A 139,737-nucleotide genomic window follows, 5' to 3' on the forward strand; every position below is an offset into this window, starting at 1 on the left:
CCTGTTGTTTTTAATATCACAAAATGCATTTCTCACATTTTTAAAAACGCACGTGCGTCTGAGAAGTAACAGTTATGGAGTCGAGTTTTAATCCGTTTTCAGACGATATTTCACCAGTTTAAAGGCACAGACTCATGTTTCACTCAATTGTAACTTTATCCAAATGTGTTACAGGTTTGTACAATCTAATTAAAATTAGCTCCACTATTACATGTGGATCTAAAGCCAGTTGGAGCTCATGTCCACCAATCAAAACCTTACTTGCAGAATCCTGCCAGTGATTTAAAAATAATTTGAAAACATTCCGAATTATCCTGAGGGTATACGACATGTTTCGTGTGAATTACGAATGCCTTAAAACATGTTTTATTTTATAAAATAAATAATTTGTAATGTAAAACTGAAGACTGATTTAGTTCTTTTTTTATTTTATAAATAAATAAATAATTTTTAATGTAAAATTGAAGACTGATAACCCACCCCGTACGTATTGGTATGGTTCGCTGTACTGCGGCCACTAAAATAGACTCGCCCGATATTTTTAGAATTTGTATGCTCCCAAATAACGTTATAAAAGGCGAAGTGTGATTGGTCAATATTTAAATTATTATTTACAGACGAAATGTTACCTGGACATTGAGGACTACGCAGTGTTGTTAGTTTTAAATCACTGACAGGATTCTGCAAGTAAGGTTTTGATTGGTGGACATGAGCTCCAACTGGCTGTCTTTAGATTCACATGTAATAGTGGAGCTAATTTTAATTAGATTGAGGTTTGTAGATTAACTAAACTTAGTGTTAATTTCCACGGGTTGAAACTAGGGTATGTCCCTTTAAGACAGGCGACTGCTTAAAACAGTGAATAACTAAACACTCCGAAACGAATTTAAAAAATAAAATAAAATCAATAACGGCTGTCAACCGGAGTTGTTAGCTTTACACTAGTCGCAAACTGATCGATACTCGAACTGCACACCTCACGGTACCAACTTTGACTTCCGTCACTTACTCATGATTATCGATCGACTGCGCGTAGTTGTTTCTTTTAAAAACTATTTTAGCTCTAAAACATTTAATATTAACTTAATTAGTATTTTGTTTTCAACCTGTAGCGATTGATAACCTCTATCTAAGGTATAAATATATGTTTGATAAAGTCGATAGGTATATTTTTAATATCATGTTTTATGTTAAATATTGTTGTATGTAAGGGTGTGCAAGTGGATAGATCGGTTGGGGGGGGGGGGGGGGGGGGGGGGGGGGGGGGTGAGAGGGTGTTAGTTGGCAGTAATCCCCTCCTGCTCCCGGAATATTGCCTGTTATAAATATTAATGTTTTTAAAATTGGCCATATGCTTTTTAAATTTAATCGGTTTACAGCGTGCACTCTTTTTAAAAATAAAAAAATTGTGTATTTCTTATCCGTATTTTGACTATAATTTTACATTTTGTATAGTAAAAAACCCCATCATATAATTTAACAGGGATTGTGGTAGTATCCTCGTTAATATTACCAGGTTTATTGCCTTAGGCTTTATAGATTAAAGTGGTGATTATGTCTTTATGGATGACTTAATCTTGTATGTTCTAGGGGTTAATGGAGGGGGTCGCCTATGTTTCTTCGTCGATCGTCCGGGTGCGTTTCTCTCCCCAGGGCGGTGCTTGACATACACACTTTTCTGTGACTCTCCTTTGCCTCTCCACTAAAGTTACCAACGTTGGCTCTTTCAGTGACGCTCTCCTAGTGACTCCAACGTTGGAACGTTCTACTAACTTCCATTACTTATCATCAACAGTGCCAAGGGTGGACTGAACTGCGGTTGGACACAGCGGGTGTGTGTGTGTGTGTGTGTGTGTGTGATAAGATGTCGGAAGATAGGAGCATTTTTGGGGGCGTGGGCGGTTTGGCCTTAGGTGTAGAGTAAGATCTGACCCCCCCCCCCCCCCCCCCCCCCCCCCCTCGCTTGGTCACACCAAAGTTCCGAATATGATTGGCATTTCCTCTTAAAACCATTTAATTAACCTTTCCTGTGGGGTTTGGGCGTATCTTTCCTCCTAACCTCCTTGAAGTCTAATTTTATTTGAGTAGAATGAATCTAAATATAATAAATACAATTTTAGACCAGCCCATCAAAAATTGCGCCATATTTCCGTATATTTAATTATTAATTTAGTGTAGTATAAATTTTATATTTTTAGGCGCAGCTAAAAAAATTAAACTGCCTGATTTCCCATTTAATTTATTTTGGATTAAAAATCAAAAGTTCTAAATAATCTTTAGTGTAGGGAATTCCTGTTCAGAGTCAGACCCCCCAATCTTATCGGAGGTCGGACTCGGGATGGGCGTGTTTGAAACCCTAGTGGGATACGAGCACGTTAAACTAGTTACCTACCTAAAACAGTGACTTGTTAGTTAACAGGTTTACTGTAAAGGTTGATAATACTAAGTATATCACAAAATTAGTTTTACCAAGGGGGGGAAAAAATCACTTTTCTCAAAATAGAATGACATGTTTGTCTTATAGTTTTCTACTGACATTATGGCTAATATCCATGTGTGTGTGTGCTCGCGCTATGGGCGGATCCAGGACATATTCTTCGCTATAACTATCATCAAACATTATGGTGGCTGCTCTTTCACTTAATAATACCGTGAACACTTGTTTCTTGTTACACAGGAACTCAAGGCACAATTTTCCCATCCCCAAATATGTATTAATTTGACCTTGAGTTTATTTCCCTTGAGGCTGGCTCGATTTTGTACATATGAAAGATAATGTCAAACATAATATGTGAACTGCATTTTTATGTAGAATATCAACCTAGATGCATAATCATCAAATGTTTTGGGCGGTTAACCATCAGTGTTCATTTCAAGAGTTTCTGGCGTCACAAACTGTTTTAATGAAGCACCTTGGATTTTTGTTCCTTCACTAAGCGTTACTTTACCATAGTCAAGTGATAGTGGTGGATGAAACGATTGATTCTCATAGAAAAGGAAGTGTTCAGAGTCCAAGTTACGTACCAGGTCGGCAATGTGAACAAGTTGCTGGGACATAGCCCAGTGGTAAAGCGCTTGCCTGATGCGCAGTCAGTATAGGATCGATCCCTGTCGATGGGCCCCCATTTCTCGTTCCAGGCAGTGCACCATGACTGGTAGCCTACATCAAATGCAGGGGTATGTTCTAACCTGTCTGTGGGATGGTGCATATAGAAGAACCCTACCCAGATAGCACAACTACGTTGACCCAACATCGCCATGGTCGGCACTATCGCCGTCGCCGGACTAACGTTGCCAAACGGTTGGTTCGGGCCGATCTCACCCCACCTTGCGACCGAGTGAGAAAAATTCAGACCTTCACCTTCAGCTGCCAGCCATTTGTGTTTGAACAGAAAATATTTCCAGCATTAATTTCAGGAATTTAACCAGTCACGTAAGTATTTGGAACACGATATAAAATCTTAATGACTATGAATATTTTCTGCTTCAGAAAATGTATGTATTTGTATGTGAAATCCAAGGTTTGTGTAAATCGTAAAACATAAATTACCACATTCAAGCATTTGCGCTAAATTTACTTCTGCTTGAAGGGGTCGGCTAGACATTGGCACAACATTGCATCGACGTTAGCAAATGAATGAATGAATGAATGAATGTTTAACGACACCCCAGCACAAAAATACACATCGGCTATTGGGTGTCACAAAAAGGTAAGCACATGGAAATATTATTTATACAATTATATAAAAACACAGTGTAAAGAGCTGTGTGGGAAATACAATACAATACAAATATTAAGGTAAGTATATATTTTAAAATTATGTATACACATAAAAGTGTTTTAAAAAACTTTAAAATTAATTCATGGTGGAACTTAAAAGATTCCAAAACATTTCTGTTGCCAAATATATCATTTCTCGTCGGCTCCAGATATTTACACTTCACCATAATGTGGCGCACAGTCAGTGTACATTGACAATGTTCACACCGAGGAGGAGGGTCCTTCTTTAAAATAAATGAATGAGTAAAATGCGTATGGCCGATGCAAACTTCCATAAATTGTAAATATATCGGTGTCGTGCTAACTTAGGTAGCGTTTTATAACGAGAGTTAACGGTGGTCATGAAGAAAATAGCTGGATATGTTGAGCGATTGAGGAAAAGCTGGTTAGAACATTACCATCAAGCACATATGACGTACATCTACGTCAGGGATTTTCCACTGCACGCAGTTTAAAAAAAAAACATTGATGATATTAGCCAACACACGTTTGTTTGGATTTTTTGACGAGCGACAACAGCTTTTGCACGAACGATCCGACGTCTATGTTGATACTGGTTTTGCATAACCGACAAACGAACGACAAAATCGTTCGTGCCACATTTTATGCCCTGGTTATGTATAGGATCTAGCATCTGTAAGTGACACTTGCGTGCTGACCCATACACAATGAACCCATAATCATGTTTAGACCTAACTAAAGATCTATAACGTCGGAGCATAACCTTTCGATCAGGGCCAGTGCTTATAAAACTTAAAGTCTAGACTTTAATAAAGTCCAGACTTTAACGTAATGCTATTTGAATGGCGTTGCCATGACGTTAAAGTCTGGACTTCATTAAAGTCTAGACTTTAAGGTTTATAAGCACGGGGCCTGCTCCCCATTCAGTCTTGCCAATAACTTTTAAGATGTTGAGGGCCTTAAAACCCTTCTTTTTAACATACTGTAAATAAGGAAGAAAATATAGCCAACTATCAAATATAAGCCCCAAAAATTTAGTCTCATCCACAACTGAAACCGGATTTTTGCCCAGAAACAGCAGAGGATCTAAATGGTGATCTCTTTTCTGGCAGATATGCATAGAGACGGTTTTTGACTTTGAGAATCGAAATCCATTTTCAGTTGCCTATTGTTCAAGTTTATTCAAACAAGGCTGCAACTGACGTTTAATGATACTCATACTGGATGACCTGTAGCAAATCTGAAAATTATCGACATATAACGAGCTATCAACACCAGGTTTTAAATACTGGGTGATGCTGTTAATTTTCACAGAAAATAAAGTTACTGACAGGATGCTACCTTGAGGCACACCCATCTCTTGGGAGTGAGAATTGGATAACGTAGATCCCACTTGTATCCTGAAATACCTATTCTTTAAGACATTTGAGATACATTAAGGCATGCTGCCCCTTAGGCCTATGCCATGGATGTCTTTCAAAATCCCATACTTCCACGAGTAACCTGCATGCATTTCGTATTGCTAGGGCCAAGGCTCGCAGAGAGACTGGACAGAGTAAAAAATCATATTGGAGAACTTTTGTCTCCAAGTTGAATTCACAAACATCAGTGAAATCTGTCTGGAATAGGATCCGTAAAATCAGAGGTAAAGAATCCAGTAATACAGTTCATTACACGGGTGTCACGTCTCATCGTGACATTGCCAATGCATTGGCAGACAACTTTTCTGATAACTCATCTTCTGCTTTCAGTACAGATGCATTTACATGTCAGAAATAAATCTGAAAAGCAGTCCATCAATTTGTCATCCGAAAATGCTGAAGTATACAACAGGCATTTCTCTATGGATGAATTGCAGGATGCTCATGGTAGAGCACATGATACTTCAGTAGGACCGGATGAAATTCACTATCAGTTATTGAAACATTTACCTGAATCATCATTGATGGTTCTTTTGAATACGTTTAATAACATCTGGATTTCTGGAGACTTTCCTTCTGATTGGAGGAAAGCAATTATCATTCCTATTCCGAAGCCTGGTAAGGATCCAACTAATCCAACTAGTTATCACCCTATCGCTTTGACAAGTTGCATTTGTAAAACGATGGAACGAATGATCAATCGTCGACTTGTCTGGTATCTTGAATCCCATAAATTGCTTACTAACGTGCAATGTGGGTTCAGATCTAGACGTAGCACGGTTGATCATCTTGTTAGATTTGAAACATTTTGTAGGGAAGCTTTCATCCATAATCAGCAGTTGGTTTCAGTGGGGTTTTTTTATTTGGAGAAACCTTACGATACCACGTGGAAGTATGGGATTTTAAACGACCTCCATGACATGGGCCTTAGAGGTCGACTTCCAGTTTTTAGATCTCAATTTTTAAGAGATAGATCTTTTAAAGTCCGGGTGGGATCGACTTTGTCTGACATTCACCCACAGGAGATGGGTGTGCCTCAAGGTAGTATCCTGTCTGTAACTTTATTTTCTGTGAAAATTAACAGATCACCCAGTGTGGATTGCTCGTTATATGTCGATGATTTAAGATTTGCTATAGATCGTCCAATATGCGAATCATTGAACGTAAGTTGCAGCTTTGTTTGAATAAACATCACCAATGGGCAACTGATAATGGCTTTAGGTTCTCAAAGTCAAATACTGTGTATATGTATGCATATCTGCCAGAAAAGAGGTCTCCAATTAGATCCACAGTTGTTTCTGGACAAAAATCCAATTCCAGTTGTGGAGGAGACCAAATTTCTGGGAGTTATATTTGACAGGAAGTTATCTTTTATGCCCCATCTTAAATATGCTAAAATGAAGGGCTTAAAAGCTCTCAATATTTTAAAAGTTATTGATAATATGGAATGGGGAGCAGACCGAAAGATTATGCTCCATCTGTATAGATCTCTTGTAAGGTCAAAACTTGATTATGCATGCATTGTGTATGGGTCGGCACGTAAGTCGTATTTGCAGATGCTAGATCCTATACACAACCAGGGACTCAGTCTTTGTCTTGGTGCATTTAGAACATCTCCTGTAGTGAGCTTGTACATTGATGCACACGAACATTGCTTAGGTGCTAGACGTGCAAAGCTTTCTCTGCAGTATTCTACCAAGATTAAATCTTTACCGAAACATCCTACACATGATGCGGTTTTTGACAACAAATATATGAAGTTGTTTGATGCAAGGCCAAATGCTATTCGTACATTTGGTCTTCACATTCAGTGCTTTTTGTTGCTTTCCAACATTGATTTAACTGACACTTTGGAAACTTCTTCATATTTTGTTTTACCACCTTGGTGTATTACACGCCCTAACATTGTGTTTGATCTTGTGGATCTGAAGAAAGATCATACAGATGCTGTTGTGTATAAACACTTTTTCATGGAAATTCAAGACAAGTACCATGATTACATTCCTGTGTATACAGACGGATCACGGGATGGGAATTATGTGGCTTGTGCTACAGTTTTTCCATGAGACTGCCCGACTCGGCATCGATCTTTAGTGCTGAAGTTTGGACAGTCATTAAAGCCTTAGAAGAAATCAAGGATTCGATTGCATCCACATTTATTATTTGTAGACTCACTTTTGTGTCTCCAAGCTTTACACAATATGAAGCTGAATCATCCCTCAGTTGGGATGGTGATACGAAAGTGGTTTTTTATCCATTGTCAATAAAGACATTGTATTTTGTTGGGTACCCAGCCATGTTGGCATCAGGGGTAATGAAAAGGCAGATTTAGCTGCCAAGTCTGCTTTGGATTTGCCTCATGCCAGGATTGGTGTGCCTTATACTGATTTTAAACATAGTATTAACAAATTTATCTTTTCGACTTGGCAACATGATTGGGACGGTGCGGTTGCAAACAAGCTTCGTGCTATTAAGCCAGTTTTGGGAAAGTGGCAGTCCTCCTAGACAGTGCAGGAAGGATGAGGTAGTCTTGTGCCGTGCCCACATCGGTCATACTTAGGGACCGTAACAAAAGTATATTGAAGCCAGAGAGACTAAGTCACTTAGTCTTGATTCTGACCCCCCCCCCCCCCCCCAAAAAAAAAAAAAAGACTAAATGGGCAGTTGACTTTGGCTTCATCCAAATTGACGTTACAGAACAAGGTTTGGAAAAGACCAAAGGAAGACAGTAGTAATATAAAAGATACAAACAGTATTTATTCATGAATGCACATAGTGAAACATTGTTTTTAAACAGTGATATGAGGCCAACCAAGGCACTCTGAAAGGCTTTGCAACTATTAAACTATACATCCAATGACAATATGCCCATTGGTATCTTTCATCAGACGCCAATGACATAAACTCCAAGTTGGCCTATTTCTCAAGTCATATTTTCCAGCAATTTATGATAATTTATGCTTCTTTTCTCTTCTTTTTTGCTGTTGCAATTGCCGTTTTTCGGCTCTATTCTGGAGGTAGTGACATACCTTTATGTGTTTGTCTTTGTCAGCGGGTGACAAAAACACATAGCTGCAGCCAAAGGTGCATGCTTCCCAATGACCCCGAATTGATGGACAGTTTTTGTCCACATTTCCAGGATCAGCTGGATTACCTTTCATACCAATGTATCTCATGTAATGGTCTGGGAAAGACGGATCAGGAGTTGGCGAGAAACTGTGTCCACCTTGTCTGTAGAGGTTGGACATGAAGGCTGCAGCTTTTGGTGGCTGCCTTGAACAGTGGGCACAGGATTTCAATTGACACTTCACAAACTCTAATCCATGGCACCTACGTATGCAATGTGACATAAGAAATGCCATTTCAGTCTTGTACGAGGAGTCCTCTGTTACCTTTGGTTTCGAAAAGTAAGCTTTAATTCCCTCGAAGTCATTCTGGGGATATGACTGGTCATTACACAATACTGGATGAGGAATAACCTCAAAAGTGTCATACGTCTTGTTTTTCCAGTATGAGCCGGCTATTTTACAAGCATTGTCGAAGTCCAATCTGTCCTTTACCTCTGGATCATCAGCATACTCTGTATCCGATTCAACATGCCTGGGTAGTACAACAGATGTCAAATCCTTTGACCTAGGAGCCCAAACATGCTCAATTGGATTTTCTTTCGAGTTCCCAGGAGCATGCTGGGTGATCCCAAGATAGTCCAGATTGAGACTTTTCCACAAATTGCCATAAATATACATATTATGGTAAGACTTGACAGACCAATCTGGGCCACCATCAGTGATTAGGCCTACAGTATGTTTATCAGGAAACTGAGTTTTGAGGATCTCATATAGATAGTTAGCATGATTCTGTGCTGTTGAGCTGTGATAACGAACAGGGCGAAGGTATATATGATGAGTCCCTGTGCGAGGAACTACAAAGTGTAGCCTACCTTGGCTATCTCGCACAAACTTATTTTGACTTTCATCATTCAACTTTCTACCAGGTGATGATAGTGACCTACTGTGGGATAAAGACAAAGAACGATCTCGTTTGGGGGAGCAACTTCTTGCTCTAATACAAGGTTGCCTTGCTGGTGACTGTCCCCTTTTCTTTTCTAAGATCAAATAGCCAGATGGATTTATTATGGCGTTGTGCTCTAGAAAATCACGATCCTCATAATTTGATTTGTCTTTGTTCATGAAAAATCTATCAATCTGGTGATATCTGGAGACTGCCATGGTACCTACGTTTAGTTTATTCATGTCGTCACATGATATCAGAACTGTTTCCTGTGAAAATACTTCAAATAGCTCACAAAACAACTTGACCGCCGCTCGACAGTAATGGATGTCAGGGTGGTCTTTCGCAATATTATTTTGCTTTTTTGGTACACGTGCATCAATGAGCCCATGGAAACTCCGAGCAGCAATGGTTCCCTTTCGGGGTGCTTGCATTAGCCTGTGGACAGTAAGTCTGCTTATGCCTTGATTTTCCAAATTCGGTACATTTTTCAAAAGATGCTGTCTAATCTGTTCTAAAGTAACGCCACATGAAGCAGTGCTTTCACGACGTTTTGTGTGAGCAGCATAACTATGTTCTTCAATGAACTTTACGGCTGTTTGAACTAAATCTGAAAATTTGTCTGCAGTGCGTGGTCTCCCCATTTTCTTTGTTATGCTTGGCTCAGGATCATTCGTGTTCTCGGAAATGTGACCACTGCCGCCCCCTTTAGCTGCTTGGGAACCTATTTCAGCCAACATGTCAGAGCATGAGGAATCATCTGTATCTAACAGTTGTGACAAAGAACCAGGCTGATATAAAAACTCATGGACATTAGCAGCCACAAAACTGCCACTCTTCATTAACAACATGACTGGCAGATTCCGAGCTATGTCAAAGGCTGCTTGCTTGACTGCATTCATATTGAGTTCAAAACTAACATGCAACAGACTGAGCAGAGATTTTACATTTACACCAACATCAGATTTAATGTGTTCGGCAATGAACAATAGTTCTTCAGTGTTAAGTTTGTCAGTTTCTAGTTTATCATTAGAAATAAATTTGTCAGTCGCGTCATTCCAGTGAATTGCAGATGACAAGACAAACACTTCCAGTTTTCCCTCTGGTTTAGACCCACTTGCAAGACCTTTTTTCTTTCTTATCTGACAATTTCTGACAATAAGCCTTGAAGTTACATTAGGTAATTTTGCACACATGACAAGAATGTCACTAATGACACCACATTTCTTCTGGAAGGTCTGGGACCCAGCTGAAGCACTTTTAAGTTCTGGCTTCTCCTGATTAAGAGCCTGCAACAGGACAAGTTTGCCTCTGATTGAATCAATGCGGCTTCTACAGTCATCCATTAAACTTTTCATAAACGTTTTTGACTTGGACCATGTACCACAAGTTTTGTTAAATGTTTCTTGCTCATTGAATTTAACCCACAGTCCTGCTGTTGTCTGTAGAACCATCATGAAGTCTTTTTCCATCTGGACATCTGGGGTGAGGACCTGGCTGATCTAAAGATTCAGTCCTGAAATTAAGGATTTTTTACCGGTGCATTAGAAAAATAATACCGTAACGTGTGAAGACTTGTTTTGGAGCAGAGAAGGTGGGTCAGCTGGAGATTAAAATTTCACGGACTGCATGAATTAAAACATGAACTACATGTATGAGAGACTGTTTTTAATAATATGATATGATGTTTTATTCTGAAGTGCAGAATTGGCCTTCCGCCCAAGGAAAATCTCAACCAATCAAATAACACCATTTGAAAGGCACTGATTAACACCTTCTGATTGAGATTTCCTTTATTTTTTTAATTGCATTACTCTTCATCAGTGGAAGCGTGACTAATAGGCCTGTACTAATACGGTATTTTGAAAATGTGGGATGATTTCTCACCTGTTGTAAAAAAGCCGACCAGATGACTGTCAAATTTCATTGGGATGTTGGCTCCCGTCTTCACATCAGTGGCTGCCCCTGCTTCACTGTCCATTCGTTTTGCCTTCAACTCATTGGATGTGGTAGCACCGATGGCATGACTGACAAGATTTTCGGGTCGCTTTATATCTTGGACGTTTCCATCCTCATCCAAAAGATGACCACTATGAGCTTGGCTTTTCTCCATTTTAACTTGCCATCCTGGACCTTGTGTCTTTGGGGCATGCAAATGATCATATTCGTCCTTCATCTCGGCAACAAACTTTTCAAATTTCTCGTCAGTCAGTGTTTTAACAGAACCAGACCACTGAGTCTATCCATCTTTATAAATGGTTTGGAGTGGTTTGTCAGGGGACTTTCTTCGAAATAGGTTGACGTACGCCTCAATAAATCTATCATATTTTGTCTGGTCAGCACCCACCTTTGTTTTCACCGGTTTAGGGGTGACAAATTCCCCAAACAAAGTAACTTGTTTTGGCATAATTCAAGGTATTAGCTTGTATAAATTGGGAACACACTGCACACAACTGAACAGGCTCTGCTTGGGCCTACTGCATTTCCATCAACTTGATCGATACAACGGAATATTCGACTTCCGGTACCGGCAGTAATTTGCGACAACAAGCGTGTTGTTTTAATGCATTTCTTGATCTTTATAACGGCATACAAATCTTCTAACAAATGTATAACTGCTAATTTGCAAGACACTTGCTCTAAAAAAGCTGTAACTTTTATTCCCATTTTGATATGCTGCCAAACTGAGCCGAACCGGGCCGCATGCGGACCAGAGACGATTGGCACCAACCGGATTAGTATACGGCTGATCGCACAGCGCTTGATGTGCAAGGTAGAGATTTTTTAAACAACTTGTATTGTTGTTAATATCTTGATGCAGAGTTGAGTTGTTCCTGTCAAGTCTCTTTTTGTTAATTAGAAGTTACAATATATCGTGAAATGTTTTAATGCGCTGTTTATTGGGAGAAAATATCACACCCACCCGCGACACGACGCCACACGCAAATTTCGATAAGTGAAAAAAGAGAAGTGACTCTTATTAAAGAAAATCATCCTAAACACGCTCAAGATGTATAACAACAATTGTTTGTTTGTTTTTTGTTTTGTTTGTTTCATTACTTTATTATTTATTAGTGTTAGGCCCCTACGCATGATTGCCAAACCACTTGTCATACCAAGAGAGCTAACTCTTTACGATCGTTACAACGGCAAGACCTGTGTGGTACCAACATGGCCGTTATAACGAGAGTTGACTGTAATACATACCTAGCCACCTTGATATCCTGGTTTGCATGGGCAGTAGGTCGACAATAAATACCTTGGCCAGTGTTTTGAAGCCTTTTGGGTTGTGTTTGTATGATGATTTTCAAGTTCAAAGCAAGTGAAGCCAAAAGTGATAAAAAGACTAAATGGAGATGTTGAAATCGTAAACCCCCTCCCCCCCCCCAGACTAAGTGACTTAGTCTCTCTGGCTTCAATATACTTTTGTTACGGTCCCTTACTTGACCCATTCATTTGTCTGTAAGAAAGATCTCCCACCTCACTGTGAGCACTGTCAGCGGCATCTGACGGTGCGACATATTTTGGTGGAGTGTAAGCATTTGTCAGCAACTCGAAAAGATTTATTTGGTCAAAGATATGTGATGGAATCATTTCAATTCCATCCTTCTTACAATTTCTTCGAGATCCTTACTTTCACTCTAAATTTTAATTTTCTATATCTGTGATATTTGTATTTTTGCACAGTTCTTTACACTGTGTTTTAATTTAACTGTTGAATTTTTATCTTGATGTTGATCATCACATTGTTTTTGCATTTACCATAGTTTGACACCCAATAGTCAATGTATTTTTCGTGCTGGGGTGTCGTTAAACATTCATTCAGTCATTCAGTCAGTCAGTCCCCGTAGCGGCCGACCACCCGTGATAACCCCTCGCCAAGACATATGGATGAACTCCATACCTCCTGACATTTCTCTTTTCATGTTATAACATTTCATACACAGTAATAAAAACTTATCAATTATCTTTGTCTTTTGTGTGTCACAATAACTTTTGCCTTTTAGTATACACTGTTGTAAAATATTTTACCGATAAGCACAGCACGTTAATTTCCAATCTAATTAAAATTAGCTCTACTGGGTCTACCAGTAGATCCAACAGCATTGCGTGTACTCCCATGTCCAGGTGACATTTCATCTATACATAAGTTTAATATCGACTAATTACACTTCACCTTTTATAGCGTTATGCGGGAGCATACAAATTCTAAAAATATCGGGCGAGACTATTTATGCAAAAGGCGAACTTGTTGGTCTATTTCAACATTTGAAAAACAGGAGGAAAGGTGCAGTAATAAACTCTGGATTGTATACTAGTATAAACTTTTTATGGCTATACCATCACAGTGGGTTTTTTCGTCTTGAAACGAATTTTATATAAAGTTTTATATTGCAATTAGTTTCCGGCATACTTCGTAATTCACCCGAATCATTTCGTATACCCTCGGCATAATCCCGAATGTTTTCAAATCACTGGTATGATTTTGCAAGTAAGGTTTTCATTGGTCGAATGAAAGGTCAACTGGACATGAACTCCAACGGGCTGCTGTTAGATCCACATGTAATAATGGAGCTAATTTTAATTAGATTGGTTAATTTCAAAATAACGTAGGTTTCACCACTGGTGCATTTCCTTTGCTGTTCAGTATATGTATGCAGTGAGATTCGTCGCAAAGTAACACATAAATTTTCAACCGTCTGTATTACGTGTTTTGTGTTTGTTTAATTTTGTTTACACTAAAAACCAACCTCTTATATGACTGACGATATATATCATCGAATACTTTGCTAATAATGTTTCACAGGAGATTGAACAATTATCGCAATGCCATGATGTGACAGCAATATAATCTCTACTCTATACACCTAGAAAAATGCTATAGAAATTACAGACTTGATGACGCCAGTTATGTTTTTGAAATATTTAAGTATATAGAAATGTGTAAATCATTCCTACCCTTTAATTTCATGCCGATTGTTGAATGTTTTTTTCAGAAATATTTCTTAAATAAACGGTATGTGAATGTATTCTGAAAATAAAAACGTATTGGCTGTTATGGTGTATTTAAAAAAAGAAGAAAAAGAAGACTTAACCAGGTAACGCAAATATTCGATCAGGCATGCCTCTTTAAAAGCAGTCAGTCGCTTACATTGCAATTTGGGGGATTTTCATACCCACGAGTGATCGTTCAAGCAGTTCATAATACGAAAATACTTCTTATAAGTGGACTTTCTATTTGTTAACCATATAGAAGTATGTATACATAGCTCAATCGGTTGAGTGTGCTTGCTCGAGGTATTTGCGTCGCATCGGTGGATCCATTCAGCTGATTGGGGTTATCCCCGTCCCAACCAGTGTATTGCGATTGCGACTGGTATATTAAAGGCTTTGATATGTGCTTTACTGCATCTAAAAGATCCCGTGTTGCTAATGGAAAAATGGTTGATGATTAATTAATCAATGTTCTCTAATGGGGTCGTTAAACAAAACCCTAAACTTAATTAAGCACCGCCCAGTTTTGATCATATGATTTGTATTTCGCAAGTAATTGTGAACCAAAGCCTCTTCAATTTACACTCAGTGCATTCAGAGGATATTAAAAAAGATAACAGTCAGAAATTCTTTTATTTAACGAAGCACTCAACACATTTTATTTACGGTTATATAGCGTCAGGTAACACAGTCAATACATCAATATTTAAGGTATTTAGTGAAAAAGACAGAAACTGTAAATATTCATGAAAAATGTATGATAAACTATAAAGCTAAAATCACACTGGCATGGTTGTTATGAATAATTTATTCAAGCCATCTCGGTAAAAACATAGTAGTTATATAAAAAAAGTAACCACTATCCATATCTGGTACACACCCCGTCAGCAGGAACACTGCTTCTAGACACGTTTTTAATAACAATACAACTGAGGTGGTGCTTTGTTAAGTTTTAAGTGTATATATACATTAAATAAGAACTCTTTTTAAATGTACTTATTTCCATTACTCGTGGATCTGTATTCAACGACAGAATAAAAAATGCATTCAGTATCAACAACAAATGTACTTTATTGGTTTAATTGACCACAAATGCATGTTAAGTAGTACATATCATTTATTACATAGCATTGGTAAAAAAAAAAAAAAAATTTAAAAGACATGTTACGTCTAATCCTGTGCATTAAGGAACGTTCGTATTAGTCATATTTTCGGAAGTAATTTCTTCCCGGATGGTCCAAGGTCTGCCGGTCTCTTCACAAACAAAACAACTGGTTTCTTCTGTCCATTCTTTACCATGATTGAATCGCTTCTTATTCACAGCCATACTGTTTTGTAATGTCCCGACTGGCCTATGATCCATGCAACTGAACATAAACATGTATTGCTTAAACGTAAGTATGCTATTCCGGCTCACTCATTTCAGAAATATCCGAATGATTAGATTCCGACTCGCTTTCTTCTTCTTCTATCAGGTTTATATGGGGTATACTGTTTTTCATGGTGGGCTTCAACAGTAGTTTGATCCTGTCCTTTATCATCGTATGATCTGTGTTAGGATCTGTTTTGTTTAAACTATCCAATATAAATCAAAACAAAGGTGCTTTTTAAAAATACTTTGTAAATTCAATGATAACAATCAGTGTTTTGACCAATTCATTTTCCCACAGACGCTATAGTTTTCTTTCTATCCACTCGTGTCTTTCCTTGCTGTTGATATTTCTTACGTCTGATTTTCATGTCTTCTAGATGCCTGGCACGAACACGAGCCCACATACGTTGAAAGCCGACATTCTGCCATTTTATAGTCAGATCTTGATCTCTTTTTTTTTTTCTTTTTTTTTTTATCAAACATATACCTTCCGCCTCCTTTCTGAGAGTTAAAAACGTCATGCCTGTTGGTGTCTTCATCGTCATATTGGTGTTTTTAGGATTGCACCAATCCGTTCTCGGGGCACCACGTTTTAATATGACGTTGCAAGTCCGTCATATTACCAAACAAAACGCCACAATAATTGAACCTGTTTTGTCACTAGATTCGCCCATGTCTTTGTCAGTATAATCCTCTTCTACCAAATTGCTACCAGTTTCAGAAACTGATTTAACAGTGTTTACGGCTCGGGTATCTGAATGCATACGACTGTCGGGCGGTCAGGTCAGGTCATAGGGCTTTACGTGCACATTCAGAGCAAGCTGTTGTAGCGCACGCCTGTCTTGGGCACAAGAGCCGGCCTCGGCCAACTCCTCCATCCAGGACAGGTGGGGTGGGGGAAGAGGAGGACCGCCTGCACTGGCAGGTGCAAGTGAGCACCAGCAGCCCGACCGTGGTCGGTAGCAGGCGGAGGGGTAATGGTGCTATGGAATTTTGAATGGAGCAAGAATTATGCCAAAAGAGAAAAGGTGCGCAAGTTTGATTGAGGAATTTGGGCGCAATTTTGAACGGTCGGTCAAAAAGAAAGTTCCAGAGCTAATATAGGTTTTGACATTAGTGAATCGAGAGAGCTCGTTAATTAGACCTCTATGATGCTGTGGTGTCTCCCTAGGTTGCCCATAGGGCCCTTAAAAAGGGCCTGATCGCTTCTGGTCGTTGCATGACAACCCATTATTGGGCGGCGAAGAAACGTCTTTTATAGTATTACTGTAATTATTATTTTCATTGTCTGTAGGTTGAGTGGACTGCCGTTGTTGGACCAGTGCTGGAATGTCTAAAACATTGGGTTTAAGTCTATCATTCTTGTGGGTTTATGGTCGCAAGTCGATGGCAAGATTCTGAACAGCAGTCTCATAGAGTTGACATAAAACGATCACTATTAATAGTGTAAATTCTTCTCGCAAACAAGTTTACTGTCAATGGGTGAATTAAACAAAGTCACGTAGTTAAGAGTTGAGAGCAATAACACGCTACTCCTTGCCTCTTGGAAACAGGTTTTGTAACAGGAGGAAATTACCTACATTCTTGTGATGTGAAGTTCTTGTAAATAACTGAGAAATGCGTTCGTCTTCCTTGGCCTCGGTCATATGATCATCCAGAATTAAAACATTGCTGTTGCGTGAATCAAAGAAATTGTCATCCTGTAGGTTGTAGGGGATACCTTTCACAAACGGGACTTGGCATATTCTTTCACAAATAGTGTCGTAAAGCGGCTGCCACTCTGGTAACACCATATGATATTGTTAGGCGTTAGCTTGATGAGTCTTTTCTGGAGTATTTGATACATGAACAGTCTTCCCACAACATTAGATGGTATTGTAAATTGAAAAGGTTCTCCATATTGTTCAGTTGGTAATCTTGAGGTTGTTAACTGTGGGGATGACAAAGACCGTTGAGGAGAATGGTGAAAATGAGAAGGAGGGGTATGAGAGAGGAATTGAGGAGGAGTTCCTTGCTGGTGCATCTGTCGCCGGTGTCTTAGCATATTATCATATCTGGAAAAACTGTTCCCACACTCAAGGCATGATGTTGATCCCATGATGGATATTGATCAAATGGAGTCTAACAGATTCAATGCACTTAAAATCAAATGCTTTGAATATTAACTGCTATACTATTTTATACATGTACTCGTGTGAACATTTATATTTTGATTAAATATGAGCAGGACATACTATTACATGTATGTAACAACTGTCATGTATTCCTCGGAGTGAATAGCCTTCTTGCGTGCATATAGTAATAAAACGGACCCAAACATTGAGGAATGTCAATACACTTTGAAATAGCTTCTTCCAGGGACGCAATACACTGTGTGATTTGTTGTTAAACAATTCACTAGAGTTATCCAGTTCAATTTCCTCTTGTGCATGGGTATACACCACGATGATCCAATAGTAACGTTTACTCATGACAGTATTTTCATGAGCATTATTGAATATACTTCAGATCTTTATACTATTCCTTAAGTAAATATGCATGTACAGTACATATTTCTCCTTGTAGAATATTCATACGAAGGCGGGAATATTTAGGTTTACCGTATCTAACAACAAATATCCATAGTTTCGACACTGCACAACATATTATTATATACATAATACTTAGCCTGTGGGGAAATAGTTAACAAGCACCAATTTTGATCATAACTACAAACAAAAGCTTTCAACACACATGCAACTAATATATATATATATATTCATTCGAGTTTGACGTCATTTCCATTCAAAAATACACCGCGCCACATATTGTTACGTTATTTGAATATCTAGTAATGGCGGACTGGAATTAAAGTTTAGTGTACAGTTTACAAAAACACGTTGTATTAAGCTTGAGCTTATATGATAAAGAGATTATTACCTTCGTGTATTTCGGTATCGTCAGTATCATATATTAGGAATAAAAATAATGTAATTTTTATTCCCAATATATATTGACGATACTGAAAAACACTCTGGTAATAACCTATCCACCCCCCCACCCCCCCATACACATATATATTATATCCTTTCAAATTTTTTTTTTCAATGAAAGAAATGTTTTATTTAACGACGCACTCAACACATTTTATTTACGGTTATATGGCGTCAGACCACAGATTTTGAGAGGAAACCCGTTGTCGCCACTACATGGGCTACTCTTCCGATTAGCAGCAAGGGATCTTTTATTTGCGCTTCCCACAGGCAGGATAGCACAAACCATGGCCTTTGTTGAACCAGTTATGGATCACTGGTCGGTGCAAGTGGTTGACACCTACCCACTGAGCCTTGCGGAGCACTCACTCAGGGTTTGAAGTTGGCATCTGGATTATAAATCCCATTCCTCGACTGGGATCCGAACCCAGTACCTACCAGCCTGTAGACCGATGGCCTACCACGACGCCAGTTTTTCTAACGAAGGTCTTTGCACCAATCGCACTCGTCACAACTTAAAAACACCACACACAAAAAACCGGACTTCAAAGTATCTATAAATGAAACTACTTTATAATAGGGGGTTAGCTCCCATTGAAATCGCACACGTTGCCGCTCAAAATTCGAAAAAAAAAAATGCAAGTGATCTTAACACAATTGGTGCACTTCTTTTGTTCAAAAAACATTATTCGCACCACTTATGTGGAAACAGCAATAACCTCTATTAGAAACATACTTATCTGCCCTTGATTTACATCGCGCTAAGCGGCCCCAATTAGCCAATAATTAGTTCCGGCGCATTACACTCCAGTCGCTTGCAACAAAGGCCCTTTCTTACTACTGAATTGTGGAGTAGTTGTCGACTTGTTCTTTTATTTTTTGACGTTCATAAAATGTTCTATTACTATTATTGTTCGTCAGATTGTGTGCAATCTCCTTTTACAGAAAATAAAATGTACAATACGTTTTGCGCTCAACAAAAATACTTACGAACACGTCTTGGGGGGGGGGGGGGGGGGGGGGGGGGGGTGGCTCATTGATGATTGACTCGTTAAAAAGGCACCTTAATAAAGTTTTGATATTTGCAAGTAATATGCATGTGTCTGTGTATGTATCACTGTGTACGAATAGAAGTGTACATTAATTCGACTAAATGACTAGCTGTGATTTTCTGTACCGCTAGCTGCATTATTAACTACGACCTATGCAGTAGTTAATAAAGAAACTAACGATACAGAAATTCACTTCCTCGCCTAACGATAAAGTTTCTAATCTAGGATTCGCAAACAAATCGGAACAGCGAGTCCAATGTCATTGTCAGACGGACATAGTGTAACGGGCACAATTTCATCTGCAATGTAATAGTTAAGATCGACCATCTACCTGCAATTATTAATATTATGCGCAACCATTAAAGCCGCACACCCTAGTTCCATCCAGCGAAAATAAGTTATAATTTGGTTAATCTACAAACCTGTAACACACTTAGATCACGTTTTTATCAAATGGAGTGAAAAAAGCAGGTTTTATACCGATAAATACCACGGGAATCCCCATGTCCCAATTGCTTGAAATAATTTTGAAAGTTTGTATTCTGATGTCACCGGTAGATGTCGCTCGAAGCACAACAATGCCTACGTCACGACAAATTTCACAGACTTGGGGTGCTTTCTTTTCACTTCTCCTGGACATGTTCCAACTGTTCTGTCCTGGTTGTATCCCCTCTCCAGATATCGTAGGACTTATCGGATGTAGATTGCGCGAACCGTGCACGAGAAAACAAACCGAACCAAAATGATAACGGTCACGTGGGATACCAACGTCTGTGACATTGAAATGGAAATATCCCGTCTAAAAATAGATTAGACCTTGTCTGCTCAACGTTTTTTCTCAAACGTGCGTCCGTTTTTCAGAAATACGAAAAATGCATTTTGTGGTATTACAAACACCAGGATTACCAAAAAACACTTCAGGTGAATGGAAATGTATATTCTAAATAATAAACGGTAAGTAAAGTGCACTTTTATTTGTGAAAAAATGGGTTTAATAGCGAAAAACAACGCCGTAATGGTTAACAACTAGCCGTAACTAGGGTGTGCCCCTTTAAGCATTCCATGGTATATATGTATGTATGTGTGCGTGTGTATATATATATATTTCACTGGCGTAGGACGCACGGGGGCAAGTACCCACAACGTTTCAGATATTTAGCTTTATAATAGTTATAGTGTAAAAGTGTGTAAATATAAAAATGTGGGGCCCTCCCCACACTTTTTAGCACCTTCCTGCGTCACTAATCTGTGTGTGTGTGTGTGTGTAAATTCCATAGTATGAAAAAATGCGTTACCCGTGGGACGCACTATAAACATAATGTAGGCCATTCGGTAGGCCTATCTGTTTTTGTCTTCGGGCGATGTTCGGGTTTTCGTTCTGTACAGCCCGAACATGAAAAATTCGATTTTGTTTCTAAAAAATATTTTTCCTAAAAAATGTTAACATATATAAATGCATCGTGTTGAGGTGTATCTTTGTGCCAAATACGAACAATGTACACCTCGACATTAACATTCGGACTTTGTTTTTGTCTCCGGGCTGCAAATAGGCTGAACCAGGGGGATACAGGCTTGGAACATACAAGTTCTTTAACAAACGTTTTGGTGCCATTCCCATCGACCATCTTAGATAAGTGTCGTAATCCCCAGGTGTGAAGTGGTCACTGCAAATCGTATCCCATCTTGACGGTCCTTTCCAATACGCACGTGTTCGGTTTAAGAACCGCTTCCATGCAAACAATGTCGGTTTGTGTTTCGGAAAAATATGCAAACTTCTTTTGCCTTTAACTGCAGCTTTTGTACACCCATACACCGAACAATGGTTCACCATGTTTCACATTTGAAAGATATCTTCAAAATAATATTCCACACATACAATTCAATTCAACAGAATAACATTTTCGCGTTTTAAAAATACACGTGTTCCACTTCCATGTAAAATGTCTGAAAGGCTGCAAATCACACTTTCATGTTATGCCGGTGAGTTCAGAGGCTTTTTGGCAAGCTATGGGGAAAAGGCGACTTTTTATTGCGAATATATTAAAAACGGGTAAATTTTTTAACATTTATTTCATTGATACTTCATATATATTATAAAAGGTATACGTAGATACCAAACAATAGTGAATTACGTTTTTGATAAATGTAGACCTTTAATAACATACGGCCCTTTCAGGACAGGGTTCAACGGTTAGTGAGATGGCCAGCATTACTGTTGTGACCTCACACATTGGAGACTTTGCAACTTGGTTAGAATAGTAGAACTACTGAGACACGAACTGGCAGACTATGGCAACTACAAAAACCAAAAATTAACTAGAGTAATCTGCCTTTCGAGAGCTAGACGAACATTTGAACAGCTATATATGACCGGCCTCGGTGTCGTCTTTGTTAAACCATCGAACATCAAGCTAGTAGGTACAGGGTTCGCAGCCTGTTTTTAAAAAAAAACAAGTTGAGATAAATGGTATCTAACGGACACGAATGTATTATTCTATTTCGGGGCAGGACGTAGCCCAGTGGCACAGCGCTCGCTTGATGCGCGGCCGGTTTAGGATCGATCCCCGTTGGCGGGCCCATTGGGCTTTTTCTCGTTCCAGCCAGTGCACCACGACTGGTATATCAAAGGCCGTGGTATGTGCTATCCTTTCTGTTGGATGGAGCATATAAAAGATCCCTTGCTACTAATGGAAAAAATGTAGTGGGTTTCCTCTCTAAGACTATATGTCAAAATTACCTATTGTTCGACATCCAATAACCGATGATTAATAAATCAATGTGCTATAGTATGTCGTTAAACAAAACAAAATTATTCTATTTGTTATATATCCTAAAAATCCAGGTTTTAAGCAAATTTTAACATCTTTTTCGACTAAAAGTTATTCCCACCCAGTGAGTTTTAAAGACTCAGTGGGTAGGTGGTAAGACCACTACAGTCTCTTCTCTCTCACTAACCACTAACAATTATGAAATAACCCACTGCCCTTGACAGACAGCCCAGATAGTTGAGGTGTGTGCCCAGGACAGCATGCTTGCACCTTAATTGGATATAAGAACGAAAATAAGTTGAAATGAAAAAAAAAAAATGAACAGTTGTAATCAAGCGTTTATGTTTAAACGTTCATCTTGCTCTCTTGCGGTCAGAGTACTTGGGCTAAGCAAAGAATAAGCAACAAAAAGACAAAACAAAACAATATCACATTAAAAGAGTTTTATTTAAAAAGTATTTATCTTCAGTTTTCTTCTAAATGTATACACTTCCAATTTTCTAGAGTGGTAGCGCTGTGTATAGTTCACTTAGAGGTGCGATACTTTACAAGTTTTAGCTCTACCAATTTTATGTGTCAGAACATTTGGATAATATTGCCTAAGAAAGACAAGCTTGAAATATCAGTGGATGTAAGCACACGTCAAATGGTTTATTTATTGATTATTATATATACTCTTCAAAAAACAGAAACGCAAAAGGGTACAAATGGGTTATAACTCCGATTTTATGTTTCCTACCGGTTCATGCTTTGTGAATATAAGGTCATTGCATGTCCCAAACACATTCCCACGGTTACATTCGATAAAACGCAGCTACTGTACAATAAAGTTCCAAAATGTGAATATTCGCAAAAACGCAGCCACGTACAAACCATGTCACCACTGCACGTGCGTTGTCTGCACGTGCAACATGAACACCGACAGTATAAAAGTGCAGGGTGTTCGCTTGCCTGGCCTCTGTATCTGGCCGACAGTTGACAATCCAGGACATGCCACGTCTCAGTGAACCGCAGAGAAACAATGCCATCGGCCGACTAGACGCAGGCGAATCCAGAACGGCCATTGCCAGGGCATTCCATGTGTCCCCAAGCACCATCTCCAGACTGTGGGACCGTTACCAGCAACATGGATCAACACGTGACCTCCCTACATCCGGTCGACCACGGGTCACTACCCCCGGGCAGGACCGCTACATCCGGGTACGCCACCTTCGGGAACGATTGACTACTGCCACCTCCACAGCCGCAGCAATACCAGGTTTGCGCAGGATATCCGACCAGACCGTACGGAACCGCCTACGTGAGGTAGGAATTCGTGCCAGACGTCCAGTTCGAGGTGTCATCTTAACACCACAACACCGTCGACTCCGACTGCAGTGGTGCCAGATTCATCGACAATGGCCTCAACTGCGATGGAGACAGGTGTGGTTCAGTGACGAGTCCCGATTTCTGCTCCGACGTCCATGATGGAAGATGTCGCGTGTATAGGCGTCGTGGTGAACGTTATGCGGCAAACTGCGTGCAGGAAGTGGACAGATTCGGCGGGGATAGTGTCATGGTGTGGGCAGCCATCTCACACACTGGCAGAACTGACCTGGTCCACGTGCAGGGCAACCTGAATGCACAGGGCTACATTGACCAGATCCTCCGGCCACACATCGTTCCAGTTATGGCCAACGCCAACGCAGTGTTCCAACATGACAACGCCAGGCCTCACACAGCACGTCTCACAACGGCTTTCCTACAGAACAACAACATTAATGTCCTTCCTTGGCCATCGACATCACCGGATTTGAACCCAATTGAGCATCTATGGGACGAGTTGGACCGACGCCTCCGACAGCGACAACCACAGCCCCAGACCCTGCCCGAGCTGGCAGCAGCCTTGCAGGCCGAGTGGGCCACCATCCCCCGGGACGTCATCCGTACTCTGGTTGCTTCAATGGGCAGGCGGTGCCAGGCAGTTGTCAACACACGCGGAGGCCACACCCGGTATTGACTCCAGATGACCTTGACCTTGGTGGTGTGTCCTATCACTTACTCACAATGGACTAGAGTGAATTGTGAACAATCCTGCAACATTTGGTAATTATCGGACTCACCATTCAATAATTAAATCAATTCTCCAAATGTTAAATCAATTCTCCAAATGTTACGACAATGTGGTTTTGCGTTTCTTCTTTTGAAGAGTTTATATATCGAGAGAATAATACGCGAGTGGCCATTAGATACCTGATTATTAGGAGAGCGAGAGAGAGAGAGTATAATACACATAAATAAAACAATAAATTCATGGCCGTTAGATACCATTTATCTCACGAGTGGTTTTAAAATGTATCTAACGAGCGAAACCGAGTTTGATACGTTTTTACACAAGTTGTGAGATAAATGGTATCTGACGGACACGAATTTATTTTTCTATTTCTTACATATCCTCACAAACCAGGTTTTAAGCAAATTTTTACATCTTTTTCGACTAAAAGTTATTTACAACCGTTGAACTTACGCGTCAAAGACCCATGATTGTCAGGTTAACTATACGTCACAATGTCATCAATTTCCATCGTATAGTTTTTCATTGGATGTATGGCAGTGGTGACCTGGGCCCATATTTTCGAAGCTATCTTAGCCTACGAAATCGTGAAATCATCGTAAGCTATGACGTCACTATGGCGTGCGCTGTAGTGACGTCACAACCTACGACGGTTTTACGATTTCGTAGCGCTAAAATGGCTTCGAAAATAGGGCCCCTGGTCATCATCTAGGAGCATCTAGTCGTGCGTCTTGAAATTGTTAACGCATGTACATGTGTAAACAAATATGTGTTATCAAAAATAATGCTGGTGTTCTCACCACTGGGTGTGTAAAAAATTATTATTATGTATTTATTGATTATATTTGGGCCGTTTTCAACCAGTTTCAGATATTCCCAAGAAAATCATTAAAGATTTTTTCACATAAGAACATTCACCAAGCAACCTATCCACCACCTATAGCCCGGCTAAACAAAATGTAGTGCATAATGGTTAAACACACAACCCCAATTACTATGAACTAAGCCCCATGTTATTGAAATCAGGTCTTACTAACACTCCATCTTGCATGTCTAAGCAAGCAAAATGGCAGAATTAAAGATCTGATTTCAATTAAATCTTTTCAAACCAGAAATATTTTTACAAATTGATTTTGTTTTTGGTTTTTGAATACACGGACTCCAAGCTTGTGAGTCTGTGATGTAAAAGAACCAAATATAATGTATGTGCCAGGAAAACCACCATGATGGGACTTAAAATCATGAAAGACGAATGACACAGATAAATGGTGAACGATCTCATACAAATATCTTTTTGTCATTTCATTGAATTATCATCATAGACCAGATGCCCTTTTAAAAAAAAAATCCTTAAAACTCAAAAGTAAACAAAAACATTTAACTTGTTTATTTTTGTGCACATATTTGATTAAGATTCTGGAGCATACACGTCAACTATAGCGGTTGTCTGTCAACAAGAGATGTTAATGAGGGGGAAAACGAATGTTTACTCAGTGACGCCTCACTACCTTTTAAACGGCAGCTATTAAGCATTAAATAATTATTTCACCAAGAAAGAGCAAAAAAATTGCAGGCTATACATGGAATCTTTTATATGCAGTTTCCCCAGTCAGCACAGTACATGCCATTGATTTTTTTGGCGGGCAATGCACGAGGCACTGGTTGGCACGTGTGAGAATAATAATAATAATAATAATAAAATTACCCCCCTGCCCCCGTCCCCCGAAACCACCCCCCCCCCCACCCCCCCACACTGTCCATCAAGGGCAATCAATCCTACAATCCATCCCACCTACATGAATTGTAAATATAAAACAAACAAAAATACCATTTTGTTGAATCTGCTACTGGAATACAAACAGTTTACTTTGTTTAACGACACCACTGGAGCACATTGATTAACTAATCATCGGCTACTGGGTGTACATATGCCACATTGTTTTTTCCAATGCAGAAAGGGATCTTTTATATGCACTTTTCCAGACAGGAAAAGCACATACCACGGTCTTTGACCAGTTGTGGGGCCTGGATCACAAAGTTACATGTATGCAATACAGGCATGTATGCTGGGGAAGGGTTTTGGGGTCGAAACCCCTCCCTGCTCAAGAAAATTATCTTTTTCTCAATATACTACCAGGGAGAGAATGACTCAACCCCACTATAAACTCTGGTTGCCAGTTTAGATTCTCCCATCCTATCTAATATTCTTGTACATGTGCCTGCAATACATACCAGCATTAAAAGTAACATCTTAACTTAATACTATTTTGCTAGATGGATTAATGATTAGATTTTAATCCAGAACCTACTTAAAACCTACATTTTTATTTAGAAACACTTAAAAATAAATAAGTCTCAGTTTGAAGTTGTTATCACACAAGACAATAGACTTCAGTTCTCATCCACCTGGCAAAGATTACATTAAATGTGAAACGCAAAAAAAAGAAAAAAAGAAAAAAAAAGATATGTTTCAAATACAAGTATTTAACAATCTATTGTGTAGATTCTCTGAATTTCGAACATCTGAACTCATATCTTGAGAATACAGAGAAACTAAATTCATGAATCTCATTTCTGTATGTGTAATAAACTGCTGTCATGTTAACCTGGAACATGGCAGCATGCTAAATCACACACTCTGTGACAGACGGAGAGAACAGAAGTCTGTGTGCCGTCTCATCAAACCTTTTACCTCTCATCATCGATCCAAAAACACAAAATGTAACAATTGGGCCCAATAAATTTTAATATCTCCTATGTTCCACTTCTGAAGAACATATTACATGGATAAAAAATATCCTGAATATTCTGCATTTTTGCATGTAGGCCTACTATGAGCTTTTCATCAAAGAACAGGAACAGTTCTGCCCTGTTAAGTCTAAAGGCAGTACAGCTGTTGGTGATAACCGAGTACAAAATTAGTTAATATATGAATTGTGGCATTTAAACATTTTACAATAATAAGCATCAAAATAATATAGCCAGATACCACAGAAAAGTCTTTCTAAAACCCAACTTTAAGAATGATGAAACAAAATCATTCAGGTGCTCAATAAAGCCTTTATTAGATGGTTAGAATAAATATGGGTTATGCGTCAGACCCAGATTGATCCCAGACCGATAACACAATAGGCGAGTGCTTTAGCATGTCCCGAGAGAGAGAGAGAGAGAGAGAGAGAGAGAGAGAGAGAGAGAGAGCGCAAGGAATCTGTTGTGTGCATCTTTCAATACACATCACATAATATGGTTTTTGATATACTGTAAAATACTTTATTTTTTCAATTTCCGCGTGTGAATAAATTTGTGAAAGTATATTCCATGTGAAAATAAAAGCCCAATGAAAAAATTGTAGCCTTGTCTAACCAGACATTGTTAGTTTCCACTGTAATAGACAATTTTGAAAAAGTGGACACATTTAGCACCTTGGCCTATGCACATATTATATTGTAAGCTTAGGGTATTAAATTGTAATCAATAAATCGTGAAAATTTAATCCTGCGAAAACAAAGTATTTTTACAGAATTGTAATCAATAAAATCATGGGTCAGTGATTGGGATGGAGAAACAAACCAAACCAAACAATTCAATGCGTCTATTGTAGGAAATCAATGCTACCAAAAGTGTGTTTTGTTTAACAACACCACTAGAGCACATTGATTTATTAATCATCAGTCATAGGATGCCAAACATTTCATTGCTACCACACATTGCTTCTGAAGGAAGTACTTTACTACCAAGTACATCAATGCCATCCCACAATTCTTTTAACAGAAAAACCTTAAAAATAGGTCTCAGTACGAAGTTGTTATCACACAAGACAGCAGACTTCAGTTCTCATCCACCTGGCAAAGATTACATTAAATGCGAAAAGCAAAAAATGTGAGATATGTTGCAAATACTTTACTACAAGTATTTAACAATCTATTGTGTAGATTCTCTGAATTTCGAACATCTGAACTCATGTCTCGAGAATACAGAGAGAAAACTAAATTCATGAATCTGATTTCTGTATGTGTAATAAACTGCTGTCATGTTAACCTGGAACATGGCAGCATACTAAATTACACACTCTGTGACAGACGGAGAGAACAGAAGTCTGTGTGCCGTCTTGTCAAACCTTTTACTTCTCATCACTGACCCAAAAACACAAAATGTAACAATCGGGCCCAATAACTTTTAATATATCCTACGTTAAAGGGTCAAAAAAATTGCAAATCTCCATGAAAGACAAACTTTACCTGTAACTCTACATGATAAAGTTGCATGTATACACAGAATTTCAGTTCGACATCTTGAGGAATTGGAAAACAATATGTGGTACAGACTGACGGAAGGACAGATGGAGACAACCTATAATCCCATCCAGTTGGACCGTTAACAGTGTGATAAAACAGGTATTAACATGTACCATTATCAGAGTTCATGCATACAGGTAACAAGCTTCTTGTTACTTTTTACCATTAAATCCTTTAAAAGCATGGGATCTAAAAAAAAAAAATGTGTTTTTTGAGACCCAGTTATTATTAAAGGTGGGTTCTAGTTTTTTTCAGTCAAAATTTTCTAACATGCTTGCTGTAAGGTCCTCTTCAAATGTAGGTTTTCACTTTTTTGTACCTGTAGAAACCTCTTCTCTCACTGAAAATCCTTCGCCTTTCCTATTGTTCTGCCGAGTATAACATGTTCATTAACCTGACAAAGCTACAATAGCAAAAACAGGCCTTTCTGTAAGACCGACATCTATTAAAGGCAGACTTATATTTTTTCCACGATGCTCCGAGACCAAGCATCTAATCAAGGCAAGCCTCTATTCTAGGATTTCTGGTTTTCACTATACACTAATAAGTGCTCTAACAGTATATTTAAGTTATTTAACTGAAGGCCTCAGATTGACCGGTTATCATACAAGACAGCAGACTAGTTCTCATCTATTTGACACAGACAAAGTGCAAGCCTTAGCCAAAACTGACAGCCAATGAGAGCCTTAGTCAACACTGACAGCCAATGAGAGCCTTAGTCAACACTGACAGCCAATGAGAGCCTTAGTCAACACTGACAGCCAATGAGAACCTTAGCCAACACTGACAGCCAATGAATGCCTTAGGCAACACTGACAACCAATGAGAACCTTAGCCAACACCGACAGCCAATGAAAGCCGTAGCCAACACTGACAGCCAATGAAAGCCTTAGCCAACATTGATAGTAAAGTCTGTAGATTCTGTGAATTTTTGACCTGTGAATCCATAACTTAGGATTACAGTGTTAAAAAAAATTTCAGAATCCGTTTGATGTGTATGTAAATGAAACCATCGCATGAACTTGTACCCGACAGTGTTTAATTTACACTCTGTGACAGAAAGAGAGCACAAAGTCTGTGTGCCATCTCGTCAAACCTTTGATATCTCATCATTGACCTAATTGGGCATTATTACAGTACATTTTAATAACACTTAAGTAAAGCAAACAACTGTTTTTATAACCAGACCCTTAGGAATGATATCTGGAGTGGTTGGCATGGCACAAGACAGATTTTAATCTTTATTTATACAGAGGACGCAAAATCGTTCAATGTTCGTCCTTGTGTGGGGAGGCACCCCCCCCCCCCCCCCATTCCTATATGCCTGTTAACAATTTTTGTCCCTGTTTGGGGAGACACCCCCACCCAGTGTTTGCCTGTTAACACCTCAACACATTTTGAAGCTATAGCTATTTCTTACTGTAAATTAAACATGATTTTCTTGCAGACATAAATAACTTAAAAATAAAAACAAGAAATGGTCAAGGTAACATTTTAATAACTTGTAACAAAATAACATTGTTCTCAACATATCTTATACAGTGAAACTCCTCAGAACTAGACCATCTGTAAACTGGACGATTTTGTCATGATCCTTTTATAAATATAGGTAACAGTGTTTCTGCCAGAAAGAAATTTTTGGGTATGGCGCTATGGAATTGAAAGCAAGCACAGTCAACATGGGGTATGGGGGGGGCCTCCCCTAGAAAGAAAATAGGTTACGTTTAGGGTTAGGGTTAAGAAAATCATACAGTAATGATGAGAGTAATTAATTTTGTCAAAAAGTTAACTTAAAAAAATTAAATTTTGGGTATGGCGCCATACCCATTTTACCCTCTGGCAGAAACCCTGGGTACAGAAAACTACCTCTCTAAACGGGATACTCCTTAATTGGAGAATACTCAACGAGCTACGAGGTAATACCATTTTAGGTTTATCTCGCACAAGTGAATTCACGAGTGCAAGATAAACAGTATTGCTAAGTAACGATTTGGGTATTCTATTTATTACCCATTATCAATCTTTATTATTTTATGGAAGATTTTCAAATGATAATGTTATTGAAAACAAGTTTGCAAGTTGAGAACAAGAGACAGCGTTGTGTCATAGCTGTGACGTAAATTAATTGTTGACATGACTTGTCACCACGGAAAATATTCTTAGGTTACAGATGTCATCTGCCATTGAAACCCATGTTAAATTGCCCAAATTCAAATGAAGATTGCCAATAGAACGGGTTCTCGTTGGCATTAACAACATACACCATTGCAAACATACATTATATAAGCATTTATTTTCACTCCAAAATTGAGAACATTTCCATCTCAGTTTTTTGCTATATGACCGCATCTGGCTGTAGTACCGGTCCAAACGGCTGTTTCTTGCGCTATATACCCATGTCCCAAAAGGTCAATGCACAATATTACAAAATAACATGGGCAAAATACAGCCAGAAGGCTTACCATTAAAGATATATAAAGTGTTAGTTCTTCACCATTTCCTAGACGTGAATATGTGAACCATAACATGTGTCTCAATTAGTACATGTAACTACATGTATAGTGGACCGTGAAGAATGAACTCTCACCCGGAAGTTAACTGTGTAGTGAGACCTTACACTTAATTGGCCACTGAATGCAAAATGATAATCTACAACAGCAGTTCGGAGCAACATACTATACTATTAACTTGGCATTAGCAGATCCTGACCCACCACCCCATTTAAAGTGCCCTAAACTGCCATGTAAACGCGTCTCTGAGTAACTTTATTTAAAACGTTTTCAGGGAACATTATCTGTCTTGCTTACTTTTGGAACTCAGCTAATTTACCTTCGACAAACCTAAATTGCACTTTTTAGAATTTTACAAAACCCTAGATCCTGACTTGGCGCAATTAGTAGTTCTAAGCATGCTGATAAAAACATTACGTTAATCTTCGTATCTTGTTTGACAGCCCTATTGAATGGATAAAAATAATTACGGTTGTTTGTTGTCGACGTCAAAGCCTATAGTGAAGCACTGATTATGTATCTAGGGGAAGAAATATTTTGGGGGTTTTTCCCCTATGGAAAGATAATTTTTCTTCCCTCACTTCTGTCTGCCCATGAGTAATAAACATGGTTCTTACACCTACAGTGACATAACAAAATTCCAGGACATTTCCAGGACAATGCAATGGGGTTTTTTTCCCCATGAAAAATATGCAATTAATGTGTTGTAATAATAAATGTTAACATGGCCCATTCGCATTTCTTGAATGAATCCATTCCACATTGTGTACTTCATTTTGTTTTTTCTTTTGTAATATAACAACTTGCACTATGAACACCGGTGACACCTGGTTATAACCATGGGCTATAGTTTGAATTATTGAGCCATTTTTTATGGAAAACACAAAGCCGCACAAACGCTCTGCTGTAAAGGTGAATCAATGCGTGGATTCCAAGTGGAGGTAAACCGGGAAGTTGTGATTGGACACTTACGATGGCAGCAAACTCAATAGACCAATCAGAAGTCACAACACTTAATGGCAGTAAACCAACTATAACCGGTTTCGAATCCTAATTACAAAACTGAAATATCCTTGATTAGTAAGTATACACACATTGCAAGCCCTTATAAGGGCTAAAACAAGTCTCCCATGCATTATGGGTTTCCCTGCCAATCGGCCAATTCATTTTAAGGACAGAACTAACATGATCACAACTGATCAAGCCCTTTTAAGGGCACAATTCGGGGAAACCTAGGGAGACATTTGACGACGGCCATCAATAGGCTAGGTTCCAATAACGAGCTACTCCCGGCATACTCAGTTCAAAATAACATGAAACGTTAAAAAATGTGCCAAAATCCCTTCATGAAAACTGCGCCATATTTCTTATTCGACTTAAGTTTTACTAACTTCCTAAACAACCACTAGGCTGCCAGGATTGGACTGAACTGCGGTTGGACACGGTGAGGGGTGGGGTGGTGGATGGGATGCCGGGAGTTAGGGCATTCTTTGGGGCCATATTGCGTAGGCGGTTTGGCCTTAGGTTTTGTGTAGGGCCGGACTCCCCTCCCTCGCGACCCTCACCTGGTCACACCAATGTTTAGAATATGACTGGCAGACCCTTTTCCAAAATTATTATTATTATTATTATTTATTTTTTTATACTTTTGCTAACTCTATAGCCTTTCTTCCTAATGGGCTTAATGAATACTGTTTAATAATTATTATTAATTTTAAACCAGCCCATCTAAATTTGCGCTGAAATCATATTATATTAATAATTACTATAGGTTAGGAATGTTTAAGGGCGAAGTCAAAATTTATTAACCCCAATTTTTCCCTTTTATACTTTCGGTGGTAATATTCAAAATTTCAAAATTTACCGTATTTGATAGGTTATTCCTATCCCGAGTCAGACCACCAATCCTATCGGAGGCCGGACTCGGGATAGGCGTGTTCGAAACCCTAGTGGTATATGGACACGTTAAACTAGTTACTAAGCTAAGCTACAACAGGTTGTTCTGAATGTGCACGTAAAACCCTATTACCTGACCTCACCCGATTATCAGGTTTAATTGTAATGAATACTTACCTCATACCATATTACATCATCGAAAGTTCAACTTCTAGTTTATTTTAGTTTTATTTATTTATTTTCGCCAAATTCAAGTACATGTACTTTTCAAGGCCCACCTAGATACAAGCAATTTTCCAGGCCTGAATTTTAAAATCCTAAACATCAAGGACTTTCCAGGATGCGTACGAACCCTATAAAAACCGGACTTTTTACTTGGTCCTGTGGGTGTCTGGCTTAGAGGCGTTTCACTGTATACATATTCAACTGTACATACATGTGGCTTGTATACTTTAATCTCTACATGCATAATATATACACTTTCTTCTGAACACGTGTTATACATGTATACCTATACTTTCATCAGTAAATACCTAACACACGTTCTACTGTATACGTGGTTATATATAAATCTTCTTTTGTTTATATCTTAGACACTTTCAAATAAACTTCTATATGTATATGTATATATATATCTTTATCAATATTATACATTCATAAATGTAAATGTTGCACACATTTTTCAAGTAAATATTCTAAACTGTCAAAAATGTCATTTCAGAATTTATAAATATGAATACAGAAATATATTTTTACTTGATTATATGTGTTGTATAAATTTATAAAAACACACTGCCAGTTACTTCGTTCCCTAAATGAGTGCAAAAAATTAAAGTTCGTTTTGTTTAACACCACTATTGGATGTCAAACATTTGGTACTTATGACTCGTAGTCATCAGAGGAAACCCATTACATTTTGCCATTAGCAGCAAAGGATCTATTATATGAACTTTCCCACAGACAGGATGGCACATACCACAGCCTTTGACCAGTTGTGGTACACAGGTTGGAATGGGAAAAAAACCTAATCAGTTGAATGGATCCATCGAGGTGGTTTGATCCAGTGACGCAAGCACCTCAAAGCGAGCACTCGACAGACTGAGCTAATAAATGAGTGCAATACTTTATCATCAGAAATAGGCATCTGAAGCAGTGAAGGGGGCGAGACGTAGCCCAGTGATACAGTGCTCGCTTGATGCACGATCGGTGTGGGATCGATCCCTGTTGTTGGGCCCATTGAGCTATTTCTTGTTCCAGCCAGTGCTCCACAACTGGTATATCAAAGGCCATGGTATATACTACCCTGTCTGTGGGATGGTGCATATAAAAGATCCCTTGCTGCTAATCGAAAAGAGTAGCCCATGAAGTGGCGACAGCGGGTTAGCTCTCTCAATATCTGTATGGTCCTTAACCATATGTCTGACGCCATATAACCGTAAATACAATGTGCTAAGTGCGTCGTTAAATAAAACATTTCTTTCTTTCTGAAGCGGTGAGGCCAGGGAGCGGTCTGACCCTTCCAACTCTGACCCCCCCATCCCCCCCCCCCATACTAACAGCACCATTTATCATGCGTGATAAAGATAAATATTATTTTACATTTGATGCAAGTTTGAAGAATTAGAATTGATTAGTATAATTAATAATCTTTTTTTCTCTCTTTTTAAAATTAAGTGAAAGATTTAAAAATATATAATCAACATGCAATTATTGTGTTCTCCAAAAAGGTAATGTAATCAATTTACATGATGTAACAGTCTTTTGTACAAGCATTTTAATTGGCTCAAAATTACCATGGAACAACTACTCACAAAAAGTGAGGAAACACTGCAGGTAAAACTATCTTGAATGTTTTCTACGTGATGCTGATGGTTCCCAGCTGAAAACAAAACATTTAAAAACAAAACATAATAAAAATTCCACTTCATGAGGTTAACATAAATCAAGGACTCAATTCTCTTTTCAAAACAACAAAGGCAACAATGTTTTAGTTGCAGGTCAAGCAAAAATATACTACTTTGCTATCATTAAGTTAAAAGTCTGGGAAAAAAACCCCAACCCAGTCCTGAGTTTTCAGCACTAAATTAATTAATTTACACTCTTTTCTTTTCTTATTGTTTCATTTTCAATCTTTTTACATAGTTTATCTGATGATCACAACAGTAATTTTAAATACAAGTTAGCTTTATTGTTCCTGAATATATATTGTTGAGAAAACAATTCCATATTATTTAACCACTGAATAGTTCATACATATAAAATAGGACTGTATTTCTGCCAGAAAGAAATTTGTGGATATGGCACTGTGAAATTGAATGCAACCAATAAACAGGGGGTATGGGGGGCCTCCCCAAGAAAGAAAATGGATTACGTGTAGGGTTAGTGTTAAGAAAATCATACGGTTAACTTACACACAAAAATCATATTATTCATACATATCTAGCATTAGTACCACAACAATAACTTACAAAACGCATGCAGAATTATCTCCCCTTGCCGGATGTATAACGTACACCCATGCATAGGCAGACCGTATATATATCCTTGTTATCGATTCAAGTCCGGAGTAATTGAATCAAGGAAGACCTTCCTCGTGGCGGGTGGGAGGTAACACTTATTATGCTAGTACTAGGTAAGTATGAATAATAATTTAAATTAGAAACAAATTTTCTAAGTCTTATTCAACTTACCGTACTAGCACAACAACAACGCTATAACAGATGTGATGTAACACTGTGAATTTAACATTAAATGGAGGTGGTAAGAAACAAGGACTTACCCATTCAAAGTAATGATACAGTTAATAGAAAATCGCATCATACGAGGATACATGTATGTGTTGAATGCGTCGTTAAATAAAACATTTCCTTCATACGAGGATATATACGGTCTGCCCATGTGCGGGTGTACATTATGCATCCGGCAAGGGGAGATAATTTTGCAGTGTAGGTTATGACTCGGGATCGTATAGCATTGTTGTTGTGTTAGTATAGAAGTTGAATAAGACTATGAACATTATTACTTGATACTCACTTAAATAAGTCTTGTGCTTCCCTGTCCCTTTCCTGTTGTTGACTCTCGGCCTAGAAATAAATAATTTCATAGGGCTTGAACTTAAGAAGTTGTTAGCTAAGGCAGTTTTGAAATGACTTTGCTACAGGCAAACATGCTCACTTAGGTCAAATTTTGACACTTCATATGGTCATTTTAAAAAAGCAACTTTTACAGTAAACACAACATTAAAAAACACAAATAACTGATGGCCATACTTTTATCCAGTGGTTAAAAACTGCCAGACTAAAAGCCCCCGACCTGTGGCAATTTCTGTCGGTGTCGCTAAGTTCAAGCCATGATAACATATCCAGTGTCATATAATAGGTTTTAACGTCAATGACAGTCAGTCACTTTTCGCACTCTTGCTTTGGCTTCATACACAATAAATATAACATATCTTATCATAACTTCACTTGAAATCCGTATTTCGTAAATTGTACAATTTTTTAATCATAAGATTTTCTTAAGATACAGTCCGGTGCTTTACTGATTCTGAAAAAAAAAGAGAAAAAAAAAAAAAAGAGGACTTTTTCCAACATTCTTTAAACAGACATGTCATGCACCACAATTTATTATTACTGTAAAAAGAGATGCAAAGTGATGTCACTGAAATAAAAAATTAGCTATATTATTACAATGCTTTGCTATATTAAAATAAAAACTGGTCTACTTACCTTGACATCTCTCAAATTAGTTCCGAGAGCACACAACAGTTTACAGGTTGGTGTATGTTTTTATTTTATATAATTACAAAATATTAACTTTTAATTATTTTTTTTTTTTTTTATTAAGTTTTAAAAGATGAAAGAAATAAAAAAGTACTTTTTCTGAAATGTATCATATCACAAAATATATTTATTGTGTACAAAGCCAAAACAAGGGTGCAAAGAGTGACTGTCGTTGACCATAGTCATTCATGTTTGTTACACTTTAAACACAGGATGTTTTGATGTTAAAAAAGACTTGGGTACTTTTCATGTAAACTGAATTTTCTTACAAAACCTTCATAAAAGTAATTGTTTGTTCTTTAATGCCTATACATGACGATTTACAGACTGCTGAAATAAAATTTCATATGGCAAGTAGCCTCTTTGATCTTTTCAGTTGTAATGACTAACAGCTATTAGAAACTTATTTTCTGCTATTTTTCTACATTTTAGGAAACATTTGAAATTTAATTCTCACTATCAATTCACTTGTTTTCTTTTTCCGTCAATTGTTTTATTTTTTAAGATAATAATAAATACAAAAAATATAAACAAAGTGGAGTTTTGGGCTATAGCAACTCAATATTTTTTAACTTGACTCAAAATTGTTTATTGTCTGTGCTGAGCAGTTGACGATGAGAGAAAATCTAAAGACTTAACAACACCCATCACCAGTTTAAAATATAAATTAAAGAACGATTCTCATAATCCCTCTGATCTGGAAAGGCATTTTTTCTATACGAGTCTGGATCATCTTTAAAAACTAACATACATGTACAGGTATTTTGTCATATGATTAATATTTTTTTAATTCCCTCTCACATCAAGAGCTTCTTTAAACCAGTCATCAAGATCTCTTCGTTGACTACCGGAATGTATCACAAGGTCACTTCCACCAATAATATTCGGTAAACGATTTGAGCCAGCATGGTTAATCTAAAAACAAAAATCAAAGGATACAGTTATAAAAATTGGTGATATTACATTAGATATTTTAGTGTTTTTTTTATTAATCTGTTAAATTAATCACAATTTGGATTAAAATTAATAGGTTATTTTTCTAATATCTGGTAAAATGTTTGTTTTTATCAAAATTTAAAGTTCCAATTTCAGTATATTTTAAAATTTAAATATAGAATATTTGTAGATCAGCCAGTTTTACTTTTTCCCCCCTATATACCCCATTCTTTGCTTAGACTGACTGTTATGCATAATCTTGACCACATGCAAATATGAATTTAGACCATACATTTATCTGACCTCAGCTGAGATATTATTTGACGAAAATGTAGTTACTTTTAATGCATTAAAAACGATGATGAGACCTGTCATGTGACATCAAAGTTAAATATTACTACATTACTTTATAAGGAAAACGGGGTGGAACATAGTACAAAAAAGGGAAAGTGCTCTCCTGATGTACGGTTGGTGTGGGATCTATCCCCATTGGTATATCAAAGGCTGTGGTACGTGCTATCCTGTCTGGGATGGTGCATATAAGAGATCCATTGCTACTAATGAAAAAATAAAGGTTTCCTCTCTTAAGATTTATCAAAATTACCAAAAGTTTGACATCCAATAGCCGATGATTAATAAATCAATGTGCTCTAGTGGTGTCGTTAAACAAACCAAACTTTAAAACAACCTTTTTGAATTTTTTGAAATTCTTGACTAGTTTTCCTTTCCACTTGACATATCCATCAGGAACATCCTTATCATGGCCTCGTGCCCGGGGTTGTAATGGTCGTTTGACAAGGTCAACAAACACCGTTACAACAACATTCTGAGGCAAATCGGCTTCTTTCTCATACAATTCAGACTTGATAACTTGATGCTATACAAATTAAAACAAACAAAAAATAGACCAAAAAAGAGAGAAGTATTTTTACATTTCATTTCATACAAGCATTCTGAGAGTAATGCCAAAGCAATACTTGAACCCAACTCATCCCAACAAATTTCCGTATATTCTAAGTTCAAGGACCATAACTCAGTCAAAAATGTGTAAATTGCCATGATCAAGCTAGATACAAAGTTTTAGCATTTTGAGAGTACAGTAAAGTAAAGTACACTTGTAATGAACATGCTTAGAACGAACTGATCATAAAGTCCCGTTTTATCTCCATATACATTAATTACATTAATAACCAACTTCTGCAAATGTGTATAACGAACTACTGCTATAACGAACTAACTCGTTATAAGAGTACTTTACTGTATAAAGAAATACATGTCCACAACTGGTCCTAACATATTTTTGTATCTCCTAAGTTCAAGGGCCATAACTGTCAAAAATGGGTAAATAGCCAAAAAAGTCAAACTTGATCTGTAACAGTAAATGACACAATTATATTCAAAATTTCAGCACAATATTTTGAAGCATTGCGAAAAATAAGTCCGGAAAAATACAATCTAATTAAAATTAGCTCCACTATTACATGTGGATCTAACAGCAGCCCATTGGAGCTCATGTCCAGTTGACCTTTCATTCGACCAATCAAAACCTTACTTGCAAAATCATGCCAGTAATTTGAAAAGAATTTGAAAACATTCAGGATTATGCCGAGGGTATATGAAATGATTCGGGTGAATTACGAAGTATGCCAGAAACTAATTGCAATATAAAATTTTAGATAAAATTTGTTTCAGGATGAAACAAAAAACCGTGATGGTATAGCCATAAAATCTGTTTATACTAGTATACAATCCAGAGTTTATTACTGCACTTTTCCCCCTGTTTTTTCAATGTTGAAATAGACCAACAAGTTCACCTATTGCATAAATACCGTATTTGACCGGAAATAAGCCCAGGGGGCCAAGACAACTCATTGTGAGCTTGGCATGGGGTGGGCTTATTCCCAGACAAGGGGCCAGTTTTGTTGAAACATTTTTTAATAATAATAATTAAAATAAATAACAATACTTAAATGAACTAGGAAGAAAAAAAAAACGTTTAGTAGCACATCTATTAATTAGTGTTCCATTTGTTATTAATAAATAATAATTGTTTATTAATTAAATTGTGGTTTTTTTTTACTAGTATCTAATTATCAGAAACACACCTTCTATGTTACAATTACTTACCAGTGCTGTTTATTTACATCCAAAATTTAATGCTGAGAAGACTTAAAACAACAGCAATTAACAACAAACTCTTTGTATGCACACGTTTCTGACACAGGCAGCCAGCTTACACTACAAAGAATTGTCAATCTAAGGTCATTGTTCTTAGCCAATCAGAATAAGGTATTTGCTTAATTAGCATTAACTGCGGACCCAGTGTGGTGGTAAAAATAGACATTGGTTTTTAGTTCATACTTGGGCTTGGATACTTCAGAGAAATACTGCAGGCAGGAAATTGAAAACAATGTTACAAACTGTTATTGTTAGACTGCTAAATCTCACTGGTGGTAAAATATTGTGTTACATTTGTGTTTAATTATCTTTTAAATGAACTTTGAGCAAACTTGCAATTTCATGTTATTTATAAGGTGACGAAGTTGGGGGTGGGCTTATTTACGAATGAGGGCCTAATTTCTTAAATGCTATCAAAACGGAGGTGGGCTTATTCAAAGACATGGGCTTATTTCCGGTCAAATACGGTAGTCTCGCCCGATATTTTTAGAATTTGTATGCTCCCGAATAACGCTATAAAAGGCGAAGTGTAATTGGTCGATATTAAAATTGTTATTTATAGATCAAATATCACCTGGACATGGGAAGCCACACAATGCTGTTAGATCTACTGGTAGACCCAGTAGAGCTAATTTTAATCAGATGAAACCTTGATGTAGACCTCTCTTTTTGGACTGGTAAGGGACTTTTAAACTTTACAACTTTAATACTGTAATACTATTGGTATACATACCCTGTAGAAGAAATATTAATTTCTTGCAAGTAATATTTTTAATTGAAAAACAATTTATGCATATATTTATAGTAATAAAGGTTAACTGTTGTGACAGACTATCCCACATAGCATGGCCTTTGATATACCAGTTGTGGTGCACTGGCTGGAACAAGAAATAGCCCAATGGGCCCACTGAGGGGGGACTGATCTGAGACCAACCCGTATCAGGTGAATGCTATGACTATATGTAAGAATTAACAAATATTTGACATCCAATAGCCGAGGAGCGGGATATAGCCTTTTGGTAAATCACTCTCTTGATGCATGGTCGGTCTAGGATCGATCCCCGTCGGTGGGCCCCATTAGGTTATTTCTTGTCTCAGCCAGTGCACAATGATTGGTATATGAAAGGCTGTGGTATGTACTATCCTGTCTGTGGGATGGTGCATATAACAGATCCCTTGCTACTAATGAAATACATTTAGCAGGTTTCCTCTCTAACCGGCCTCAGTGGTGTAGTGGTTAGGCCATCGGTCTACAGGCTGGTAGGTACTGGGTTCGGATCCCAGTCAAGGCATGGAATTTTTAATCCAGATACCGACTCCAAACCCTGAGTGAGTGCTCCACAAGGCTCAATGGGTAGGTGTAAACCACTTGCACCGACCAGTGATCCATAACTGGTTCAACAAAGGCCATGGTTTGTGCTATCCTGCCTGTGGGAAGCACAAATAAAAGATCCCTTGCTGCTAATCGGAAAGAGTAGCCCATGTAGTGGTGACAGCGGGTTTCCTCTCAAAATCTGTGTGATCCATAACCGTATGTAAATAAAATGTGTTGACTGCATCGTTAAATAAAACATTTCTTTCTTTTGTTTCCTCTCTATGACTGTGAAAATGACCATGTGTTTGACATCAAATAGCCGATGATGAATAAATCAATGTGCTCTAGTGGTGTCATTAAACAAAACAAACTTTTTTCCCAATAGCCGATGATTAATAAATCAATATGCTCCAGTGGTGTTGTTATAAAAAACACTAACTTTTTAATCAGACTGAGTGTGACTGTTTACACAGCATAAGCAATTTACAATTTTGATAATTTTTTAGTATTTCTACAAAGATTATGCATTTTTTTATTACAAATAAATGTATAACATAAACATAAAGCACTTGTATCAATGGTATATAGTACCTTTTAAACTGAAGAATATTTAGGGTACCAGCAAGCATATGACAGCTATTGTGTTTGGAAGAAAACCCTTTTCCTTTACTTTTGTTTAGCTTAGACTTGAATACAATTATACAGACAGATCAATATCACATTACCAATAATGCATATTTAGTTATTTCATTTAACTTGAAAACTAGTAAACATTTCTGTCAATCTATCAGGTTATGAAATGTTATGAAGAGACCCACAAATTGAAATATTAACCTTTTTTGTTTTTAAATCTGTAAAGGTTATGCAATATTGAAAATAGAAAAAAAAAGGCTCAAGAGATGAAATATACAGATATTAACCTTAATTGGTTTTCTGGTGGTAAGAAAGCCAGCTGGCACATCACCATTGACAACAGGACAGCTGTCGGCTACCTGTAACAAAGCAAATCAAACATATACAGCACAAGAGCAAAAATTGGTTCTAGCTGTGTTCGAGATTAAGGCCAGTATCCCAGCTGGATACAACATTTCAAAATTGGTATCCCACCTGAGAATTTAGTATTATATGGTATCCTGGTCGGCTACCTGGTTCTTGAGCAAATCAAATCATCTAAATAACAAGGCATCCCCGGGATCGGGATACCGTTAATCCAAACATACACATATATTAAACTTCTTCTTTTTTAAAATTAGTACATGTATATCCCACAAGATGTGACCAATTAAATGTCACACAATCTTGACGCAGCAAATAATTGTGTATATTAAAAAATGGTTAATCTAGAATTATAATTTTATTTTTTTTTTTCTGAGAATAAGAGTATAGATACATATACACTGTAGATTTAAGCAAAAAACGAATTAGCACAAATAAATGTCAAATCTACCATAAAACGTTTTCAGGGCACAATATTTCAAAATCTGAGGTAAGCGTAAGTCGGTTCACATGGTTTTTACCTAGGTAACCAATTGTTCAGTTTGTGTGAATTATATTTGTGTAACCCGTGGGTTAACCTGATCAGTTACCTCAAAGTTATGTTGAAATTATATTTTAAATACATGATTTTTAGCTCAAACATAAAGTTAAAACAAAATACAAAAAACAACATTTTATAGAACAGTTTCTTTAATACTTGCTATTTGGCACTGATAATGTTTAAAATTTGGTATACAGCAGATTAAAAAAAAAAAAAAAAAAACAAATGTACAGTTACTCTGACCAACATGTATAAAACAGTCAACTCACTGATCAATACACAACTCACTGACCAGTGCATGATTAGATTAATAAAAATAAATTTTATAATAACATAAAAAGAAAGACCACCATTTGACACTGATATTACTGAAATCCTTTTTGAAATACCACTTTCTTTTTTTTATTATTAATACATGTACCTCCAGATTTTTTGTTTGTTTTGCAGTCCATGCTACTTTCACTTTATCGATGGTACATTCCAAATATTTGTTTATTAAAGCTCATTATTCATGTTAGTATTTTTCAACTTTTGTGACACTTTTGGAGTTCTGTTTATGTTAAAACGGTTTTCAACATTTCTAAATTACTGGAAATCCAATATTATGTCTACATATATTCCTTTAGAGATAAAATAGCATCAGACAACTTAGCCGTCCCCAGCGGTCCTAGTCCGAAGGGACGTAGTAAGTGTGGGGTTTTTTTTTACATCCGAATAATATTACATATCCTATATATAGCTGGTATTCTAAACTTGTGGCATCATGTTTCAACTGTTTCTCAACCGAAATAGTGCAACAAATGGACACACAAACCAAAAATGTATAACCTACCGTACTCACTAAATCCTGATTGAAGTACTTGCATCATTATTAACTAAATGAATGTTCCAATGACAATATAAAAAATTTGCCCGCCATTATAAATTTATTAAATAGAGACAAGTAACTCGCCCTGCACATTAAGAAAAGTATTGATTTAATATGCTAATTACAGTGGTCCATGCACTTTTTGCTCGACTCCATACTGAGCATTTAGTTTTAGACTGGTCGCATATTACAAATGTTGCAATATAACGTTGTCTACTGGTTTGCTGCGCATCGATTATCTAAAAATCAGTATAAAACATCTGTCGGAATACTAGTAGTATGTCTGCGTGAATACACTTCCTGTAATCGTGAAGCTTGCAAGATTTTAATTTCTGAACGTCTAGAGGTCACAACGTAACCGATTTGCGGTTAGTGTAAATTTAATTTTGCGTAACCGACAAGCGATCAGAACAGCGGTTCATGTGAAATATTGTGCCCTGTTTTTCGGTTAACTGTGATGAACATCCATAGGTGTAACTATAATATAATAAACTACATTTGACTGACCTAGAACTTATAGAGTGTAAGAAACAGATCTAACAGATTGAGATAAAGTAGTGTTTCCCTAGAAATTAGGTAAGGCATGGTAGATCAAACACTTTGGGGGCATTTTCACCATTTTCGGTGCACTTGTTTTTCATTAGAAATATTTTTTAAATTAAAATAAACATTAATGTAATTTATGTGCTCGCTTTAATAAATGAATGGCAAAATATATAAAAGGCATATTTTATTAATTAATAATACCTTTTTGGGTGTTTTATAGAGGCCATTTTAGAATTAATTAGTGAAAAAGGCTTGTTTAATCTCAGGGCAGCATGGTGCTGATTGAGGCAAGATGGTGCTAGATTATTGAGGCATGGTGCTGCACCATGCTAAAACAAGCTATGGAAAACACTATAAAGACATTTGATTGTACATGCTTGTTTTCAGATTTAGGGTTATTTATATTCAAGACATAGTAAAATCACAATGCGATACTGAACAAAATGTTCCCTGTACAGTATATGATGCAACATTAAAGTGACCCAACAACCCATAGTTGGGTTCTTAAAAGTTGGTAATTGTAGCTAACCGCGGGCCCATTGGGCTATTTCTCACTCCAGCCAGTGCACCACGACTGGTACATCAAAGGCCGTGGTATGTGCTATCCTGTCTATGGGATGGTGCATATAAAAGATCCCTTGCTGCTAATCAGAAAGAGCAATTCATGAAGTGGCGACAGCGGGTTTCCTCCCTCAATATCTGTGTGGTCATTAACCATATGTCCGACGCCATATAAACGTAAATAAAATGGGTTGAGTGCATCATTAAATAAAACATTTCCTTCTTTGTAGCTAACAGACATGCTTAGTAGTAACAGAGTATGACAAATATTTTGAAAAGTCACTAGCCACAGGGCTAGTGGTTTTGTGAAAACCACTAGCCCACCAAGATAAAGCACTAGCCCAAATTCTTGATCAATTATAACTGGATTTTTATCTAATTTTTGTAAGATTACACATTTACGAGTATAACAGTAAAATGAAACAAACACTTAAATTATGTTTTAACTTTCAGTTTTGTCGTGTTGTACGTTTGGTCTTTTGTCCAGTGTGATCCATCGTTATTGTCCCGTTTTCGCTTTTGCCCACTCCCGAGGAAAAATAATTGATTAAACTCATGGTTGGTATCTAAAACCACTATCAAAATAATTAAATTTAAATGAGGGTACGACAGTGTGACACACGGTAATAGAGATAAGGAGAGGGGGTGGGAAACCACTAGCCCACAGGGCTAGTGGTTTTGCGTTTCTCACTAGCCCGAACTTAAAAACCACTAGCCACGGGTGTCGGGCTAGCGGATTTGTCGAACTCTGGTAGTAATTACCATCAACTCCAAGAACACTCAACTGCTGGCTTGTCCAGTTCCTTTCACATTATTCTGGTTACACTATCCACACAATTAATCAGTGCATTCCCCCTAAGTAAGTAAACGCGACTCTTTCGATTTTTTTGTCTAATTTTAATCAATCTAAAATATCATAAAAAATAGAAAAACCCATGAAAATAATACTTACCAATTCATGTATGAACTTTATTCTATGTATTTATAAAACATTTAAGTGAATATATGCGAGTATAAATTATAAACTTGTACCCACTCAATGTGTTATCTATCGCTGTAACAAACCTGGTAAACTGGGTCATCAACAGCAATGCCTGCCACATCTGGTTTTACTGACGACATACCCTGCTCCGCTTTCTTCTGCTTTGTAACCCCACTGCCCACATTTTCCTCTTTAATCTTGTGTTTCCTTGGTGACTGTTCGGGTCTTTCAGAGTCCACAAACATATGAGGAGAAGAACTGCCTGCAATGATGTATGTATGTTAGTAATAAAATAACAATAATATCACAAAAGTTAAACAGCCATTCTCAATTATTTGATTATTTTTCATATTAAAACCTTTACGATAGGAATGGAACAATGTTTAAAGGGACATTCCCGAGTTTGCTGAATTGAAAGATGTTTCCGACTAATAAAATATTTCTACTATTAAACTTACATATTATAAATATTTTCTTGTTTAGAATATCAGTGTCTGTATATTCAATGTGTTTCTGATCATCTTAATATTTGCAAGACGCCCAAACTGGATTTTGTCTTCAAATAATTTTGTACGTACGAAATTGTTTTAAAAATCTCTTTTTAAGAAATAAAATGAAATTTAACCTAGTACCAATATTAGAACGATCAGAAGCCCTAGTCGTCAAAACGTCTGTTAGTCGATAACATCTTAAAAATTGCAGCAAACTCAGGAATGTCCCTTTAATGATGCCTTATTAAAAACCACACCACATTATAAGCTAAGGTAACAGTTATTTATTTATATATACACAGTTTTTGCAACACCTGTGAGGAAACCCAATACCTCCACATAGTCTACTGTTACCAAAAATATGGGTGTGGCTAATCTTTGACATGCTTCTATCAGAGAACTGTTCAAGCATGCCTGTCATGGATACAACCAGGCACCTCTGACTTACCCCAGTGACTTCCACCCATGACAGTGAATGTTAACCAGTAACAACAGATATTTTATATGCACTTTTCCATAGACAGAACAGCACATACCACAATTTTTAATATATACATGTATCAGTTGTGGTTCACTGTTTGGGTAAGCATACATGCTTACCAGAAAGTTTTGATTTTGTTTAATGACACCACTAGATCACACTGATTAATTAATCATCAGCTATTGGATGGCAAACATTTGGTAATTCTGACAGTTTAAGTTTTGTTTTACGACATCACGAGAGCACATTAATTTACTAATCATGGGCTATTGGATGTCAAACATTTGGAAACCTGGTACGTTTTTCCATTAGTAGCAAGGAATCTTTTATGTATGCACCATCCCACAGACAGGAGAGAACATACCACAGCCTTTAATATACCAGTTGTGGTGCACTGGCTGGAACGAGGAATAGCCCAATGGGCCCACCGACGGGGATCGATCCCAGATCGACCGTGCATTAAGCTAACGCTTTAACACTGGGCTACGTCCCGCCCCTTAGATTACAACAGAGGCATGTTCAGGAGGGCGAGAGAGTGACTGCTCTTAGACCGGTTTGTCATCTAGCATTAAAACCAAAGTGATGTGATAGAACATGATGGTACCAGTCAAATTGTTCTCAAGCACCCGCCCTCCTAAACATGCCACTGAATGTATGAGAAACTTATGCATGGAAATACACACTGTACCTGTGTGTTTCTCCTCCTTTTCTCGTTTGACTGTCACAGAACTCATTTCTGAGTCTTCCACACACACTGTACGCCTCTTTTTGTTGTCTTCCTTTCCTTGGATAAATGTCTTATCATCATCATCATCATCATCAAAAGGATCAGCACGGCCACGTTTTCTTGATGGTTTAGACTTCGGGGCTATAGCATCATCATCACTGTCATCAAAAAGGCCACGTTTTCTTGATGGTTTAGCAACAGCACCAGACTTCGGGGCTATAGCATCATCATCACTGTCATCAAAAAGGCCACGTTTTCTTGATGGTTTAGCAACAGCACCAGACTTCGGGGCTATAGCATCATCATCACTGTCATCAAAAAGGCCACGTTTTCTTGATGACTTACCACTAGCAGCAGATGATTTTGACACTGGTGGAGCATTGTCATCATCACTGCTGTCAAAGAGACCCTCACTTCCAGATCTTCTTGACGATTTAGCCGCTGAAGCGGCAGACTTGGATGATTTAGGAACATGGACATCGTCGTCATCACTAGCATCAAACAGACCCAAACTTTCATGTTTTCTTGATTTAGCTGAAGCAGTTGATCTAGTGGATGTCATGCCATCACCTTTTTCATCAACAGGGTATAAATTTACCTTTCCTTTACTAGACTTAAAGACAGAAGCATCGGCACTCGAAGGGTCTTTTTCAGTAATAACACTAGCACTTGATTTTCTCACTGATTCAGTATTTCTCACAGAGGTTTCGGTAATGTCGCCTATTGCTTTACAAGGTGAAGGTGACCGTGGTGACCTCTGACATCTTCTCAAATCAGCACTGCTCGTAGGTTTAGGAGATGGTGATTTTGAAGATCGTAAACTTTTCCGTAATCCTGCCTTAGGTTCCGGGGATGGCGATCTTGAAGATCGTAAACTTTTTCGTAATCCTGCCTTTGGTTCAGGGGATGGTAATTTTGATGAATGTAGATTTTTCCGTAAATCTGTACTCTTAGATGATTTCTGTGGTGTTTCTTTTTCCTGTTTGATTGTTTGATCTTCAGATGACCTATGCTCTTCTGATTCTTCACACACTGAAGAACTCATCCCTCTATGAACCAAGAATAAATAGCTCTAGTGACTTTTAAAAATATGTAATCACAGCTTTTTCGTAAATATTTATTACATTTAGCCTCAAATACATATACTCTAACCCCACTTCATCTAAAGTTAGAAAACACATTTGCTAAAAAATTAGGAGTAAAGTGTCAAGTTTGCCCCAAATAGCAGTACTCATCTAATGTACCCTTTCATGTAGCAATTATTGGAATGTGGAAAAACTTGAGGAACAACTAAGTGACTCATCCTACCACCGACTGCATCTTAGACAAGCCTTCTACCAATGAGGAATGCACCCTGTCTGCCCATCCCTTCCTCATATATATCTAGGATGAATACTAGCACAGCATTTGTTCTTCCATACCAATACACAGTATTTTAAAACATTAGTTTCAGATAAAAAAGCCAAACCTTTTATTTCCAGTAGACGCAACTCTGTCTTGAACAACAGGTTCAATTTTAATTTCGAACACACTCCGTGAGTTCTACAAATACACAAATGGCAGGATTGCAATTAATTCCATATATTTAAATAATATATCATGAACAAAATATTTTTATATTAAAGTTTGAATTTAAAAAAAAAAAAAAAAAAAAGAGTTCAAATTACTTAATTTAATGCTTAACAATTCACTTTTCTATTTAACATACACATTCAAACATCGTTATCTCTTCAATCAAGAGACTGGTGCAATGGCTCAAGATAAACATAATAACAATTAGTAAAAATTATGCCATTTCTTGACATCAAAATACCGCAGGCTGATCAGGCCCTAATCTTGCTGGTTTAATGAGCATTTTATTTTCGCCGAAAGTTAGGTCAAGTCGCCAAGTTAGTAGCAGTAGTGAAAAGTCAAAGTCGCCGTAATATTCAGGACCTAGTCCGATTTCAAAAACGAAATCACACAACAGACATCAAGACCCTGATTTGTTTATTGTCAGAGATCACTTGGCACCTTGTCGCCGTATGTCAGACTGTTTTTACTTTGGCGCCAGATTGTATCCTTGAGTAAACGTGAACCAGCATATTAACAGGAAATGGTTTATATGCACACGCACTGTAGTGTTTTATCTTGATCAATTTGTTATCAAAATCAACCAACAAATGTTAATACTCATGCCAGTTTCTGTTGTGAAGAGATTAAATGCATGTCGTAGTTAATGTTGACATTCTTCAGATACATCAGTCACCTGTAAACCAGGCTATTATTTTTCAAAGTGACGCGTGTCGCACTGTGTGCTGTGACCAGTCAAGCGTTGTTAATCCTCGGCCATATTCATTTCAGTAATGCCAAAAAATAGTAATTAATACTTTAATTTAAACATAACAACACAGTATGAACTACTTAATAATATCACATTTTTAATAAAACATACAACTGTTTTTCTTTAAATTTTATTACTGGAAGTAGTATTTTATATGGAAATATTAGGATTAGAACAGAGTGCCAAATTCGGAATTTTCCCGATTGAACGCGTAAACTGGCGAAACATTATGAAATGTACCGATAAATGTTCACTTTGTCTATTTTTATCAAACTTGTCCCCTTTCTTCTGGGAAGGGAGAAGTCACTTCTCCTACTTTTTCAATTCTAGATCAGGGCCTGCATGATAACGATATTTGAATATACATATTCATGTAACAGGTACATGTATTTGTTTTCAGATCTAAGATAATAAAGAAAACAGGGATCAAAAGAGATGCATTCTTTATTCTAACCAAAGTAAAATGACCGTAAACAACAATAAACAATTTAGTATTTTCGAACACAAATCAACTTGTTATCTTTTTTCTTTCCATTAGAATATCAAGCGTACTGTTATTTGTACATTTTTCTACAACACACAGATGGGAAATTCTGAACTGTTTTAAAACTGAGACATCTTGGGCTAATGGTCTGCCCAAGACATGCTGGGTTGATGTCAGTTCTGACATTTTAGGCTGCTACAACTTCTATCAAAAGGGTTTCAAATCATGGATAGCAGGGCTAGATCTGAGTGAGCAAAATATTTCGCCAAATTATCTCCAAAAATACCAAAACCAAATACCAAATTGGCGAATTTGGCAAGTGGAAGAGCTAGCCCTGGATAGTCAGCAAAAAATATTCAGCACTCGACCAACGAAGCCAAATGAGAAATTCTCATTACTGCCAAGAGCAACATTTTATACTAGCATCATTATACACACAAATATATATAGAGAGGATTCGTCACAATTTGTTTTTACTATAGAAAATATCAGCCGAGTCTGTTAATATGGTATTTGTCAAGGCTCTGCCGAGACAAATACCGATTAACTATTCGAGGTTGGTATTTTACAAATTAAAAAACACGAGTAGCGAATTCTATTTATGCTACACATGTATAACACTTCTAAAATAACATTTAATTCAATATTTAGTAAATCAAAGTTCTGAATTGTTTATCCTATAACACTTCTAAAATAACATTTAATTACATATTTAGTAAATCAAAGTTCTGAAGTCACCTCACTGGTAACACAACTCATTGCAAAATGATTCACATAGTGGTTTACTGATCCTGCTGTCTTTTAAAAAACATTATTGATACACATCCTACCTGTCTACCGACACTTGTTTTTCTGTCACCACATTCATTCCTTTTAGTCCTATGCAAAAAAATAAAAAATAAGTAAATTATTGTTTGCTTTATATACATGTAGCATTGCTTGTCTTCATTCTAATCAGATTAAGAAATACATTTTTTCTTTAAAGACATTTCAGTTAATTTTAAACTATTCTATGACCCATCACACCTCCAGCAACCTCTACCATTGAGCTACATCCCGTCCTACGTTTAATTAGCACCTATAAAAATACATTTTTAAAACAGTATTGCATCGTGATTCACTATGCAAATTCTAAAATGCTAAATAGTAGCCACTAATCAACTGTCAACTATTGTTAATTATGATTTTGACAACAAAAGTTTCCCTGCCACATAAGACTCTTTTTAAAAGTGTTTTGTTTAATGACACCACTAGAGCACATTATTTATTAATCATCGGCTATTGGATGTCAAACATTTGATTAGTCTTAGAGAGTAAAGCCGCTACATTTTTCTTCTTAAAACAAGGCAAGATGTGCTTCTGTCAGGCACCTCCCTGCAAGTAGTTTTGCCCAGCTTATCGTTCTTTGGCAGTGATCCATATTAGTCTAGCCTCTACCTCCAGCTTGGGGGACCCTATCAGAAGCTGAAGCTCACACAGGGAAATATCATGAACTGGACCAGGGGTGGGGGAAGAGCAGTGCCCTCAAAAGTACCCGGTCTCCGGCAGCAAATCGCCACCTGAAACAGCTTTTGCCGCCGCCTACTTTTCGTTGATGGTAAAAAAAAAAGTGCTTTCTCTTCTTTAATAAAGTCTCCTACAAAAGGGATCCAAACAAGGTGCCAAAATAGTTGTTTATTTGTCTTGAAACGCGATTAGAGGCCATGAGAATGCATCTCAGAGGTTCGATTTTTCAAATGTTTCTAGGGGAGGGCCCCTAGAACCCCCGCTATCATCACTGTTGTAGCCTGCTATTTCTTAAACTATTGAGGGCGCTGGAACAGGGTTGAAAATTTTAACCTAGCAGACCTTTTTGTCAACATTTTTTCTTGGCAACTATATGAATAGCCAAATATTGCACTGTAATTGTTTTATCATTAGTGGATGGGTTCGTTCGAACCTTTCAAATAGCTATCCCACCCCACCCCACCAACCTTCTTTCCCACTGGTATAGCTATCCGGGGCACTTAGACATACAATCTACCTCACCATGTCACAGAAGGACCATGAGATATGTGGGTGTGGGTAATTTTTGGCATGCTTCCATCAGACAACTGTTAAAGCATGCCTGTCATGGGCACAACCTCTGACTTTGCCAGGGTTCTATCCATGAGAGGGAGGAGACAGTTGTGAGCTGAGTTAAAGATACTTACTGCTGGGATATTTCTGTATTTTCAACAAGCACGTCAGGAAGCTGAGATGGAACGGCAACTCTTTCAGATAATGACTGAGAAGGTAGGGGCATCAAATGCTGAGCTGAAAGTTTATTATGTAAAATATACTCACCAAAATTTATCAAGGACACGCAGATATTTTCAGCATTTTTCTTTACGAATTTAAAGGGACAGACCCCAGTTTTCAAACATTAAGGCATGAATTTCATTATTAGAGTCGTTTATGATCACTGAAATCAAACATTACTGATATTTTATTATTTAGATCATCCATTTTCATACAACCAAAAGGTTTTTGGTCATCCTGGTGTTTCTGGTAACACAAAATGCATTTTTCATATTTTTTTAAAATGCATGTGCATCTGAGAAATAACGGTTATGGAGTCGCGTTTTAGTCCATTTTTAATGGTATTTCAACATCACAGTCTTGTTTCACTCTGTTGTATCCAAATTTGCTACAGGTTTGTACATTAACTAAACTTGATGTTAATTTTTATGCGTTGAAACTAGGGTCTAGGTGAAAAATATGCCTTAGTGATTAAGAACTAGGATCTGTCCCTATAATAATTTAAACAACAATTTAGAGTGAACAAAATAACAAATATCCTTATGAACCAATGTGTAACAAATCCTAGCTGAATGAATGAAAAAAGATGTTTGTGTGTATCATGGTTCAATTTTGCTGAAACAATGTTTAGAAGTCAAATGTGATAAAAAGTTGCTAAAATATTTTGATACTAGCAAAGAATTATTATAAGTTTACTGGCCCTAATTAATTTTGTTGAGTTAATAAATAAATTAGGATGGATATAACTTGTTTGGCACATATTTCAACAACAACATACTGTTTTACTCAGAGATTTTTTTTTTAAAAATGAAATGAATTAATATTTAAGGCCAGCTTAACATGAATAAAAACATTGGCTACAAATGAAAATGGCAGTGAAGTCAAAGGTACCCCTTCTAACCGACAACACAATTAATGATTAATATACCACTGGTATTTTAAGACAATAATACCCTCACTGGCGTAGAAAGGTGCCAAAATGTGTGTGTGTGTGTGTGTGGCATATATATATATATATATATATATATATATATATATATATATATATATATATATAATATATATATATATATATATATATATGTATAATATATATATATATATATGTATATATATATATATATATGTAAATACATGTATAAATATATAAAAACCACCGCGGATGCCAAAAACTGGGGGCACATACCATACCTCCCTCCCCCCAATCCCCACTTCCTACGCCAGTTTACCTGTGTCAATGTCTGGGTTACAGTGACGTTCTGTAGAACTGTACAACACAGCGTAACCAATCTCCGAGTCCTGTATCAGTTGTTTCTGTTTCCTGTGGAAAAATCAAGTTTAATGTAAATCAAGACCCAATAAAATCAAGACACTGCTGAATAAAAAATAAAAGTTTCGGGTTTTCTTGAATATCGTGACACCACAGCAATAAAAACACTGAATATAGCGTTACAAACAAGAATTCCATGGCATTAAACATCATGTCTACCATAAACCATAAACGTTTTCAGTGCACTGTGATGAACATCCATAGGTGCAACTATAAACCAAGTTTCAGCTCGGTGTGATGAACATCCATAGGTGCAACTATAAACCAAGTTTCAGCTCAGTGTGATGAACATCCATAGGTACAACTATAAACCAAGTTTCAGCTCAGTGTGATGAACATCCATAGGTGCAACTATCAACCAAGTTTCACTGACCTAGGACTTACAGTTTGTGAAAAACTTAATTAAATGCAAAACTTTAAGGCAAACAGTGATGCTGCCATCTATAAAAAATAATACCAATATTTGTAAAAAGAGACGAAAAATATTATCTTTCCCCGGGAATATAGCAAAATCTTTCCTCACAACTCCCTAAGGGTAATAAATATTTATCACAGTATTGAAAAGGAACACAGAGAAGTAGAGAAAGTAATTACTTTTTGAGGTAATTCTGAACGTGGTGAAACCATCTCTTTCCGTTTTCAGAAAGCAGCTGCTGTTCATCCGGACCACAATTCATCACAACCGTCCCATCTTCTGTCAACACCTCATCACTGTTGTCATCTGTACCTTCCTCCATCAAAATTGGAACACCACCCGCTAGTTCTATAGCCAAACTCATCTTCTTGAACTAGCAAAATAAATAAAACACCTTTATATTCCATATATCATACTCCAGTTAACACATTTACAAAATCCAATTACTGTACCTTGTACAATACTGAACATTTTAGTAGTGTATTGATTTCCAAAACTAGTCAAAACAAGCCACACATATATAGTGAATAGATATGTTGCTTTAAATTAACTCTTAGACTATAAAATACATTATCAGAATCCAGTCAGCACAACTGTTATTTGTAAGACAGTTTTTCTGTATTATTCTAGCTGTATCTCTACCCCATATAAATTTCTATTCATGCCGAAGTATTTGGTATAGGTTTTGTATTTACTGTGATGTTATTTGGTGCAAGTTGATCCTAAATTTATCATTAATGCTTTTATTGTTGATATCAATAACTTAAAACAAAATATCTAAAACCATATATCAGTTTTAAAACCTGTATGCACTCTGGTTCTCTCTCAAAAGTAAAAACTACCTATATACAAGAACAGTTAAAAAACATTCTGTTCCCACTTACCAGGGCTAGCTCTGGCACTTGCCAAATTTGCCATTGTGAATTTCAAAAACAACTGGCGAATTTTATTTTAATTTGGTGAAATAATTTCATGAAATAAATGATATTTTGTTAGAAAGTAACTGGGTTTCTGCCATTTTCGAAGTTTAGAAGTTTAATTTGGCAAAATTTTCTGCTAACCCAGAGATAGTCTTGCACTTAGCCAATGAAAACTACCTGTCTCTGACTTAGAAAAATAAACTTCATCCCACGAAAGAGTGTTGTACGTCTTGCATCAGGTCCAAATGACACATTGTCAGGGTTCACCTGCGACTCAGCTATCGGAGGCAAATACCTGGAAATGGGGAAACCTTTATATAAAATGATAAACAGAATATAAAAATGTTTAATGACATGTCAGAAAGAAAAAATGTATGATAAACCAAATATAATGCCATTTTCACGGCTTAAAACTAGGTTTTGTGACTTTAATCACTCTATACATGTGTACATAAAATGGATATATTTTCGACTTTAATAACTCAATACTTAAAATGGTTATATCACATACTCCTGTGTATCTGGCTCAGAACCTTCGCCTTTCAAGAAGCTGACAAAATCTTCCAGGTACTTTGGCATTACCACGGCCTTCAGCGATACCATAGCACAAATCACCTGTCAACAAAATGGTCAATTATAGATTTCATTATAAAAGTAAATAGAATATAGAGTGCAAAATTACAGTTTAGAGAGAGATTATGTATCAAATGTAAACCTTTCATGATTACATTAAAAAAAACCCACAATAACATGGAAATATATTTCTTAATGCAGGGAACAATATTTCAAAATCTTACGTAAATGGAAGTTGGTTCACGTGATTTTTAAATCTAGATAAACGATTCTTTGTAAACAGTGATTTCTAACACACTTTAATTAAAAGTTTGTTTTGTTTAATGACACCACTAGAGCACACTGAAGGAAGGAAATGTTTTACTTAACGACGTACTTAACACATTTTATTTATGGTTATATGACGTCGGATAGAGCACATTGATTTGTTAATCATTGGCTATTGGATGTCAACTTTACAAACATTCTACAAAGCAACCTTACGGTAGTCGTTAGTGCCACTTAAATAATAAAGTGGTTACCAACTTTTCAGAACATCTTGGATGTATTCACTGATATTGGACATACATGAAGTAACTTTGTCAGTTTATTTGCCAAGTGATAATTGCCGAATGCATAAGACAAGAGAGTTATCTCCCATATTTTTCATGTGAAGGTTGTATAGCCTTGACTGCATTTCATCGAACTCAGTTTCATAAAAGGTATTTAGTATATTATATTATATTAGAACCATTTTCACAAAAAACGTTAGTATCCTTCTTAGAAAATCATCATATAACTGTCATTTGACATCTACGTTAGTGACTTACAACTGCCCAGTACCAATTGTAAAATTTTACCATAATTTATGATGATAGTAAGCTATGCTGCATCGTGGAATGGGCTGGCAATTGTAGAAACCATTGAAGGTCACAATGGTAGGTATTTACAGTGATAGTAGTGCTAAGATCGCTTCGTGAAACTGGGTCCAGATATATAGTGCATTTCCTTCAAAATAATTTAAAAGTGTCCAATTTAAATTAAATTTTATTGGCCAAATGCTGAATGTTGCAGCTACCTTGTCTAAAATTAAGGAATTGGCTAATTTTGTTATGGGCAGGTTGGAGGTTTGTTTTTTCACCTTGATGGTAACGCTAATGTGGTTCATAACCAGGAGAGAACAGTCTTTTCTCCACTCGTTAACAACATGTCCACCAAGCGTACGCACAATTGCTTTGACGGTTTTCTTCGACACATTCTCCAAACAGGAAGTCGTAACAATGTATGGCTCATTTACCAAACTGAAAAGAAAAATACAAATAGGCTACAAATTGTTATATTAGACTAATAAAATGGTTTTATATTAGTGGAGATAAATCAATTTTATATCTAACTAATAAAAAGTATTTAAATGACGTACATTAGATTCTGTTCTTGAAACTTCTTTTTATTTTTTTTATTATTGAGCAAACAAAACACATACGGCATGATTAGCCAATTTAAGCAACATCTAAGATAAGAGATTTTGCACTGTTAAGATATTTAAAGGCAATGTTGCCAAAAATATTAAAATGATCAACAATGATTTTTCAGAACTTTCCAATCCTTTTTTTTTTTTTTTTTTTTTAAAGAAATTCTACAACTTTCCAGGCTTTTCATAACCCTGTATGAACCAGGCTTTCTGCCAGAAAATAATTTGAGGGTACATAATAAAAATAATTGCACCCATTAGGTTATGGGTTTGAAATTAAACACTTCTTTTTTTTAAACTTATTTCCGTGCTTATATCCAATTTAGGTTGAAGCACGCTGTCCTGAGCACACACCTCAGCTATCTGGGCTGTTTGTCCAGGACAGTGGGTTAGTTGTCAATTGTTAGTGAGAGAGAAGAGGCTGTAATCCCCTTACACCTACCCACAGAGTCGTTAAAACTTGCTCTGGGTGAAGCCAGTACCGGGCTGCGAACACTGTACTTACCAGCCTTATGTCCTATGGCTCAATCACAACACCACACTTCGACAAATTATAAACAGCAGTTGTCTTACTATAATCTTTCTAAAAATTATTCAAATGTTTCCATTAATTTTCAAGATTTAACCCTCTGGCAGAAACCCTGTGAACCATAATACACATCTATAGATACATGTGTACTGTTAAAAGGTGCACCTAAGATGACAGACTTAAGACTTACAAAAAAGTGGATTTTGGAGATCCAAAATAGATCTCGTCTCCATCCTTGAGAGTTGTCTCCCCTCTCAATTGCTCTTTGTTGACCCAAGTCCCAAATTTAGAAACATCTTTCAACGTGACCAGTGAAAACTTGTGAGGATGACTCTGAAAATAAAAATACATAAAAGACCTTTCAGAATGAACATGGTTATGTAACACCCTACTGCATATATACAGTACATGACAAGGTGCAACTGGCGTTGGTGGTGTTGTTAAGCCATCGAACTTAAGGCTAGTAGGTACTCGGTTTGCCTCCCGGTACCGGCTCCCCACCGAAAGCTTGATTAAAGACTGAATGAATGGATAGGTGTAAGACCACTTCTTTCTCACTAACCCACTGTCCTGGACAGACAGTCCAGATAGGTGAGGTGTGTGTCCAGGACAGCGTGCTTCGATATATGCACAAAAATAAGGTTAAATGAATTAAATGTTTTTATTTAACAATGCACTCAACACATTTTTATTTTATGGTTATGTGGCATCAGACATGTGGTTAAGGGCCACACAGATAAACCCATTGTTGCCACTTCATTGGCTACTATTTACTATTGGCAACAAGGGATCTTTTATATGCACCATCCCACAGACAGGATAGTACATACCACGGCCTTTGTTACACCAGTTGTGGAGCACTGGCTGGAACAAGAAATAGCCAATGGGCCCACTGACAGGAACTGATCCTAGATCGATTGCGCATCAGGTGAGTGCTGTACCACTGAGCTAGTACTTCCCCCGCAAGTTAAATGAATGAACAAGCAACATAAAAAGAGTAGATGGGTTTTTAAGGTGTGTAATTACTGTTGTTGGAAATTGGTTTTCTGTTTTATTTATATATCATTATTATATATTCATGATAAATTAAAATGTAAAACAAACTTATCAATCTAAAATAACCTCACTTTTTAAAAAAAATAATATGTAACCTATAATTTTAAAATGAAGCAAGCACAGCAAAGTAGGAACATTAGCAGAACAAATACCCTACTTACTAAAAAATGTTTTATAAAAAATGTATTTGAAAAAGAAATTTAAAAAACAAAAAAGTAGTGAATTTTGCACTAAACAAATATGACCGGCCTCGGTGGCGTCGTGATTAGGCCACTGGTCTACAGGCTGGTAGGTACTGGGTTCGCATCCCAGTTGAGGCATGGGATTTTAATCCAGATACCGACTCCAAACCCTGAGTGAGTGCTCCGTAAGGCTCAATGGGTAGGTGTAAACCACTTGCACCGACCAGTGACCCATAACTGGTTCAACAAAGGCCATGGTTTGTGCTATCCTGCCTGTGGGAAGCACAAATAAAAGATCCCTTGCTGCCTGTTGTAAAAGAGTAGCCTATGTGGCGACAGCGGGTTTCCTCTAATACAGTGTCAGAATGACCATATGTTTGACGTCCAATAGCCGATAAGATAAAATATCAATGTGCTCCACTGGCGTTGTTAAATAAAACAAACTTTACTTTTAAACAAATATGTTTTATACTATAAAAAAAACCTCTGCTAAATTAGTGAATCCAAAACTGCAAATGTTTATACAAAGTGGCTACAACATTTAGTCTTTGCTTAATAAAATATTCCTTAAATAAACCACATTTTAATAATTTTCCAGAAAATTTATACTCAACATACATGAAAATTGGCCAAAGTTAAAATTTGTTTTAATGTGAGCCCTGAGAAATAATTTTTAAAAAACGCTTGCACACAAAAGTGGAGATGTTTGCAGTAACAAACATCATTTTAGCTGGCTCCTGTGTGCAGATGAAAAAAGTGAATAATACACCCACCACACATGTTTCTGGGTGTTCCAGCCGAATGACAGCGTGTTTCCGACTCACTGCCGCGTCACCAACCACCAGAATCTTACAGTCTCGTCTTCCCACCACATTCTCAACATCAGCCAGCAGAACGTACTTCTGTTCTGAAAACAGAGCAAGACAGTTTGAAAATTTGTCAGTAATCAGCTGGAAAATGAGTGAACATATGACAGCACAAAAAAGAAAACATACATAAACTGTGAATCAGGGTTGAAAATTAGCAGTCACTTTGGCGACCTTTATTCATCATTGGCTACGGGTGACTAAAATTTTTACAAAGGTAGTCCGTTGGGCGACTATCGATTTTAGAGTCTGGCGAGTATGATGCCAGTTAAAAAAGAACTGCACTGAAACTGAACCGAATGTGACAAAACACACTACAAACCTGGCAGCAGAAGACAGAACATGTTAATTGTTAAATATTTTAACAGCGCCAAAATAATGAATAAAAATTAAAATTAATATAAAAACATATTCAGTTTTAAACCTATACCATCTCAAATAACATTTTATTGGGGGGAAAAGTGCAGTGTAAATTAAAACAAATATTCTTCACAAATTACCATCAAACTGCATAGCTACAGATAGGTTAACTCTTTTTTTTCTGATACAGGTTTTAAGGCAATTGATGGAACATCTTAGGTAATTTGAACGACAAAACCGTAATATATGATCAGAATCGTATCTCTGCACAAAGCAGAGTCGAATGGGTATATGGCAAAATAGTACATGATTCCATGGATCTCCATCTAATGCCTTGTCCAGGGTATAAAATTTGAATTTTTCAGACAACCAATATGTTGTTCATGTGGTTTTAGTGTTTACACGAATTTTCTTCAGTAGTTCAGATACAAATGAAAAGGTTAATGGGCAACAATATTCTAACTAGAATCTAAGATGATCGATATTCATAGCTTTTCTCCTATCATAAATACGAAAATATACTTTTTTGTGTGCTAGGACCCATCCCTGAAGCAACTTATGTTTTAGCCATTCTTAGCAAAACATTTTTAAAAACATTATACTGTAAATCATAACATATTAGCAATCTTAAACTTTAGCGAAATCAAAATAAGTGACATATTAGCAACAGAATTTTAGTGAGGTCGTAATATTGCTTAAGTTGTAAGATCAGTTGAAATAATGTTTTTGATGAATCTTGAAGTCAAGCAGCATATAAACAACTTAAATTTAGTAGAACATTGTAGCATTGTGCATGCTTAACTAACTATTGTTGTTTGCGATCCTTATGGTTTAATCAGTAGCATGTACCATTATTGTGCCTTAAGTTAATCGCAGACAAAACAATCAGCGTTTTTAAGAACAGTCCGTATGACATCTCTTTACATTTAGCGTCAATATCAGTGTTTTGTATGGCCTCGCTAAATTCGCTAACATTTTATGCTCGCTAACATTTTCTGATTCACAGTAATTAAATTTCTGTTACATGCATTACAATTTAACGTCATCCAAACTGGTTCAGCCATAGCAACACGTTTATTTTTTTCTCGATTAACGTAAAAATAATGTAAGGGAACGCCAAATCTGATGACGTCACTTTAAATTAACATTTTGTCTTATTGAGCATAATTTTTTAGAACCAAAAAATAATTCAAAATAAAACATGAATTTTTAGTGTTATTATTTGAATGTTTCATATTTAATTATAGAGCCTACAGGGTATGTGTGAACGGCTTTGCCAATTCACACTGTTACGATTCCACAACAGCCCAAACTGTTTGGCGACACTTCCAATCATTCTCCGCATGTAAAAGAACAGCTAGACACCGATGACGAATATTGGTTATAGAGAGCTGAAACTATTTGGAGTTTAGGTAATTGTTCGTATTTCACATCAGGATGTTAGGCATTATGTTCCATACGATTTACAGTACATATATTGACGAAAATTAAAAATATGAACGAAGTAACGTGAGGTTTACCTTTTGAATTCCCATATTTTTACATTTAACATCCATTTATACCATTTAGTAAACCACTATTATTTCTATTAGCTTTGTTTAAGAAAATTCAATCTTTAAACTGCAATTATAATGGCAATGTTTGGTATAGTAAGTGAAGTAATAACTAAAGATTATACTAAAATAAAAAAAGAAGTAATTTGTCTACAAAAGCTCAGAAAAAAGTAATTGAAAGTCGAAATTTTATCGATAACTAATAAACATTGAATAAACATTACATGATTTAGGTTTCAAAATTTTAAAAACTTTTTTCATATTTTTTATGGACCCAAACAATGACATTTATTTTAGTTCATCTACATGTAAAGCCGGAAACATCATAAAATATACTGGTAACATGGTAAAATCGGGTGAACTTATACCACTAGTCTAATGGTGATGTCCATTCTATCGATAGCGGAAATGTGACCAAACATTTTGAGCCATTGTGGAATCATAACTGATTCATTTAGCAGATGATCCACCTGTCCCATAAGTTCATAAAACACCTGTCCCTGCGAATGAGAGATATTGTTTCAACTGTCCCCTAGAAGTTGAAGACGAATATTAGAGCTGGGCGGTATACCGTATATACCGTTCGGTATCGGTATTATGTCAATACCGATTTACCGTACCGAGCAAATTTCAAAATATCGAAATTTCGGTATTAAAAAATATTTCCCGGAAAGCACTAATACTACATCTGACGAACGTAAACTGGGTTGGTATAAATCAGACGAGAGCCTTGTGTATGAATTTCATTGTATTTAGATGAAATTAGCGGGTGAGCCATAACACAGGCATGCATTTAAAGCCGAATATACCGAAAATACTGCTCGATATCGGTATCGTGTTCATACCGAATACCGTACCGATACCGAGGTAAATCACCCCCAAAATACCGATATCGATACCGAACCTCAAATTTCAATACCGCCCAGCTCTAACGAATATCATTTCATTATCAAGTGCCCTATATATAAATTATAATGATTTTAGAAATGATTTACATCATAAAATAATAAAACAAGAATCACATTTTTCTTTTCCGACTAATAATGAAAAATTCTTATTTCTTACATGTATGCAACAATATTCCCGAATTATGTCCTATCATTTGCAATTTTGTAAAGAGATGCTTTAATTTGCGTGAAAGCATATGAGATGGAAGTAATTTCAAGTTGCTTGCATCTCATGTCTGTATAAATTAATGGAGAATGTACTAGAGTGTGTGGATTCGTGAAAAATAATTCACGAACCCCATAGGGGCAAATTGATGTTTTTTTCATGGCTCTACACTTGTGACAATCTTTGCTTTAATACCTAAATATATTATTATCACTAGTATCAGGTGTATATGGCTTAACTTACAGAGACCTCTACAGCATAACAGTGTGTTTAAAAATGTGGGAAATACAGATAGCAACCGAATTCCAAAAGGCGTACGAGTCCGGTGTTTAGAACGTCGCCATGCATGTCTGCCAGCATAATTGTCTGTTGGAAATTGGCTGCTAGAATCTGCTATGTGAAAAAACCCCACAGTTGGGACTTTTTTCCTTTAATTCAAAGTGAAGATTGTTTCAAAGTAAGTATTTCTTGGTCTCCATGAGCTCAAAATAGATCACAATACACGATTAGTGTGTGAAAACATTTTGGTAGTCATTATTTTGACCGCAATTCATTCCGAGCAAAATTCCTGGGAACCGTTCAGAAGTGCTAATGGCTTAATGGCTAGGCAGGATAAACCTCGCTGTTGTGCTTGCACACGAGGTTAATCTTGATGAACTAGAGTTCGGGAAACTTAGGGTTAGTGACAGTGCCAAAGGAAAGTCCTTCCATTTCTTTTGTCACAATATATTTTCGTCGGTTAATTTTGTTTAAAAAAAAAAAAAATAATAATAATAAAATAAAAAAATAAAAAAAAAATTAAAAGCGACAACAAATTTAAAGTGGAACACTCAAATGAGAATACTAGTAGTACTACGGCACCTGGGTTTGTTGCATTTATGAGGTACCACATATCTGTAGAAAAGATAATGTTCTGTGGTGATGTATTACACGCTAGTTAATATACAATTTTAACATAATCGTGTGACAGTGTACACACATCTCTCTCTCTCTTCCCAGTGTCGGCGAAGTTGGCGCGAAGATATATAAAATATGTAATTTTGTAATGCGGAACTTCGGTAATGTAAATAATTCAAAATGTACCATTTAACCATTGTATTGAAAACATTTATCAATTATCCATAGCTTAATACGTGAAAATTATCAATAAAATTAAGTTATATCTGAATATTTTAATTACTTGTGCTTCTAATTTCGTTTTCCATCTACCACACAATTCAATTTCTGTATTAACTCAATTTCCAATATGTCTGCGCCCATGAAGTTCACGTAATTTAAACAAAGTTAATTTTATTTGAAACAAAATGCTTGTGACATTTCTGTGCATTAAAGTATATACACATTTGATGCTAATAAAATATATTTCTGTTTACTAAATTTGAAATTAAACAACGTTTTATACTAACTTCACTAAGAATATTATTATGACGTCGAGTGCCCTGTTTTCGGTCGGTAACCTGTTTCCGTTGGATGCGTCGATTGCGTTCATGCATATATTAAGTAACGTTTGAAGAATTTTGACGAAGTCGACTTTGCGTGGTCATAGTAGACAAACATCTGTCACACTGATTGACATTTTTGCAAAATGGGTTTAAAAATAAAAATTAATAAACAGAATAATTCAATATTTAGTTGAAGGTTAACTCATAAAATGATAAATGGTTCATTTGTAGCTGAGTCACCTCCAGCCCTCCGTTTATTGATATATCATATGATTATCAGATATGTATCATCGACGTCCCTAACTGCATTATGCTTTTAACTCTGTTCATTTTATCTTCTCATGCACGGTTCATTTTATCTTCTCATGCACGGTTCATGCAATAAATATCTGATTTGTTGTCGTCTGCTTATTGTTCATTTGTGAGATTTTTCTTCACAGTTCTAGAACATTTTCATTAATAATAAAGTTCAGACAAGTAAGTATCTAAATACAAAACTTTACAAAATCCTAAAACCATTAATTTTGCTAAGTAATTTTTTTTATTCCTTGAAATTACCGATATCAGGTTCACATGACTCGTAGAAATTAGACTTAAAATGGAGGAAGATGAATTAACATTTGATGCATGTCACATGTGATATCAACAAGGCCAAATCATTTAATTTTTATGATTATTAAGCCCCCTTTTGTTAGAATTTGTTTTCTATTATTTTATTCGATCTGCAAAAGGTATGTTACATGTTTGTGCCTCTACTGTAGTCAGTAGTATTCATAACAAGTGTAAGTAATTGTGGGTGTATAAATTGTGTTAAATAAGAATCAATTCATTAAAAAAAAAAGATATTTTACAAACTATTCACTGGCTATGCGCTATCAGTATTAAATTGACATCAAGTGTTAGCGATGGGTGTTGGTAAAACGCGGACTGGAATTCTTAACAATGCACAGTTGACAAACACTTTGCTTAATTTTCTGGTATTTGTTCATGTAGTGGCCTTAAAAATGGAAAATGAAGAACCACACATGTGCGGTACGATATGTTTTGCAAACGCATGCACCTGAACACAGTTAGAAAAATTGCACGCTTTCCTGTTTACCGGAGGGTGCCTCACTTTTGTTTACTAGAATGGATTTGTTTTTCATCCACATTGTTGATTATTTTAAGTAAACTGATTACAATCTATTTTGTTTCACGTATCGTATCTGAAAAATGTAGAATAGTATTTCCGTAAATATTGTATTTGTGTTTTTGTCGTTAGGTGAACGCAGTTTGGGACGTTGATGGTATATCAATAAGGGGAGGGCAGGAAGTGTCTCGAGCTAGGTCAGTTGATGTACATAATCTAAATCTACTTTACTAAATACTTTGTGTCCTTAATAACCGATAACAAGTGTTATGCTTTCAACTCCGTGGTCTAGTGGATAAGCTGCTAGACAATCAAGCTGACGACAGTGGTTCAAATCCCGTTAAAGCTGGCTCACACATTCATTTATCGTTCTCATTTATCACCCTCTGCCTATCATTCTCATTATCTTAATATATAAAAAAACTTTCCAATTTCTCCCACGATTTCAATCTGTTTCGACCCTTTCTGTCAAATTCCTCCGACTCTGTCTTCTGACCTGTCCACACCATCGCCTACCTGTCTCAACTTTCTCCACGGGTGCAGTCTCTGTGTATATCCCTGCACACACCTGGCATCCTCGTCCTCTGCCGCTAATAAAGCTGGTCTGACCCACGGCACTAACTAACGACCGCCGGTAGTAGGGGTGCATAGTAGGTGGTTACAAGTGCCTCTTAACAATGCCAGAAGTAACTACTGAACACTCCCCGAAGTGGTCAGACTAAGCCCACAACTAAAAGCTGATGGGGAACAGGTGTTTGGCACAGATAGCCACAAGAGACAACCACCTGTCGCGGTTGGAGAGACAAGGATTGGGATGTGGAGGTGGACAGCGAAAGAAGTTGAAAGATAGGAGGAGTTGCCAGATTGGGAAGAAATGAGATGGAATTCAAAGGAGAGAAAGGAAAGGGGGCACTGGGATAAAAAAAAGAAAAAAAGTGTTATGCTTTCAGCTAAGTATCATAAAGTGTTTTACAAAAAACCCTGCTAAATGCTGTGATGGCCCATGTCAAACTGTTTTGGTTTATTACACATGCACGCACGCGTGCACACACACACACACACATACCATTAATTCATATTTTCCTTTTGGTATATTGAAAGAAACCAACATTTTATCATTTTTTTCCAGACCATGACAAGTAGACTTCGACCAGAAATGTTCATTTTGGGAAAGGGAAGAATGAGCTGGAGTATGTGGCAGTATTTGAGGAGTAGTGTTGGTGGAACCACGAGCAGGCAGGCAGTACGCATGCTATTTAGCAAGACTGGAAAATGGGTTTGTTTTAATGAATTTTGTAGTTCATTTTAGAACTGAAAATCTTATGTTTTGGACTGTTGAAATGTCAAATTTTTGTAAACACCAGGATGTTTTACAGGTTGCAGAGCTCACGCTATCCATTGCCAAATTAGTGAACTGCTAATTTTTATACAACGTGGCTACAAGTTACAACAATAGTTTTTGACAAATCAATAAATGTGTTCTTGTGTGTTGTTAACTAAAACTTCTTTTCCTTTCCAAATGCAAATTTAAAGTTTGGTGAGTCCTAACGTTTGATTGACTTGACATGAAATGCATCTTAAACTTTATAGTCTTAAAATTTATAGAAGTTATAACTTAAAGGGACATTCCTGAGTTTGCTGCAATGTTTAACATGTTATTGACTAACAGAGACTTTTTATTGATTGTAATTTCATATAAAATATATTTTTCTGTTTAAAATATTAGTGGCTGTATATTAAATGTGTTTCTGATTGTTCTAATATTTGTACTGGGTTAAATTTCATTTTATTTCCTACAATTTTTTTTTTGTACGTACAAAATTATTTGAAGACAAAATCCAGTTTGAGCTTCTTACAAATATTAAGACGACCAGAAACAAATTGAATATACAGACACTGGTATTCTAAACAAGAATATATATTTAATATGCAAGTTTAATCGTAAAAATATTTTATTAGTCGGAAATATCTTACAATGCAGCAAACTCAGGAACATCCCTTTAAAGGTAAAAGTAAAGATATGTATGGTTGAAGTTTTTAACTGCAACTGTTTTTACTTCTGATAATAAGAATTCATAATGCCATCACAGTTTCAGTTTTGATAACAAATTGTCATTGATACCTTTATGTTTTAGTGTGTGGAATCTCTGAACAGTTTTATTGGTTATGTTTTGTAGGATCCAAAATACACTCCATCTGTGATGCAGGAAGTAGAAGGTTACTGGAAACCGATTATAAAAGAACAAAATTTGGAAAGAACAAAGATTCAAGCAGAAAAAGTATAAATTTTATAATAAAAAATGCAGTCTCCCCTGTCGATCCTGTTATATTATTCACCAACACAAATTCTGTAGTATTAGAAAAACTCACGATCTCACCTCGCCTTCCTGTAACATTATTTACTAATGTAAAACACAAAGGCAACACAGTTTTAATAAACTCACAATCTCCCCTCCCCTTCCTGTAACATTATTTACTGATGTAGAACACAAAGACAACACAGTTTTAATAAACTCACAATCTCACCTCGACCTTCCTGTAACATTATTTACTGATGTAGAACACAAAGACAACACAGTTTTAATAAACTCACAATCTCACCTCGACCTTCCTGTAACATTATTTACTGATGTACAACACAAAGACAACACAGTTTTAATAAACTCACAATCTCACCTCGACCTTCCTGTAACATTATTTACTGATGTACAACACAAAGACAACACAGTTTTAATAAACTCACAATCTCACCTCGCCTTCCTGTAACATTATTTACTGATGTAGAACACAAAGACAACACAGTTTTAATAAACTCACAATCTCACCTCGACCTTCCTGTAACATTATTTACTGATGTACAACACAGAGACAACACAGTTTTAATAAACTCACAATCTCACCTGTCCACCATATAACATTATTTACCAATGCAAAACACAACCTTGTTTTAAAATAAAAACATGATAAAAACAGTTCTACAATTAAAAACAAAATCACAATCTTCCCTGCTTTTTCTGTCTATTATTTGCTAATACAAAATACAAAGACAGGTACAGTTTTAATAAACTCACAATCTAAACCTGTCCATCATAGAACATTATTTACCAATGCAAAACACAACTATGTTTTAATATAAGAATATGTGCTTTCAAAATTATAAAAATACTGTTTGCAGGGCTTCTAGATTATGGTAGCCCCACTCCCATGGCTAGTGATATTCAATGTTGGGCTAGTAAATAACTACTATTGGCATGTTCAGATGTTGCAGTTAAGTCTATTTAGTAAATATGAATATCCTGACCCCACCCCAACCCCCTAATGTTGGTGTTTTTGAGCTCTATCTCCCTCTTTAGGTGACGTATCTGATTATTACTATTATTTAGTAAAATTGTATCAATTAAAGTAAAGTAGGGCTAGTGAATTTTTAATAGTGGCAAGTAAATTTTTTAAATCACTGATCGCATGGCTAGTGGATTTTATAAAAATTCTAGAAGCCCTGGTTTGTCCCAGTTAATTGCATGTGTGTCATTCAAGAAAATTAATATGAACAATCCGTTCTAAATAGGTGAATAATAAAAATATACTCACAGTTGCATCTTTATATATACGGATCATAGATATGACATTGAGTGAGATGTTACTTAATCATGGTGTATTCAGAATGTTCAAATCTATAGGCTTTGAAAATATATATATATAATTTTTTTTAATATATATATTTGTCTCATTGGTAAATAATTTGTCAGTTTCAATAAAAATGGATATATATTTTTAATGTCTTTTTCAGAAAACTGATGAAAAGCCAAAATATTATGTCCTGTCCATGTTCCCCTACCCAAGTGGCAAGCTACACATGGGGCATGTCCGAGTCTACGCTATCAGTGACACGATGGCCAGGTTTCACAGAATGATGGGAAAGGAGGTAAATAAACAGCATGTTTGATTGAAGAGATATTTGGTTATTTCCCATTCCAACCAGAGTTCTAAAACAAGTATACATCAGTGTCATACGCAGACCTCATTGTTTAAGGGGAGCTAACACTGGTTCCCCAGAACTTCTCTTAGACTAATTCAACGACTGATTTTTTAACTCCACTTACCATTTGAATGTTTTTTAATAGTACAAAACGATTAAATATAAATACTTAATATACCGGTACATGGGAAATACACTAATATCTTAATTAAATAGACCCCCATCATCTATGTTAAGGAAGCAATTAATCACTGCCCTCAGAATTGTGTAATGATCTCTGAAACTTGTATAACAAATTGCAACGTGATACATTTTGCTTTGTTGTGGTATTTCTATACATTATTCCAACCAAGGTTTTCCTAATTCAGTTAATTCTAAACAGTAGTTCTTATGACATGTAAAATCTGCTTAATTGTGAAATGACTGTCGGTGTATGATATATAATCTTGAGGTTTTTTGATTCCAGGTCCTTCACCCAATGGGATGGGATGCTTTTGGACTTCCTGCAGAGAATGCTGCCATTGAGCGAGGTATAAGGCCAGAAGTTTGGACAAAAAGGTGCAGTAAGGGTCCACTTTTAATATTGTTTAAGTTACAAGGTTCATACATGGTGAAATTCTTGGAAAATTATTGAATCTGTAAATGACATTTTCCAAGCCTGGAAGGTCATGAGATTTTGATTTGGGTCTTTGAAATTAATTTTTCCACGTTTTAAAATAAAAACAAACAAACATTGATATATTATAAAAATTATCAAAGAAAAATCCTTCAAAGTCCTTTTTGAAAAAGGAAATGGATGTGCTTAAAGGTGATGAAAAGTTGTAGAATTTGGTAGCTTACAAAAGTGTAGCAATCCTGAACAATCAGATTTATTATTCAGACTCCTGTATATGTTTAGAGGTGGAACCAGGTTTTATTTGTAACATAATATGGGATTATTTTAATCATTTTATAGCTCAGTTCAACACACTAAAGTTATATACAAATATATATCTTTTTATTAAATGAAGATACTTTTCATAAAGGCATAATAAATATTAATATTAATAATGTTTTACAAATTTGGAATTTTATTTCTTTATCCCTTTATATATTCTTTTGGTATGTACATGTAATAAAATTTGAAGGCAGAACAAATATAGTTTAATGGTCTTAAATGTTTTTTTTTTTTTTTCTTTTCAGTAACATTGCAAACATGAAGAAACAGCTTGATGATCTGGGATGCAGCTTTGATTGGGACAGAGTAAGTATATTTTGCTTTTCGCTTTAATTTTTAATTTTATTACACCACCATTAATGCTCCAGCAAACTAGTTGACATTTTTGTTTTTTTTGTGTTTTTAGGAAGTTACAACGTGTGACCCAAGCTATTACAAATGGACACAGTATTTATTTCTGGAGATGTACAAGGCTGGACTGGTCTACCAAAAGGAGGTAACTGAATATCTTATTAACTTTAATTTTAACAAGTTCAGGGCTTCTAGAATTTTTATAAAATCCACTAGCCATGGGATCAGTGATTTAAAAACATTTACTAGCCACAATTAAAGATTCACTAGCCCTACTTTGCTCAATAATGGTAATAATCAGATATGTCACATAAAGAGGGAGATAGAGCTTCAAAACACTAACATTGTGTGGTTGGGGTGGGGACAGGATATTCATATTTTCAAAATAAGACTTCACAGCAACATTTGACTTATTTTTTTCACTAGCCATCGGGCATGGCAATAGTAGTTATTTACTAGCCCAACATTAAATATCACTAACCATGGGAGTGGGGCTACCATAATCTAGAAGACCTGCAGGTCTCTACTTTGTTTTTAAAGAATACTATTGTGCTGTATTGTAAACTAGTGTCAGAATGTAGACCAGTGTGGTGCTGCTCTTATTCAGGGAGACGTGCAACTTGGGATCAGATATTTCCTGTCCCAATCAGTGTTTCACGACTGGTACACTGAAGGCAGTGTTCTGTCTATATGAAAGTGCATACTGAAGATCAGTTGCTGTTATTTTGTGTTGCATAACTCATGAGACAGCTGCAGATTTCCTCTCATTTCCTAGACCAAGTGTTGAAATAACCAGTTACCTTAATTTAAAATGTGCTATACTATTGCTAAGAATTCTTTCTTATTGTTATTTTTATTTTTTTTATAATTGGTTACATTTGGAATGCGTAACAGATTAAAATAACATTGTAAACTGATGGCGAGTGTGTTCTGTATTGTGATTGGTTAATTACATTATTTTTCCGGGATGAAATAAAAATAACACCCGGAAAGCTAATGACGTCATTACAAAGTGATGACATCATTAGAAAGTGATGTCATTAGTAATTGGAACAGGCGAAGTTGACGATTCAAGGGTCTGCAGTTAGATTGTACCAGGTACTTTTTTCAAGAAATACCAAATATACAGTTAGTGCCGTAGAAAAACGATTCAGTTTACATTGGACATAACCATATTGAGTTTTTAGATTTGCAGGTGTTATTGTCTATTTGATGCTAGCAAATGTTTAATGTTTAATGTTTTACCTCAGGCTAATGCCTTTGGTCAAAAATGACATTTGCAGAATCAAATAGACAATAACACCCACAAATCTAAAAACTCCACATGGTTATCTCCTGATTTGCTCTGTGACTGCTCCATCAAATTCCATGGGTTTACATTGTCTTATTGGTGAAAACAAAAAGCGTATAACAAAATCCATTGCTAGTAGAAGACTAGCCTATAGGTTGCAATGGATGTCTGGTTTCATATTTTCAGCACTTCATATCTAATAGGGATGGGACATAGCCCATTGGTAAAGTGCTCGCTTGATGCGGGGGTGATCTAGGATTGATCCCCATCGGTGTGCCCATTGGGCTATTTCTCATTCCAGCCAATGCACCAAGACTGTTAAATCAAAGGCCGTAGTATGTGCTATCCTGTCTGTGAGAAAGTGCATATAAAAGATCCCTTGCTACTAATGGAAAAATGTAGCAGGTTTCCTCTCTAAGACAAAATGTAAAAAAATACCATGTTTGACATCCAATAGCCAATGATTAATTAATCAGTGTGCTCTAGTGGTGTCGTTAAACAAAAGAAACTTTAACTCTGATATCTGATTGTAAATAGGGGACGGGATGTAGCCCAGTGGTAAAGTGTTTGCTTGACGCATGGTCGATCTGGGATTGATCCCCATCGGTGGGTCCGTTAGACTATTTCTCGCTTCAGCCAATGGGTTGGTACATATAAAAGATCCCTTGCTACTGATGGAAAAATATAGCGGGTTTCCTCTCTAAAACTATATGTTAAAATGACCAAATGTTTGACATTCAATAGCCGATGCTTAATAAATCAATGTGCTCTAGTGGTGTCATTAAACAAAACAAACAAACTGATGATTTATATTTCTTTGACTGTGACTTGGCCAGGCGGAGGTGAACTGGGACCCGGTGGACCAGACCGTGCTGGCTGATGAACAGATCAGTGAGGACGGGCTGTCTTGGAGGTCAGGAGCGAAGGTGGAGAAGCGATTCCTGCGTCAGTGGTTCATCAAAACAACAGCTTATTCCAAGGTGAGTATGGCCAGTGGTATGTCAAAACCACAGTTTATTCAAAAGTGAGTACGACCAGTGGTTCGTCAAAACCACAGCTTATTCTAAGATGAGTATGACCAGTGGTTCGTCAAAACCACAGCTTATTCTAAGGTGAGTATGACCACAGCTTATTCCAAGGTGAGTATGACCAGTGGTTCGTCAAAACCACAGCTTATTCCAAAGTGAGTACGACTAGTGTTTCATCAAAACCATAGCTTATTCCAAGGTGAGTATGACCAGTGGTTCGTCAAAACCACAGCTTATTCCAAAGTGAGTACAACTAATGGTTCGTTCATTAAAAACCACCCAATAGCCGATGTATTTTTCATGCTAGGGTGTTGTTAAACATTCATTTAAAACTGATTTAATTTTGTATATTGAATTAAAGTTTTAAAACACTGTTGTCAAGACACACCTCGGCTATCTGGGCTGGCTGTCCAGGACCATGGGTTTGTGGTTAGGGAGAGATTAAAACTCACTTTGGGTGGGACCGGTACCAGGATGTGGTCTTGGTTCATACCAGCCTTAAGTTTGATGGCGTATCTACTAATTCAACTACTGACTACTGAAAACATGAAAGAGGTCAGTAACCTTGGGAAATATTTAATTTGGGCAACTATTTAAGAAATAATTTGATTTAATATAGTTTTATATTGTATAGTTATATTTGTATTGTGTTTTTGACATATACCATATTATGTAAAAAATCACTCCCCACCATTATACTGTACATATTGTATATAGACATGTATTTGTTATGTATGCTGATGAGTTGTAAAACTTGTAAACTACACCATCAAAGTCAATGGTTTGAGTACCTTGCTTATTAAAAATAAAGGATGCTTCATCTTCTAAACTTAGATTTGAATAACTATTTGTACACCTCTTTCCCAGAATATCAAAAGCCATCATATGTGCTGTCTTGTCTTTGTTTTTGTGCATTTCTGGCAGACTGATTTTGGACTCCAGAAATAATCACTTAGGATTGGGAGACAGAGAATATTACATGAGTGGCCATTAGGAACCATTTATCTCTCAGCGAGTTGTTTTAAAAAAGGTATCTTAACGAGCGAAAGCGAGTTTGATACATTTTTAAACAATGAGTTGTGAGATAAATGGTATCAAACAGACATAAATGTTTTATTCTATTTCTTACATATCTTCAAAAACCAGGTTTTAAGCAAATTTTAAATCTTTTTCGATTGAAAGTTATTTACAGCCATTGCACTTGTAGCTGACTTACGAGTCACAGACACATATAATTGAGATTGTCAGGTTAACTATATGTCACAGTGTAATCGATTTCCATCACGTAGTTTTTCATTGGTTGTATGGCATTGGTGACCTGGTCATCACCTAGGAGCAGCCATTCATATGTCTTCAAATTGTTGACACATGTTAATGTGTTAACAACCATGTGTAATCAATTGAAAAATAATGTATGGTGTTCTCACCAATGGGTGTGTAAGAAATCTAAATAATGTTTGCTGGATATACAATGTAGTAAGCAAATGATTTTAGTTTATTTTTCAGCTGACAGGAAAATCCCCTACATCCCTTTGACTTTTCACATAGATGTATTTTAAACTGCTCATATTGGATTTTTAAATCTTATTAAAAAAATAATAATTCTAAAAATTTGTTGAGTTAATATTCTCAAAATATGCTACATTATATTACATTATCTGTCTACGGATGTCATGATTATTTTTGTCAGATTATAAAATATGCTGTTTAAAGTTTGATTCCTTGTCTATAATCCTGTCTGTGAGATGGTGTATATAAAAGATCACTTTCTACTAATGGATAAAGTATAGCAGGTTTTTATGTAAAAATTACAAAATGTTTGACATCCAATAACCATTAATAAATGAATGTGCATAGTGGTGGTGTTAAACAAAACAAACTTTAAATAGAAATTTGTTGTCTATAAAAGATTTATGTATTTCTTTTAAAAACGTGTATGTTTTATTTCAGTCTTTGTTAGATGGTCTGAATAATGTCAGTCCTGAATTGTGGAGAGATGTGATTCAGCTACAGAAAAACTGGATACGTGAATGCAATGGTTCTAGATTTGATTTCAAAATACAGGTATGTTTTCATACCACGGTTGTCTTCCCTTCCAGTTATAACATAGAACATTTTCTAGGCACATACATAAATATATGACATGGGAGGGTCTGAAGAGAAAACTACATCCCCTATCTGGAGAAATTTCAGTATTTTGTGCTGGATAGAACATTGGTCAAATCTTATGTAATACAGTACTGATAAGCCTAAGGTATCTATGTATACATGTATGTAACATATAAAAAATCAACCTCCGCTGATGGGATTCGAACCACAGATTGTTAGTACGAGAGTCCAGTACGCTACCACATGAGCTAATAGGGAAATTCCCACTAGCTACTGCCAGTAAGAGCACTATATACCAACACTAAGGGCGGGACGTAGCTCAGTGGTACAGTGCTCGCCTGATGTGCGATCGATCTAGGATCGATTCCCGTCAGTTGGCCCATTGGGCTATTTCATTTCTCATTCCAGCTAGTGCTCCACAACTGGTGTAAAAAAAAAGGCCATGGTATGTACTATCCTGTCTGTGGGATGGTGCATATAAAAAAAAACCTTGCTGCTAATCAAAAAGATTAGCCCATGAAGTGGCAACAGCAGGTTTCCTCTCTCAATATATCCAATGCTATATAACCATAAATAAAATGTGTTGAGTGCGTCGTTAAATAAAACATTTCCTTCCTTCTTATACCAATACTACTACATATACATGCATTATATATACTACTCAAAAGAATTTAAGGGTCAGACGATATTTTCGACATTATTTTCTGAATGTCAATTATATTAGCTAGACCATAATGTCACGCATGGTATTGTTCCATTTTGACGAAGGTGGGTCTAAGCAACCCATAAATGAATTAAAATCCACTGTCATTGACACTGTCGACTAGTTCTAATGGCGAAAACATGCTTACATTTTCACGTAAATTAGGGCGAAAGCGAAAGGTCTGCTAAGTGCCCATAACTTGCTTTTTCACAAAGCGCTTCATTTGCACGCTTTGCATGTGTATTCCATGTTCCCAATGCTGAATTTCCGTATAATTGGAGCTTGCGTTCGTGTACGGTGCACACTCCAAATTCGACAATGGTACGACGTCAACTGACTATCGAAGATCGAGGAAGGGCTATTGCTTGGCTTCAGGATGGCAATCGGCAAAGAAATGTTGCTCTGAGACTTGGTGTCAGTCAGAGTGTCGTTGGCCGACTGTGGCAACGGTACCAAGCAACAAATTCTGTTCGAAATCGTCCACGTTCGGGAAGACCCCGAAGCACTACAAATAGAGAGGACCGCTACATCACCAATATGGCTCTACGTCAACGCACAACCACTGCACGCCGATTACGTGACAATCTGCGGACTGCGACTGGAACTCGAGTGTCTGATCAAACCATACGCAATCGTCTGAGAGCCAATAATCTACGCTGCCGTCGCCAGGCTGTTCGACCACCACTCCTACCACGTCACAGAACAGCCAGACGTCACTGGTGCACACTTCATCTGCGGTGGCAACGTGTTCAGTGGGGTCGAGTGATGTTCACTGATGAGTCCAGGTTTTAGTCTCCAGTTCAACGACGGTCGGGTTCGTGTCTACAGACGTCCTGGGGAGCGCTTCGCTGACGTTAACATTAGACAACGTCACCGGTTCGGTGGTGGCAGCGTCATGGTGTGGGGCGGCATCTCTATCCACCACAGGACCCCCCTCTATGTGGTGGATGGCAATCTGAATGGAATCCGCTATCTGAATGAGATTATCCGGCCGTTGGTTCTCCCAGGCCTTCAGCAGATTGGCAGCGGGGCAGTTCTGCAGGATGACAATGCCAGACCCCACCGCGCCAGGGTGGTAACGGACTTTCTCAGACAACAAGTTATCGCCAGGATGGATTGGCCAGCATATTCGCCTGACTTGGCCCCAATAGAGAACGCCTGGGACGAATTAGGCAGGAGAGTTCGGGATAACCATGCCCCTCGGGCCAACCTTCATGATCTGGGTCAACTTCTTATGGCAGTGGCAGGCCATTCCCCAAGAGTTCTTCAGACGTCTGATCAACAGCATGAGGCAACGATGTGTCGAGTGTATTCGCGCCAGGGGTGGATTCACACACTATTAAACGAATGTTCTAATGTGTAAAATCCATGTTTGACAACCTTCAACTTTGACAGCATGTCATGTGACTTTCTTGTATACAGTGACGTTTATTTGTGGTTTTTTGTAAATATGGAACAATAAATTAAATTTTTGGTGTAGTTTACATCATCAATCTAATACACTCTGAAACTTATTTGGTTATAAATTTTTGACCCTTAAATTCTTTTGAGTAGTATATATATGTATGTTCCTATTATAGTGCAGTTACAATGCTCAAGTGGCCAGCTTACATTAATTAGTCGCCTATCTTGGTGGGACATACATGTACCCTGTAGCTTTGAATTCAGTCTTGTTTGTTATAAAAAAAAACCCTCACCTTCTTTACATTCAGCAAGTTACATTTATTTGACTTTTTCTATGTTTTAGATTTTCTTCATGTTTGCAGTATGTGATTGAAATATTTGTACAGTATTAATGTGTTTTAGAATAATGGGAACTACACGAACGACCCGATATCTGTGTTTACACCGAACCCAGAAGCCCTGTATGGAGTTTCACACATTGCCTTGTCGCCCACTCACCGATACAATGACCCAAAGTTTTACAAGGTAAAGCATAGAACAGTGTTTTATAGTTACAAATCTTTACTGATCTGCTTGAGATAAAATAATAAACAAATCTAACAAAATAGATAAGAGAAAACTGTTTAAAATGTCAGAAAAAGTCCTCATCAGTTTTAGAAAGGAACATAAAAATTATACATTTAAAGAAAAAAAAGAAAGATAGCCAGCTAGTTCTGTTAAAAAAACAAAACATTATTGATTCAAACTAAATTTTCTGATTTTGATACTTAAATACTACATGTGTATTTACTACATTTGTATTAATGTTAATGTTAACTTGTAGTAGTGTGATTTGTTTTAGTTTGTATTTGTTTTTGTCTTTCTGTTTTATCATGACAACTGTTTTGTTGTCATTCTTGAAATACAGTTTGTAAATAAAAATTATTTTTGGACATTGCTTATTTTGAGATATTTCTTTTCTTCTGTCTACAGAATACTGAAAAGTCCAGTGGTAAGTATTATTTAAAAAAAAAAAGGTTGGGTTTTTTGCTATCTGATATTACAAGTCATAGAGAAAAACTTGATTGGTTACTCTTGTTAGTTCGCTACCGGTCCAACCGGAGGGGACTATAGGTTTCATCTCCACCCACCTGTCTGTCCCACATATGTGTTTTTTTCACAATGCCTCAAGATATTCAGCTGAAATTTTGTGTATAGCTTTATCATGTATTGTTACAGATCAGGTTTGACTTTCATGGTGATTTATTCATTATTCACAGAGTAATGACCTTTGATACAACATTTTCTTTGACTCGCTATAGGACATGTATTGCTTTAGCAATACTGTCAGAAATGCTTATTTTTATTTAATTAGTGTCAGTAATTGGTTAAAAAAAAACCAAACAACAACATATGTATGTATCAAAGACATTTATGTATTATTATTATTATTGTTATTTTTATTGGTGTTACATGTATATTAAATATTGATCCCAGTTTGCCTTATTTGCTACATTTGTAGCAATTTTCTGTACATATTCAGTCAACTTCATATATACATTGAATTAATACTTTAAACTGATATTTACCTATTCATTCAAGTAACCCTCCCATTTTTGCTTTATCCATTTGGCATTAGATTATGACTATACACATGTACATGTATAGTCTAGCTTAGTACATTTTTTACTAAGTGTTTAAAACTGCAGTTATTTTAATTTTGTTAATTCAGGGCTAGCTCTGGGTGAACAAAATGTTTCGCCAAATTGTCTATTAAACTTCAAAAATTGCAGAAATTGCTAGTTACTTTCTTAAAAAATGTCAATTTTTACATGAAATTATTTCGCTAAATTAAAATAAAATTCGCCAATTACTTTCAAAATTTGCAACTGGTTTATTTGGTGAGTGCCAGAGCTAGCCCTGTAATTATTTAAATTTTTTAAATTATTTAAATTTTGTTAATTATTTTAATTTTGTTAATTATTTTTCAGACATTGTTCTCAGCCTGGAGGCAGTGCATCCATTCACAGGACAGAGAATTCCTCTGGTCGTTTCCTCCAGCACAGAGTTTGATGAGTTCAACGACACACATCTCGGTAATTCAGAATATTTGTCATGCCTATGATTCGTCATGTTATTTATATTTATTTTTTTAATTTACAGAACTCCAGTTTCCAAATATAATAATCAAATTCAAACTCTGGGTGAGTTAAAAAGTGAGAGTTTGTTTTGTTTAACGACACCACTTGAGCACATTGATTTATTAATCATCGGCTATTAAATGTCAAGCATTTGATAATTCAGATAGTCTTTGAGAGGAAACCCTCCACATTTTTTCATTAGTAGCAAGGGATCTTTTATATGCACTACCCCACTGTAGACAGGATAGCACATACCACAGTCTTCGATATACCAATCGTGGTGTACTGGCTGGAATGAGAAACAGCCCAATATTCCCACCAACAGGGATCGATCCTAAACTGACTACACATCAGGCCAAACCCAGGTAAGAGTATTGGCTTAGTTCTGCTTAAAGATTCTATCTCAATGTTTCATAATGATGGTTTCCTGCCACAGTTGTTTATTAACTTTGGCATTGAAATGTGTTTATTATACTGTCAACTACATACCCATAAAAAGATATAACAAAATAATTTACTTTTAAAAACATTTATTGGAAAATATTTTGTGGACAACTGATTGAATTGGATGCGTTCAGCTGAGACGAACACTCCACATCATTATGCCCCCCAGATGTTATCGACATATTTGCTATCTTCAGGGACCATCTTTCTTTGATGGCCATATACAGTCAATTTGCCCGAGTTTGTGTATTTTCCAATTTCGTAAGATTTGTCATGATGTGATGATAGCAATCTGGTCATACTGAATGTGACTGTTTACAAAGCACATTGAAATATTGATATTCCTGAGTTATTTATGCAAAGAATATGTTTGGGAATGATTAATTTGCAGTTATTTATTGTAAATAATACTTCAAAAATGTGTGGTATTGGTGTCCACAGGTATTCCATGTTTGTCAGAAGCAGATCGCAGTGTGGCCGAGAAACTGGGATTCCCTTGTGTAGATGTGATCACTGAAAACAAAGATGGTGTAGAAGTTGCGTGCAACTCTGATGAGGTGATTAACTTTGTACTTGTAGGACTTGAGAGACAGAAAATAGTTTTACTGCCAGAAATCTGACCAAGGAAGAAAATGTTTTATTTAACAACACTCTCAACACATTTTATTTACGGTTATATGGTTAAGGACATATGGTTAAGGACCACACAGATATTGAAAGAGGAAATCTGCTGTCACCACTTCATGGGCTACTCTTTTCAATTAGCAACAAACGATCTTTTATATGCACCATCCCACAGACAGGATAATATATTCCACAGTGTTTGATATACCAGTCATGGTGCACTGGCTGGAGCGAGAAATAGCCCAATTGGTCCACCGACAGGGATCGATCCCAGACCGACCACGCATCAAGCAAACACTTTACCACTGGGCTATGTCCCACCCTAAAATCTGACTAGTTATCCATATAGAGTAACAGGTCGTCATAATGTTAATATAATTTCACTTTTTTATTCCACGGATTTCACGGTGTATAATTATGATTAGGACTTAATAATTATGATGAGTGCAATCTCCCCTCTATATAGGGCGGGATGTAGCCCAGTGGTAAAGCGTTCGCTTGATGCGCAGTCGGTTTGGGATCGATCCCCATCAGTGGACCCATTGGGCTATTTCTTGCTCCAGCCTGTGCACCACGACTGGTATATCAAAGGCTGTGGTATGTGTTATCCTGTCTGTGGGATGGTGCATATAAAAGATCCCTTGCTGCTAATCAAAAAGAGTAGCCCAGGAAGTGGCGACAGCAGGTTTCCTCTCTATATATCTGTGTGGTCCTTAACCATATGTCTGACGTCATATAACCATAAATAAAATGTGTTGAGTGCGTCGTTAAATAAAACATTTCCTTCCTCTCTATATAGGAAAACATGTACATTGTAGCACAGTGCTAGAGAGCTCACATAAATGTTTTTGTTTTGTTTGATTCCATCTGATTCTCCATGACACGTAATTCAAAGGCTGTGGTATACGCTGCCCTGTATGTGTTACAGTACATAATACATAAAAGTCTCCTTGCTGCTATTTGGTAGGAGTAACCTATGATGTGGTAGTTGAGGTAATGTTAAGCAAACAGTCATTTCCTCTTCTTTCCTTTCAACTAACATGTATATACAGATTCTATGCTTTATTTATTTTCAGAATTGAATATAATTTATAGTTAGACAATTTTTTATTTTTTTATTTTTATTTAACGATGCCACTAGAGCACATTGATTTTTTATCTTATCATCGGCTATTGGACGTCAAACATATGGTCATTCTGACTGTTGTTTAGAGGAAACCCGATGTCGCCAAATAGGCTACTCTTTTACGACAGGCAGCAAGGGATCTTTTATTTGCGCTTCCCACAGGCAGGATAGCACAAACCATGGCCTTTGTTGAACCAGTTATGGATCACTGGTCGGTGCAAGTGGTTTACACCTACCCATTGAGCCTTGCGGAGCATTCATTCAGGGTTTGGAGTCGGTATCTGGATTAAAAATCCCATGCCTCGACTGGGATCCAAACCCAGTACCTACCAGCCTGTAGACCGATGGCCTAACCACAATGCCACTGAGGCTGGTATATAGTTAGACAAATGCACTAGTCTGTCACCTGAGGCTAGTGGGGTTTTTTTAAATGAGGCTAGAAACAAACATCAATCTACTAGCCCAACAGGCTAGTACTTGATAAAATAAATAAAAAAGTTTCAGCGACATATCTATAAAACTGAAATGCATTGGGGTTTGTGTTGGTTTTTTCTCTTTAAAGATTCATTATGTTTATTTTGTGTTTCAGTTTTCTGGTTTAAGCAGATCAGATGCTTTCACTGCAGTTATGGCCCATGCTAAAGTAAGTACATTATATTTTATTTTAATAACATAATGTGATCATGACAAAACCGTATGCATTGTGCATAGAATCGCATACTGATATATTTATTATTTATATTACATTATGCATTGTTGTTCAGCAAAAGGCATATCTTACTGTGGATATTTTTATCATTAAATGAATATATATTTTATAATTTTGCATATGTCAGACATTTTTACAAAGTTCTTGCCTACAAATCATCAACAATTTTCTAGGAATTCTTTTGTTAGAGTTGTCCTCCTTAACAAGACTTGGCCCATCTGAATTTAAAACTTTTAAAGTCTAGACTTGAAGCTTTAGTTATCACAAATTCTTGTTCTTACAAATAGTAGAAAACCAAAGGCTGGAGACTTTGTGAAAATCTTTGTGTCTGGACTTGAACATTTTATAAGCACTGGCCTTGATACTAAGCTGATTTGTCACTTATGATTGATGTCACTTCTTGTTCTGCTTTGAACTGTTACCGTACAACTTCAACATTTACATAGGGTTTACCCTGTCCATTACCTAATCAGCCAATAGCTCTCTTTTTTATAGGCCTACAGAGTGACTATAACATTTAGTCTTTGCCTTATAAAATGTTCTTAACTTCACCACTTTTTAATAATTGTGAAGGCAATACTCTACACGTACATATCTGAAAATTGTCTAAATCAAAATTTATCCTGTTGTGAGACCTGTATACAATGACTTGAGCTGAGCGGTATTCTTTATATACCTGGTCAAGCAGCCATATCCTATATAAAAACCTTTCTCTACATAATACAATAAAATTGTAGTAATGTATGATTGGTCAACATGAACAACAGAGTATGCTGTTTGAAAAAAAATGTATCAAATCACATCTGAAATTGCTCAATGAAAAATTTTGAGTTAAAAATATTTAAAAAATAATTGAACATTTTTTCAGTATTTGTGAATTATGTTTAGAAACTGGGAGTTGGCGGACATCTTGTGAGTTCGCGGTTAAAGGACTGGCTCATCTCACGACAGAGGTTCTGGGGAACACCAATCCCAATGATACACTGTCCGTCTTGCAAGGTAAGCTGTCAACGCCAATCCCAATCATACACTGTCCGTCCTGCAAGGTAAGCTGTCAGCGCCAATCCCAATCATACACTGTCCGTCCTGCAAGGTAAGCTGTCAACGCCAATCCCAATCATACACTGTCCATCCTGCAAGGTAAGCTGTTAGTGCCAATCCCAATCATACACTGTCCGTCCTGCAAGGTAAGCTGTCAATGCCAATCCCAATCATACACTGTCCATCCTGCAAGGTAAGCTGTCAGCACCAATCCTAATCATACACTGTCCATCCTGCAAGGTAAGCTGTCAGTTTATCTTACATTTAGCAATTTCAAACATTAAGTAAACATGTTTCTTGATAACAATTTCAGTCAGTTTGACTTAACTTTAGCCCTTTCAAGCATTGACATGTTTTTTTTTTCCCACCTTGTTTAGACTGTTCCTGTACCAACTGATCACCTTCCTGTCACATTACCCGAGACGGACAACCAGTCTAGTAGTTCCAGAATCTCACCTTTAGCTAACAATGATGACTGGATCAATGTCAAATGTCCAAAGTTAGTGCTTTGTAATTTATAGATATATTTTAAACATTGCATAATTAATTAATAAGTAGGTCCGAGTCCATCATTGGATATGAATGTACATAACATAATGTTAAGAGTTGTAAAGTTGTAATCTCAAACCATTGAGTAAAGTCGATTTTGGTCTAATAACAAAAGTAAGAAACCTGCATGTAAGTTAAACATAGCTCAATTTTACTGATGGTTTCACTTTACATGACCTTGCAGGCCCGTAGGAACGACTTTGGGAGTGGGGGGGGAGGCTACTGACGGACCAGGTACAAACTCTATATCAGATTTTGGTTATAATGGCAAACATTAATGTGAAGGCTCACAAGTGGGGGGCATCTTAATATTTGTAAGAAGCCCAAACTGGATTTTGTCTTCAAATAATTATGTACGTACGAAAAACCCACATTTAGGCAATAAAATAAAATTTAACCTAGTACAAATATTAGAATGATCAGAAACATGTTTAATATAGAGCAACTAATATTTTATGCAACAAAAATATATTTGATATATAATTACAATCGTTAAAAAGTCTGTTAGTCGATAACATCTTAAAAATTGCAGCAAACTCAGGAATGTCCCTTTAAACAATACAGAATTACTAATAATCTGGGACATGACACATTTTTATTTTGTTTTAATCCTACAGGTGTGGTGGTTCAGCCCGGAGAGAAACAGACACCATGGATACGTTTGTTGATTCATCCTGGTACTTCCTGCGCTACACTGACCCGCACAACACGGTCGCTCCGTTTGACAGCAAACTTGCTAAAAAATACATGCCGGTCGATTTGTATATTGGTGGGAAAGAACATGGTATGTCTCAGTGTATATAATATGTATAGTAGAATCTCATTGGCTCAAACTCCTAACGGTCGAACCTACCGGTATTCTCGAACCAAGAACAAAGTCCAGATTTTTCTCTTTATTAAACCCTTTTATTTTGGTGCTGATTGGTTGAATACACCTGGGGTCGAACAGAAGCTTTCTCTCGAACCAGGTTATTGGTTCGAACTATAAAATTAAACATATTTAGCTCGCACGGCTAAGTCTATCCGAAAAATTATATAAAAAATAATTTATGTAGACATTTTTCAGCGACCCTTTCACGCTTATCGTGTTGTTTATTTAGCACCTGTTGGTAATTATCTTTCAGGTACAGACAATTGTAATGTGGTAATCATTAGATGAATGAATAAATGAGTCAATCGGACCATCTCACCCAAGCCGGTTTTACAGAAATATGCAAGGTTTTCCAATTGATTTTTGTGTTACAGAAGCACCCAACAATGGCTGAATGCATGGTTCGAACTACCCGACGGGTCGAACAGACTTTGATGCACCGATAGTGTTCGAGCCAATGAGATTCTACTGTATATGATATTAAAAATGTTTTTAATGTATTTACAGAATGCAATTTTACAAGTCTGAATGATATACGATTCATTCTTTCTGTATGGAACAGAATGCACTTAAGATTATTACATGTATGAATATATACTCTTCATAAGAAGAAACGCAAAACCACATTGTCGTAACATTTGGAGAATTGATTTAATTATTGAATGGCGAGTCCGATAATTACCAAATGTTGCAGGATTGTTCACAATTCACTCTAGTCCATTGTGAGTAAGTGATAGGACACACCACCAAGGTCAAAGTCATCTGGAGTCAATACCGGGTGTGGCCTCCGCGTGTGTTGACAACTGCCTGGCACCGCCTGCCCATTGAAGCAACCAGAGTACGGATGACGTCCCGGGGGATGGTGGCCCACTCGGCCTGCAAGGCTGCTGCCAGCTCGGGCAGGGTCTGGGGCTGTGGTTGTCGCTGTCGGAGGCGTCGGTCCAACTCATCCCATAGATGCTCAATTGGGTTCAAATCCGGTGATATCGATGGCCAAGGAAGGACATTAATGTTGTTGTTCTGTAGGAAAGCCGTTGTGAAACGTGCTGTGTGAGGCCTGGCGTTGTCATGTTGGAACACTGCGTTGGCGTTGGCCATAACTGGAACGATGTGTGGCCGGAGGATCTGGTCAATGTAGCCCTGTGCATTCAGGTTGCCCTGCACGTGGACCAGGTCAGTTCTGCCAGTGTGTGAGATGGCTGCCCACACCATGACACTACCCCCGCCGAATCTGTCCACTTCCTGCACGCAGTTTGCCGCATAACGTTCACCATGACGCCTATACACGCGACATCTTCCATCATGACGTCGGAGCAGAAATCGGGACTCGTCACTGAACCACACCTGTCTCCATCGCAGTTGAGGCCATTGTCGATGAATCTGGCACCACTGCAGTCGGAGTCGACGGTGTTGTGGTGTTAAGATGACACCTCGAACTGGACGTCTGGCACGAATTCCTACCTCACGTAGGCGGTTCCGTACGGTCTGGTCGGATATCCTGCGCAAACCTGGTATTGCTGCGGCTGTGGAGGTGGCAGTAGTCAATCGTTCCCGAAGGTGGCGTACCCGGATGTAGCGGTCCTGCCCGGGGGTAGTGACCCGTGGTCGACCGGATCTAGGGAGGTCACGTGTTGATCCATGTTGCTGGTAACGGTCCCACAGTCTGGAGATGGTGCTTGGGGATACATGGAATGCCCTGGCAACGGCCGTTCTGGATTCGCCTGCGTCTAGTCGGCCGATGGCATTGTTTCTCTGCGGTTCACTGAGATGTGGCATGTCCTGGATTGTCAACTGTCGGCCAGATACAGAGGCCAGGCAAGCGAACACCCTGCACTTTTATACTGTCGGTGTTCATGTTGCACGTGCAGACAACGCACGTGCAGTGGTGACATGGTTTGCACGTGGCTGCGTTTTTGCGAATATTCACATTTTGGAACTTTATTGTACAGTAGCTGCGTTTTATCGAATGTAACCGTGGGAATGTGTTTGGGACATGCAATGACCTTATATTCACAAAGCATGAACCGGTTGGAAACATAAAATCGGAGTTATAACCCATTTGTACCCTTTTGCGTTTCTTTTTTTGAAGAGTATATTACAATCATAAGACAAGCAAATTTTTCTTTTTTAAAATATATGTATTTAAAAACTTTAAGATATTTTAGCAAATGATATGTCTGCTATTCTTCACAACTTGGTAATGATGGGATTTTGAGAAAGGGTGTTTTCATTTTTTTCTAGTTGTCAAGTCATATCATAATTTGGTTGGGGATTTTAGGGGGTAGTGTTGTATTTGTTTAGTATTGTTTCTATTTTGGTATTAAAACTTCATGTGCAAAGCTTGTCATTGTGGTCCTCATTTTTCACTTCAGCTGTTCTGCACTTGTATTTTGCTCGGTTCTTCAACCATTTCCTCCATGACCGCGACCTAGTTCCTGAGCGGGAACCATTTGTCAACCTCCTGACCCAAGGCATGGTGATGGGTCAAAGCTTCCGGGTCAAGGGAACTGGGAAGTACCTCCGTGCTGAAGATGTCGATTTTTCAGGTTTAGTATTCTATTACATTTTAAACTGAAGAGGTTTATAGCCTCATAAAATCATAGGTGTACAGGATGAGCGATGAGGCTTGGTAGTGACCATCTTCTCAGTTTAACAGAATGTTAAGACATTTCAAGGGTTTTAGGGTAAGTGGGGAGGGGGTGGGAGGGCAGACAAGGCATCACCTTGCTAATGCTAATGGAGGAAAGTTAAACTTTGATTGGTCCACTGAGTGGATTCAATCCTGGAACCCAAGTTACTCAGCGAAACATGTTCCCATCTGGACTAAATCCCACTCCACTTGCATGTATGGAGGAATTAAGAAATTAAAGTAAAATTTTAAAATTAGTCACCAAAGTATGTATAGAAAATGACTTCTTAAGATGGATTGCTGCATAATAAAAGTTGTTTATTTCAGTGTAAGATGGTTTGGAATAAATTAAGGTGCAATCTCAAGAAAGATGGCAATAAGTTAATACATAATAAATTATGTCATTATGTCTATTCTTTGAACTTTTTCTTTCTTTTTTTTTCTTCTTTTTTTTTTGAGGGTGTATGAGTGGAGTATAAATTGTATCACTTTATTTGACTCAGACTGAAAGATATTTTTGACAATTTTATCATGACCACAAAATGTCTTAGTTTTTAAAATATTTTTTAAAAATACCTGGCAGCAGTATTGCATCCATTTTAAAAAAAATATTTGTGTGTATGATGTTAAACAAAATTGTCATTTGATGATTATGCAAGAAGCTGCAACATTGTTTACCACTGAAATCATCCTCATAACAATAAGCTATTATGCAATCCATCATTTTAATGGTATAGTTATATTAATTAGTAAAATGTTTTGGGGGTATTAATGTAAAAATTATAATTAAAGTTAAAATGGCAGATTACAGCAAAGGATATTTTGTTAGACTTGGCCTGATGGAATGTTTTTCTTTTTTCTCTTTGTTAGGTTCCAAATCTACAAAGCAGATCAATGGATCCCCTGTTGTAATGGATGACTTGGCCTAATGGCAGATCATGAATGTTTTTCATTTTTCTCTTTGTTAGGTTCCAAATCTACAAAGCAGATCAATGGATCCCCTGTTGTAATGGATGACTTGGCCTAATGGCAGATCATGAAATGTTTTTCTTTTTTTCTTTTGTTAGGTTCCAAATCTACAAAGATCAATGGATCCCCTGTTGTAATGAATAACTTGGCCTAATGGCAGATCATGAATTTTTTTTTCTTTTGTTAGGTTCCAAATCTACCGAGAAGGTCAGTGGGTCCCCTGTTGTCACGGACTGGGAGAAGATGAGCAAGTCAAAGTACAATGGAGTGGATCCTGAAGTAATATCATAATGAATATTATATGTTAAATATTCTCAGTTGTCAAATATCAATCAATTTTAAATAATGAATATTAAAATGAATAACCTTTGGATAATATACAAATTTATAATATTAATCATTTCACAACTTAATTATCCATTGATCAGTTATAATTAAAAGATCTAGGGCCGAATTTATGAAGCCTGTTTTTGTTTTTTTTAAACACAGTTGTTTAAGCATTGTAAATATATGTACAGGTAGTTACACGTGTGTAAAACAAAAACTTGCTTCGTAAATTCAGCCTGTATTGTTTGAACAATAGGTGCATGGTTCCAATTTTAGTTTTTGCTATGTTAACCAATATTTTTCTGACCAGTATAATCTAGAAAAAACACTGTTTTTTTCAGGATGTTATATCAGAGTTTGGTGTTGATTCAACCAGATTGTGCATCTTATCAGGTGTGGCCCCCAAAACAAACCGAAAGTGGTCAAATGAAGGTGAGCAGTTTTGAGAAGAAAAAAAATGGTTTAAAGATAAAACTCACACCAGCCTCAGTGGTGTAGTGGTTGAGCCATCAGACTTAAAGGTAGAGTAAACTCAAACAAGAGATTTATGTGTTGGAAATATGCATACTCGACCACCAGCACATACTGACACTTTAACAAATGAAAAACGCGTAATTTTAGAGTTAATAAAAAAACTGCATATTATTAAGCCTATTGTTATGCTACGTTCGAGCAAAAACGACCACTGACGATACCCAAGTGATAATTTTCTTTTCTTTGGTCAGTTTTGTGATTTTAGATGGGAAAGTCTACTTAATCAAGGGTTTTACAGAATTACTTACAGAAATAAAACAAGACGGCTGATCGATTACGATTAGAGGGATGTCCGTGCGGTTAACACACAATACCCTGTGATCTTAATAAAAGAGGCACGTCTTTTTAGTGTGTCTAGACACAGTGTCTGGGGACCGTCTAAATATACACCTGCCAATCAGGAACCACAGGTACCGGCCACAGAAAGAAAATACCAATTAACTAAGAAAACACTCCGATTATATGTACAAACCATAATACAGTTATTTCAACACTTTGACAATGGTGGTTTATTTTGTATTAAAAGTAATATATAATTGTTGCTGGCTTACTGGGATGACTATTATTACAGAATATTGCGATTCGCATCTGCAAAAATCAGGTATGTTTTGTTTCTTCAGTTCGAAGACTATTCCTGACGTGACACATTAGGTATTACGTAATGACCAGCTCGCTAGAGGGCGTATTCACTGAAATGGTACAAAATGGCTGCACCCGTTATACTAGTATATAATAGCCATCACATTTAACCATTTTATTAATTAACTATACGATTATACTTGTTGATATTAAGCAATAATGTGCATTATATATCATTGAATATGCATACCAAGTCAAATGCCTTGATTGTCCCCTCCTTTAAGACTTGTAGGTACACACCCAATATATGTATGTACATGTATGTATGCCCACAAATGACTGTCAGGTCAGATGTCGGGAATTAACGTGCTTATATCAATGTAATGTTCAAGCATGCTCATTTCAAGCATGATTTCTGACTAGAGCCTGAAACTACTTGGAACGAGAGGGGTGGGGGAGTTTGTTGTTTTTGTGTGTTTTTTTTAAAAGTTAAAAACATTTATACAGATGATTAGCTAAAAATACTTAATTGATGGTTAAATAGACTTTATTTACAAAGAAGTTAAGAGGGTTTAAACAAAGGGTTAAAAAAGGTTTCTGACACACCCCAGCTCCCACCCAGGGCTAGTTACACCTATCAGCAGCAGAATAATATGCCCATGATAGCAATATGAGAACAGAAACAGTATTTGTTTACCCCATCAGAAATATAAAAAAAGAAGTAGACTAAATTTAATTCACTACTTGTACATGTATATGACATTGTATTGTCTGTATGCTATACAAACAGATCTGAAATCTACACATATTTTTACATAAGAACCAATGTTCAAACCTTCCTGACTCTCCGACATAGATAAAAAATGGACCTGGCTCCTGGACTAATGTAATGTGAGATCGAATGTCAGCAGCGACACTGAATGTCAGTAATACGGTTAATTTCTTGATAATGGTTTAGGGTTTTGATTGCAGTCACTATTTGCTGTTTCTCTTTATGAGATCCCTTATTTCTTTCTATCCGTGTATCATCAGATCTCAGCTATATTCTGCCTTTAAATTTCTGCAGCTTTCAGAGGAATACAGAACTGGCAGAACAAAGTGTGGAAGTTGGTGACAGAGTACATGAACAGTGTCAGTTCTAGGACCAACCGAAACGAAATGCCGTCGCCAGAACTGGTTGCCGAGTGGAACAGTAAAATATCCAACCAGAGAAACCTTTGTGTGCGAGAGGTAGGCTGGACAAATGTCTTATGTAGCTTCATGCAAGGAATGACGTCTTGTGTGATGTCATACTGCAAACGGCAGACTTATTCTTTGCTCATAATCATGCACAGATTTGACTTAAAATACAGTAATTGTTGTAATTACTGATAAAACATTTCACTGAAGGTTGACAAGTATTAATAAGAAAGTTAAAGTTTGTTTTAATGACACCACTAGAGCACACGTATTAAATAGAGATTATTATACGAGCTTGTGTGTCGTACTGATTTTACGAAATGAGTGTGAGGATTTTGGTAATATGGTAAAATTAGTATGACACACACGTGAGTGTAATAATTTCTTTATTATGCATATTATTATTTTATTTTTTTATGAATAACAAGGACAGTCTCAAAATGTTTCAACCACAACTAGAAGGAGCCGATGAAATGACGTCATATTTCAAATGCATAGTCTGAGCTAGGACTGGAGAAGCAATGTCAGGTTTTGACGTCGCTTCCTCAAATTATTTCATTACACTTGTTATTACACGTGTGCTTCGTATAATTATTATTATCTCGGTTATGTTGAACCATGTAGATAATAACACTTGTTATTACACATGTGCTTCGTATGATTATTATTAACTCGGTTATGTTGAACCATGTGGATAATAACACTTGTTATTACACGTGTGCTTCATATGATTATTATTAACTCGGTTATGTTGAACCATGTGGATAATAACACTTGTTATTAATTTACACCTGTGCTTTGTATGATTATTATTAACTCGGTTATGTTGAACCATGTGGATAATAACACTTCTTATTACACCTGTGCTTTGTATGATTATTATTAACTCGGTTATGTTGAACCATGTGGATAATAACACTTCTTATTACACCTGTGCTTTGTATGATTATTATTATCTCGGTTATGTTGAACCATGTGGATAATAACACTTGTTATTACACATGTGCTTCGTATGATTATTATTAACTCGGTTATGTTGAACCATGTGGATAATAACACTTCTTATTACACGTGTGCTTTGTATGATTATTATTAACTCGGTTATGTTGAACCATGTGGATAATAACACTTCTTATTACACGTGTGCTTTGTATAATTATTATTATCTCGGTTATGTTGAACCATGTGGATAATAACACTTGTTATTACACATGTGCTTTGTATGATTATTATTAACTCGGTTATGTTGAACCATGTGGATAATAACACTTCTTATTACACCTGTGCTTTGTATGATTATTATTATCTCTGTTATGTTAAACCATGTGGATAATAATAAGAGAAACAGGATCAGCTTTGCTTGATTTTGATTTGGAATAAAAATGCATTGCCTTGTGTTACCTTTATGTATCCCACTACATGCAATTGACTGGTCAGAATGTCCCAACAGCCAGTCAATTAAGTACAGGGAAATTCTACTAAAGTGGGAGGTCGGATTAAGTATTTATCAAAAGGGGAAGCACTGAAAGGTTCCATCATACTGTTGTAACTGTAAATTGTTTGTGTGTTTAAAAACATCATTTGACATACCAATCTTTTACTGCAGGTATCATTTCACTTCGGCACGACATTCCTTCTGAGCGTGGGTATTTCTCGTATGCAGTCATTCACAAGTAGTCTCAAGGTGTGGACATAGGGTCGCTCTACAAAACCCTAACATTTACTAGACCCTAGCAGTTTTGTATTCTTACTCGACTTCTTAACTACGATCTAAGGGCTTTCACATGTTACCCCTGTACCTTCACTCAGAGGTGTTTGAAGTTAAGAAATGGAACTTTGTGGTGTTTTTAACAATTCCTAAAATGTGTACCCTCATTTTCTTCCATAATCAGGCAGATTTAATTGGATCTCATTGAATTTTATTATAAAAATTATGTAGAACTAAAATGGTAGTGTACAGGGATGGTGTTAATTAAAATTGCCAATTGCCTTTTCTCCCACCGCTCGAAGTGCATGTTAAAATTAAATATTCAGTTATCTGTCTACTAGTATTTTTAAAATACATTGATTAATGAAATATCAAATATTGCTTAGCATATTTTGTTCTAAATTATTTACACTGTTTCGCATTAGATTAGTTTGCTGCCATGACAAAGACTGCTCCTGCTAATTTAAATATTTTTGGTTAAGCAGAACAGCACATACCATGACTGACTCGAATTAGAGTTTATGAGAAAATTGGATTGTTAAGTATTCATAAAACCACATATTTCTATTTATTTATTTTTATTTATTTTATTATTATTTTTCAATTAATGTATTCTGTTACATGTACGTTGATCATTCATATGTATGGTTTTTGTGTTTTTTTATTATTTTTTTATTTTTATTTGTGTTAGAAAGTGTAATGTAAACTTAAGAAAACACCTCAGCATGTCTGACTTTTTCAGAAAGTGCCACCTGCAGTGCTCAGCGAGAGTTTAGAGTTTGAGCGAGCTTTAGCCGATCTGATTTTAATGGTGGCCCCCGTAGCTCCACACTTCACCTCAGAATTGTGGGCAGGTCTTGGTTCTACCGTGATACACACTAAAGACATGTACCAGTGGGTGAGTCTTATACCGTGATACACACTAGACACCCGTACCAGTGGGTGAGTGTCATACCGTGATACACACTAGACACCCGTACCAGTGGGTGAGTGTCATACCGTGATACACACTAGACACCCGTACCAGTGGGTGAGTGTCATACCGTGATACACACTAGACACCCGTACCAGTGGGTGAGTGTCATACCGTGATACACACTAGACACCCGTACCAGTGGGTGAGTGTCATACCGTGATACACACTAGACACCCGTACCTGTGGGTGAGTGTCATACCGTGATACACACTAGACACCCGTACCAGTGGGTGAGTGTCATACCGTGATACACACTAGACACCCGTACCAGTGGGTGAGTGTGATACCGTGATACACACTAGACACCCGTACCAGTGGGTGAGTGTTATACCGTGATAAACACTAAACACCCGTACCAGTGGGTGAGTGTTATACAGTGATAAACACTAAACACCTGTACCAGTGGGTGAGTGTTATACCACATTACACACTAAACATCTGTACCAGTGGGTGAGTGTTATACAGTGTTACACACTAAACACCTGTACCAGTGGGTGAGTGTTATACCGTGATAAACACTAAACACCTGTACCAGTGGGTGAGTGTTATACTGTGATAAACACTAAACACCTATACCAGTGGGTAAGTGTTATACCACATTACACACTAAACATCTATACCAGTGGGTGAGTGTTATACAGTGTTACATACTAAACACCTGTACCAGTGGGTGAGTGTCATACCGTGATACACACTAAACACCTGTACCAGTGGCTGAGTGTCATACCGTGATACACACTAAACACCTGTACCAGTGGGTGAGTGTCATACCGTGATACACACTAAACACCTGTACCAGTGGGTGAGTGTTATACAGTGATACACACTAAATACCTGTACCAGTGGGTGAGTGTCATACCGTGATACACACTAAATACCTGTACCAGTGGGTGAGTGTTATACAGTGATACACACTAAACGCCTGTACCAGTGGCTGAGTGTCATACCGTGATACACACTAAACACCTGTACCAGTGGGTGAGTGTTATACAGTGATACACACTAAATACCTGTACCAGTGGGTGAGTGTCATACCATGATACACACTAAATACCTGTACCAGTGGGTGAGTGTTATACAGTGATACACACTAAACACCTGTACCAGTGGGTGAGTGTCATACCGTGATACACACTAAACACCTGTACCAGTGGATGAGTGTCATACCGTGATACACACTAAACACCTGTACCAGTGGGTGAGTGTCATACCGTGATACACACTAAACACCTGTACCAGTGGGTGAGTGTTATACAGTGATACACACTAAATACCTGTACCAGTGGGTGAGTGTCACACTGTGATGCACACTAAATACCTGTACCAGTGGGTGAGTGTTATACAGTGATACACACTAAACGCCTGTACCAGTGGCTGAGTGTCATATCGTGATACATACTAAACACCTGTACCAGTGGGTGAGTGTCATACCGTGATACACACTAAACACCTGTACCAGTGGGTGAGTGTTATACCATGATACACACTAAATACCTGTACCAGTGGGTGAGTGTCATACAGTGATACACACTAAACACTCATACCAGTGGGTGAGTGTTATACCGTGATACACACTAAACACCTGTACCAGTGGGTGAGTGTTATACCATGATACACACTAAACACCCGTACCAGTGGGTGAGTGTTATACCACTTCACACACTAAACACCCGTACCAGTGGGTGAGTGTTATACCACTTCACACACTAAACACCCATACCAGTGGGTGAATGTTATACCACTTCACACACTAAACACCCGTACCAGTGGGTGAGTGTTATACCACTTCACACACTAAACACCCGTACCAGTGGGTGAGTGTTATACCACTTCACACACTAAACACCCATACCAGTGGGTGAATGTTATACCACTTTACATACTAAACACCTGTATCAGTCGGTGATTGTTATACCGTGATACACGCTAAATGCGTGAGTTGACTAGTTTGTTACAAATTTTATAAAAATGTTATATGCTTGTGGGGTTTTTTAAACCCAGAACTATTTGTCAGTGTGTTTGTTTTTAATTGATGTAACTGTGTTAATATATTCTGATGTCTTTGTGGGTGTGGTTTCTTTTTCAGAATAAAAGTGTTCTTGAACAGACCTGGCCTGTGGTTGACGACAGTTTCAAACTGCCGCTAGTAATCATGGTAAGCAAATCGGCTTGTTTTTAGTTTGCTAATCTTTATTTTCACTCCACTGGTGTGTAAAGGGCTGTGAGTTGTCTTGTCTTGCCTCTAAAGTTCTCTTTGTTGCTTGTTGATAAAAGCAATATGTTTCACTGTACAGTAGAAGCAAGATTTCTCTCTTGATCTTTACTGGCCTCGGTGGCGTCGTGGTTAGGCCATGGGTCTGCAGGCTGGTAGGTACTGGGTTCGGAGATATGGGATTTTTAATCCAGATACCGACTTCAAACCCTGAGTGAGTGCTCCGCAAGGCTCAATGGGTAGGTGTAAACCACTTGCACCGACCAGTGATCCATAACCGGTCCAACAAAGGCCATGGTTTGTGCTATCCTGCCTGTGGGAAGCGCAAATAAAAGATTCCTTGCTGCTAATCGTTAAATAAAACATTTCCTTCCTTCCTTGTTTTCTTCCTGTGACACATTTCTTCAATTTCCTTTACACTTTATTTACAATCTTTATGTACATGTAGGTCACATTCAAATGAAGGTTTAGTGAAGTTAACATTGCATAGCAGAACAGTACTATAACATTTCTTACAGCAGTCACAGTTAATAGAAAAAAAAATTCTTTTCAATATTACCTGTCCTCAAACAAGTGCATTTCCCCCCCCCCCCCCCCCCCCTCCATGCAAGTGGACTGGTCCGATCATCCCAACAGATAATGGGACGGCCTAAATCTTCTACAGCATGGTCCCTTGTAGTTCCGGTCATGTGACTATAGCTTCCTTCTTTTCCTCTTCGCTATACTGGTCGGATGTGTTTCTTTTGGCTCTATTCTTGGAGTCAAAGTTTTTTTTTTTGTGTGATAACAATTTGTGTATTTGACGGATTCGTTTCTGTCATTGTTGTTATCTTTCTCGTTGTACTATTTTGGCATAAACACTTGTTTTCAAGTGTGTTTTTTCTACCAAAATTGTTGTTACCGGTGAACATTGTGTGGTCGACATTTGCAAAGATGGCGGCCCCGTTACCGACTTTGTGTTTTTATGGTTGTCTTTTATTTCTCTTTGAACAGAGATAATTATTTACCATGTCGGATTCTAGTAATTTCCGAGTTCAACACTCTTGTAACAGTTGTCTTTGTTGTTATGTTTATCGTTGTATTATTTTGGTGTAAACACTTGTTTTCAGTGTGAAATTGTTGTTTGCCGGTTAACGTTGTGTGGTCACCATTTGCAAAGATGGCGGCCCTGTTACCGGTTTTGTGTTAATGATTTTATATTATTTCTCTTTGTAGAAATTGTTATTATATCTGATGTTTGTACTTCTCGTCAAATATCCTGTACTCGTTGCCAGAAGTTTTTGTCTAGAGACGATCCACTTGAGCTGTCCCTCGTGTCGAGTGCCCTGCTATTTGGAGACTAGATGTGACGCTTGATTTCAGCTGTCAGAGTAGGAGTTTGCTGTCTACTTGAACATGTTGTCAACCAGATCCAAGAAGACTGACTCTACATCGGCGGGATCTATGGCATCTTCCATAGCCGACTTGATATTTACAGTGATGTCGGCGGTTGCTTTCAGGGCGGATCCACAACCTGCAGGGGAGGGGTTCAGTTCGGGCCCCCCTCTTCATCGAAAGTGGTACCTAGTACAACTCCAGGACCTACGGCTCCACGGAAGTCACCAGCGGCGGCCAGTGGGTTCCAGTAAGTGGGCCGAGAAGGGTATTTCTTCATCGAAACATCCATCATCTTCGGATTGCCGTTCTGACCCATCTTCAACAGTGCGAGTGCAAGGGTCCAAGGATCACTGTAGTGGTCGAAGCCGAAGTTATTCTCCACGGAATCCAGCGGCTCCATCGGTTCCTCCAAGATGATTATTGGCGGATGCGGGGTCCACGGTATCCAGACGGGACCGTCCATGGTCCGACTCTCCGGTATCCACACGGGACCGCCCACAGTCCGGTTCTCTGGTATCCAGACGGAACCATCCACGGTCCGGGTCTCCATCGGGCCATGACCAGAGCAACTGGGTTGCCTGTTCATGGATGCTACATGACTTTTCTGATGATGTATCGCTTCCTGCAGTGCTGGAAGATCTGGATGCAGCAGACGACCTGTCACTGAGGGACTGTCTGGCTGTCATATATGAGATGCTACCATCGCTGGCCTATCCACCGGTTCCAGTCAAGAAGGGTCCGGTTCCGATGATCGCCACGGAGGTTCCACCGGCAGATGTCGTCATTCGATCGTTGGCTGCCACAGGCCCCCCGTCAGTTTACACGGCTACCAGTAAACAGTCTGTGCAGATTGCTTCTTTCAGCAAGCAGACTGAGCCCTGTAACGAACTGGAAGATTGCATCATCGGCTCACCGTTCGGTACCGTCGTCCCGTGATCGATCAACGTGGTACAGCGTCCAGGGTCCCACTGGCTCCTGCCGGTCCGCGTGTCCGTTTGCAGTCAGTACATCGAACCGCCCACACCGGTCGGCAGTTAATCCGGCATTCAGGGTTTACACCGGCTCCTGACAGGACTGTCCACGGTCTGTTTCCGTTTGCAATCGGTACATCGGACCGTCCACACCGGTCGGCAGCTGATCTGACGTTCAAGGTTTACACCGGTTCCTGATGACACCGTCCACGGTCTGTGTTCTGTTGCAGTCAGTACATCGGACCGTCTACACCGATTGCAGACAGTACATCGAATTGAATTGCCTGTGCCAGGTTTCTGATGATGCGTTGGCGCCTTCTGTGATAGAAGATCTGGATGCAGTGAACCACATGGCTTTGAGGGATTGTCTCACTGCGGTGTATGAGATTTTTCATCACTGCACCATCCACTGGCACCATTCTAGAAAGTTTCCGTTTTGATGATTGATCCGATGTCGTGGTTTTCATGAGTCGGCTTCGTTTGTGGCGTTCCCCATTCGTCACAACGAACGTATCCCATCTTCAACCTATCCTTCAACGGTGTAGCGCCAGCCTTGGATGACTCTGTTTCCGGCGGGACCAGACATCTTCCTAGGACTTACAGATCGGCACGTCCAGTCGATGGCTTCAGTTCAGCGTAGATGTTTGTACATGCTGTCCTATTTGATGTTTTCCTGGAGTCCATAACTCCTCAGGTGCAGGATGCCAGATAATATGCCTTGTTCCAGCCGTCGGCTTCGATGTTGGTCTGCCTTACATCTTTTGTGACGTCGATGTCCACTAAGGTTGCACACTATCGTCAACCGGCTTGCCTGAAGTGATCCATTCTTGACTGTCAACAAGCCGGACATCTTGGCAAACCTGTGGTCTACATCCAAGCTGTTTGCCATAAAGGGGTTCGACATTACAAGCATTCCGGGTTGGTGATGAAGACAGTCTATTGGTCCGGTCACTTGTGTTGGGACCACGTGCATCGGTCCATCTGTTGCTCGAGGAAAGTTCAGCGATATTTGCCAGATCGTTCACTATATCCGGTGGCGATGCAAGAAAGTCGCTACTTCCACTGGTTCCGGAAGTCATCCAGTTGCCATCATGTGATACGGGGTTTTACCATGATCGTTTTACTACGGTTCATTGCGGCTTATCAACTCACTGACGTTTACTGTTGTTACCGCTGACCGATGCTGTCTAGATGTCTCTGCTGATGTCTCGCACCGAGTGGTGTGACGGCCGTAGATTTTAGCCGGTTGCTGTTTGCGTTGATTCACTTCTACGTATATCGGGCATATAGTGTAGCAGGTCTCTACGCTGTCATTGGCTCTTGACTGTTTCACGGGATCACTGTTTCTGATGTCCTGGTTCCTGCATCACTCTACTACTGTTTCATGAAGTATCATTGCAAGAGTGATTTTGACGTCGGCGCAAGATTTGACGCTTAGAGGTCGACTCCAGCTTCGCCGTATCCAGTTGTTTCTGAATCCATGCATTCAGTACTAATTGCTGACGCGGTTACCAGTTGCCCTGCAGTTCAGTCCCTGATGGTGGCAATGCCAGGCGAACGTCTTCGACAGAGTTTGTTTGCGGCCATTTCTTTGCATCACCAGAAGCAGCCGTGTTATACGTCATCCTTTGATTGGAGCAACTCTTATGGTGGTCCATGGCGGCTTACATCAATCGACAGGGCGGCACACTCCAGCAGTCTTCTGCAGCTGACGTTTCGCCTGTACGACTGGGTGCACGATGTGCCTCTGCAGTTCCATGCATGACATATTCCATTGGTCCCCAACATCCTAGCAGACTGTTTATCCCGGCTGTCATCTCCTCAATCAACGGAGTGGATGCTACATCCGGAGGCTGTTCGATGGGTGTGCAAGCGTCTGGACACCGAACATTGACCAGTTTGCCACAAAGTTCAACCTTCAACTTCGGGTCTATGTGTCGCCAGTTCCAGATCCAGATGCCATTGACCTAGATGCTCTCGCCATCAGCTGGGATCAGATGGGTTCATACGCCATATGCTGTCCAGGGTGCTACAGTGGTTTCAACAATACTGTTGTCTGCTGTTGATCGCACCGATGTAAATTTGCTGCCTCTGCCAGAGTGGGTTCATCTGCTGCTGTACACACATTTCGGCTCTACCATTCGCAACCACGATTCTGCCAGCTACACGCGTGGATCTTATAGGTCTGACGAAGCAGGGTTTTTCTTCTCAGTCTACTGCGGCAATTCTGACGGCTCATCCATCATCTCCTACTGTGGTGTACAATGTCCAATGGTGCCTGCAGCATCAACTCCAGTCTCAGACGGTTCCTGTACCTCGTCGGGCTGATTCCTGGTGTACCTCCGTACATTTCTGAATCTCAAGGGCTCAACGATTGCGGGTTACATCTCGGTCTTCACTACTGTCCGTGATCCTGCTACTGGTACGAAGTTATCTGCTATCCCGGAGATCCATACGATGATTCATGGGTTTCAATCAGAAGATCAAGATCATCGCTTCATCCTCCTAAGTGGGTCTTGAATCTGGGTTTGAGGTCCTTGACTGTGGTACCCTATGAGCCGATGAAAGGGTCCTCCTTGAAAGCTGTTACTCGGACGACTGTCTTCTTGTTGGGGTTCCCAACGGCTGCTCATGTTTCTGAACTACATGCCTTAGATGTGGACCTAGTTCGGTTTCACCGTGAATGCAAGTCGGTTACCTTGGGGTTCCTCATAAACTTTGTGGTGAAGAATCAGCTTCCTGATCAACCGCCGCAAACGTATGTGGTTCAAGAGTTATCGTCCATCCTGGGTCCGGCTGATACTGAAGTCTTGGCTTTGTGTCCTGTTCGAGCTCTGAACCACTATATTGAAAGGACTCGCTCGTTCGCCAATGCCGTTCGAGGTTGTTCCTTTCTTCTCACCAGACGCACTTACCAAGAATACTGTGGCTCCTTGGATTGGATCTACGATTCTGTTGGCGTACCAGACTGCAGGTTTGCCTGCACATTCTGCCTCAAACCCACATGAATGGCATGCACTGGCCGCCACCATGTCTTTGCAAACACTCCTATCCAGCACATACTCACTGGCTGTTTCTGAGCGACGGACTCCATCTTGTCAACTCTTACCTGAGGGATGTCTCCACTGAGGATGTCGAGGACTTCCATCATCTGGGTCCTGTGGTGGCTGCGCAGACACTGGTGAACACTAGCAGTCCTCGTCACCGTTGAGGGTTGCTGTTGGATTCTAGGCTGCACACCAGGATGTCCTTCGAATCGAAAGCTGAGGACTGCTGAGACATTTGTTCTTTTGCACCTTTCCACGTACTGGTGCCGGAACCTTTGTCTGGACAACATTTTCCGTTGCACAATATGCATTTGGTATTATGTTTCCTAACTGGACTAACAGGTTTTTGGTGTACTGGTCAGAAAACACTCAGGGACCTGTTTAGTTCAGTGTTCTGATGGATGCACCCATACAATGTTGTTGCTCGTTATTTTTAATAGCACTTCAATACGTTGGGAGGTTACCTAATACCTGCATCCCTGGTGGCTACGTCTTCCCACCCTGTCAGAACCTGCATATGATGTGGCTTCCGTCTCCAGTTCCTGTTGGTTTCTTGGTGTCGGGCTTGCCACTGCTGATGGATGCCGCCTTTTCGGTTGTTGTTCCTAATATCACCTGCATTGGGCTGTGATGGGCATCCCTTGGAAGAGGGGTCTTTATGGTTGGCCTAACTCTTCCACTAGTAAGTCTCCCTCTGGTCTCTGGGAGTTTTTAAGAGCATCTTCGGATTTGGTACCCACCACCATCTGTTGAATGCTGCACTTTTTTGAGGACAGGTAATATTGAAAAGAAATGGAGAAAACTTTAAGTGTTTTCTCTTTTATAGATATATTACCTGTCCTCAAGGGTTTATTCCCACCCGTGCCTCCCCGCTTCCCATCATCCGTGTGATGCGCTCAGTGAAAAAGAAGGCAGCTATAGTCACATGACCGGAACTACAAGGGAGCATGCTGTAGAAGATTTAGGCCATCCCATTATCTGTTGGGATGATCGGACCAGTCCACTTGTGTGTGTGGGGGGGGGGGGGGGGAATGCACTTGTTTGAGGACAGGTAATATCTCTATAAAAGAGAAAACACTTAACGTTTTCTGCAATCTGTTTATTGTTAAACATACAAGTTGATTAAAACTGTAATTCTAGTTGTACTGTGATAATAACAGATAAAGGATGGGGAAATCTCACCTGCAACTTTTCTTCTTTCTTTTTTTCCATTCCTTTTACAATTTTTTTTTCTTTCTCTATTTTGTAATTTTTTTCTTTCTTTTTTTTCCATTCAGTATTATTTAGGGTCAGTGGTAGTTCAATGGTACAGCACTTGCTTGATGTGTGGACCGTTTAGGAACGATCCCAGTCAGGCCCATTGGGCTATTTATCATTCTAGCCAGTGCACCACAACTGGTATATCAAAGGGCATGACATGTGCTATCCTGTCTGTGGCATGGTGCATATAAAAGATCCTATCAATCGAAAAATGTAGCAGGTTTCGTCTCTAAGACTATCTATCAAAATAACCAAATAGTTGATATCCAATAAACAATGATTAATAAATCAATATGATCTAGTGGTGTCATTAAACAATACAAACTGTTTTTATTATTTTGTTGTTTTTGTCTGCAGTCAAATGGCCAACCAATGAGTGAATATTACCTGCCTTGGCAAAAGCTGAAGGTTTTGACGTTCAAGGAAGCCTGTGAAATAGCCAAACAAGATTCCCTTTACCAGAAATACTGCGCACCTCATACCATTCACGATGTGACTTTTACCAGTGGGACTGGCTACAATGTTTCTATAGATTTCATCAGCAGTGAAGCGAAGATGAGAATCAAAGAAGATAGTGAAAATATGGAAGCCACAAAGCTTGAAGATGAAACCAAAACAAAATCGGTGCATTTGTGATACAGCTGAATTAAAAAACAAAAAGAGAGAGAAAAAAGAAAAGAAACAAATTAATCAAGTTTGGCCAGTAACTGACTGGACCATCTGACCCTATTTTTACTTTGGTAAAACTAACCATGTTTGGCTGTGAATATTTTTAATGAATCATTTTAAATGCATTGTCTTTCTTGTTTACAATATCAGCGTGCTTCTTGTCATCTTAATGTTTATAGTAACACAAACTGCATTTTACTTGCCAATAATGATGCAGTTGTGGTAAATCAGGACGGAACGTCCTGCCCTTAAGTGGATATAGTCCCACAGACTGCACTTGTTTTAACCACTACCAAATATCTGCTACATGTTCTCTTTGAAACATGCCTACAGCATATAATAAATAGCAGTGATTTTTATGCAAAGTCAAGGATTCTAACTTTGTACAGGGTTGATACACATTTCGAAAAGTCTTTGGAAATTGATCTTGAATTGTGGAAAAGTTATGGAAATGTATGTCCATGCTGTAAATAAAAACAACTGTTGTAGTTTTTGTTGACTTGAATTGTAATTATTCAATCTTGAAGTTGAATCGTTCGGGGGGCTGAACCCAGTGGTAAAGTACTCTCCTGATGCGCGGTCAGTCTAAGATCGATCCCTGTCAGTTGCCCATTGGGCTATTTCTTGTTCCAATCAGTACACCATGACAGGTATGTCAAAGCCCATGGTATGTACCATCATGTGTGTTTGATGGTGCATATAAAAGATCCCTTGCTTCTTATGGAAAATTGTAGTGGGTTTCCTCTCTAGGACTACGTGTATATGTCAAACTTACCAAATGTTTGACATCCAATAGCCAATGATTAAAAATCAATCGTTAAAGGTAGGGTCAACTCAAACAAGAGCCTTATGTGTTGGAAAGATGCATACCCGGAACACCAACACATACTGACACTTTAGCAAATGAAAAACGCGTAATTTTAGAGTTAATAAAAAAACATGATTATTCCTGCTAAATGGGGGCAGCCATTTTGTTTCGTTTTTGTGACGTCCGGTGGGATAGCTTGGGGCGAAGTGACGTCAGCTCCTGACCATATCCTGTATGTACAGTGTAAACAAAAGCAGTAATTTTCGACAAGGCGCTTCTCTTCGATCAACCTGACTTGTAAAACAGCATAAATGACGTAATAATATAATAAACTATTTAACTAAATATATTTCAAGTTGCATTAACGGAACAAAATGGGATTATAGTATTTTTCTCTTAAATAATCCAAAGGAAAAATGTACACTATTAGGCCTATCGATATGCTACGTTGGGAGTAAAAACGATAACCCACGATACCCAAGTGATAATTTTCTTTTCTTTGGGACTACGTAATTGGTCAGTTCTGTGGTTTTAGATGGAAAAGTCTTTGTAATCAATAGTTTTACAGAACTATTTACAGTAATAAACCATATCCATTACAATTTTAGGGGCGACAGGTAATATTACACAATACCGGTATGTATTTTTGTGTCTAGACAGCGTCAATTAATTGGCTCGTCTGGTTACCAATCAAATACACACCTGCCAATCACAGGTAGAAACAACTAACAGCATAGACCAATTAACTAAGAAAACACTCCGTGTATCATTTCAGTACGTAGGTTAATGCATGGGCAAAACATTGTTTATTGTTTCGACTTATTGTGTAGCCACTTTGACAATGATATTTTATTTTGTATTGAAAAATAATATATATAGTGCTGGATATACTTATTGCTGGCTTACTGGGATGTGTATTATTACAGAACATTGCAAATTATGACTATTTATCATCCCGCAAAAACCAGGTAGATTGTGTTTCTCTAGTTCTAAGGCTCATTCCTGACGTTACGCGTTAAGTATTACGTAACCACCAGCTCGCCAGAGGGCGTACTCACTGAGATGGTACAAAATGGCTGCGCCCGTTATATATAATAGCCGTCACATTTAACCGTTTTATTAATTAACTATACGATTATACGTGTTGATATTAAGCAATAATGTTCATTATATGTCGTTGAATATGAAAACCAGGCCAAATGTCTTAATTGTCCTCTCCTTTAAACAAAATAAAACTTTAACATACCATACAAATTGCCATAAAATATCCCTTACTGCGTTTTGAATATCGTGTGTGGCTATAGCTGGTTTCCTCTCTTTTTCTATTCTTTTCGTTTTCAAGGAATATCTTTTTTATCAATTTATATAGGATCATGAAACGTTGCATGTGAGTACAACTTGGGATGAGGTCTATCACATACCATAACTAGGTAACTGCAACATATTGTTCATGCATTACTGCACTTTAAAGTGAATTGTTGTCTTGGCCATATCTTCCTTATCAATTCATATAGATTCTTCAAACCTTGCTTGCAAGAACAGCTTCGGGTACCACAACTGGGTCACTGCAACCTACTATTGACAGGCGTATCATGTAAATCACTGGTACTCCGTTTTTCTTTCTTGCTTTCTCCGCTCCAAGGGGGAGCATTTAGCTCAGTCGGTTTAGTGCTTGCTTACGGTACTTGCGTCGCAGCATCGAACCACGTCGGTGGATGCATTCAGCTGATTGGGTTTCCTCCTTCCAACCACAACTGGTCAAGGGCCGTGGTATATGTTTCCTGCCTCTGGGAAAGTGCATATAAAAGATCCCTTGCTGCATTAAAAAAAAAATGTAGTGGGTTTCCTCTGATGACTACGAGTCAGAATTACCAAATGTTTGATATACAATAGCCGATGATTAACAAATCTATGTGCTCCAGTGGTGTCGTTAAACAAAACAAACTTTTTCTCCTCTGTCGAAAACAGTGCCCCACGACTGGTATATGACAGGTATGTTATCCGATGTTCTGTCTGTTGGAAAGTATACTATGTCCATCTGTGGTTTGATGATCCCATTCAAGACAAATATATATCGTCGCTAAACTAAGAAATTTAAGGTTTGTTTTGTTTAACGACACCACTAGAGTACATTGATTTATTAATCATCGGCTATTAGATGTCAAACATTTGGTAATTTTGACATAGTCTTAGAGAGGAAACCCTCTCCTTTTTCATGGAGCGGAGTACTATGTTAATATACTCTCGATACTTGAAGCGAACATCGAAGTGTATGGCTACGTAAGAGTCATAGCCTGCACCTGCAATAAGAGAAAACAAAACGGGTGTTAACACAAAACTTGTGAAGTCGACTGGATATCAATATGTATGGAAAAAAAAAACTGAAAACCCCCCCGGAAATACCCCTAGGGCAGGGGGCATTGGAAGTTCAGCTCTCCCAGTTAAAAGGTAATCTAAATATGAATATTATAGAGTCCGACGAAATACAGTAAGGGACCGAAATGGACCGACGAAACACCGAAAGGGACCGAAATGGACCGATATGGGACCGAAAGGACCGAAATGGGACAGAAACGGACCGAAATGGACCATAAATAACCGAAATGGGCCAAAATAACATTGGAATGAGACTTTAAAAATCATAACAGAGTTGATAGTACAGCTTAACTTTTACCCAGAAGTGTAATTCTATACTATGCAATTACTGTATTATAATACATTAATATTATGCAAACAATTATATCTTAGATTGCATATTTCAGACGTTTTGACAGCTGTAAGTGACACGCACGCACATAATAAATGCACACAATAGACATGAATTTAGGTATTGGTATGACGTGTTGAAGCCCAAAATGTCCCAACTCCCCAAGATGTCCCAATTGGTATTGGTAGGACGTGTATGTTTTGTATTTGACAGACAGAAAAAGCAAGGCATTAATACAAAGATTCACGCAGACAAACACATACAATCAACACAAAGACAGGAATGTGATATTGCTAAAATATCTTCGAGACAAAATACATCGCTCAAAGTGTCAAATTATGTCAGGAATCCCTTTTTGTCATGGTTATCTGTGATATAAATTCTGGATACACTACATGAACAGTTTGTGATAGGGCCCACTGGCATAACCATCATATTTAAGCACTATTATATTAAACGAACTTGATGTTTTCTGATCTCTTTGTGTTTGTATCCCACGACGCTTTGATGGTGCTTTAAAAACAAAAGATAATAATATTTATCTCGCTAAGTGCACCCGACAGTTGAAAACTATTAGATTCTATTCTGTAATGCCGATTATAACTTATACTCTGTAACAGCTAGCGTCGGTGATATAAACAAGATCAATACAGCCATTAAAACACAAAATAATATCACATACAAGTTGTAAAGAAAACGTAAACCCTTTGTGAACAGGCAATACGATATCGCGTCTACACTATTATGGAACATTCATTGTCAACAGGCAATACGATATCGCGTCTACACTATTATGGAACATTCATTGTCAACAGGCAATACGATATCGCGTCTACACTATTATGGAACATTCATTGTCAACAGGCAATACGATATCGCGTCTACACTATTATGGAACATTCATTGTCAACAGGCAATACGATATCGCGTCTACACTATTATGGAACATTCATTGTCAACAGGCAATACGATATCGCGTCTACACTATTATGGAACATTCATTGTCAACAGGCAATACGATATCGCGTCTACACTATTATGGAACATTCATTGTCAACAGGCAATACGATATCGCGTCTACACTATTATGGAACATTCATTGTCAACAGGCAATACGATATCGCGTCTACACTATTATGGAACATTCATTGTCGTAAAATTCCTGATATTGGGAACTAAAATTAATTATCACAATCAAGAAATATTCTTCACACACAAGGACTTCTTTTGCAACACCTATTGTAATTTGAACCCACAGTATATGCGGCTAACAGTTACAATATGTGGTGCACTTTAGTTTTCTAATTCATTATTTTTATTCACAAAACGTACTTCAGTAATTACAAATGATATCACTGGATAACATAGCAACAAGCAGAGGGTGAAAAGCAGACACAGACATACGAGCGAGAGAGAGAGAGAGAGAGAGATAGAGAGAGAGAGAGAGAGAGAGAGAGAGAGAGAGAGAGAGAGAGAGAGAGAGAGAGAGAGAGAGAGAGAGAGAGAGAGATATTATGTAACGACGCACTCAACATATTTTAATATATGGTTATAGGGAGAGAGAGAGAAGAATATGGTATGCATGCGATTGGTAGAGGTGTGACCCTCTGCACAACCCCAACCCCACTTAAGGCTTCTTTTGTATATGGAGCGGGACGTAGCTCAGAGGTAAAGCGTTCGCTCATGGTAGGTCGACTGATCGATCCCACATGGTGGACCCATTGGGTTGTGTCTAGTTCCAGCCTGTGCACCACAACTGATGTATAAAGGCTGTGGTATGTGCTATCCTGTCTATGGGATGGTGCATATAAAACGTCCCTTATTGCTTATCAAAATTGCTTATCGGAAACAGTGGCCCATGTGGCGGTAGCGAGTTTCTTTCTCGTGGTCATAATGCTCCTTAACCGTTTTGTCTGACGCCACATAGACGTATATCAAATGCGTTGAGTGTGTCGTTAAATAAACATTTCTCTCGTATGTATGTGTAGTCTATATGCATTTCTAGTCGATTAGTTTATAGGTTGTTAGGTTGTTTGATAGTGAATGATATGGAAATAAATTGTTTTTGTAATACTCCTGATGGGTATGGAGAAATAACTTAATCAGTCGACGAACTCATTTCTTCATCACTATCTTCGTTAAGGGGGACTATCACGGGGTATTTTATTTCTTATAAAACTATTTTGTTTTCTAAAATCTTCTTCGGTCTTTATTACATGTTTAACTGCGTCAGAGAAGTGTGTAGGTGTTCAATGCATGTGCAAGTTCTCTACGCACCGTGGTAATTTTACCATCATTATGACGAGCTATGTGCCCTTTGACTTGACTCCAGATCAGTTCTATCGGATTGAGTTCAGAATGTCTTGGCGGCAGTCTTAGACACAAGTGCCCATGGCGTTCAGCAAAATCATCAGTAACAAATTGCTTTGCACATTTGTTACTTTTCACAAGTTCATAAAGAACTGGCTTTGTCATGTTACTCTCAAAAGGTATATTTTTGTTTCGTAGCCACGACTGAATTTCTTCCTTTTTAGCGTTTAGTGCAGGACATCGTGTAATCTCAGTTAATTTGTTGTGGTAGCTTGCGTTATCCATGACGATAACAGAAGGTTCTGGTAGAGAAGGCATAAGTTGTTCTTCAAACCATTTGATGAACTTTTCATGATTCATCTCACCATGATAGTCTCCGTCTGGGTTTTTTAGCCTCAAAGATCAATTCACAGCCATCTATCAATCCATATTTATCACAGCCAGCATGACAAATAATAAGTCTTTTTCCCTTCCCAGTCACCGAACAGAGTTTAGGAACTCGATCAGCAGCGTCCGATTTCGGCAGGTGATTGGCGGTACTTGTGCCCGAGTGGATATCTGTCCAGTGGTGGGATGTTGTGTGGTTGACATTCACCCAGGTCTCATCTTGATACACTATTAAATACCCCTGTTCTCGTAAACTGGATATTTCATGGAGATAGGACAGTCTCCTGTCTGATATATTGGCGTCCTCAACAATCACTTTTCCGGTTGTAGACATATGTTGGTATTTAAAATCGAGGTCATGGAGTGTTCTTCGTAAAGTTGATATGGATATGTTCGAGTCCGAACAATAGCCCTTTGGTTTTTCGCATTACAAATGTAACACCCAACCCCCAAACCCCAGTCCCTAGCACCACCCTAAATACTATATATATATATATATATATATATATATATATATATATATATATATATATATATATATATATATATATATATATATATATATATGTATGAGTTTCCAATTTAGAGGCAAATTAAATAACATTTTTATTATTATTTGATGTTGGTGGCCTTTGACATTTTATCCCCCCCCCCCCCGGTCTTCTGGGTCCGGCCCTGCATTAAATTTATTTATAAATTTGGAAAGCACATTCCTGCGGTGTGTGAGGTGATTTGTGTTTATTACTGTGCTACACCTCAGTTGTGTTAGGTTAGGTATGGTATGCTAATATATAATTGATATAATAAAATAAAAATACATAATACATTAGCTAAATTTATTAAATATAATGCACGTACAAGAAAAGGTTACATGTTCTGTTTCTTTACATCTATGTTTAACGGAAAGATTAGACAATGCTGTTACACACTGCAAAACAATAATAACCTTGATTTAGTGAAACAGGCTATAATGGCCTTCACGTAGCCTCAGATCCCAATGTTTTGATATGCAAATGACCGTAGTTATTTATAGGAGAAATAACGTGCATTCAAAAGACACAGAGATTTTTAAAAAGTGGAATTAAGTCAACTTCGTGCATGTCGGGGTTTGGGTTTGTTTTCATGTAAATGCAAAGAAAACAAATATCGAATAGGAAATAAACGTAACATTTGCAAAAAACTTTGGGTCTAAATAATTGAACAGGATAATAGTAAGAATATGCACTGTAGGAATTTCATGAATTCATAAAGTTTGGGCCATTAGAATTATTCAAGGATACAATATAAAACACAACATTTCCTAAAACAACACCAGTCAGCACAAACGAAAGACCATGTGAAGAATGACGGCATAAAACCTGAACAAAGCTTCATTTTTACCTATTACCATATCACCGGCATTCTGTATAACTCAAAGTAAATGTTTTGTAGAATTTTGGTTCAATGTCTTTGATTTAAGAATTTTCGATGATCCACCATATATTACAGTGTTGACCAACTATCAGACACTGTTCCGTAATTTTTTTTTGACAATTTGAAATACATTATTCACCCGATCCTGAGATAAAACATGACCATAAAACATCATATTTTAAAAACATTAAGAGAGGCGATATGAAATATTACACTGTCCTGTCTCTCTCTCTCTCTCTCTCTCTCTCTCTCTCTCTCTCTCTCTCTCTCTCTCTCTCTCTCTCTCTCTCTCTCTCTCTCTCTCTCTCTCTCTCTCTCTCTCTCCGCCTAAAATCTTCACTTCTTGTTTGTCGGTCTACTTGCTGTTTTAAATCATTTTTTATCATTTTGTCTGCATGTAAAATGTGTAGTTGACGAATGTAGGGGGAGACCTTAATATAGGCATCGCCTGTTTGTCAATCCCCAAAGTTAATACAAACGTCAATAAATATTGTTTAAAAAAAAAAAAAAAAAAAAAAAAAATATATATATATGACTAGAGTTTATTGTAAACATTGTAAAAAAGAAAAGAAAAGAGGAGTCTTATATTTTTATTTAAAATGTGCTTTTTGTTTTGTTTATCTGGAAATGACTCTACTATATGGCATTTGAAAGTTATTTCCACGAGAAAAATGTAACTATCAGATGTTCAAATACGGGATTTCCAGCCTTCTGAGCACAACAGCAGGGAAAAGAGGAGGAGAGATGGGGGTAGAGAGCGTGGCTTCAGCGGGTCCTCCGTTTCGCGGCCCCTGTGTTACAGTGCCTTGATTTTGTGGTACTACCACTCCAATTTTTAAAAAATCAACTACGGCCCAGGTCATTACCTTCCAACATCGAGAGGTGTTCCAAAAACCTCTACTTTCCAACCTGTTTTCACTTCTCCAGGAATTGTCTTGAGGAACGGTAAATTCTGCAAAAAGAAAAAAAAAGAGTACGGACAATACAGGGGCGTCGGAAGCGGTACCACTTTTTGGGCTAGAAAAATGTTTTCTCTTCCTAAGGCGCTCGCATAGTATAGATCTCATCATATTCATTGCTTTCATGCCCGTACCAACTTTTAATTGCTTCCGACGCTCCTGCAATAATCACCGTGATGGGAAACGGAGCTTTAGTTTGTTAGTAAAAATCTCACATATTTACATATATGTATGTATTGATGTATGAATATCTATATATTGTATGTATGTATGTTGAGGTTGACGATTACATACATAGATATTAACACACTGACGCAGTTGATAATTAAATCCTTTCTGGCCTCACAAATTGTCCCATGCAGTTGTTGGGACTCAAACCTATGGCGCTGAATCGCCCGCAAATTGCAGACTTGCCACGATACCATCTGAGATATTGAGGCATGTATGTATATATATATATATATATATATATATATATATATATATATATATATATGTGTGTGTGTGTGTGTGTGTGTGTGTGTGTGTGTGTGTGTGTGTGTGTGTGTGTGTGTGTGTGTGTGTATGTATCTATACACACACACACACACACACACGCGCGCATCTCAGTTCATACATGGGCAGGACGTAGCCCAGTGGCAAAACACTCGCGGTCTAGGAACGATTGGGCTATTTCTCGTTCCAACCAGTTGAACCACGATCAGTATATCAAAGGCCGCGGTATATGCTATCCTGTCTGTGGGATGGTGCATATAAAAGATCCTTTGCTAAATTACACTAAATCAATGTGCTCATTCTGTACTTTTCATTCCTAGTCATGCAGCCCTTGGAGACAGACGTGATCGACTGTGCTGTGCTGTGCGTTTACCCCCCACCTGGGGGGGGGGGGGGGCTTATCGCAACCTATAGAGCTCTGCTGGAATATCGAGTCTCGTACACCGGGTCACGGGCAACCGTGACCTTGGTGTACGGAGACCGTATTCAGAAGAAAGGAAGGTGGAGGAAGAGGAGACGTGCGCCAGCGGCGGCGCAGGGGGGGGGGGGGTGGGTGGGATCAAAACCGGTGGCTAAACCGCCGGCGGCGACTCCTTCTGTTCGACCGCCGAACACCGCTCACCCGAGCAAGAAGACAAGAACAGAAGAGGTTCCGGCCCCGGATGTTCCAGCTTCTCTGCCAACGGAAGAGCCGGAGACGGAGTTCGACACAGAGATCTGCGTCACACCGTACAACCGGCCACCTGCACCACAACCTTCGCAAGCGCTTTCGGACATGTCGCCGATTAAACCGGCGACACCCGTTGAGGCGCAGGCCCGGAAGGTGGCTGTTGTCAAGAGGAAGGCGACCACTCCCCCGAGTGCCAACCAGCCAAGCCAAGTCGCCCCTCTCAACCGCCGAAGCCAGACGAACAACCAGTGGAGCAGTGGTCACTGCAGGCCAACCGGCTCCCCCAGCGTTTCCAACAACTGGTTAAAAACAACACCCGAGACGAACGCCAACTCATCAGCAGACCCAAGGCCCTAGCTTACCAACCTTTGCCAGACAATCCAGACGAAGGTGAGTTCGCCGTACATCGACTCAAGATGCGAGAGGGACACAACGCAGTTTGCGTCACCATCTGCCGGGGCGGAATATTCAGCCAAGGACTGCTACTCTTGGAGATGGACAACCCGACATTACATCGCGTTCTGAAAACCGTCGCGGGGACTCACTACCGTACCATCACCAAGGCACTAGCAGACTCCGCCTACCGGCAGTTCCTCCCGCAGCTTGAGACCACCGGGTACATCGGATCACCCTAGACGCCAACCTTTGCTAGGACAGGTATCAACCTCCTTTTTTGGGCTAGTTGGACTTAAAACATTTCGATGATTGTTCAAAATTCTTATGTTTATTTTTTTATAAATAGTCCGACGCACTTTACTTTGGCGCCCGTTCAATTGCTCACAATCACCTTAAAAACCTTTCAACCGAGCAGTCTCAACTAAGTTTGGCTTTAATTTTAGTGTCCAGACATGCTTTTGGATGCAGTTATTCTCGGTAGTCGTAGTTTGTCAAGTTTTCACCAAGGAATCGAAATTCAGCCAATCACAGCTCGGCCTCACTTGGTGTCTGCTATTTGGTCCGCGTTCCCGTTGGACTCTACTAACTGGCTTTTTCCAAATTCTGCCCACCTCAAACTTACCCCCCCCCCCCCCCCCCCCCCCCCCCCCCCCCCCCCCGTTGCTCCGGAGTTAGTCACTGGCGAAGTCAGAGGCTAAATCCGTAGTGGGCGTGCCTGAATCTTTGTGGATAGGGGCACGTAAATATAGTTGCCCATTGCCCATCAATGTGCTCTAATGGTGTCGTTAAACACAAACCCCTTTTAACTCAGTTCTTACAGTTTGTAATACATGTCAGTTTAAAGAAGACTATCCTGAGTTAGCAGCCATTGTAAGATATGTCCGACTAACATAACCGTTTTCTAACTAGCCGTTTTCTTGTTTAGAATATCAGTGTCTGTACATCCAGTGTGTTTGCGGTCGTGTGCTAACTTTTTAAGCAGTCACGTTTCATTTTACTTCGTAATATATATATATATATATATATATATATATATATATTCGTGCTTACGGAATTATTAGGAGATAAAATCTGGTTTGGGCTAAAACATTAGGACAACGCCAAACACCCTGTTTATACAGATACTGATATTCTAAACAGGACTATATTTTTAATATGTAATTTTAGTCCACACATTTATCACCAATCACAGGACACGGAATCCAAAGTTGGGAGCACCTCGAACTTTGCCCCAGCCGAAAGTTATTTGGTTTAGTACTACCTATAAGGGATAATGTCATTTGGTTCACTTTCTGTTTTCTGCCTCAGTCTGTAACGATCGAATCCACTTACTTACTTTTTGAAGGGTTGTCATTTCCACAACAGTTTGAAATTTCCTTTTTTAAGTGCCCTGACAGCAATCCTATGTACTATTCAATATGGGACGTTCTCTTTTAAAACCTTGACTGCGGTTACACGGACAAGTTCTTGGTACAAAAAGGAAATCTCTAGGTGTAAATATTCGGATAAAAATAACTCGACGGCGAGTAAATAAATCAGCACTGGAAATTTTACAGGACGGATTCTGACACTAATATCGAACGTTCGTAAAAATCCAAACACCTGTTGTCGGCAAATATATGTTCCTCCAACATGATCGTTTTTTACATACCTGACAATGTCAAGATTAGTAAATTTCCAAGCTTTTACTCGCCGTCGAGATTCAAACGACGCCAGTAGAAGTTTTGAATCTCAAAAGAGATTAGTAGGGACCCTGAAATGTTTTGAAGAAAAAATTAAAAAAAAAAAAAAAAAAAATTGTGATTTTTTGCAATCGTAACAGATCTTGACAAGAAATGAAGGGATGCTCATGGACCTGCGTGGCCGCCCAAAGCAAGCCAGTAGCCACCAGATTGATCCAGGTGAATGTGCACCTATCAGTATACCAAACAACACCTGACCCACTCACGTCCAAGTGAACCTCATTTAGTGCTAGGCGCAGACTGTCAACTGTCACGACGAAGTGGCCAACTCGATGTATGCGTTGTACTTTCCCCAACTCCCGACTTACGACTGGTGCGCTCAAATTAAGCTACGGTCACACCGGCCTTAAGACATCGTACGACCACCTGAGATGGCTGAATTTCGGCTGATCGCGGACCATCGAGGGTGGGGTGGGGTGGGGTGTAATCGCGCGGCGTTGCACGACGTCGCAGCCATCGGGGGTTCTCGCACGACATCTTGGCGGTTTTTGGTTGTTTAAAAACCTGGCTGCGATTCCCAGGATTGTAGGGTATTGTTCGACATTTTCACATGTTCTCACCTGGAAATATTAATTAAAGACGTCGTATGACTGAAATGTGAATGGCAAACGATGTCGTATGAAGGTCGACGACGTCGTACGACATCACGTGGGATCTTAAGACATCGTACGAGGTCGCACGACCATCACACAACTTTAATTGTGTTCCTACGATAATGTCAGCTTATCGGCAGAAAATCGTAGTGAAGTCATACGATTTCCCTATGATTGTCTCAGATGCGTCGCAAACCCATCGTTTCCAGTGTGACCACACGACAGTGAACTAAGATTGTAATATCGTAGCAGAGTCGGGGATAATCATAGATATCTAGAATCTCACCCCATCTCACGACGTCGTAGCTCGGTGTCACGGTACATGCTCTTAAATTTGTTTCGCCTGTGGCGATTTTAATTATGTTAGAGGGCCGTGTGCAGTTTATTGCCCGTAGCCCAGGTGGACAACTTGTTACGTAATACTTCGCGCGACTCTGGCGTTCCAATACACACCCTCAGCCAGCTGCAGAGGCCATGTGGCTAGTAGTTAACGTAATATCTCCGGTAGTGCTGTTTATGGCCAGGAGATTGCTCGCGATTGGCGACGATGGCGTCAGTAAGTCTGACGATCAGAGAGAAATAATATCTACGCTAGTAGAGATGAAATATGAGATGATACGTGAGGTGCCGCCTTGTTCCCCCAGGCCAATTCTGATTTTGGAATAAATAGCTAGGATTTAGAGATATCGAGGAGAACGAACAGGAAGGCTCCGAAGGAACGTTAGTCCGTTTGGACTTTGGTAAATATCATTTCTGCTCTGTGTATAACCTTGATGTGATTGATGTGACTTAAATATTTTAATACTGTATTATACCAATATTCTTTAGACAGTGTCTTCGGTCATCTGACGAAGTAAATCGTAGACTTATTGTTCTAACATTATATGAGTATTTGGTAATATAAAGCTTAGCCAGTCATCCTAGAAGACCTGGGTACACTGTAGGTTATTGTCTTTATTGTGATAAGTATTAATTCTGTGTTACAAGGTTACTGAATGAGTAGTTAGGGTTAATTAAAAATTAACCCGTTAGGAATAGAGCTGTAATTCCTTTATTAATTATGTTCCCCAAGAAGCGTTCTAAATTATCACACGTTACTGAACGAGTAGTAAGGGTTAATTAAAAATTAACCAGTTAGGAATGGTGTTGTAATTCCTTTATTAATTAACTTCTCCGAGAAGCGTTTCTCAATTATCACACGTGTGGGTGTGGTGTAACGGTGAAGTGATTCGCATATTGTGTAACTAGACACCTAGAGATTAACTAATTAAGTGATCAGTTCTGGGTTGTTATTATTGTTGTTATTAATTAACTACTACGGCTGTACATTTGTCAGCGTAGATTAATACAGATTCCAAAGTGTATTGTGTTTTTGTTGTGTTTTCTAGAGAACTAACGTGCTATATTAATATATACTTTATATAAGATCGTATCTCTGATCATACCTAGAGACGAGCCATACTAGGTTTAACAGCCTGTTACAGAGAGATCTAATAGATATACAGTTAGGAGAGATTTTTGATAATCGTCTTTTATTCAGTTACGGGAATTATAGAATCCCCGTGACACTCGGTCTGACCAAGACTTTAACAACTAATGGGTTATACAACGAGACTTACATCTGGTCGGTGAAAAGGTTAACACTCTAAAAGTTGGTTTTGTTTAACGACACCACTAGAGCACATTGATTTATTAATCATTGGCTATTGGATGTCAAACATTTGGTAATTTTGACATTTATCCTAAGAGGAAACTCGCTACATGTTTCCATTAGTAGCAAGGAATCTTTTATATGCACCATCCCACAGCCAGAATAGCATATACCACGGCCTTTGATATACCAGTCGTGGTGCACTGGCTGGAATGAGAAATAACCCAATGGGCCACCGACGAGGAACGATCCCAGCGCTTTACCACTGGGCTACGTCCCGCCCGACCCCTCTAAACGAGCGATGTTTCTGAACGTGCCCCTAGATCCTATTACGTTTATAATTACTCCTACACTGCTGTTACGTTTCGTTGTACAATTACCCTTACGCTGCTGTGCCATTTCCGTTCACAGGCAGTTAACCTACATTAGTAATACGTTCAGCTGTACTTCATCAATTCACGGAGCAATTTTGCATCCCCACTTTGAGTGGCTGACGTCATTAAAACGGGAACCCCTACCTGCGGTGGCGTTCGTATTAGGCCATTAACTCTTACCTTGGCTGTTATGGTTCACTGGGTACTTGATCACTGAGGCATGCAATTTTTAATCCAGATACCGACTTCGCGTGGCTGATTCGAGTGCTCATCGCGAGGTTGAGGAGTGGACACGCGTGGAATGGTTTCCAACGACATCTTCATCGACACAGTTCTTACCATCACTGGTTGATCTTCGCACCGCATGGTTTGGCACGTTGGCCATTTCTTTGGGAAGGACTTTTCTAGGATTTTTTTTCCCATCATCGTGCTGCTATGTTTAAGCCTTAAGATTACAAACGGTAGTTTAGTGGAGGGCGTGGCGGGTTGTGGGTTTGGGGTGGGGGTGTGGTCCTTAACAATATGTAGGGTTCGTGCCATATATGAGCGTGGAATAAAATGTGAACTGACGTGCAGTCGTTAATGGTATTGGGTTCGTAAAATTGAGATTAAACATTAAAAAACCCACATGTAATAGGTATTGTACAGGAAGATTCCAAGGACGTCAATATGGAAGACTGACTGTCTGAACAAGTTACAAAATCAGCAATATTAATTATTACATTCGGTAATTTCGGTGTGCACATTAAAAGTAAATTTTCGTGGTCTTGTTTCTGTAATATTTGACCCTGTTGTGGTTTCACTGTTTCATTAGTTAGCATTTCAGTATATTTTTGTTTACTGTGAAGGTTATTTATTGGGTGTTTTGTTTCACTATAGTCTGTAGACACTATCGGTATTTTAAGTTTTCAAAAGATGAAACAAAATTAATTTTTGTTTACTTATATTTGACTATATTTTGTATTTTGTGTTTCAGTATATTTTGAAGAACACTTCCATAAAATGCTGGAGGGAATATTGTATTCACGGGACTGAAGGCAAAACTTACTTTGGCCGACCCCAGCTTACAACCTAGATCAGCAGGCCGTTACGAGGGCTCACCCGCTGGTTAGTATCATAGCCGTTTTAAGGGTGGTTTTTTCAAGAAGTCTATTAATCGACGCAGTGTGTCCAAGGACGCTACCGAAAAAGATCTGATCAGATTTTGACAAACACGATTCGTGACAGATAGTAACTACGCAGATTGACACTGACGCGTGAGTTATGATATACACAGTGTGATAATTGACCATCAGCGTCAAAGTTTCCAGTGACCGATAGAGACAACGATTGACACAGACGCTCATCGTACTGCACCCAAGACTCAGAGCCAGCACACGCGCTCAGCAACAGATATATACTCAGATTGGTCACAATGTGGCTCAGACGGACAGATCCGGACCGGTCAGGTCTGACACGACGCGTAGGTACGATATAGACACAGATTGACAAACGTCATTAGTGACCGATATAGACTCAGATTGACACAGACGCTCAGTGACAGTCCTTAGACTAGTATTGTACGGTTTACGCTTAGTGCCAGATATAGATCAGATTGCAAAGCGCTTAGAAACAGAATTATAGAAATCATATGACACAGACTCTAGTGAAGATATAGAAATCAGATTGAAAAACAACACGCTTAGTGGACGATATAGACACAGAGTGCACTGAGCTTAACAAACAATCTTTACTCAGATTGACAATCACTGCTTACTGACAATATAGACGTCATATGCTACAGACGCTTAGTTCTAGATATAGACTCAGTTGACCAAACACTCTTAGTTGCACATATTGTATACACAGACTGAACACGACTCTTACAGACAGATAGAGAAAGAGATTGACACAGACGCTTAGTGACAGATATAAACTCAAAGGCTTCGTGACAGCAGAAACATCGCAGAGTGCTGACACTGACGTCTTAAGGTAACCGTAGTAGACACTTTGACAGAGACGCTTAGATGGAACCTTGTATAGGACACAGAAATAGAGGTAACACCCAAACGCTTATGTCAGATTAGACACAGATTTGACACAGACTCTTAGTGAGGTTAAGAGATCAGATTGACACAGACGCTTAGTGTCAAATATGACAGCAGTCATGTGGGTTTTTTTCGAAGGAGATTTTATGTCAGCGAGAGATGCACAGAAAACTCACGCTAGTAGCACAGAGGAGAAACTGAGGGTGGAAAATATATGGTTTTTTGCAAATAACTGTACGGAGGCTCTGGTGGTAAGAGCAAGTTTATTAGTACTCAACACAACTACACCTCTCTCATGTATTAAAAACCACTAATAGATGCACAATATTGGATGGTATGGACATAAAACGTAGATAGCTGAGGTGTGTGCCCAGGACTGTATATTGCACTATTTAATATGAGAGAATAACCCTAGATTGACACCCCACTGTCGATGTTGTTTATGTGCTGGGTTCGTTAATAGTGAGGACATTCATTCATTTCTTAGTCATCAATCCCCCCCAATTTTTTTCACCCCCCCCAGCTTAGTTTTGACACCACAATAGCCAATATCGATTTTTGTGTAGGATGTCGTTAAATATGCCTTTCATTCATTCATTTCATTAATTGGCAGCGTCATTTACCTAAGTTTGAACACCTCAATTGCCATACATTTTGTGATGAGGGCATTCTTCATTCATTCATCCGGATCATCCGGAGCAAGACATAGCCCAGTGTTTATTTGCATTCAAAAAAATGCGCGGTCAGTATGGCCATCTAGGCAATATCGGTGGGCCCACGTCGGCCTAGTGCCGCTATTGAGCCAGTGAACGCCACTGAGTCGAAAAAAGCCGTGGTATGTACTTTTTGGATTATCAATAAAAGTAAATTTAGGCATGATTCATCTAATTTACTATTCTTGGAAAAAACACATCTATGGAGCAATATGAAACATAGTTAGAAGTGTTAAATTGGTCATAACGTACATAAAGGGTTTGTATTGTGAGTGATACAAACAAGTGCCAGAGTTACGATGTGTAGAGGCATAGGCAGATAAAATATAATAAATTATTATAAGACCACCCCTACCTACAGAACATATAATAATTAAAAATTAAAAATTTAATTAAACAAATGTATATTCTATAATATACACAAAAAAAGAGGCCAAAATTACATATATATATGCTATGATTATATATAACAACTGAAACTAAACCAATGCATTTCGCACAATTTTTGTTAATATTTATTATGAGAATACTTCCTACAACATTTTCTTTTTTCTCAAGAGGGTCTTTACAATGATCCCCTGCATCTTGTACAGTAAATATATTTATTCACAAGCTGTATCTTCTGTGACATCACCCTCCAAATTATTATCCTCGAAACTTGTGTCACTTGAGTAATTAAGGGAATTCATTTGATGGTGGTGTCAAACTAATCCCAGTCTTTGGAAGTCTGAATTACTCCTTAGCGGCAGTATGTAGCAAACACAAAAAAAAAAAAAAAAAATTTGTATTAAATGAAATTGTTTGAACATTTGATTTTTTTAAAAACTCCAAAGTGGTCCAATCGTGGTAGTAGAATCCACGATTGGACCACTTTGGGTTTAAATTTGTTTTTAAAGTTTACCTGGAATAATTAAACTTTCTACGAAATATGTTGCATCAATGCGTATTGTATGCCCCAACAATAATGAAGGAACCACTTTCCTTCTGATTGCTCTATTTGTCTAACTTGCACAACCATTCTTTCTTAAGGGGTCCAATCCCGGCAACTCTCCCTTACAAGAACATATGTAAATAGCTACTACTAAATGTAAAAATAAACACTCTGTTTTGTCCAATATTAAACTTATTTGAGAAAAGTTCAGGTCACAACACACAGCAAACACGGAAGGAAGTAGACATGGGGGCAGGTGACTGAGATGAGTGAGCAAAGCAACGTTTCTAGGGGAGTTCGGGGTATGCCCCCCCCCCCCCCCCCAAAATTTCGAAAACTAGATTCCTTAAAATGCAGTTTCTTGCATTCTTACAAGTAAAATTCATCTGTGGCATTTCATGTCAAATCAATCACTTTTAGGACGCATCGTCTCAGATTTTAATGACATTTGGTAGTAGTAGTAGTCGATGAGAAAACCTTTGTACCAAAATCTAGGCTTCTAACTCAATTAATTGTCGAGATACAGGCATTTGAACTTTGACCTCGTTGAGGGTACCACCAATTTTCAAAAGGCTCTAACTTAGTTATTAATAGAGATAGAGAAAACATTCAAATGGTTCATTAATGGTCTTCAGTAGACTAATATCATTTGTTTGTACACGAAACATTCGAAAAATAAAATCTCAGAAAGTTATAGTTCGACATGACCTTTGACCTTGGCCCCAAAATATATCGTCACCAATGTTTTTTCAAAACTTTACTGGATATATCTAGGATATTGTAGAAGAAAATTTCAAGCTGGGTAACCCATAACATCCAGAGTTACAGTTCATTGTATGTGACGGGGGGTGCAAGGTTTAACACTGTAGTTAGCCTGATGGACAAATTATTACTAATATAATGATGCAAATGCAGTATCAAAAAAAGGGGGACTGAAATTGATTCCTGCACATTTCAAGTATGGTAGAACATAAAATAGATTTGACGTAGTAGTAGTATTTTATTATTGAAAAAAAAGAGAAAAAAAAGTCATATGCTAAGGAGAGCGAAAAATCACTCCCTTTGAACCATTCTTAAGAGGACTGATGGGGGCGAGAGTGATTGCTCTCCTTAATTAGCAAGGTCAGCTTAATTTTGATATTTATACATTGCACAGCTCAAAATTAAATTTTGAACTTTTTATTGGTGTTGATCATCAATTAATTCATTTACCATTATTTGACACCCAATACCCGACGTATTCCTTTGTGCTAAGGTGTCTTGGGCGTAGCTTGTGACCACTGTCAGCTCCTTCTTCTGAGACAGGATAACAAACATATAAACGCCACCGTCGACATATTTATAGGAACAAGAGGAACAAATGGTTAACATTAATTACAGACCTCTCTGTAAAAATAACTAAATAAGGGGAGTGATTAATTATTCCCCAAACTTAGATCATAGGGAGCCATATTACCATATTGATTTTATTATTTTTAAAAAAAGAGTGAAAAAAAAAGAGAAAAAAAAGTAATATGCTAAGGAGAGCGAAAAATCACTCCCATTGAACCATTCTTAAGAGGAGTGATGGGGGGGGGGGGCGAGAGTGATTGCTCTCCTTAATTAGCAAGGTCTGTTATTGTTACTTTTTATTGTTTGGTACATTATCATTTTTGTTTTTCAGTGTTTGCTAGAAAAGAGGTGGAACAAAGTGGAATGTCACCCTGACCCTGACCCTGTCCCTGACCCTGAACCTGAAAGGCCACGACGGAGATCTGTAACATTTAGTGAATACCTTCCAACTAGAACGTCAGTTATGGAGTCCGAGGGAAGATACAATAAGGGTAATGAAATTGACACTGAATCCGAAGATTCACTAAATAGATATTATGTACGAGACGATGGTGATCATCTTATGGAACAAGTGGAGACAGAGTCGGAGAGTTCCGAAGAAGAGGTTGAAGAGGTTGAATCTAGTGACGAGACTGAATCCAAAGAAAACATGTCACAAAATTTTAAAGAAGAATCTGCAACTAAACTGCAAAATAGGCAACAGTATAAACACAGCCAAAAAGCCAAACAACAGACACTACACGTTTCTATGGAACAACCCAATATTGGACTGCCAGATAAGCAACAGTATAGTTGCCCACAAGAACTTAACATTGCACTGCCAGATAAGCAACAGTATAGTTACTTAATATTGGACTGCAATATAAGCAGCTATATAATTACAAGCAAGAGCCCAATATTACACTATACGCTTGCAGCCAAGAATCTGATAGAAGTAGCCAAGATAAGGTGTTATACAATAATAGACAAAAAGCCAATATTAGACTGAAAAATGCATATGCACATAAGACCTTGCAAAGGAACTACAAAGAGCCCTACATTGCGATCAATGGCAAGATATACAGGTGCTGGGAGGAAGTTGACACCGAGCCACAAGAGAGAAAATTGTGTTGTTATGAAGAACTAAATGAAATTGCACCCAAATCTAAAGGCCGAAAATCTTTAAAGAAATTTAAATCATGCTTCGTGAAACCTTGTGTGCTGGACTAAAGTGTAGACAGCAGACGTGTGTGCAGGGGGAGCATTTTGGGGATCCAACCCCATCCCAGCTCAAGCAATGTTTTGTTAATACATTTTCCAGGGGAGCATGTTTCGGCCCCCTCCCCCTATTAGCTCGCCAGTCTACACGCCCCTGCTAAGATTCCTACAGACGCGCTTGAACCGGATCAGCCTAGTGTCAGCGGACCATAATTTTACAGCAAAAGGCAAACATTTTACAAGAATGGCTTCCAGTCGACATATAATAGGACTATATTGCAGGGAGTTTGATTCCCTCTGTAAAGTGACACTACCTCTCACACATTTTGTGTAAAGAAATTTTAAAGAGTTCTGTTTACTACGTGTTAACAACACTACCTCTCACACGTTTCACATAGAAAAACCTTCCAATGTTTTTGTGTTCACGGTGTTCACAACACGTCTGTGAAACACCACCTCTCGCACGGTTCGCGTAGAGAAATCTTAAATGTTTTTGTGCTCACTACCAGTTCACAACACGTCAGTGAGGCACTACCTCTCACACGCGTTGAGAAATCTTAATATTGTTTCTGTTCATATACGTGTTCACAACACATCGAGACACTACCTCTCACACGTTTCGCATAGAGAATTTTTTTTTTTTTAATATTGTTACATACATGTTCACAACACGTCCGTGAGACACTACCTCTCACACATTTCGCGTAGAGAAACCTTCAACGTTTTTGTGTCCACTGTGTGTTCACAACTTGTCCGCGAGATACTACCTCTCACACGTTTTGAGTAGAGAAATTTCGTACAGACAAACCTTCAACGTTTTTGTGTTCACTATATGTTCACAAAATGTTCGCGAGACACTACATGTACCTCTCACACGTTTTGTATAGAGAAATCTTCAACGCTTTTTTTATTTTATTATGCGTTAACACATCCGCGAAACACTACCTCTCACACGTTTTGCGTAGAGAAATCTGTTGTTGTTGGGGGTTTTTTGGGGGAGGGGGGTCACTTCTTGTTCACAACACAACTGGGAGATACTATCTTTCACACGTTTGCAGAAGAGAAATTAAAAAAAAAAATTGGATTTTTTTTTAGTTCACTTTGTGTTCAAAACACGTCTTCACACATTTCGCGTAGAAAAATGTTCAATTTTTTTTAAAAAATTTTTAGTTCACTACCTGTTCACAACACGTCGAGACACTGCCTCTCACACGTTTAGCATACTGAAATGTTAAATGTTTTTGTGTTCCTCGGCAAACAAAATAAAATGTCAATAAAAACATTATATATATGTTTTAGCAAATGTTATAGTTATATTTTCGATTATGTTTTCATGATGTGAAAATGTAGGGTTTAAAAAAAATTCGAAAATGTTTATTAACAGTATAATGATCATCACCTGGAATCACTTCAAATCTGCATCGGTCTACAGGCTGGTAGGTACTGGGTTCGGATCCCAGTCGAGGCATGGGATTTTTAATCCAGATACCGACTCCAAACCCTGAGTGAGTGCTCTGCAAGGTTCAATGGGTAGGTGTAAACGACTTGCACCAACCAGTGCTCCATAAGTGGTTCAACAAAGGCCATGGTTTGTGCTATCCTGCCTGTGGGAAGCGCAACCAAAAGATCCCTTGCTACCTGTCATAAAAGAGTATCCTATGTGACGACAGCGGGTTTCCTCTAAAAAAAAAACAGTGTCAGAATGACCATATGTTTGACGTCCAATGGCCGATGATAAGATAAAAATCAATGTGCTCTAGCGGCGTCGTTACTCTTTTTAAAAATATTTATTAACATTATAATGATCATCAGCTGGAATTACTTGAAATCTGCTGTCATTTCCTGTACTCCAAATTCTCATTTGCTGGACGCTTCTGCAAACTGAATGCAAATATGAGATATTTAAATTATTTCAATCGGCATTAATAGATATTTAGTCAATTCATTTAATTTGACTATTAAAAAAGGTCACCAAATGTTAAAAGCAAATACTCGAAACCTGCCATAGAAGTATTCTAGACCACTTATACATGCATGTGAAGTAGGTATACGTTTGCAATGTTTTCAAGTAATAAGATAGTTATAAAGCGCCAATATACATTAACATTTTCAGATTTACATGTGGCTTGTAATTCTTGAAAAAAATGTAAGGGCAATTCCAGATGAAGCTAAATAAAGGCAATGGGATGCAATTTTTAGTTTTAAATCATGTGCGTTGGGGTAAATTATAAACAAACAACAAACACACCAGACAATAATATACATGCCACCACTATACCTCCAAGAATCTAAAGCATAAAACATCTAAAATTTTGAAAGGAATACCCCTACTAGCTTTAGCTTTAGCCTGAACATGTTTCAGTTATTTCACAAGACATGTATGGTTTAAATAAAATATATTTATTTTTGTCGATATACTTCAGTTTTAGAAATTTATTCAACATTTCACCTATAGTGAACATTCCTTTCATCCCAATATCGCTAATACCTGTAGATTCGAAATTTGGGCAGCACTTCCACTAGCTAAAATGCTTTACATACATTTTTTCTAAGTCCACTGTTTTATGCTTTAGTTAAAACAATAATAAATCCTCAATTAATGCTGCAGACCTCAACAATAATAGAGTCAGAAATCCCCATAGGGATTTTGATCAAATTCAAACTCGGCAAAACACTAAAAAAAAACGTTTTTTTAAATAATAAAGGTCCTGGCCTTTAAAATAAAATTCAAATTGGTACCATTTACAGCCTTTAAAAATATTTTTACTTAAGATTGTGCTAAACACCAATGGATTTTGACAAAGTTCAAATCTTTCGTGTGAACCAAAAAGTAAAAATAGCATGTGACTTTCAATAATATACATGTTTATTTGGAACAATATTAGCCCATTGAAAATCCCTTGCAAATCAAATTCCCTGGCAAAACTGACCTTGTAGTTGGAACTACCAGGCTGGTTTGGAGCGTTCCTTAAAACGTCACCTATTTCGGTCAGTATATCATTGTCCATGAATGCTGACTTTGAGGATTTCTTTACTGCTTCTGCGAAAGAAAGACTCATGGTTATATAGAAGGATAATGTACAATAAACTTTGAATCTTAAAAAAAATTATAATAATAAACACAAGGGTAATTAATATAATACTAATCACATTAATACACTCATACATAGATAGTTTAAAGTTATAAAAGTTTAAAGTTTTTGTTTTGTTTAACAACACCACTAGAGCACATTGATTTATTAATCATCGGCAATTGGGTGTCAAACATTTGGTCACCGTGACACATAGTCAGGGAATCCGTTACATTTTTCCATTAGTAGTAAGAGATCTTTTATATGTACTTTCCCATAGACAGGGCAGTACATACCACGGCTTTTGGTATACCAGTCATGGGGCACTGGTTGGGACAAAAAAAAAGCCCAATCAGAGAATTGGGTCCACTGAGAGGATTCGATCCTTCGACAGAAACATTTCAAAGCGAGTGCTCTACCAAGTGAGCTAGTTCCCGCCCCTCATACATATATAGATAGATAGATAGATAGATAGATACATACATAAATACATACATAAATACATACATACGTAGATACATACATACATACATACATTTATATCGTTGAGTTAAAGAACTTCCTTATTATGGAAGCTTTGATAGCTCAGAGCGTATCGTGGTTAGTCTTGCAATCTGCGGGCGATTCGGTGCCACAGGTTCGAGTCCCAGCAACGGCACGAGACAATTTGTGAGGCCAGAAAGGATTTAATTATCCCCTGCGCCAGTGCGTTAATATCTATGTATGTAACAGTCAACCTCGACATACATATAATATATAGATATTCATACATCAATACATACTAGCCAGTGCCAGGTATGCCCACTGTTTCATGCACGTAAGCGGGATCGACCGCGTAGATTGTGGGCCCCATGCATGTGGTTGAGTTAAAGAACATCCTTTTTATGGATGATTCGATAGCTCAGAGCGCATCGTGGTTAGTCCACCAATCTGCGGGCGATTCGGTGCCACAGGTTCGAGTCCCAGCAACGGCACGGGACAATTTTTGAGGCTAGAAAGGATTTAATTATCCCCTGCGCCAGTGCGTTAATATCTATGTATGTAACAGTCAACCTCGACATACATACAACATATAGATATTCATACATCAATACATACATAGATACATAGATACATACACACATACAGATATAAAATAAATCAAATAATCAATTCTGTAGGCATAGTTTTCAATAGGACACAGCAGAATAAGACTCACTCCGAACTACTTTGCAAACTGTGCTGTTTTTAAAGGCCAATTTCCCCTTATGTCCTACAACACTGTATTTGTTTGTCAGCATGTTCGTCATTACGGATCTCATCATACATCGACATATTTTCCCCGAGGTCACTGCCTCCTGGTAGACTAGCCAGACTGCGAACCTGTGTAAATTCACAAAATATAACTATATAAATATTTGAATGACAGACGGCAGATTATTGATTACATCACTGAACAAATATTTGGAATCTTGTGTGTTATAAGTAAATGGTAACATTTCAAGTAGGTATATTCCACAAGATATACACAAACATGACTAATAACACATATAATTTAGGACATCGTACTAAAGGCTGGTAGGAACTGAGTTCATGCCCCACAAAAGGCAGTGAGGGATTTTTCATTCCAGTACCAGCTCCAACCCAGAGTGAGTGCACTGCAGAGCTCAATAGGTAGATTTAAAGCCACATACACAGTTTCACCCATTTCATGGGTGCAGTTATGGAGGTGTTTCTCCAGTAGCGGATCCAGGGGGGGGGGGTCCCCATGTCCACCCCCTTTTGAAAACCGATCGTAACCTTTAAGGGGAAACGTGATTATATTAACTCTTCTGTGTAAAAGGAGACATCAGTCATCACATTTGGACCCCCCCCCCCCCCCCCCCCCCCCTTTTTGAAAACCGACCGTAACCTTCATGGGGGAACGTGATTATATTAACTGTTCTGTGTAAAAGGAGACATCAGTCATCACATTTGGACACCCCCCCCCCCCCCCACACACACACACACACACTCCCTTTCAGAAATCCTACATCCGTACATGCTCTTGATTGGATAACCTCAGTGGGGATGATACCGAGATAGCTCAACTGGCAGCAAACGTGGTGCACGGTCCTGTCAAGTAGTTCCATACCGAAAAGGGAAATACAACGGTTTCACCATTCATCTCATTATCATCATCTCTATATGTTTGTGACATTTGTGAAAAAAAAGCCTTTTCCTCAGTGTTAAATGTTTGTGGCATCTAACTATAAACAAATAAAAACCAGTACAATTTTTTTTTTTTGGAATGTCCCATCATCCAGTTGATCTTCGAAGTCTTGTAATTCGTCGATGGTGTCCATGCGTAACTTCCATCTTTCAGGCAAAAGTGATTGAATCATCTCTTGACACTTATATCATCATGATCAGCTTGTTTTGCAAGTAGAATATCCTTTATCTCTTTAACATATGACTCAAGATCTTAAAGCTTGTAAAGTACTGAAAAATAAACAACTTTATTGGTATATGGATCGTAGGTCTAGAATGTTGGCCAAATTTAAGGTGAAAACTTATTTTTTTAAATGTTTGTTTTGTCACTAAAGTATTTCACACACAAAATGCAATTTCACCAGTGTGTACATATAGACGGGTTTTTTCCGATTATATATACAGAACTTTTTGTTTTCGCTTCCTATTTATTGCCGCCGTCAATATCAATTTCTTTGGTCCATAAAACATGATATTGCCCGAAATGTGGTCAATAAATGTTTTATTACATAAGGTCATCCATAAGACTCCTACATTCCTGCTTTGTTTATCAGAATCGACATACGCCAATTCTTACAATTTCCCGCAATGCGTAAAAACTGAAGGGATTTAGTGACGTCACGTAATCCTATGACGTTGTATGACACGCAGAGGAATGCGGAAATAAACAATTTTTATTCAGAGTCGATTTTTCATCAAGTACCACGGAAATAGAGAGTGCTATGCTACAATATTTCTTCAAAAACAGTTATGTGCATTCATAATCACAAACCGGCCTCGGTGGCGTCGTGGCAGGCCATCGGTCTACAGTCTGGTAGGTACTGGGTTCGGATCCCAGTCGAGGCATGGGATTTTTAATCCAGATACCGACTCCAAACCCTGAGTGAGTGCTCCGCAAGGCTCAATGGGTAGGCGTAAACCACTTGCACCGACCAGTGATCCATAACTGGTTCAACAAAGGCCATGGTTTGTGCTATCCTGCCTGTGGGAAGCGCAAATAAAAGATCCCTTGCTGCCAATCGGAAGAGTAGCCCATGTAGTGGCGACAGCGGGTTTCCTCTCAAAATCTGTGTGGTCCTTAACCATATGTCTGACGCCATATAACCGTAAATAAAATGTGTTGAGTGCGTCGTTAAATAAAACACTTCTTTCTTTCATAATCACAAGAAAAAAACTTCCAATAATAGTTTTACATTGAAGGTTTTTCAGAGTTCTGAAAACAAAAGCGTCGTGACCTTAGTTTATTGTTATTTAGGGTATACCATCGACGTCCCAAACTGCGTTCACCTAACGACAAAAACATGAATACGATATTTACGGAAATAATATTTTACATTATTCAGGTACGATACGTGAAACAAAATAAATTGAAATCATTAACGTGAAAAATCAACAATGTAGACATAAAACAAATCCATTCAAGTAAACAAAAGTAAATCACCCTCCGATAAACAGGAAAGAGTGCAACGTTTCTAACTGCGTTTGCAAAAAGTATCGTATTCTTAAGGCAACTACATGAAAAATATGCACAGTTGACGAACACGTTATTTAATTTTTTTTTTAAAGGAAATATTCATGCAGTTTGTCGAGCGTTCAGATCCGGTCCTTAGTAAAATTAATAATTTTAGGGGTTTGTACAGTTTGATATTTAGAAGATACTTGTCTGAACTTTATTGGTAATGGAAATGATCCTGAACTGTGAAGGAAACCTCATGAACGACTAGCAGACGACAAATCGGATGCATTATATGCAAAGTGACGTCCCCAGTATCATTAGTAGCAAGTGATCTGTATAGGCCTATGCACCATCCCAGACAGGATGGCACATACCACGGCCTTTGATATACCAGTCGTGGTGCACTGGGTGAAGCGAAAAATAGCGCAATGGACCCACCAACGGATCGATCCCAGACCGACAACGCATCAAGTGGGCGCTTTACCACTGGGCTGTGGACAATCACCAAAGCGACAGAGAGTGGTGTACACACACACACACACATACACACACACGCACACACACACACACAGAAACAATATTACATTAACATTTACTCAAGGTGAAAAAAAGTATTTCATCTACGAGTCGTATGCCTGATTGGCATGTGTACCACTCTGGCATATCAAAGGCCGTGGTATGTGCTATCCTGTCTGTGGGATGGTACATAGACCTATAAAGATCACTTGCTACTAATGATAAAATGTAACGGATTTCCTCCCTAACACTATGATAAAATTACCAAATATTTGACATCCAATAGCCAATGATTAATGAATCAATGTGCTCTAGTGGTGTCGTTACACAAAACAAACTTTTTTTGTGATTGTCGGGCACTTGTCGTTTTGAGACGGCCCCTGGAAGACGGAATGGCTGAGTGGGCGATCATGTGACGCAACGTCACGACATAGGTCGGCGAACTTAGAATTCTGCTGTCCGGAGTTTGCCGAAGCTTAGCTGAATGTGGGTGCTGTCGGGTTTCTTTCTGTAGTGCGTGTATTAGTGATTAATATCTGAATTTGTTTTAATCAAGTAACTCGAAAATGGTCGATGTAAATGTATTTGACGTCAAACATAGGATTGTTGTGGTATTAGACCGGAAATGTTTGACAACGTTTTGTTTGTCGGCAATTGCCAAACAAATACATAGCTTGGTCTGACTGTAATGAGAGCGTATTTATGTCCAAATGTCCGTCTAGCTATCTTACAGTCAGAGTACTCGTGCTAGTTGAAATTCTGCATAATTATACTATATTTAGCCTCAAAAGCTAACTTTGTCGCCTATGAGAAATAATTTGGTGTAGTCCTACCTATATTGGTTAAACATTGTTCGTAACCAAACCTATTCTGTATGAAACGTACCGATCTTCAAAGCTTGAGATGACATGTATTAGAAATTGTAAGATTTGGGCTTCACACGTATCTCTTCTTTATGCACTTGGATTTATAGAAGCCTGGGGAAAATGACTTATCTTCCCAAGTTATCAAACAACGTCTTAGAGATCAATACAAAACATGTTAGCCAGGTTATTTACATCCTCACGTCTATCATTGTATTGTCACTATAAACAAGATATACTTTTGAAAAATACTTGGATAACATTTATATACTGAAGTTTCGTAGTCCAGTTCGTCCAAAATGTACATTATTCTGTTTCAGCCAAAGACTGATTACAGCTGTAACAAATAGAGTCATTGACTGATTGACCGATTGATTGATTGATTGATTTACAGATTTATTTATTTCTTTATTTATTTAAGAACCACAAAGACCAAGAATGGAAACCCGCTGTCGCCGCTCAATGAGCTTCTTCTACCAAAAAAGCAAGGGTTCTTTTATATTCACTTACCCATAGATAAGACAGTACATACTATGGTCTTTCATATACCAGTCGTGGGGCATTGGCTGGGACTTAAGTTTTCAAACATACTTATTTATAAAGTTTGTTTTTTTTTTTTTTATAAACTAATGAGAAGAGATGCGGGGTTGGGTAGGAAACGTCCCACACTGAATCGTAAGACTACTAATGATTTGAAAAATAAAGCGGGTCGATTATGACAACACAAAGAGATCAGAAATGATCAAAGCTACTTTGATATTCCGCAGTTCATATAGGCCTATGATTTGTCCATTTCATTCTTGAAAGAGAGGGTAATGTTTCTTAAACATATGGACACTTCGCCATATAATCCTCTTCTTTTTTCTCTCTTTTTTTTTAGATAAACATAAAATAAAATAAAATAAATAAAATATAAAATAAATGATATATCACAAACTGAAAAAAGTGGTTATTATTATTATTATTATTATTATTATTTTAGAACTTCTTAAACCTTTCTGAATTCGTCATTTCAACCACTAGCTCATTAATTCGATGCTGTATGTGTCAGACTCGTATCATAGTAGTCATAGCCAGTCCTATGGCCAGTCGTCCTTTACAAAATATTCTATTAATCGTCAATCTGATTAAAATTAGCTCCACTGCTCTACCAGTAAATCTAACAGCATTGCGTGGACTCCCATGTCCAGGTGACATTTCAACTATAAATAACAATAAAAATATCGGCCAATTACACTTCGCCTTGTATAGCGTTATTCGGGACCATACAAATTCTAAAAATATCGGGCGAGACTATTTATGCAATAGGTGAACTTGTTGGTCTAGTTCAACATTGATAAAACAGGGGGAAAAGTGCAGTAATAAACTCTGGATTGTATACTAGTATAAACAGATTTTATGGCTATACCATCACGGTTTTTTTAGTGTTTTTTTTCGTCTTGAAACATTTTTTATATAAACATTCTATATGACGGGTTTACTGTTGTTGTAGGCAAGTGTACTGATTGCAATCCTAGATAGGTTTGTAACAGATTTCCCCGAGATAAAAAAAACCCCGTTATTTTGTAAAAAGTAAAGTTTGTTTTATTTAACGACGCCACTAGAGCACATTGATTTTTTATCTTATCATCGGCTATTGGACGTTAAACATATGGTCATTCTGACACTGTTTTTTTAGGCTAGTCTTTTACGACAGGCAGCAAGGGAACTTTTATTTGTGCTTCCCACAGGCAGGATAGCACAAACCATGGCCTTTGTTGAACCAGTTATGGATCACTGGTCGGTGCAAGTGGTTTACACCTACCCATTGAGCCTTGTGGAGCACTCACTCCAGGTTTGGAGTCGGTATCTGGATTATAAATCACATGCCTCGACTGAGATCCGAACCCAGTACCTACCAGCCTGTAGACCGATGGCCTAACCACGACGCCACCGAGGCCGGCATCATTATTTTGTTGTCAGATTCATGGGTCAAGCAAACCAGAAACTCTATCACGCTCACAGCATTGAAAGTGTTTATCGCCAGAACTAATCAAAATTTTTCAGCAAAACGTTTGTGAACTAGGACTTTCTTCAATTCAGGAAGTAGATAATCTCCACAGCAAAATTGAAGGAAAAGACCTTAAAGGTCAAAGAGTACTATAGCCCATTGTGTTTTATTCGTTTATTGAAACAAGTGGGTAGACAGCCAATGGTCATCATTCAAATGAAAGCCATCATGTTCTTAGATTATCAGTTTATATCAAAATGCCTAAAGTTTCATGTTATACCCTTCACAAAATTGAAAATGATCAGTATTTCATCTTTGAAACCCAAAGTAGCACATTTTAAATCATAATTTTTAGGTGAGGAAGATGAAGGTAATGTTCGACAAAAAGCAAGAAACCAAAACACTAAGTTCCAACTCCCTACCCCGTCTGTATTAAAACCGATTCCACAGTTAAGTAAAGACAAAATCATAAATCCATGCTTAAATTCATGCCGTTAGATAACAAGGCATACATGCAGTCCATCCTACATGTATAGGTACAGTTAGTTGAAGTTCCAGTTGTAGTTTCAGTTGCAGATGAAGCTATAGTTAAAGTTTGCAGTTACATATACGTTTACAGTTAGAGTTACAGTTGTATCTACCACCATCTAAATCATGATTCTCTTATTTGCTACAGTCGAGATTACGTGTACATGTTGTAGTTGTTTACCATCCTTTTTCTTCTGCAATGGATTGTTTTTGGGTTTTTCTTCTTTTTCTTCTTTTTTTGTGGTGGTTTCCTAAATGCAGTATGCTTCCTTTGTATTTAATATTCGAACGTTATTTTGTTGACGTCAAACTTTATAGACTGATGGACACCAGAACCATTCAAAAGAAAAATAAACCTAACTAAATTACAAAATGGAATTACTGTTTTCTTTATTAACGTTAAACAGTTTCCAGAAGTTGGCCTTTTGTTTTCGTTTTATAAGTTATTAAAAGCACGTGTTTTAATAGAATAATAATTTTATGTAATGCGTTTCTGAGTTATAACTAAGTGCTGTAGTTTGCATTACTATAAACAAAAACAATAATTTATTTTTCTATTTGTTACATGGATATAATTTATTAAAGTATATTTGATCTTTACGAAATATATTTTCACTTGCTGGAAGCTGCAAGATAAAGAAAATGTGAAATTTTCATTGACTATTCCACTTTATAACAAACGTATGGGCAAATCTATTGTAAAGCAGATAGAACAGTATAATTTACTGCATAAGTTTTATATGCCCAATTGACAGTGTTCAAGTTAAAAATACATATGATATACCTGGTGCCTTGTAATAAAAGCTTATTTAGTAATACCAACACCTCAAACGTTCAAACTCAATTTCCCAACATTTCGAAAAAGTGCAGATAGAACAAAATAATTCTTAAACAGCGAATTGTAGAAAGCGCCCTTAAAGGCATATTGTCACAGACCACTGACCTATTCAATGGTCTAACAAAGTATTACCTGAACAAAAATAATTTGATTTGTCCCTAAATGTACTTTATTCAATCATCTTCATAACCACCATACTCCATTTATTAATGATATTTTGTAAAAATAACTGAATTATGGCAATGGTCCATAATTAAAAAAAGTAAAATTGCCGAGAGGGTTGATATGGATTTTACTGCATCATGGTTCAGTTAAGGTGATGCAATAGCTAGATTTGGTTTTCAACAATTAATGTAATTTTAAATTTATTATCCATTTTTAGAGAAATAAGGTCCTTATAATATCCGTGACAGTATACCTTTAAGCGTTGGCCGGCACCCCGTTATATCTGCGTAGTGATTCCTTGCTACCTTGACGTGTGTCAAGTATTTCTGTTGTTGCGGTCAGCCTTGGTGTGTGAGGACAAGTGTCTTATCGGTGTTCTCAGTGCGACCTCGGTCAGCTTGCTATAGGGAGAGCGAGCCAGGACCGGGTGGATACGGACGGGAGGAAAGTTGAAAGAAAGTGAGTTTTAACAACTCCTCTTCTCCATTTCTCAATTCACCTTTTACATTCATTCATTTCAACTTATTTCGTGCTAATATCCAATTAAGGTTCAAACACGCTGTCCTGGACACACACCTCAGCTATCTGGGCTGTCGTTCCAGGACAATGGTTAGTTGTTAGTTGGTTAGTGGTTAGTGAGAGAGAAGAGGACGTAGTGGCCTTACGCCTACCCAATGAGCCCTTAAGAACTCGGGGGCGAGACGTAGCCCAGTGGTACAGCGCTCGCTCGATGCGCGGTCGGTGGGGCATCGATTATCATCGGTGGCCCCATTGCGCTATTTCTCGTCCCAGCCAGTGCACCACGACTGGTATATCAAAGGCCGTGGTATGTACTACCCTGTCTGTGGGATGGTGCATATAAAAGATCCCTTGCTGCTAATCGAAAAGAGTAAACTCGTGTTGTGGCAACAACTGTTGGGAATCAAACTTGAAGCTTCTGCCCCCCCCCCCCTCCCCAAATCTCACACAACCCGCCCATTAGTTATCCTACTGTCACACAAAATGTACTCACAAAGCTTTATCTGTTCTAGAGGCATAGGCAGATAAAAAATAGTAATAAATATTATAAGACAACCCATACCTACAGAACAATAATAATAATACAAAATAAAAATTTAATTAAACAAATGTATATATATATATATATAAAAAAAAAAAAGAGGCAAAATTACATATATATATATATATATATATATAACATGAAACTAAACCAGATTGCATTTCGCACAATTTGTTTAATATTTATTATGAGAATACTTCCTAACATTTTCTTTTTTCTCAAAGAGGGTCTTTACATATTAATCCCCATGCAATCTGGTACAGGTAAATATATTTATTCAAAAATGTATCTTTCTGTGACATCCATCTCCAAATTATTATCCTCGAAACTTGTAGTCAACTGAGTAATTAAGGATTACCATTTGATGGGTGGTGTCAAACTGAATCCCAAGTCTTGGAAGTCTGAATTACTCCTTAGCAGCAGTATGTCAAACACAAAAAAAAAAAAAAAAAAAAAATTGTATTAAATGAAATTGTTGAAAGTGTTTCATTTTCAGCAGCAATTTCATCCCCTGCCCCAGTTTTTCTTTCACATATCAGTTGAAACTGTTCTATTATTTCTATCATTCTGTTCTCAATATCAAGATGCAATGTCATTTGTTTAATAGTTTGTCTTCAGAATCTCATTTTCGACATCTAATCAACGACTCCACATCCATTGGTCCAGTTGCTGAAATATATAAAAACAAACATGTGAAGTATTTCACATCCATTTGAAGAAGTACATTAGTCTGTAACTTAATTATATATCGTTGTATTAATTTAAAGTTTAATTTAATTTTAGAAAAACATTTTTAACAGGAAACAAAATCAATGTGACTAAACAAAGTATAAAATTAAAAAGTATTGCAGTAAATTAAGAAATGTATTTAACTTTGATGATGTGATTTGATTTCTATTAGAAAGTTGCACAAAGCTACATATAAGATGACATGTGGAAGAAGAAAAATGCCTATGCTTTGCTAAAATTTGGGGTATAAAATAATGATGAAAAACAAAACTACTGTCTCCAAAAGAAAATCATATTTAGGGTAGGTAATAAAAACAAAACAGATGTAAGTGCCTCATCTAGGTGGTTATGGGTTTGAAATGTTTTGAAATTAGGGTTAGGACATTACATTTCAAGCACATGACCATTTATAAACTGCAGTTCTTTTACTATCATTTATCTAAACATATCAATTAATTTGCAAGATTTTAGGGTATACAAGTTTAACCTCAGTAGCCTCTGGCAGAAACCATTAAGTTGAAAATTCTAAGAATAACAATAAAGGAATAATAAAATGTCTTACCAGTATTTATTATAAATTACCCAAGATTGGTAATTGATCTGCTGTTAGGTGATGAATTGTTTTAATATATATTATGGTAAAATTGGGTTGTTTTAATCGAGGGGTGGGGTGGAGGGGGACTAATGGATAAGTTAAAGTTTGTTTTGTTTGAAGACACCACTAGAGCATACTGAATTATTAATCATCAGCTATTGGATGTCAACATTTTGTACTTTTGACATGTATAGTCTAGAGTGCAAACCTGCTACATTAGTAGCCAGGTATCTTTTACATATATACACCACCCAACAGACAGAATAGCACATACCACAGCCTTTGATATACTAGTCGAGATGCACTAGCTTAAATCGAATAAAACCGAGAAACCGTAACCGGCATATCTGTTCCAATTGCAAAAAATAGCAATTTTTTTTGCTTCAAAACATTTCAGGGTCCCTACATAAAATTTGCCTAATTTATAACTTTCCAGACAATACTTCCTTATCCCCCTAAAGCTGACAACCATATAGGTTACTCCCTCACTCCCCCCCCCCCCCCCCCACACACATACACATACAAAAGCACATACACTCACGCAAACAAAAAGAAAAGGAAAAAAAGCTAAGACTTCCAAACGTTCCAGCATGCTTGTTAATACTATCACTAACCCTAACTTAAGCCTAAATTAACTGAATGCTGGAACGATCGGAAGTCTTGCCAAAACTATTATTTTGGCCATTCGTCTGACGGATTCTTAATGACAATAAATACATCGAAGACTGATTAAATGAGTCAGTAAATTCCATTACATTGGAGGAAAAGTGATTCTTAAACTCTTACCTTCGTAGAATTTATATATCAGTTGAATTTTAATGGATTTCGGCAAAACTTCACTTTCAATACCATGTGACGGTTTCGCAGGAAAACACTGATTTTACGTCCATCGTAGGCTCCGCATAGTTGTCATCGCTGTTAACACTTGTCAGCAGAAGTATATGTTTACTATGATTATAATTCAGTTGGAGGAGACAATTATTTTAACTAATTTTAATGCTAACTATACAAACACGTTACACATCGAACAAAATTATGTTGTCTAAGCTAATGGCGTCCAAGCAAATTTGGGCCCGCGGTTTTTGAACCGCGAAACATGATTGGTCCAGCGCGGTTGTCAATCACGCCGTACGGAGGGGTCAATTGGCTATGTCCCGCCCCCTTATAAACAAGAATGTATAACTTATAGTATATTCACATTCATGCCGAAAAGATGCTTGGCGTTTTAAAACTGCTCTGCATCGCGACTTAGGGGCGTGACGTAGCCCAGTAGTTAAGCGCTTGCATCATGTCTATGATCGATCCCCGTCGGTGGGTTCATTGGGCTATTTCAAAGGCCGTGGTATGTGCTATCATGTCTATGGGATGGTACATATAAAAGACCCCTTGCTACTAAAGGAAAAATGTAGTTGGTTTCCTCTCTAAGACTATGATTTTGTATATCATGTCAACATTACCAAATGTTTCACATCCAATGGCCGATGATTCATAAATCAATGCGCTCTACTGGTGTCGTTAAACAACCAATAAAACAAACAAAAAACACTTCACACACTCGTATTACTCGTACACACAACGATATTCCGTAGAATATGTCTTGTCACGTTCACTGTGACATCACAGTGACGTTTCTAAGCACTGACCTATATTAGCTCAGACACCTGTCTGCGCATGAATATCATCGCCACAGGCACACAGATTACTGGTGTAACAATACTCCAATGTTGTTGTTAACCAGAACAAACTTGAACGTTTTCCACCGACTTGTCGCATGCG

At 37.8% G+C, this 139,737-nt stretch overlaps 2 protein-coding genes across 5 annotated transcripts; one reads left to right on the forward strand and one right to left on the reverse strand.

Annotated features, from left to right (window-relative positions):
- Positions 1–34,456: 34,456 nt before the first annotated feature.
- On the reverse strand, positions 34,457–63,923 carry LOC121388040 (nibrin-like). 2 transcript variants are annotated; one of them, XM_041519239.1, is made up of 18 exons: positions 63,787–63,923; positions 59,807–59,940; positions 57,986–58,128; positions 56,937–57,096; positions 55,755–55,858; positions 55,421–55,538; positions 54,503–54,696; positions 53,808–53,899; positions 52,491–52,593; positions 51,129–51,177; positions 48,960–49,033; positions 47,453–48,540; positions 45,876–46,054; positions 42,219–42,290; positions 38,494–38,682; positions 37,671–37,784; positions 36,121–36,170; positions 34,457–34,966 (listed from the first exon to the last, which is right to left on the reverse strand). In XM_041519239.1, exons 1-18 carry the CDS (start codon positions 63,815–63,817, stop codon positions 34,927–34,929), a joined length of 2,934 nt encoding a protein of 977 aa, XP_041375173.1. In that variant the 5' UTR covers positions 63,818–63,923; the 3' UTR covers positions 34,457–34,926. The 2 variants fall into 2 exon arrangements, with proteins under 2 accessions (XP_041375173.1, XP_041375174.1); XM_041519240.1 differs by lacking the exon at positions 38,494–38,682.
- Positions 63,924–64,174: 251 nt separating this feature from the next.
- LOC121388790 (probable leucine--tRNA ligase, mitochondrial) lies at positions 64,175–103,709 on the forward strand. 3 transcript variants are annotated; one of them, XM_041520287.1, is made up of 25 exons: positions 64,175–64,256; positions 66,626–66,772; positions 67,674–67,775; positions 69,284–69,418; positions 69,939–70,030; positions 70,655–70,715; positions 70,816–70,905; positions 72,888–73,031; positions 75,030–75,143; positions 77,698–77,820; positions 78,268–78,286; positions 79,266–79,370; positions 80,301–80,416; positions 82,199–82,252; positions 83,207–83,317; positions 83,737–83,858; positions 84,526–84,692; positions 87,152–87,325; positions 88,565–88,656; positions 89,046–89,136; positions 90,884–91,047; positions 92,603–92,680; positions 93,447–93,602; positions 95,767–95,835; positions 102,905–103,709. In XM_041520287.1, exons 1-25 carry the CDS (start codon positions 64,230–64,232, stop codon positions 103,181–103,183), a joined length of 2,832 nt encoding a protein of 943 aa, XP_041376221.1. In that variant the 5' UTR covers positions 64,175–64,229; the 3' UTR covers positions 103,184–103,709. The 3 variants fall into 3 exon arrangements, with proteins under 3 accessions (XP_041376221.1, XP_041376224.1, XP_041376223.1); XM_041520290.1 differs by having other exon boundaries at positions 64,185–64,425; XM_041520289.1 differs by having other exon boundaries at positions 64,185–64,373.
- Positions 103,710–139,737: the final 36,028 nt, after the last annotated feature.

The sequence above is a fragment of the Gigantopelta aegis genome, chromosome 14, assembly GCF_016097555.1.
Source record: "Gigantopelta aegis isolate Gae_Host chromosome 14, Gae_host_genome, whole genome shotgun sequence".
Classification (NCBI taxonomy): Eukaryota; Metazoa; Mollusca; class Gastropoda; order Neomphalida; family Peltospiridae; genus Gigantopelta; species Gigantopelta aegis.

Coding starts and splice junctions, on each gene's coding strand:
- LOC121388040 (XM_041519239.1), bottom strand. CDS start 63,817: ATGTGGTACCTCATAAATGCAACAAACCCAG. Junction 54,697..55,420: donor TTTTTCTAAGTCAGAGACAG/GTAGTTTTCATT, acceptor TTATTTTGCTAG/TTCAAGAAGATGAGTTTGGC. Junction 42,291..45,875: donor TTGATGACCCAGTTTACCAG/GTTTGTTACAGC, acceptor GCTTTGTTACAG/GTAGCCGACAGCTGTCCTGT.
- LOC121388790 (XM_041520287.1), top strand. CDS start 64,230: ATGCTTGTGACATTTCTGTGCATTAAA. Junction 79,371..80,300: donor GTTCAACGACACACATCTCG/GTAATTCAGAAT, acceptor TGGTGTCCACAG/GTATTCCATGTTTGTCAGAA. Junction 83,318..83,736: donor TACACTGTCCGTCTTGCAAG/GTAAGCTGTCAA, acceptor CACCTTGTTTAG/ACTGTTCCTGTACCAACTGA.